Raw genomic sequence first — 144,179 nt, 5'->3', positions numbered from 1 at the left:
TGTAATTTCCCCTTAGAAAGTGCAATATTGTATGTACCTCTAGATACAGATCTATAGAGATGTAAGTTGGTTATGTGCACTAATTCCATGGGGAACCAGGCACGTAAATCTGTGAATCACAGGGGGGATTGTGTAATTAGATTCTGTTACCCTAAAAACCATGATTCCCAGAACCCAACTCTCCTTCTCAAATTATATGCTGATGGAGGGAGGTTATAAATTTTGTGTAGCCCTGCCTCTTGCTCCTTCTTGATCTGATCAATTTGATGGAGGTGGTGTGAGGTAAAAGCCAGGAGACTGTTGATCAAGTGGTCTTGATTTTGTTACATAATTTGATATTTTTTTACTTATATTTCTGTTTTATTCCTTCTTCAAGTGATTATTAATAAACTATATAAAGTATAATTCTTGGAGTGTTGGATATTAATTTAAATACTATACCTACTGAACATTATGCATATTTTCAGAAGACCCCAGAACAAAGTAGCACAGGGCTGGCAGGCATTGCTGAGTTATGATATAGTTGGAGACACATTCCACATCAATGAGATAAATGATCTCCTGGAAATAGGGAAGCTTGACTCTTTACATCCTATCAAAGGCATTACTAAAAATGTTTAATAACTATTTGGTCCATGACTTATAGTTTAACTTAGTATACCCTCTCATGGATAGGGTACTGGGCCTAGAGTGAGGAAGACCTAAGGTCAAATCTGGCCTCAGACATTATTAGCTGTGAGAGCATGGACAAGCTACTTAACCTTGTTGGCCTCAGTTTCCTCAACTGTTAAATGTGATAGTAAAAGAAATCGCAAAGCATCCTGGTATCTTTGCCAAGAAAACCCCAAATGGTGTCACTAAGAGTCAAATACAACTGAATGATTGAACACCACCACCTTCTGGCAGCACTAGTAGCTACTAAGGGAACTAGCTCCATTTTCACAATTTTCTATTTGAAATGTCATAAAACCATTTATGAACAAAAGAAAGGAGAGGAGAGACCTAGTACCATAGGATCATAGATTTAGACTGGCAAGTGATCTTAGAAATCATATAATTAGCCCAATACCTTCCATCTTAAAAATGAAGAAGCTGAGATTCAACTCAAAGAGATTAAGTGATTTATTCAAAGACACAGAGCTAATAAGTGACCAGTCCCAAGATTGAAACTAGCTCTTCTGACTCCCAAGGGGGTAAAGTGAAAATTAAAAGTGGAGTGTTATAGTGGGCAATAGAGGAGAATCTTGGAGTGGTAATAAACCTTGAAGATAATCTAGCATACCACTTACATTTTACAGATGAGGGAAACATTCTCAGGGATTTGAAATAATTTTCCTAAAGTGGTACAATAATAAGTGCTTGAATTGAGATTCAAGCATGGACACTGATTCTGATCACAGCACTCTTTAGAACTAGTCATGATTCTAATACTTGCTTACTGTAAAAGGGAATTCCTTGTTCTCTCTGAGTTTCCACTTGTGAAATGGTTTATTCCCTTTGTCTATTTTGAGTTAACACTTTGGTTAACAATAACTTAAGTATCCCTACTTGGGACCTCACCAGATTATGAAGATAGGATTAATTCTCGTTTGTCTACTTTTGAGTTGAATCAACAAAAGCTTGAACATCCTACTTAGCACTAGGTGGAGGAACTCTCCACTTTTTCAACTCCATCAGTCAGGAAATGAGAATTCACACCTCAATCAGCCAGAAATCTGTGAATTGTTTTGATGAGTATTCACCTCTCAAGAATGAGATAGGTGAAAAGTGGTTTCCACAAACTGAGTGCTGGGCAATTTCGAAGCAGTGATTGGTTCTTGTGAAAAGGGGAAGGGACAAGAAACCAATATAAAAAGCCCTGAATTTCTAGGGTCAGTGGAAGTCAACTCCAAGAAGGAAGTCAGCTTCAAGAAGGAGTTGGACTTGAAGAAGGAAGTCAGCTTTAAGAAGAAGGTCAGCTCAAGGAAGAAAGTCAGCCTCAGGAATCACCTTTATAAAGCTCAAGTCATCATCTTGACCTGCATCTTAGAGGGAACTTAGGTAAGTGGATAGCTGGCTTTCCCTTCCTGTCATCTGGAGAGAGTTTAATTCCAGTTGAAGGTCAACAAGTCCTGGTTGAGTCAAGCACTGGAAAAATATTTAGTTAGATAATCTGATGTCTTCTCTACCCTTTTGTATTTTTCTATTTTAACTCTTTCTACCTCTTTTGTAAATAAAAGCTATTAAAGTAATTTTGACTTTGAGCAATAATACTTTAAGTTGACAGCTACTATATTGTTCCATGTGATATATAATTTTCATACATTTTAGTCAACCATTAAATTTTAATACCTACATTATCATGTGACCATGAATAAGTCACCCAACCTCTCCAGAGTTTACTTTCCTCATTTGTAAAATTTGAGTCCTAGCCTTCTCACTATCTCTCTCACAGGACTATTGTGAGATAAATGCCTAAATTAATCCCCATCATGTAAACATGAGTTACTTACTAAGTTATTGTCACCCAAATTCATGAGGACGCATTGAAAGCTCCACAGAATTTGGCAGACTACATTTTCTTAATTTCTTGTGAAAACTGAAAGGCACAAATATTCATGGAAGCACAGACTGAGAGGACTTCAACATAAGACATTCCTTTGTCACCAAAGTAGAAAAAGGAGTCTGTTGAATGTGTCAGCTCACATAACTTTATCTAGATAGGAAGAAATATAATAGCATCTTGTTTAGCAAAAAGAAAAGAAGCATAGCCTGATAGCCAGAAAAGCTTGATGCTAATCCTACTTTTAATATTGACTCACTATAGCTTTTCAAGCATGTCATTTTTCCTTTATCAGCCTCAGTTTCCTCATTTGTAAAATGAAAGGAAAGAAATTGCATTAGATTATTTCTAAATTCCTTCTCAAATTCTAGATTCCATTCTCTAGTTAATTTGAAGAAGGATGCTTTAGAGAAAAGAACACTGGTTTGGAAACTTGGAGGACCTGGGTTTGAATCCTTGCATTGGTTCCATTGCCTTTACTGTTTCTATCTCTAGCACCACTATCATCTCCATCTCCCATGTTTGTACCCTTAGCTATCATTAACTCTTCTCTATCTCCTTCACCTTTTATGCCCATTGTTTCTATGAATTCCACCTCCATCACCTCTCATCACTGCCTTTCCTCTAATTGCATATAATTATAGTATGTCATTACCAGATAGAGTGGAAAGAGGGCTGGATAAATTTAGAGATGCTACATTCAGATCTTGGTTTGGCAAGTGGCTTAATCTTTCTAGATTGCTTCCTCTAGTCTAAAATTAGAGTTGAACTAGAAAACCACAATAGTCCCTTCCAGTCCTAAATCTTTATTGATACTATATAGATATTATAGATAAAAGATAATCCATAATCCTATTACTTGCCTGAACTATTATAAAAAGCATAACTACCATGAATGACAGGTTTTTATAAGAAATTCATTTAATACATTTAGCGATCCCACTGAGGGTATCAGCAACACATCTTCTCTGGGTGTTACTGCAATGTGATGAGAGAGCTCTCTTATTCATCCTTTCCCTCTCTGTTGGGCAGTGAGATCAGGGGCTCCTCCAGCTCCAAGCCAGTGATGAAAGCTTCAGTGGCTGGAACAGGGCATCTATTATAGTAGCCTCCTAAAAATATCTACCTTCTTTCCCACCACAATGCAATCTTAGTCAATTCCAGACTTATCTCTTTTGGATCATAGTACTTCCCTGTTCTAGAACATCTTCAGTGGCTTCCTATAATCAACCAAGGAACATTAAAATTCACCTGCCTCACATTCAAATCCCTCCATACTATGTCACCACTGTATCTTTTCAAACTTCATTCATTCAATAGACATTTATTGAGCTCCATCTGTATGTTCTAAGCACTGTCCAAGAAGCTGGAGGATTCACTAACAAGAAGAAAATAGTCTCAGTCCTTAAGGAGTTTATATTCAATTCCAATATAATTTGATCATTATCTCAAATTACATTTTTTGTACACTCTCAGCCAAAGTCATAGTGAACATGATATGGGCTCATTTCAACCTTTGGGAGTTTTGTTTGTTTTTGTTTACCCAGTTTCCTAAGTTTGGAATGTCTTCCCTCACCCAATTTTTCCCTTCTTTTGCATTCATATAAATGTTTTAAAGTCCAACTAAAATACCACCTTTTCCAAGAAGGCTTCCTTGATTGCTTTGGACTAAATAGATGTCCTCTAATATACTCTTAGGTCTGTACCTCTCAACATACACTTATTATATATCATATTTAGCAATGTTTACTGATATGTGATCCCTCTATTATTATTACTTTTATGAGATCAGTGACTTTTGTCTGTTTAAGAACAGAAGATCACAAATTTAGAACTAGGAGAGACAACTGGGCCACATGTAAGTGTACACACCATACATACACACACACACACACACACACAAATTTTAGAACTGCAAGGGACCTTGCTAATCTTTAGATTATCTTTTTTTAGATAATCTTTAGATTAGCTAATCGAAATCTTGGTTTGGAAATTTAAGCAAAGAATGGTCACTTGACCAAGGAATGGAATGGGAAACATATTCTTTAATTCCAAATTCAATAATCTTTCCATTGCAACATCCCTAATTTCTCTTCTGTAAACCTTCTATCACTCCAGGAATCTAACAATGTTTTGTAATCAATGAATCAATAATTATTCATTATTAAGGAATTACAATAAGCCAGTTATAGTGCCAAACACTGGGAATACAAAGCAAATAGAAAAACCAACTGTCTACAGACAATAGATGATGAATAAAACTTATTGGTTTGATTTGTGAATTAGTCCTTCACTTATTTACTCATTTATTTGATCAAAGACTTCAGTGAAGAAACATAATATTGCATGACTGTCCTACTTAGCCATTTTACTTATGAACAGATAATCTGTCAAGGTTTGCTCCATTCTGGCATGTTGCCTTGAACAGACCCTCTCATTTTCCCAGGGCTCATCATCAGAAATGACATACCACCTGTCACCTACCCCATACTCTGTTAGGAAGTCCTGTTAGAGTGAATATACCATGGCAGTTACATCAACAATGGAAAGAGAGGGTACATAAATGACAAGAAGAGAATATATCTATCTTGAGATAAAGACATATTTTTATCATTTTGAAATTCCTTCCTGAATTTATATTTCCAAAACATTATTATGAAGAGAATATGGTATTTGGTTTTAGAATACCTGGTTTATAAATAAATATATGTGTGTGTAGGTACATATATATATATGTGTGTGTGTGTGTGTACTTTGCTATTTACTCCTATAGCTCTGAGTAAGTCATATCCCTTCCCTTCTCTAAACTTGAGTTTCCTCATTTTTTAAAAAAGAGTGAATTAGAAACTCTCTTCTAACCCTAAATCAATGGATGTTTCTATGAAAAGAACTGGCGATCAGCTCTATTCCTTCACCTGTCTAATTCTCTAATAATTAGGGCAATGATTATAGGAATACAATAATAAAGGAAATAACTGGAGATCCCAATGGAATGGAGACATATCCTTGGGAACAAATTCCAGAAGGACACTACTGTTGATTACTTTGCCTTCAAGCTCATCCTTCCGTTCATGAGAGTCCTCATCCTCCTTTCCCAATCCCTAGTTCTACCCTGCCAATTCCCACAGCAGTCCTGTTAAAGGCTATACTCTGGTGACAGAAGCTGCCTCTCCTGGTTTAGAACTAGGGGAGTCTAGTTCTCTGGGGGAGTCTCATTTCCTGGAAATGGGGAGAAAATTAATAAGGAAGCTCTCCCATCCCTGATGTATTACCAACACCCTAGGTGGGATCTCTAAAAGTCTATCCTATAATGGGATGTATCCAATGTGGTTTTGCTTTTTATTATTAATTATAGTTTATGAAGTTTATAAAGACCCTTCCTCACAAGATCTCTATATGTTGGGCATGTTCTATGAACCCCATTTTAAGAATGAGGGAGGTGAACAACATAAAGGTTAAACCACATAGCTGTGGAACATCTAAGCCAATGTTCAAATGCATTTTTATTGAATCACTGCAAGATTCTGTGGGGAACAGAGTAGGAAAGTGAAATGAGAAAAGCAGCTAAAGAAGAAGGAAAAAGAATTTTGAAGGTGACTTGGAGGACTTCATAATTATTAAGAAAGGAAGAAATTGAATTCATGGAAGGGATAGTCAGCAGGTATTGAAGGAAAAGAACTCAAGCTGAAGAATTATATAAGTTAAAACTTAATGAAACAGAAACTAATAAAACCAAGGAAGTAACCAAGAAGTAGAAGAAGCAAGGAAGAAGATACAGAGGAGTAAAATCAGAAACCCACTTCAGATATTTACTAGCTGTGTGAATTTGAGCAAGTATCAAAACTTGCTCAAAAGTTTTCTGTGCTCCAGTTTGGAGGGAGCCTTGAATTCAAGAGTCAGAGATCATGTGTCCAATGGACAAGGCTGAGTGATGTGAAGGCCAGGTTCTGCTTTAGAAAATACAATCACGAACAAGATCCTGACGTGGCTTGCCAAAAGACATTAACTTTGAGGGCGATGGTACAAAACTGAGGTGAAATATAAGATCTCTAAACAATAGCCTGAAATTTTCTATATGTTCTGATACATCTTAAGTATCAAATTCCAAGTGAATGCAACAGTAATAACCATCTTAGATAAAATCACAAAATCCTGTTTTAAATTATTCTATTGATACACATAGTACTTGACTTTGCTAATTTGTAATGCCCTTGCTACTTAGAAACCAATGATCTATTGTAATGAGAACACTATCCACTGTACCATCTAGCTGCCAAAATGAGTGAGCGGTGTGATGGGCCAACCAGAAATGCTAACGCCCAATAGGGCTACCCTGAGAGGCATCATTTCCAAGAAGATGGAGATGACAATCCCTCTGTACAAGACCCTGTGTGGACCGGATCACATCAAGGGGATTGTCTTAAGTTTGAGGGGGAAGGCATTTTAAAGATAGTGAAAAAGAGAAAGAATCCAGAGAAAGTCAACTTGAATATTAATAGGTCTTAAATTAGTGTCATGTGGGAATTAATTGAAGGAATGAGTAAAGTTGAACCTGAGGAAGAGAAAGCTATCAGGAGGATGTGGATAACAGCTGCCTTCAAGAATTTTAAAGACTCTCTTATGGAAGAAAGGTTATCTACTCAGCTCAGTAGAGACCAGAATAGTTAAAAAGGTTTCCAGTTTAGGTGTGACATCAAAAAAACTCCCCTAAAATTAGAGCCAACCAAAATCAAAATGGGCTACCAGGTTTTCTGGAAGAAGCTGGTTGTCCACTTCTGGATATATTATAAAAGGGGTGGGTTTTGGCTAGATTACTAACATTCCTTCTAAATCTAAAATCTTGTGATTTTATAATGTTCTGGGGTCTTTGTCCTCTTCACTTCAACCCTTCACCATAAGGTGAAGTCCTACCATCATCCCCTACTCCATAGGAGGACAACAATGCTGATTGCCACAGAGTATCATTATTGTTGCTTTGCCTCAGCTAAAAAATTCCTGGGAAAGCCAATGTTTAAAATTGAAGAAGAACCAATTAGAAATTCTGCTAAAAAGTTTGGAAACCAGTAACTATAAGATTTTCAAAAGTATTTCTACCCAGTTATCTCTCTAAATAGGATTATACTCTGAGAATATCATTAAAAGGAAGAAAAATGCCTACTTCTATAAAAAAAAAATCCTCAGCAACATTATTTGTAATTTTTAATGTTTCTAGTAGCAAAAAAAACTGCCAACAAGCTATATAGTATATAACTGGGACTGGTTAGACAAATTATGAAATATAAATTTAATGGAATATAACAATGTCATAAGAAGCAGCACATATGAAGAATACAAAGAAATATGGGAAGTCCACATACCGTGATTCAGAGTGAAGAAAGCAGAATCATAAAATTATATACACTGACTATAACTATGTGAAAATGTACCATAATCGAAATAATAATAATGGCAATAAAATGGGGGTAGAAAATATCCATAAGAAAAATGGAAGGCAATATGCAAGTTAATATGACTTCTAAGTCATTATTTGCTGAAGTTTAATATGTATTTGTTTTTTTTAGAGTCAGAGATAGCTGAGAACTTAGAAGTATTGTATAGTCAGTAGAAAAAACCCAGGACCTGGAAATCATAGATAGCTGGGATTAAATCTGTACTCTCATGCTTGCTGGTTGAACGACCCTGAGCAAGTCCCATAACCTTTCACAATTTCCCCATCTGTAAAATGGGAATAATCCTCTTTGTACTGCTGCCTCATAGGACTGTAGTGAAAAAAAATGTGCAAATGTAGTGAGAAAACTCTGTGCAAATGGTGAAGTGCTATAGAAATAAAAGGAATTCTTGTGGTTGTGTATGTAATTTCTTTTAATTTTGCAAATAAATTTGTCATCTATTATTGATGGTTACTGTTTGAAATAAAATGTTTAACGACAATAAAGCAGTAAACATGCATAGAAAGTCACTACTATGTGTAATAACAGAGAAAAGTAGGTCTTTATAACAAGCACCTATCATGTGAGACACCTATCTGGTAGGCAGCCATCCTTGGAGATGCCATACCTGATACCCAAAAGACAAAGAATGACATTCTTGCTATTTAGAATGGGAAGGAAAGAGGTTATAGTAACTTATCCTACTCTAACTCAAGTCAGAACACAAGGTCTCAGGAATTGGGAAGGGGGGGTCCCCCAAAATCATGTGACCATACTACAATTTTCTGTTTTTAATAGATCAGCCCCCCTTTAATTAAAAACTGACTCTTCACTTCAAAAACAGGGATAGGGATACTTTTATTAACCCAAAGAGATGGTGTGTAAATTGGAATAGAATTTTTCAGAGAGAATCAGCTTGAATTACCCTCTTTGCTTTTCTGAATTTCCATATACTTCCATGAACCCTGGAACTCCCTTCAATGCTAAAGACTTTCTTACGTCCTTCCCTATGGTCTCCTTACCTTGGAGCATCCCTCCAACATGCCATCCCTTTTCTCCCATAGTGAGTTCCTCCGAGACTCCATTTTTGGGAGGAACCTACTTTCCAGACTTCAATATCCCCTGCTTTGTAACTCCTTTTTTGTGGGTTATTTTTCTCCATTAGAATATAAGCTCCTCGAGAGTGGAGACTGTCTTTCTTTTTAACTTGTATTTGGACCTCCAGTTCTTAGCCTCATGGTTGGCAAACAGTAAGCAATTAATAAATGTTTATCACCTGCCTGTTGACTGAGTGAAACTGGGCAAGTCATTTAACTGTTCATTCTCCCAAGCAACTCTTCAATATTAGAAGTGGAAGAGCAGATGTCAACTTTTATATTGGTGGAAAGAAAAAGTTATTAACTATTCCTAAAACTAGCTATCTTACCACTATTCCAAAAGTAATAGATGATAATCACATAAAGCTTTGAAGTTGTCAAAGCATTAATAAGTATTAATATAACTGAGTCAGGCAGATCAGAGTTCAAATCCAGATTCATATACTTCCTAGCTATGTGACCCTGGGCAAATTACTTAACCTCTTACTGCCTCAGTTGTTCAACTATAAAATGGGGATGACCATGATAGAACCTACCTTGAAGGATTGGGAAGATCTTCCAGTTTGGTATAAATTCTAAGAGAGAAGAAGGGAAAGGACTAGACAACTGAGGTTAAATGACTCACCCAGGGTCATGCAGGTAGAAACTATCTGAGGCTGGATTAGAACTCAGATATTCCTGACTCGAAGTCTTAATGCCTTATCCATGGCACCACAAAGCTGCTTCTAGACATTCCCTCATGTAATACAACAATCCCCACAAGTAGAGGTATTATTATCCCTATTTTACAGATGAAAAATTGAAGTTGAGAAGCCAAATCATATGCTTATGGGCATCCTGCTGGTAATCAGAGGTTAGACCTGGACACAGGTCCCCATGACTCCACATCTAGTTCATCATTGCTTACCACCATCCCATCTCTGCTGCCCTCAAGGACCTTCTATCTTAGCACTGATTATTTTTCTGAGCTTCCATGTCACAGGGGCTCAGTTATACCCAAACAATCCCCTACAATGGCATTTAACCTGATTTTCTCTGGTTTTTGTTTTTAGCCTGGGGCACAGGGCCAAACCCACATTTCTATCTTCCCTCCCTTGGTTCAGATGACTATCACCCAGAGTGCATTAGATATCCCAGCCCAGGAAATGGGAAAGAAGGAAGAGAAGGCAAAACCAGAAAATTCACTGGCTCTCTGATTCCTTTGTGACCCTTCAGCAGCAACTCTCCTATAAATTGAGTGATCCCATGGAAATAATGACAAGAAGAAATCCCAGGAAAAAGAATGGGCAACCATCTTTCCATAATACCCTTAGGGCAAGGGTAGGTAAGGGCTAATAAGGATCCTTTTGTACTGGGCCATCAATCATCACTCAATGTTCCCATGCTCATAGGATTTGGGCCATTTAGGGAAGGAAGGGATCATGGAGACCTTGTGCAAGTTACTTCAAATTCCTGCATCCCAAGACTCAGAGGTAACTAGGTGGCCATTGAAGAGTCCATCAGGAAAACCTGACCTCAAGCCCTGCCTCAGGCTTACTAGCTATATGGGTACATTGATTATTCTGTCTGTGCCTCCGTTTCTGCATCTGTAGTAAGGATGATGATAGTGTCTGCCTCCCATGGTCATTGTTAGGATCAATGAACTAGAGTGTGTAAAGCATTGCTAACATCTTTATCATCATCACTGCTGACTATCTCTCTTTAAAAAAATGACATAAGCTCTTTTAGGGAAAATTCTCTTTGGGTTTTGATTTTCTTGATCCAGGGACTAGTGTCCAGAATCATTTAAATCATTGTAGGTTGAATGAATCAATGAGTCATTAATGAACAAGGATTTAAGTATTTACTATGTTCCAAGTACTATGCTGAGTACTAGGGATACAAAGATAAAAATGAAATAATCCTTGCCCTTGAGAGGCTTGCATTCTCTGGGCATGAGGATTGGCCAAAAGGGCAGTTTGGTTAGACACCAAAGTATATAAAGGGGAATGATGTACAATAAGAACTGAAGGGTCTGTTAGTGTCAGACCATAGAGGGTTTTAAATTCTAAAGAGAATGAACAAATAAATGAGTGAGTGAATTAGGGAAAAGAAGAAATGAAAGAATGACTCAATCAATCAATGCATCTATGATGGAATTAATAAGTGAGTGAATAAGTGAATTAATGAATGAATGGATGAATTAATAAGAGAGTCAATGAATGAGTGAGTGAACAAGTGGACAAGGCTTAGACAAGGAAAATAGCTTGCCAAAGGTCATTGACGTAGGAAGCAAAATAATCATGATTCTAATTCAGATCCTCTAACCTCAAATTCAACACTTCTTTTATTATAGCAGGAGAATCCAATTGGGCCTGTTGAACACTATGGGAGATAGGATTTTAAAGTGCATTAATGAAGTTTTCACGATATTTACAAAGTTCTTTCTTCACAATACAAATATTATGATGCCCATTTTGTAGATTAAAAAAGAGGCCTAATGGGGACTGGGTAGCTCAGAGGATTGAGATCCAGGCCTAGAGATGGGAGGTCCTGGGTTGTCTCATTCTTTTAGCTAAAATGGAACCTTTATTTAACTCAGGGTCCATATGCTGCCCTTCTGGATTGAGAAAGGAAGTCGGCCATAATGAAAGCTATCATAAACTGAAGTTGAATCACATCAGGCTGTGTCTCCAGACTGGAACTTTGAGCTTTTCCAAGGCAATTACTCCTCTAAAGGACATGAAAAGACCCCATCCGGAGTTTGCAGAGCTTAAACATTCCATGACTGTCCCCCTTTTCCCTGTGCCTCCTTTGGGAATGGTTCTACCACTCAGCAGAGATTAGAAACAACCCCAGATGAGGGTTTTCTGGTTTACCATCGTAGGACTTTGGCACATTCACTGGATTCCTTATTCCATGGGCTACTAAAGTCAAGGTCATGAGTGCAGCCTGCAAATAGGGCAGTTATTCCTCACAGTAAATGGGAGATCTTCTTGTCCTTGGTGCCAAGAGTAGACCCCAGGGGGAGATTACAGAGAGCTCTTAGGAAATCCAGACCCTTTGTGGGAAAAGTAGCTGTCAAGCTTCGCCCAGTCAACAGTGAGACATTTTTTATGATCTTCATTTGTCAACCAGTCAACAAGCATTTATTAAATGTCTATGTGCCCAGAACCGTGTTGGGGTTTGGAAATACAAAGAATGAAATAATTCCTAATTTGAAGAAACTTAATTCATCTATTAGGCTATAAATTCTCCTGGGTAGGGCTTGAGCCATTTTTTCATGCAAAGGCTCCCATAATGTATACCTCTCAAAGAGTATTGGAATTGGAGTCAAATGGCCTCATTTCAAAACCTGACCCTGCAGTTTACTAGCATTTGCTGGCTGTGTGGCAATGAGCAAATCCCACTTCTGAGCCCAGATTTCTGTATCTTTAAAATGGGGACACTATTTGTGGCAAAGGGTTGCTCTGAGGAGAATGCTCAGGAAATACTCAAGTACAGTGGCAATAAGGTCGTGATATGATCTCCAATTCTCACTTGTGTTTAGTATCTATGGTTTTGCCAAGGTGGGCTCTTCCTCCACCAAAGCAAACTATGATCCCTCTCAGACCTAATAGAAACATTCAAGGAGCTTGCTTGAGGCACATAGACATGTCCAAGGTCAGACACCATTAATAGGAGTAGTAGTTGGCATTTATAGATCACTTTAGGGTTTCCAAGGAGGTTTCTGCATTCATATAAAGAGGCACTATGGTAGAAAAGAAATAAATACACATGTATATGGCGCCTAGTATGGGCTGAGCACTTTATATGGATTTTCCCATTTCATCTTCATAACAACCCTAGGAAGTCAATACTATGGTTTTCCACATTTTACACTAGAACAAACTAAGAAAAACAGAGGTTACATGACTTTCGCAGGGTCACTTAGCTAGTCAGGATTTGAAGCAGGATTAGGACTCAGGTCTTCCTGACTCCAGACCCATCACTCCATCTACTCTATCACCTTACCTAGCTTTGAAGCTAAACTAGATAATAATATATATATAGTGTACATATATAATAATAACAGTAGAATAAGTTAAAAAAATAGTTGTACTGTTTAATTATATAAATAATATGTATCATATATAATATAAAAATAATAATAGCTAGTTACATAGTGTTTAACGTTTGCAAAGTGATATATATATATATATAGATAGATATATGTTAACTCATTTGATGCTTACATAAATTCTAGGAGCCCACTTTCCACTAAACCAAGCTTCCATAACAAGTCCTTAATACGTTTTCTGAATGGATTTTGTTTAATGCAGACAATAGGCAACTATGAGACTATGCATGAAATGTAATATGGCTGAAAATCAGCCCAGTATTGCTTCATCTGTCACACAAGTCTCTATTTCCCAGAGTGCTCTACAAGAACTACACAGTGTGCCTGGTCCTGAAGCTAGAAACTACTAGCAGAAAGTACTCTCAACACCCTGGGGCAAATGTTCCTTTTAATGGTAAAAAGCTTTCCTCATTTTGAATTTTCATTTCTCATTTTCCACCTTGTGAAACATGTCTCAGTCCTACTACAGACACCTTTAGAGAAATCCCTTGACACCCATTCATTTTTCTGAATAAAAAAAATAGCAACTTGCCTACTTCCTTATCCAAATTTGAGGGTATCTCAAGTTAGAACTAGTATCCGAATTCCTGAACACTTGTTTACGGCTTTCTCCCCACTCATTCAGAATCACAAAAAGGATAAATATCCAGTAAACTTTAGTTCACCCCCAGTAAACTCAATACACCATTTCCCCAATTTTTCCCCAGTCAATGTTTCCACAAGGCTGCCTGCATGTGCAACCACATGAAGCATACAACACAAACATGCATTGCTTCCATTCATTCATGCAAAAGTTAAGGGGAAACTGAGTCAGGGTTGTGATGTAGGCAAAGTTTGCCTAAAGCTTCAAGTTGAAAAGGATTCACTATTTCACAGAAACTTCAGGGAAAACCAGAAAGCGTTATGGCAGAAAGTAGGTATAGAAGAATATCTCACACTCTATACCAATGTAAAGTGAAAATGTGGACAGGGTAATAGCATCCTCACATTAGAAGGGCATGAAACAGTTTACCTGTTAGATCCATGGATAAGAGACGACGTTATGGCCAAACAAACAAAAAAAAAAGAGGGCATTATGAGATATAAAGTGGATAATTTTTATTATATTGGGTTTTTAAAAGGTTTGCACAAACAAAACCAATGCAACCATGATAAGAAGGAAAACAAAAGGTTAGATGGAAAAATTTTGCAGCAAGTATCTCAGATAGAGAGAGAAATGACTCAGGTTGATGAGAATATAAGTCATTCCCAAATTGATGAAGGATCACAGAATATAAACAGGCAGTTTTCAAATGAAGAAATGAAAGTTATCTAGTTGTATGAAAAAATGATCCAAATAATTATTAAATTAGAGAAATGCAAATTAAAAGAAGTTCGAGATACCACCACACATATGTCATATTGGTTAATATGGCAAAAAAAAAGAAAATAATAAATATTGGAGGGAATATGGGAAAATTGGGACATTAATACACTATTGGTGGGATTTTTGAACTGTTCTAAATGTTCTGGAGAGAAATATGAAACTATGCCCAAAGGGTTATAAAATTGTGTGTCCCCTTTGGTCCAACAGCACTACTCGTATGTATGTATCCCAAAGAGATAAGAGAGGGAATATATGTGTACAAAAATATTTATAACAGCAATCCTTGTGGTGTCAAAGAATTGGAAATTGAGGTGATGTCCATCAGTTGAGGAATGGCTGAACAAGTTTTGGTATATTATAATGATTATAATGGAATACTGCTCAGGGATGAGTAATATCCTTGGTATGAAGGGCTTGTCATGCCCTCCTAGGGCAGCTCTCTAGCCTCTGACCCCCACCTGACACCCAGCTCTCACTTGTGGCTCCTAGTAACTGCTAGCATGTGGCAGCGGCCACACCCTGGGCAACAACTTCGACAGGCCGGCCAAACCTTGTGAGGGTAGCCATCGGGTCGTCGTGGACCCCTGGTGAACCAGGGCTTTGCTCACCCAGCATGTGAAGACTGCTTCGGCAGAACAGGCGGAAGAAACCAATAAGAAGGTTCAACGGCTGAGAGGGCGATGCAGCAAAGCACTGTGGAGTGCTTAGGGCATGTTGGAGCACAAAAGACAACACGGCCATCCAATGCAGCTGAGGAAGTCTCCAGGTGTAACGACTTTTTGTGCCAATGGACCCAGGCTTCCAATGCTGAGAGAGTGGGACTGTCTCTGTGCATTGACTTTTCCACTTAAATCTTCATGCACAAGTGTCTTTGTGCACAAAAACGCACAAAGACAATTGTCATCCTCGGTTACCGAGAGACTACTACCATACCATACTATTGTACCATAAGAAATGATAAACAGTATGCTCTCAGAAGAAACCTACATGAACTGATAATAAAGTGAAGTAAGCAGTACCAAGAGAACGCTCTACATAGTAATAGCAGTATTGGAAGATGATCCACTCTGAATAATTTAGCTGTTCTCAGCAATACAATAATCCAAGACAATTGAAAAGGTTACCAGAGAAAAAATGCTGTCCACCTTCAGAGAAAGAACTGCTGGGGTCTGAATACAGTTTGAAGCATATTACTTTTCTTTTTTATATTTTTTATTATTAATAATATTTATCCACACGTGTCTCAATCTATCCCCTTCATCCTTGCATCACAGAAAGTATCATCCAGGAGACAAATTTGTTAACACAAATTGTATTTCAATATTTCTCTTTTCAATTCACTCTCTGGCATTAACATTCACAATTTATTCTTCAAGAACTAAATCTGTAGCTGTTTATTATGTTCTCGTGGTTCTACTCATTTCACTGTTCATTATCCTGTGTAGGTCTTTCCAAGTTTTATTAAAATTAGCCTCCTCATTGTTTCTAATAGCACAATAATATTCCATCACAATCATTTACCACAATTCATTTAGCCATTTCCCAACTGATTGGCATTCCTTCAATTTCCAGTTCTTTGACACCACAAAGAGGACCGGTACAAATATTTTGGAACATATAGGTTCTTTTCCTTTGTCCTTGATCTCCTTGGGAGACATGCTCAGCTTGCTGGGGCTCAAGATATGCAATTTTATAACTCTCAGATTACAATTCCAAATTGCTCTCCAAAATGGTTGGATCAGTACACAGCTCCACCAAGAGTACATTAGTGTTTCCATTTTTCCACAACCCCTTCAACATTTGTCATTTAGCTGTTTTTTCATTTTAGAAAATCTGATGAGTGATAGAGGATATCTCAGAATTGATTTGGTTTATTTTTCTCTAATGAGTAGTAATTTCAAGAATTTTTATATACCTAGTATGGCTTTGATTTCTTTATTGGAAAACTATCTCTTCATATCTTTTGCCCATTTATCACTTGGGGGTGGATATTATTCTTATAAATTTGACAAATTTCTCTATTTTAGATCTTAGACCTCTCTCAAAGAGGCTGTCTTAAAAAAAGTTTCCCCAATTTTTTTCTTTCCTTTTGATCTTGGCAACATTTGTTTTATTTATATAAAAACTTTTCAATTTAATGCCCTCAAAATTATCTATTTTACATTTCACAATTCTCTCTATCTCTTGTTGACTTTTAAATTCCTCTTCTGTCCACAAATCTGAGAGATAACATGTTGCCTCTTCTAATTTATTTATATCTACTTTTATGTCTTGATCATGTTCCCATTTTGATCTTATCCTAATGACAGATGTAAGATATTTGTCTATATTTAGTTTCTGCCAAACTACTTTCCCAGGATCCCAACAAATTTTACCAAATACTGATTTCTTATCCCAAAAACCTGGACCTATGCTTTTGGCACATACAAGATTACAATAATATTTTATTATTGTTTGCTGTATGTCTGTCCTGTTCTACCAATTTGCCTTTTTAATTTTTTAGCCAGTATCAGATTGTTTTGATAATTATTGCTTTATAATGTAATTTAAAATCTGGTACTACTAGACCTTCTGCCTTTACATTTTTTCATTAATTTTTTACTCTTCTTGATCTTTTGTTCTTCCAAATGAATTTGTTATTATTTTTTCTTTCTCAGTAAAATAATTTTTGGTAGTTTCATTGGAATGTCATTGAATAAGTAGATTAGTTTAGGTAGGATTGCCATTTTAATTATATTGGCTCTGCCCATCCATGAAAAATTACTATTTCTCCAAATATTTAGATCTGACTTTATAATTATGTTCATTTAGTTCCTGAGTTTCTTTTGGCAGGTATACTGCCAGGAATTTTATTCCAACTATGGTTATTTTAAATGGAGTGACTCCATCCATTTCTATTTCTTCTTGCAGTACTATGTTAGTAATATATAAAATGCTGATGACTTATGTAAGTTTTTAATATCTTGCTACTTCACTAAAATTGATATTTCAATTACCTTTTAGTTGAGTCTCTAGGATTTTCCACATATACCATCATGTTGTCTGCAAAAAGAACTACTTTTGCTACCTCTTTACCCATTCTGATTCCTTCAATTTCTTTTCCTTCTCTTATTACTATGGCTAGTCTTTCTAATACTGTATTAAATAATATTGGTAATAATGGAGAAGCATACTATTTTTCATTTAATTGTATTCATTTAAAATATTTGAATCTTATTCCACAACCTGAAAAATGCAGAAATGTTTTATATGATTGCATTAAATATAATATTACTTACCATCTTAGGGAAGGGGAAGAAAATTTGGAAAGCAAGAGGAAGGGAGAAAAGGAATTCAAATTTTTAGAAAATGAATTTATAAAATTGTTTTACATGTAAATATTACTTAAAATTTTGAAAAAAGTCTCAAATCTCTCCTTGCTGCACTCTTGTAAAACAAATATAGAAAATGCTAAGACTAGTTAGGAATGAATAATTACTCTGGACATATAAATACCAAAACAAAAAATATCTACCCTGAAAGAGGTTGCATGGTAATAGGGAATGACAAATAAGAGGAGTATCAAGGAGGGGCAAGAAAATAAGTGGTCATAAAAGAACATACTAATACATTCCATCCAAGAACATTGGCAAAGAACATTTGATCATAATTCTAGAACTAGAATGATAGGGTATGAGTGACGGGCAACGTGAGGGTCAAGAAGATGATCAGAGGATAGAGAGTGAAGTGAAACATGGCTGGGGATTATTTGAAAAGTAGATTGAAGCAGTCACCAGTCAAGGCAGTAAAGTCCCAAAGCAAAAGATATTGAGGTTACTGGGTTAAAATATTTAGGATATCGTTTCTGATCTGGGCAATAAGGGTGTTGGATGGTCTTCCCAGAAATGTCCAGTAAGGAGGGAGAAACACGGTACTAGAAATTAATTGCTTCCTATGAACCTCTACCTACCAAACAATATAACATATTATTTGTGGTTAACTGCAACAATTATGAGATAGCTTTATTTTGGAGTAAGGGATATTTGATTAAAACAGTAAACTGTTAGACTGAGTTAGAATCTTGCCTTTTTTCTGACCACACTTAAATTTGTTTTGTTAATTTTGTGTATATTTTTCAACTAAATTTCTTCCCAATTTATTCAATCCATTTATTAAGAATATTCTTTAGGAAGGAACTATTTGGAATCTGATTGCAGATCAACGCATGCCATCTTTCATTTTATTTTCATCATGAGTTTTTTTTTAATTTATGTGTGATATCTGTCTTTTGTCATGGCATGGGGAATATGAAAATATGTGTTGCAGGAAGGACTGGTATAACCTGTAATCTCAGAGCCTTAACCACCTCAGAGAAGGGAAAGAGAGAAATTGAATTGCAAAATGTCATAAAACAGGTTTTTTTTATTGTTTCTACATGTAATTGAAAAAATCAAATAAAATTCTAAAAAGAATATTCTTTATGTAGTACACTATGCAAGACATCAAGAAAATCCCAGTGCTTAAGTGAAGCATCATTCAGAAAAGACAATAAATGAGAGAAATAATGCTGGAAAGAATCCTAGTCCTGGAGTTGAAAAAGCTGAGTTAGTATCCCACTTCTGATAGTAGTTGCATGGCTAGTAGGTTAGTTTCTTAATCTCTCTGGACCTCAGTGTTTTTCTCTGTAAAATTGAACCTTAAATACTTTAGAGCTGTCTCCCAACTGCCTCATAGTCACAGGAAGGAAAAATATCCAGCATAACCAAGATTGCTTTGAGAGTCAAATTAGATAATTCAGTTCAGTTCAGCAAGCACCTAATCTCTGTGCAAAACAAGATGCATCCTTCAGTTGTGGAAAGAGAGCCAGTCATTGTGTCACTAAGATTGGAGTTCAAGTCTACCTCTGACACAGATGTGCTGTTAGGATCCTGGGCAAGTCACTTAATTTCCCAGTGCTCTCAAACAACTATGATTTTAAGTTGTAGAACAAGTACCAATCTGCATTGAGAGAAGGAAGATTCCTACTAGGAACTCCTTGCAACAATGAGATCACAGATCCATTTTTTTTTTCAAAGTGAAAGGCACTGTGTTGGGTTCTTTTATAGAAAAATAAAAATGAAACTATCTTTGCTTTTCAGGAAGCTTATAGTCTAGGGAGGGATTTACATACAAGCAAATACAAAAATCTGTACAAAATAAATAAAAATAATTTTGGTAGAGAGAAGCATAATATGTATAGCCCATAATATATCATAAAGAAGTATGTAAATGTTGACTTATTTTTTATTTTTATTTTATATAGCCCTATATTATATTATCTAACACCTAGTGGAAGGATAAAACACAAACAACTATTCTGCATGATATAATGTGGCCAAGTACTCTAATTTAAAATCCAAATGTTATATAAGATGCAAGGAGAACAGAAATGACCTTAATTTGTTCCAGGCTGAACATAGGTTCTGCCAAGTCCTACCCAGTGACAAAGCTTCCTGAATGTTCCAAGGAAAGGACTGTGAATCTGTTGTCCAAGGACCAGCCTAGGTGAGATTGAAGAAGCTCGCTATAATGTTGGCCAACAAATGATGGATTTTTGTGGTGACAGCATTCATGGAATCTACCTGACACTAAAGGTTGCTTTAAAGAAAGCATTTTGTTACCTAAGGCACTGTGCAATCACAGTATGTCAGAGTTGGAAAGGACCAAAGGGCCAACAAGATGAAACCATAACCCATACCTTGACAAATGGTCATTCAGATTCTACTTGAAGACCAATAATGAGATGGAACCCGTTTTATTCTGAGGCAGCAGCACATTCCACTTGAGGACAACTCTGTAAGGATATTTTTTGTAGTTTTCCTTCAGTATCAAATCTAAAGTTTCCTCTTTTCAAATTCTTCCTATTATTCTTGGTTTTGCCATCAATGGCCAAACACAAATATAATCCACCTTCCACATGGTAACCCTTAATATAACTGAACACAACTTTAATGTTACTTCTGTCTTTGCTAGGCTAAACATGCCATTTTTTCAACCATTTTCATATGATACAAATTCAAAATTCTTTGCCATTATGGTTTCCCCACTCCAAATATTTTTAGCTTATCAAAGTTCCCAATAAAAGTGTTTTTGAATTATCTAACATATTCTCAAGTTAGAAGTATATAGAACACCTAACTCATTTAATTACAGTTCTCTGTAAACTTAAAGGGGCTACCTCAATGTTGATACTGTTATTAAATGATCAAATGAATGCATAACATCCTTTAGTTGTAAGTTGTAAGTTCAGAAGCCATCAAGAAAATCTACATCAACATGCCTTTGTTAGCATCAAATATCAAGAGGAAATGGCCAAGGAAGAGATATTGATAAATTAGAGGGTGTCCAAAGAAGGGCAATTAAGGTGGTGAGAGACTCAAACCTATTCAATAGAATTATTTGAAGCAACTGGGAAATGTTTAACCTGGAAAAAATGAACCCCATGTGGATGACATGATAGCTGTCTTCAAGTATTTGGAGGTCTGTTGCAGGAGAAGACCTGGCTCATTCTTCTTGGCCCCAGATATCACAAAAGGGAAAATAAGTGGGCTTTTTAGAAAGGTTAATTTAGTCCAGTTTAAGGAAAATAGGCATTGGGAGATAGTGGGTTCCCCTTTGCTGGAAGTTTTCAAGCAAAAGCCAGAAGATCACTTTCTAGAGAATAGGTTCCCTTGTGGTTTGGATCGGAAAGCCACTAAGGTCCTTTCTGACCCCAAAATTCAGTGAATCCACTAAAGGAAATAAACAATAATGGATTTCTCTAAATGTGTTGTCATGCAATTAGGACAGTAATGCATGAAGAACAAAGATTGTATTCTGAGACCATTAGTTTGCCAATTGATTCTGGTTTTAATATAGATTTGCCTCATCATATTGGAGCAAACTAACAAACCAACCATGATACTTTAATTCACAACTTTGAAAGTAAGAGCAAATATTTTCAAAAGCAAAGGGAAAATCCCAAGCCATTCGAAGGGTGGCTGAACAAAGACAGTCATTATCTAAAGAGGAAATGAATAAGGAGGAGGAAAGGCAGAGGCCCCCTGAATCATCTGCACCCTTGAAATAATAGAATCTGGACTTCCTGAAAATAAAGAATGACCATAATACAGTCTTGACTAAACAAGGGCATAGCCACCAGCAATTCAAAATTATTCTTTTTGAGAAATGGTCCTAGTCCTGCAATATTTCCTTAGTGATAAAATGACATCTCAGTAATAGATTGGAGATTCATATCCATTAATATAACCATTCTACTAATCCATTTTTTAAATTAACATTATATAAAATTAAATGTCACACAAACAAGATATACTTGTTCATTAAATATAGTTGAAGAGAGGAAGAGAGTAGTGATCACTGTGGTTGATCTGCTCCCTTAATCAAGTTAAGACATATTAAGGGATATCTCTGCTCTGGCTAGTATGGATGAGGAAACAAGTGTGCCACGTTCCAGATAAATGTGATGGGAAAAAGCAGGGGTGGACTGTGACATAATGAATGCTGTTCATTCCTGCCATGAAAGTAGGAAGAGTCGGGAAATACTGCCTGAAGTTATTTGGCTGGTGACCTCTCCATGTCATCAGCTGAAGTGTCATGGATGTCAGAAAGCCTGAGGTAAACAAATAAGAAGATGGAGAGTGCATTAAGGAGATCGAGCTGCTCCCCTTTGGGTGGGACCAATGGATCAGGGCCATCAGGAAGAAGGCAAGTGGCTAAATGGATGGAGAATTTGATGGATGTGAAACTCGCTATGGCGAAAGAGCAAAAAGTTTGGTAGGACAATCAGTGGTCACTTTGTGCTGTTCATTATTTAACAAGGAAAGAGTAAGTCATTGCCAGGAGGGCATGGAGTGCATTCATAATTATTTGGCTGAGGACACAATGTGTAGCAGCTTGAAGTACATAATGATAAGAACTACAGAGTCAGATTCAGTGAGGTATGACTTATTTGAATCCTAGTTGCCAGCTGAATTTTTCCTCACATTATCAAATAATGATCAGTCTTTTAAGTGCTTGTCATCTGCAGACTCTGTACTAAATGCTCAGGTTATAAAGAGAAAGTAAAGATAGTCTTTGACCTCAAGGAGCTTACATTCTAAAGGAGTAGACAACATTCATATAAAGAGGTACACATTAGAATAGGAGGAAGTATTATATACCTATAGAGTAATATATCATATGTGTGAAAATAGAATATATAAATAATACTTATATGTGAATGAATATGGAACATATGTATTGTAAATAAACATAATAAATGTTTTAATTTAATAATTAAATTAATATTTTAGTCATAATTAATTTAATTTGTTTTAAATTATTATTAAATATTGGTAAAACAAAATAACAATAAATAAAATAAATTAATATAGCATATTTATACATATATTCCATACACACACACAATAGATAGGAAGAAAACCTATTAGAAGAAGGTATTAGCACTTAAGAAGAATGGGGAAAAGTTTCTTTAGTTAAGCTTAGTCTTGAAGGAAGCCAGAGATTTTTTTTAAACCCTCACCTTCCATCTTGGAATCAATACTGTGTATTGGTTCCAAGGCAGAAGAGTGGTAAGGGCTAGGCAATGGGGGTCAAGTGACTTGCCCAGGGTCACACAGACAGGAAGTGTCTGAAGTCAGATATGGACCCAGGACCCCCCGTCTCTTGGCCTGGCTCTCAATCCACTGAGCTAACCAGCTGCCCCCCAGAGATTTTTTAAAAGTTGCATTGAAGAGGGTAAGTCTTCTAGGCATGGGAAGCAATGAATGCAAAGCTATGGAGGCAAGAGGAGAGGTGTCCTATGTATGGCTCATCAAGTAGATCAATATGGGTCAGCTGCAGGGTGTGAGGAGAGGAGGCATGTGTAAGGAGACCAGAAAGGTAGAAAGAGGCCAGGTTGTAAAGACCTCTAAATGATAAAGGAGTTTGTATTTTCTCCTCAAGGTTATAGGAAGTCAGTGGAGTTTGTAGAGGGTGTTGGAGGTGGGGTATTGATAGAATCAAATCTACATTTTAGGAATATCATCTGGCAACTGTGTGGAGGACTTCTTGTAGAAAAGGGAAACTGTAGACAGAGTCCAATTAGAATCCTACTGTGATAGTCTAGGAAAGGGGTGATGGGGAACTGAATAAAGTAGAAACTACATTTTTAATGAATTGGAAAATATTTCTTAAGCATTTATTTTGTGCCATGTACAGTGCCAATCCTAAGACAGAAGCGAGACAGGCTCTGTCCTTAAAAAACTTTACATTTTGTGGGGGAAACAACACATATGGGGACTGGAGGCCAGGAAAAGGTGTTTAGGCTTGGGAAGTCACAAGAAAAAGGAGTAGGACAGTACAGTAGCTAACTGACATGCCTTTACCAAAAGCAATGGTAACGCTGATTTGATTTCTGGTCTCAGAGTAAGAGATCAAAAGCTGGCTGGGGATACAGAGAGGAGCATAAATATAAGGCAGATAAAAAAGATGATGACTGGAGTTCATGATACAAGGGAGGGATTAGGATGCCTTGATATAGTGGGCTCTCACCAGTCAAAACAACATGATTCTAGAGTGAGAATTCAAAGTTGAGTGATTTACATCCTTTAGGTGAGTTTCCATAGTCCTTTGAAGACATGGTGTCAGGAAGTTTTGTTGAGAGTACAGTAGAGGAAGGACAACTGGCAAAATGATGATCAGAGAGAAGGAGAAGGGGACAATGTGACAGTACCTTATATTCATTCTGTATGTATTACACATTTATATTTATTATCATTTTGTTTTCTTCATTTAAACTATAAACTCTATGAGGGTAGATATTGATTTTTTTCTTTGCATTCCCATTGCTTGGTAAATAGCAAGTCAGTCATTTTTAAGGAATGTCTGACTCTTCATGATCCCATCTGAGATTTTCTTGACAAAGATGCTGGAGTGGTTTACCATTGCCATCTCCAGCTCATTTTACAAAAAGGAACTAAGGCCCAGGGTCACACAGATATTGAGGATCAGAGCCAGATTTGAACTCGGGAAGATGAGTCATCTTGACTGTAGGGCTAGCATTTGATCCCCTGCAAACCCAGCTGTGATAAGATTTGACAACTGATTATAGATGATAGTTGAAGGAAAGAGAAGAGTCAAGGATGACTTCAAAGTTAAGAAACTGATAAACAGAAGAGTGTTAGTGGTATCAATTGAAATCAATGAGATTAGTGGAAGGATGGATCTTGATGAAAATCTGAGTTTTCTCTTGGATATATTGAATTTTAAAGTTCTACGAAAAATCATGATGATGCCAAGCAGACAGTTCATAATAATGGGACTTGAATTCAGAAAAGTGATTGAGGCTGGATATATGGATTGGATTAATCCTGAGAGAGCTGATTATTAAACCTGTAGGGACTCATAAGAGTCTCTTCCACCAAGGGTAAAAAAGTAAGGATACTTTTTTCAGGTTGGTGTAAAGGGCTACTGATATCCCCTCCAAATCTAAACTCCTATCATTTTTGTAGGTGATTATATAGATTATCTGTTGTTACCTTCAAAATGGAAAAATATTCCATGGAAAAATATCAAGGTCATATTTTTATTCATCATTTGAAACCTAGACCCACTGCAAGCATCCATTTAACTTCATACAAAATGGTAGCCCAGCCTGCCTCAGCAAGGCCTTGAACTGGCAGCCAACTTCCAACACTAGAATGATGCTTACTAAAGCAGAATGCCTCTGAATGAGGCTAAGGAGGAGGATTGGCAGCAGGATGTCTAAGATGCCCTTATGTAGAGGATGGAGATAGGATATCCACCAATAAAAAAAATACTTTAGAAATACCAGAAGTATAACTAGAAAATGATACAGCTAAACAGTCCTCTGCTGAGACACAGAAACTACAGTAAGAGGTACAAGCTAATGCAAAGCAATTAAAAATAAGGAGGTGAGCACCAAAGGCATTAGGAAGTTTATGAAGGGAGAACAAAAATCACAAAAGGAATAACATCCATTCTCCACCACAATCAGATCACTCATCTCATTTTCTATATCTGTAAGATTAAAGAATTGGACTACATCAAGATTCTTAACCTCTTATTTTGTGGACCCTTTGGTTGTCTGGTAAAGCCTCATGAACTCATCAGGATATTTGTTGCCTACATTAATAAGTGAAGAAAATGCTAACTTTTAAACATTAGTGAAAGTTTAGGATATACTTTACCCATCCAAGTTAACAGATTCCCTGAAATCTGTCTTATGGGTCCATAATTCTGAGATTAGGAAACCTAGGCCCATGTTGGTGAACCTATGGCACACATGCCAGAGAGGTTGTTCCCCACCCTCTCTCTACACATGCCTGAGGACATTTCTCACTTCACCTGCTCCTCTGCCCAGCAGCCTAATGAAAGTGCTTCTTCCCTCCCCTGTCACAGGTAAGGCAGTGGGGCTCACATGCAATTTGCAATTTGGGCACTTGGACTCTAAGAGGTTCAACATCACTGCCTAGACCTAAAGTTTCTAGAGTTTCTCCCAGTTCAAATTCTATCCAATTTAATAGCCAATGTCCTATGCCAAAAATATTATATTTATGGGTCCATAGTATGGAAAGTGATGGAAAGAACATAAAAGTCAAAGACACTTGAATTTCAATGTCATTTTTACTACTGACAACCATCTTCCTTCTCTGGGCCTCAGTTTCTTCATTCATAGAATAAAGGATATCAGATGAAATGATCTTTAAGGTCCTTTGATACTATAAAAAGCTTTGAGATTAGCAACTCAGTAATAACTTTAAATCAAAAATGGATGTATAGATGAATGGATAGATATGAAAGAGAAATTTACATCCAAAAGGAGATAGTTGAATGGAAAGGACTTAAAGGGATTTGAAATGGGGAAAAGACCCCAACTAGGAATATCCCAGGGCCAGTGAAGCACAACCCTTGCAATTATTAAAAAAAAAAGTTTCTGGAGGGTAGGAAATGGTAGATAAGGTCCTAAATATACACAGCTATAGCTCCCACCAATCTACACGCCCCTTCACAGAGTTCGCTCTTCTGGTCTTTTCAAGTCCTTCTTATTCATTCCCTGATCTTAGCTAGACCCAAAAAAGCTATCTGACTTTCTATATATTACAGATTATCTTTAAAAGGCTGAGGATGCAGGACTCCCAGATGTACTGAGTCCTGACCCAAAGCCTGGGGTTGGCTTCCTAAGCAAACCCAAAGTCCCAGGTGACAAATCTTTGGGTTTACTGTAACCAAGTTGTTTCTGATAGTTTGATCTCTGACAGTTTGATCTCTGTACTTCAAGGAAAGGCAGGTTTCCTCCGAGGCAGTTCTCCAACCTAGGAATTTCCTAATCTTTCCACAAGAGATGGATGGAGGGATGGAATTTGTCAAGTGTTTACTATGTGCTATGCCCAAAGTATGGAAGTACAAGTACAAAAAGAAGTAGTTCTTGCTCTCAGGGAGCTAACATTCTAATGGGAAAAGACAACAAAGATACAGGAGCATTGGCTGAGTAAGAAAGCTGGAATTGGGAAAGAATAGGGATGGTAGTATTGTTTTTCTTTGTTTTTTGTCCTTCATTTTCAAAGAGGAACAGTGACATCACTGGTGATATCTTGACTTGCCCATGAATTGGATTTAAAATGAATCAAAGTTGCACAAAGCCATCACTCTCACTCTCTTCCACAGTCATCAAAGTCCAGTGGCAATACAAATGTCAGGACAGCTGGTAACGACCCAGAATTCAGGGGGGAGACCTTGGTATCTTTGATATTTGACCAAACTCTAAGTGATCCACAGTACTTTACACCAGTCACTTTCATGTCCATTGGAACAAATTGTTTGCAGCCATGCAATCCACCAGGTGATATCTTCATGTGCTTGGGATAAGCACTTCCCTAGCTCACCAATAAGTTTGAGACCTGTCAGTTACCCCAAACCTTGTTAAGCCCAACTTCTAAGATGGTTTTAAAGCTACAGCTTCTTAAAGCCATAGGCAAGAGGTAGGTGAAAGGTAGACACCAAAAGTGGGTCAACAATTCTGAAAAAAATGCTCACACCAAAGTCATTGCCCTCCTTGAACGTCCCATACCTTAGGGATGATAAACAGAGCCAAAGGAGAATTGATGGACACAGCCTTTATAAGATTACTTAATTCCTGATTCTAAAACAAGACATAGAAAGTATGTTTTAGGATGTGGGGCAGAGCAGAAGCAGGGCAAATGGCAAGAGGATGTCTAGAGTGTATGGCTAGGTGAGATGCAAAGCATGGTTGAGGCCAGCAATATATAATGTGCCCTTTGAGTTTGTGTTCACATTCTCCCCATTCAGGATGGTGTGGGTCCCAGGAAGGAAATTCTGAAACTGAGAGGATTAACGCCTACAGAACATAGTCTTAGAAGGCCCAGTGAGAGGGAAAAGTAAGAGTGTTTAACCAAAGAAGTAAAGACTCAGCGGGTAAACGATGGCTGTCTTCAAGAATGTGACAGTAGTCATGGGGAAGATATATAAAACTTGTTGGGTTTTTTAAACCCTTACCTTCTGCCTTAATATAAATTCTAAGACAGAAAAGTGGCAAAAGCAAATGGAGTTAAGTGACTTTTCCAGAGTCACACAGCTAGGAAGTATCTGAGGCCAAATTTGAACCCAGGACCACTGGACTCCAGACCTGGTACTCTATCAACTGTGCTATCTAGCTTCTCCAAGGATTGTTCCAACTAGGAATAATGGGCAGAAGCTACTGAAGGGCTGGTTTAAGTTTGATGTTATGAAAATTTGCCAAAGAGCCCTATCTAGGTTTTCAAGCAAAATCTGGATGCTCTTTTGTTGAGTATCCCATTAAAGGGATGCTTGTTCATATGTGGGCTGGATTAGATGAGTTCTGAAATCCCATCTAAATCTGCAATATCTTGATTCTTAATAGTGTAAGAATTTAGCAATATCTGAAACACTGCTAACAAAATATTGAGCACAAAGCCTGGCACGTCATAAGCATAGAATAAATATTTTTCCTACTCATCTAGTATTCATGTTTTTTAAAGAGAAATAATTATAAAGAACACTAAATCTTCATCTAAACTATTCCTAATTATTACTTTAGTATAATTTAGAATAATAATCAGAACAACCAGTCAAGCATGAGTTTTAAATTGTGAAACATTTCTCTGCAAAATTCTTTCAAAATTGTGGTTGTGTCAACTGATGGCCTCAGTGATAACTTGCTATAATAGCATCATTCTCAAAAAAAAAATCATTGAAAGGGAAGTATTCCAGTGCATCTTTGATGCTGAGGAAAACTGTGTGACCCTAGGAAAGCCAATGAATATCTCTGAATTGTTCAAATGTAAAATAAGGAGATGGTGTGGAACCAAGATGGTGTAGAAGGTGCATGGATCCACCTCATCTCTACTGGATTACCCTCCAAATCACTATAACTCCTCAAAGTAAATTCTGGAGCAGAACAATCCACAAAAAAACAGAGTGAAATGCTTTTGCAACCCAAATCAAGGCCATCATGAAAGATCTAGTGCACCAGGGTGGAAGTGGGATGCAAACCAAGGTCCCAAGTTGGGATCCACTGTGGCAATGGGCATTGGGAGCCATAGAATCATCAGGAAAGGCTTCTTGAGCTCCCAGCCATGAACAGTAACAGAGTTGGGAAGAAGTTAGATCACTGCTCAGAAGGAGATCATAAGGACCCTTTACTGGCTCTGGGGGTAAAGCTCTTGTTTTATTGCCCATAGGTAGAACAAAGTCACCAATTGGGGAATGGCTGAGTAAGATATATATGATTGTATGATAGATGATATATATGTTATATATATTATTGTAATGAAATACTATTGTGCTGTCAGAAATGACAATCGGGAAAAATTCAGAAAAATCTAGGAAGATTTACATGAACTGAAACAGAGTGAAATGAGTAGGACCAGGAGAATATTGACTACAGTGACAGGAATACTATACAATGAACAACTCTGAATAACAGCTATTCTCAGCAATACCATGATCCAAAACCCTCCCAAAGGACTCATGATAAAAAAAAAACATGCCCTCTGCATCCAAAGAAGGAACTGATGGAGTCTGAATCTAGACCAAAGCCAGCTTTTTTCACAGTCTATCTATGTTTGAGTTTCCTTCCACAAAAAGATTAATATGGAACAATGTTTTATGTGATTGCACATGTAAAATCTTTATGAAATTGCTTACTGTCTTGGAGTCTTAGAGGGAGAGATTTGAGACTCAAAATTCTTTTTAAGATGTTGGAAAAAAATTTTTACAAATAATTGGGGGGGAGAAAATAAAAATATTTAATGTAAAATGTAGATGATTTCTGAGGTCCCTTGTTCTAAACTTTTGGTCTTTCTTGGAGCTTCTAATACTAATAGATTAAATTTGGTGTTTAAACATTAAAAACATAATTATATATCATATCTTATTTTATCTTCACAACTTGAGATATTGATATCCCTGTTTTAGAGATTTAAAAATTGAAGCTCAGAGAATTTTAGTGATTTCCCCACAGTTACATAGTTAGTGGGTAGAAGAATTAAATCCAAATCGTCCTGAATTCAAGTCCAGATCTCTTTCCACTAAACTGAACTGCCTTATTCTCCATGCAGCACTCAAGAGCCACTGAACTTCTAAAAACTTTAGTATTTTCATCTGTAAAATGGGGTTATGGGACAGATAACATGTCATTAGTTCTGACATTCTACTTTTGACATTGTTCTTTTATGTTCTCTGTCCCACGTCCCTGCTGCCTTTGCTATTCTGTACTTCAGTGATAGAAGTTATAAATTCAACATCTTTATTCTTGCAGAACAAAGAATATTTGCATTTTTAAAACTTTCTCCATCAAAATATTATATTATTGTCCCCTATGAGGAGATTGGAGACAGTAAATAAGTGCCAACTAAAAAGTGAAAGATGTATTCCCCCAACAGCAAATTATTTTTGTCTACATAATGCAAAGGGATCTATTTGCTTGTTTTGGACCCTTAAATGTTATCTAATAATTGATCGAGTGTTGAAATATAACTTGGACATAACTAGAGCTTCCAGCCAATGTTATCTAGAGCTAATTTTTTAATACGATGAGGGTTTCAATAGTGATTAAGCTGAAAGGGTGAACGTGAGAATTCTCAGATCCAAGATTGTAGTAATAAATTACTATTAGTTTTGTGACCTTGAACAAATTGCCTGTTATCTCTTCCATAAAATGGGGTTAACAATTCATCCACTTGAAGTTATTTTTACAAACCAGATAATTGCTTAAGATGCCTAAGATCATAGGATGTAATGTTAGAAAACCCACCCTGTTTTACATATATTAAATATAAATATAGAGAGAGAGGTTGAATAAGCCCCAATGAGAGATGACCTAATTAGCATGAAGATCTGGGTTCAAATCCTGCCTCTGGCACATATTCTCTAACTACCTGGAAAATTACTTAGTCTCGTAGTATTATAGGCAACTTTTTAAGAATATGTTTCCGAGAAAGTGCCAAAGTATATTTGTAAAAGGAGTTTACTGCATTGATGAAATCACAGTCCCCCATCTTTCTGTAGAAAGGCAATATAACAGAGTGAAAGGACATCAGAGTTCATCTCATCCAGTCATCTCATTTTGCAGATTTAGAACCTGTGATTGAGAAAAGTCAAAGCACTAACCAAAGATCATGAAAGCAGTGGACAAAAGAGGTGGGATTTGAACCCAGAGCTTTTGAGTTCAGATGTTTGCCTCTAGCATACCAAGCTGTCTCTTTAAAAAAAAATAGAGTGATAGACCTGCCCAGGGTCACCCAGCTAGGATGTGTCTGAGGTCAGATTTGAACCCAAGTCCTACCAACTTCAGACCTGGAGTCACCCACTTGCCTCCATGATATTTTTTTTAAGTTACCATTGCATGGTGAGTAGTGTCTGGACTTGAAGTCAAGAAGGTCCGAGTTTCTTGCTTGTCTCATACTCCCTCTACTTGTGTGACTCAACAAATAAAGTCTACATTTCCTCATCTGTAAAATGGGGGTAATAATATCAATGACCTGACAGGATTGTGACTATCAGATGAGCTGATGAATGAATGGTGCTTTGTTAACTCTAAAGTACTATGTAAATATCAGTAATTATAATTAATGCATATAGCCAACCTGATCAAAAGGGGACAGAAGGAATAGTGAAGTCATTAGTTTATAAGCTCATATTTTTATCATATTGCTTCTAAATTTGTTTTCATATGAGTGATTTTGTTGTCCTCCATTATGTCTGTAAAGGAATACATTAATAAAATTCTGACTTGAAACCATATGGCCCTGTTTATACAAAATCAAAATGGCAGCTTAGAAAGTCAATTAGTAAGGCAGAATGATGCAATTGAAAGACATAGTTGAGATAAAAAAAAAACTGAGTTCAAATCTCAGAACATCCATTTATTTTCTGTGTGACCATCTTCCTTCTCTGGAATTCAGGCTCCTCATCTCTAAAGGAGAGGATTAGCTATACGTCACAATGGCACAATGGATTACGTAGAAAATCCTAGATAATTGACAAAGAAAATGAGACAATTATAGCTTCAGTAGAATATGAAGGTAGAAAATAAATGCAGAAAATTAAGCAACATTAACAAAAAAAACCCTCATATATATCCAAATGTATTCATTTATAGATCCTTTTTGTGTAGTAGAGAACTAGAAATAAAGTCAATGTCCAGATTAGAGAATGACTAACAAATTGTAATACAAGAATGTAAAGGAATATGACTGTGTTATAAGAAACAATGAATGTAATGACTACAAGGTGATTGGATAAACAGAAAGGAATATGGAAATAATTTAGGTGAATGAAAGAATGGAAAATTAGCCCAAAAGTCTACATAATGGCTACAGCAAGAGTCTCTCAACAATCAACCTGGCATGGAGGGTAGAGTCTAGACTTGAGGTCCATCTATTGCCTTTCTTTAGTACCTGACTGTTATATCACCTTTTCCAGTTGCCTATATCCTTAATCTTTCAGCTCAGTCTCTGCCTCATACATGAGGCTTTCCTTCACCCTGCACCAACTCCACCTCCTAGTACTTCCCATTATCTTGTATCCATGGTTATATATTTTATATGTTTTTTATATTTTTATATTATAATTTAATATTATTTTCTATTATTTTATAAAGGTACATGTTTATTTTCTCCAACAAAATAGAAACTTCTCCAAGGCAGGGATTGTTTTCCAACATCAGCTTTTGACTAACTTTGAAATTTCAGCAAATCAATTCAGCTATCTATATTTTAATTTCCTCATCTATAATGAAAGAGAATTGGACCCAATAGCATCCAGGGTCTACATCCATGTCCCAATGATTCCCCAGCACCAAGCCCAGTGCCTGATAGATAGTATGTTTAATTATATATAAGAAAGGGAGAGAGAAAGAAAGAAAGAAAGAGAGAGAGAGAGAGACAGACAGTGAGAAAGAAAGAAAGAAAGAAAGAAAGAAAGAAAGAAAGAAAGAAAGAAAGAAAGAAAGAAAGAAAGAAAGAAAGAAAGAAAGAAAGAAAGAAAGAAAGAAAAGAAAGAAAGAAAGAAAGAAAAGAAAGAAGAAAGAAAGAAAGAAAAGAAAGAAAGAAAGAAAGAAAAGAAAGAAAGAAAGAAAGAAAGAAGAAAGGAAAAAAAGAAAGAAAGATATTATATGTATATATAGAGAGAGTATGTTTAATTATAATAGATAGTTTAATTAGCACTTGTGGATTGATTATTTTTACTCCCGTGCTAAATGTGAATGACTCTTCAAAATAAACTACAGACTGCTCATACCATTGGCCCTTCTTCTGGTTTTTGTTGTTATTTTTAAATGGTTCTCTTTGCACTGCCGCTTGTGCACAGAGAAAGGAAGCTTTCACAAAGCCATCCTTTTGGCTCTGGTGCTCATCAGTCCACCTTCCAGGTCCCTCCTGCCAGAAGGGTCATATCTGGGATAGCAGCTAACATCAATCTTCCCCTTATGCCAGCTTCACTTCCCCCAAAGGAAGAGATGGCATTGACAGGCAGTTTCTGTCCCTCTTCTAATGACACATAGGAAAGAAAAAGCTAGAGTCCGTATGTAGGGACCACAAGTAAATGCTCACTAAGTCCCAGCAGCAAGAGCAGACCTCCCCTTAGTGCAGATGTGGGGCAGCTAAGCACCAGGTGGGCGACAGAGCCCTAGGGAATATAATGAACAGCTGCAGACTGATTACAGATTTCAGCTTTTCCTGCCTGTGTACAATGAGCATGCCCTTTCTCTCCTAATGCATTTGCTGAGTTTTCTGAAGAGATCAAAATTCTGGGGGCGTTTGCTGAAAAGTTCTGTACTCAAAACCAAGCATAAAGAATAGGAGGGAGTGGGGAAGAACCACCTCATTTCTAAAGAGAATGGACCAGAGTGAAGAAGATGGAGAAAAGGAGAGCATGAGGACACCAAGGAAAGAAGGGTATGAGAAGCCTAACTAAAGGAGATCAAAGGCGGAAAGCAAAGGAGATGAAAGAAGAATGGAAAGAAGGAAGGAGAAGGAGAGGGAGAGAGAGAGAGAGAGAGAGAGAGAGAGAGAGAGAGAGAGAGAGAGAGAGAGAGAGAGGAGAGAGAGAGAGAAGAAAGAGAGAAAGAGAGAGAGAAAGAGAGAAAGGAAGGAAGGAAGGAAGGAAGGAAGGAAGGAAGGAAGGAAGGAAGGAAGGAAGGAAGGAAGGAAGGAAGGAAGGAAGGAAGGAAGGAAGGAAGGAAGGAAGGAAGGGAAGAAGAAAGAAAGAAAGAAAGAAAGAAGAAAGAAAGAAAGAAAGAAAGAAAGAAAGAAAGAAAGAAAGAAAGAAAGAAAGAAAGAAAGAAAGAAAGAAAGAAAGAAAGAAAGAAAGAAAGAAAGAAAGAAAGAAGAAAGAAAGAAAGAAAGAAAGAAAGAAAGAAAGAAAGAAAGAAGAAGAAGAAAGAAGAGAAAGAAAGAAGAGGGAGAGAGAGGGGGAAAGAGTTAAAGAGATAAAGAAAGAAGAGGGAGAGAGGGGGAAAGAGTTAAAGAGATAAAGAAAAAAGGGAGGGAGGGAAGGAGGGAGGGAGGGAGGGAGGAAGGAAGGGAGGGAGGTAGGGAGGGAGGGAGGGAGAGAGAGAAAGGAAAAAATTAGGGTAAAATGTACACACACATACAACAATGGCCATCTGCATTATGAAGCACACCAATGGTTTGTTTTAGCTTAACCCTTAAATTGTGGGTCAGAATCAATACTAAGTATCAGCTCTAAGACAGAAGGTTAATAAAAGTTAGGTTCTTGGAGTTTAAATGATCTGCCCAGGGTCTCCCAGCAAGGAAGTATATGAGGTCATATTTGAACCCAGGACCTCTCATCTCCTGGCTTGGCTCTCAATACACTGAGTCACCTATCCCACCCACCCCCATTGCTATGTTTTCATCCAGAAGGAAAGATTTCTCTGTGGCACATTTCAATTTCTGTCCTAGAAATAAATGACCACTGAAACAATTAGTTGGCTGGTACCCCAGTGAATGCATGGGAAATCATTTACTGCTTAATCCTTTTCCTTTAAGTCCCAGCTGGACAAAACCCAAAAGGCCCAATGTTAAGCATTAAGAGAGATGGTGGAAATCTAGGAACCAATTTTCAGGGTTTCACTTCACTAGTTTTCTTTATTTGGGTCCTATTAGGTCTAATAATGTGTACTAGCAATTAATTACCCAGGAAGAGAAAAGGTAGAATCCATACATTAGTGCCTAGATGGGTCTGCCCTTCAGCAAGTCCTGGGATGAGAGAAAATGAACAATCTCAAAGTTTTCTCCAGAACTTCTGATTGATTATGAGTTCCTGACTTTCATTTGACACTCAAAGTCCCCAAACTCTTTTACATAGTGCTACAAAAGGTTGCTCACTAAGCATCATCTGGATTATTTCCAGGAATTTGTCATCACAGAGCCAGGGCTAAAATCCATTTAGTTTTGCCAAGCTATGATGACTAGGAGAATCTCTCTTATGTTACCTACAATTGCAGACTCACTGGGACAAGGTGTGAAAACCTGAGCCTTCTATATTGTTCTCTCCCTGCAGAATGTAAACTTTTCAGAACAGGGACTACTTTCTTTGCTGTATTCCTAACTATACAATGTCCCCTCAAAATTAAGAAGTTTCCTGTCTCTGAATTCTTTCAGAGAAAATTAGCATGCTATAATGGAAGTCTCACTAGACTTACATTCACTAAACCTAAATTTGAATTACATCTTAGATTCTTATTAGGTGTATGTTGATAAGCAAGTTACTCAGTGTCTCAGAACATCAATGTCCTCATCTGTCAAATGCAGTAAATGACACAGACAGGATATGAATTCTGGGGCTAGAGTCATTTTCCAGGATAAAGAGATTTCTGGGAACATGCTAGAAGAGTTTGGAGTATAACTGGTGAGAAACTGAACAAAACAGTTTAGATTCCAACATTCCAGTGATGGGTTAGGACAGAGCATACCCAACCAAAACCATTAGAGGGACTTACTTGGGGAAGGGAGAAAAAATAAAAGTCTCAGATTCTTCATACTCTAGCCAAGGGAAGAGTTTTTGAATGCAAGAGGGGAAGAAGATTTTGATTTCTCATTGGCATCCAAGCAGATTTTCACTGAACTTTTGTACCTCCTTTTCCATTTGGCCAATTCTGCTTTTTTATGGAGTTTGTTTCTTCACTGAATTTTCTAATGGTGTTTGGCAATAATGTTTGCATTGAGAATTAAAGATAAACTAGATATACTGAGGAAATATATGTTCAGAACTCTACACGGAGCTACAGAATACAAGTACTTCTACCTCTAGGGAGAACTTTCTGAGAGCCCCACAAAGAAAAGAATTTTTTTAAGGAAGGACTTACAAGATTAGAGTTTATTGCTTTCCTGACTCACACAATCTAACCTTGAACCAACTTCCTTTGGACTCAATATATACTTGTGGGAGAGTATACCCTGGTATAGGGAAGATTTTTGTACCAACTGTTATTAGTAAATACTCATTTTTAAAAGTCTGTCTGATTAGAAACACAGAAGAAAAACAACTGCTTGATCACTTAGATCTATGGGGATATGATTGGGGATGTAGATTCTAAGTGATCACCCTGATGCAATTATCAATAATATGGAAATGGGTCTTGATCAATGACACATGTAAAACCCAGTGGATTGTGTGTCAGCTATAGGAATAGAGGTTGGAGGAGGGGAGAGAAAGAACATGAATCTTGTAACCATGGGAAAATATTCTAAATTAATTAATTAAATAAAATTTTCCAAAACTTAAAAAAAAAGTCTGTCTGACATAAATTGAGAATCAAAAAGGGGAGCACATTGATGGGGACTCATTAGTCATCATACTAAAACCATCTACCAATACCTCAGTTCCACTCCCAGAATCCTAAGAGAAACAACAGTGTTCTAGAAACCTAATCTACCAGTATGAATGAGGATTTGGAGTAGTAACCAAGAATGTGTGCCATATGCCATATTCTTTTTAGAATCATCTTAAATTCCAGCTGTCCCTAGGAAACTTTCATTTACTCCCTTCCTTCAGCTTCCTTCAGTCTTTTCTACCTTGTCAAAATTTCCCTAGAATCCTTCATCTAGATCTCTGTTATCTGCTTGCTTGTAATATACTTTTCTGTATCTGTACCAATGCCCCCTTGATAGATTTGAAGCTCCACAAGGACAAGGATTATGCCATTTTTTAATCATTAATTCACCAGATTCTAGCCCAGTGCATTGCACCTGATAGGAACTTATCTTTGTTGAATTACTCTCTTGTATACTTATCAATAACAATAATACAAAATAGAATCTGGGGACCTTATAGTCATAGATCTTACACTCGTTGGGTGTAAGGAATGTAGGTATTTCTTCCTAACACAGAGTTTCTCACACTATAGTTGCTTAATAAATGTTTCTTGAAAGAATGAGTGAAATAGTATCTGACCCAGAACTTCCAGAGGACATATGGCAGTTCCTGGGCTTCCAGCAGAAGGAACAAGCATTTATTAAGTGCCTACTATTTGCCAGACACCATGCTAAGTGCTTCTAACTCAAACAATAGCAGGAGCCATTCAACCAGTATCGGCTATGGCTTAAACAGCTGCCCAAGCAGATTGAATATCCATTTGGATCTTCTGAGACTATCTGCCCAGGCTCTCTCTCTATGGTCACTGAACAGCATATGCTACTCTACTGTGCAAGGATATCAGTGTTCACATAAGTACACACAGCATCCCCTTTAATTAAAGTCCAATACGGTTCACACATTAGGCAAATATCATTGTTTCCCCTATGGAATGCCCAGGCATCTGCTAGTCTTCTGCCTCCTAACAAAATCCTCTTTCTCTATTCAGTATTAAAAAGGCAAAAAGCATGGCTGCTACAAGGGACCCCCAGATCAATCCATATCCTGTCCCCCAACACCACCTTCTATTTCTTTGTTCAGTATCTGAGGGAAAACCCATCCAAAATCTATTCCAATACAAAACCTAGGGGAAAAGGAAAAGGAAAAAGAAAGCTGAAAGGAAACTATTCATTAAGCACCTACTGTGTGTCAAGAACAAGGCTAATCACTGGAGATAGACATGAAAAATGGAGAAAGTGCCTGCTCTCAGGGAGCTTCCATTCTAATTGGAAAACATAAAGAAGGGTTGATTGCAGAGCTGATAGAAATCCGAGGTGGTAACCAGGAGGCAAGGCAGCAGGACAAACGGTAAGGACATATCAACCTGAAGGGGTGACAGTAGTAATCCCAAACTTATATGACTATGATTTTTGTAAAAGAATAATATTAAGAATGGAAAGGAAACAATAATGGGAACATGAGAGCAGACTTCAAGCCTCTGAGGGATTGTCACATACCAAAGGGAGAAGGCTTGTTTTGCTGGGTCCAGTAGGACAAAATGAGGAGCCATAAATGGACAGGCAGGTAGAAATGAGTAGCCTGGTGAGCACATCTTGATTAAATAGGAGGAAAAACTCCCTCACAATGGGAACTTCTAAGATCTATGTGGAATGAGCTTCCTGATCAGGTAGTAGGTTTCCCTACTCTCTGGAGGACTTTAAGAAGAGTTAGGTGATGCAATGAATGGAGTACTAAACCTAAAGTCAGGAAAACTAATAGACCTGTTCAAATACAGCTTCGGATTCTCATCAGATGTGTGACCCTGGTCGAGTCACTTAACCCTGTTTGCCTCAGTTCCTCATCTGCAAAATGAGCTGGAAAAGGAAATGGCAAACCATTACAGCACCTTTGTTAAGAAAACCTGAAATTGGGTCATGAAGAGTTGGATCCTACTGAGAACAACTCAACAAAGAGGACTTTAAGCAAGGGGACCTCTGGGGAGAGGATGAATGGAGTAGAATTGTGTTTAGGCATGGATTTGTTTAGGAGGCTTCTCAGGTTTCCTTTCTTTAAATTTTATAAATTCTCTTTTCTCAAGAGAAAAGAGCAAAGATACATCTTCATATCACTTGCCTTTTCTCTGTTGACTATCCCAAATTAATCCTGTATAGAGCTTGTATGCATGTTTATTCACATGCTGAGCCCACCTTAGATGAGAATCTTGAGAGTGAGGATTGGGATTCACTTTTTGATTTGGCTTTTCTTTATGTCTCTTGTGCTTGGAACAGTGTCTGGCATCTGGAAGGCATTTAATACTTTTTTTTTTTTTTTTGCTGACTGATCCCAGCTGACCACACTTTCCCTAAAATAAAGGATTATGATCTTTATCACCAAAATTACCTCTAGATCCTAGACAATAAGTCAATCAAATGACATCATCATCATTATCATACTTAATATCTATTTAATTCTTTGAGATTTTCAAAGCACTTTACCTATATAATCTTATTTGAACCTAACAAAAACCCTTCGTGGCATGTGCTATTATTGTTTCTAAATGAGGAAACTGAGGGTGAGAGAGATGAAGTGACTTTCCCAAGATCACACAACTGGTTAAGTGTCTGAGGTAGGATTCTAAATAAGGTCTTCCTAACTAACATCTAGTTCAGGACTCTATGAAGGCGGGTAGATTGCACAATGGGTAGGGTATCAGGTCTAAAGACGAGAAGACTTGAGTCCAAATTTGGCATCATTTACTAGCTATGTGAGCCTGGACAAGCCATGTAATCTCTTTGTATAAATGGAGATTTTGAACCCTAGACTTCATTCCCCAGAAGTCCTTGGTATTTCCCACAATCCCCTATAATCTCTCCTGTGTCTCCACATGGGCGAGATCACGTTTTTTGGTATTTAACTAGCAGTAATCCCTCCCACATCCTCTCTTCTTGCATGATGTAGCATGAGCAGTGATGGTGGTAAGGTGGGGAAAATTTGAAAATAGCTAACCAGCCATGGGTATGTGGTTTTTATTTTGTATCCTCTTTATTACTTGATTTCTAATGATCCTTAATAAACCTCATAAAATATAATAATTTTATTTTTAGAGATATGATTTAATTTTTATACTTTGTGCCTTATTTTGCCCAATTTTAAAAGAGGATAATGATGGCATTGGCTGTCCTTCCTTCACAAGATTGTTATAAAGATCAAATAAGATATTTATAAAGTGCTTCAGTGTTTGGCATATAGTAGCTGCTTAATAAATGCTTGGGTTTTTTCTCCCTGCCTCCATACAAAACTAGTAGATTAAATGTATTTTCCAGTTCTTAGCCTGTAAGTATCATGTAGAAACATATACAAAGGATTACCGCCATACCCTGGTTGTTGAAAGAGTCAAACACCTGTTAGAAAAGGTGAAATCTTCAGGGTCAGTGACATTAAGAAAAGAACACATGGACAAAAAAAATCTGCCACTCAAAGCTGGGGCTAGACAATGCTAGAAATAAATAAGGGAAGATTTCATGGCTTCAGACCAAACTTCACAGGGGTTTGAGTTTTTTAGTAGAATATTAACCCTCCTTGGGAATCATTCCCATCATTGTCATTCATTTCCAGTGTGAGTTTAAGCAAGTCATTTTCCTTCTCAAGGACTCAGTTTCTTCCTTTGTAAAATAAAGAGGTTGGAATAAATAAATGGTCTTTAAGACCTCTTCCCCTTCTGACTCTAGTGCTCTAATTAAAGGTCCCTTCTATATATAATTATCTCTGTTTTTTTAAGATCTCTCCCTTGTGAACTCTGAAATTGTGTCCTATATTCATTTTTTAACCCATACCTTCTGCCCTAGAATTGATACTAAGCATTAGTTTCAAGGCAGAAATCTTGGGATTAAATGATTTGCCCTTGATCACACAGTCAGGAAGTGTCTAAGGTCAAATTTGAACCCAGGTCTGCCTGACTCCAGGCCTGGTTCTCTATCCCCTGAACGATCTAGTTGCCCATTTTCTGTATTCTTAAAAACCCTCCAACTCTGATATTCTTTTTTTTTTTTAACCCTTACCTTCCATTTTAGAATCAACACTGCATATTGGCTCTAAGGCAGAAGAGTGGTAAGGGCTAGGCAATGGGGGTTAAGTGACTTGCCCAGGGTCACATAGCTGGGAAGTGTATGAGTTCAGATTTGAACCCAGGATCTCCCATCTCTAGTCCTGGCTCTCAATCCACTGAGCTACCCAACTACCCCCCAACTCTGACATTCTTTAACTCTACTCTTAGTCCCATTGTAATGGGACTCTCTGTCCTTATGTATAATTTGACTCCTTCAACCACTTCATACCAGCTGCCCATTTAAGTGCTCTTATAATCTCCTCTACATTGATACTGAAACTGTTAAATAGAACTATTCTGACTTCTGTTAGTACAGAAAGACTTTGTCCAGCTCCTCAAGACAAAAGGCATAGCCACTGTACATCACTCTTTATTTAATAGCTTGCTTTGTAGCCAATTTTTTTGCGACAATCTAATTCCTTTCTTTGCCAAGATAATTTCACCCAAATTTGCAAGTAAAATTTCATGAATGACTATCCAATCTTTTAGTAAAATCCAAAATTACAGCTCCTCCATTTTAGAATTGCCATTAATTTCACGCCTTTCTTCTTTTACTAGAGAATCTATTTTTCAACTCTTTTGTGCCAATATATATGTAAAATATTTTCCCTCTCTTTAGACCCTTCACCTATAACTCCTGATTGTGTCCAAATCATGCTACTTGCTGTACCCACAGAGTTCCATTTTTCACTTTGTTCTTATTCTAGAAGACAAACTAATAGGTAAGGAGACTGAAAATCACCTAATACACAGAGCAAGAAGAGAAGAGATGCCTTGCTTTTTGCATCATAAAATCACGGCTGTCCATTACACTGGTCAGAGTTCGTCAACCTTTCAAAGTAGCTTATTTTTATGATATTCCTGTCATTGGATAAATTGTTTTCCTAGTTCTGCTCATTGCATTTTATATCAGTAAATGCAGATCCTCCCAGGTTTCTCTGAATCCATTCCTTTTGTCACTCCTTATGGCTATAGAATAATTATGATCCATTATATTCATATATTATGATTTGTACAACCAATGCCCTGCTAATGGCATCTCTCTAGTTCCAAGTTCTTTATCACCACAAAAAGAGAAGAGAGATAAATGTAACTATATATGTATCTATGCTTATATACATATATAATTTTTAGTAACTTAGGATATTCTCTCTCTCTTTCTTACTCTCCATTTCCCTCCCTCCCTCCCCCCCCTCTATTTCTTTGGAATACCAGTCAAGTAGAGACATTGCTGAGTCAAAAGGAATGTACAATTTAGTGACTTGCAAATGTTTATAAATGTTTATAAGATTATAAATTGTAGAGCAATGAATATCCATTGACTAACACCCAATACAGATATGCAACTGCTTATATAAGTGGTAGTAGGTAGAAATGATGGGTCTGGAATCAGGAATACCTAAATTCAAATTCAGTCTAAGATACTTACTAGCTGTGTGACCCTGGGCAAGTCACATAACCGTGTTTGCCTCAGTTTCCTCATCTGCAAGATGAGCTGAAATAGGAAATGGCAAACCACTCCACTCTCTGCCAAGAAAATTCCAAATAGAGGTCACAAAAAGTTGGACATGATTGAAGACAACTGAACAACAAAAATAGAGTCTTAGAGAGATTTCTGGAGCACTGAGGCATTAAATGTCTTGACCAGGATTATATATAATCAGTAGTGTCAAGACAGGAGTTGGACCCAGATTTACTTTGAGACTTTCTCTCTTACTACCAAGCCATGATCCATGAATCCATGATCAAGTATTTCTCTCTCTCTCTCTCTCTCTCTCTCTCTCTCTCTCTCTCTCTCTCTCTCTCTCTCTCTCTCTCTCCCTCCCTGTCACTCACACACATACACACACACACACACACACACACACACACACACATTTTAGCATATAATTTTAAAAGGTGTACAGGTGGCAATCAATACTTTACATCTAATACAGGAAGACTTCCCAGAAGAGGCATTTTAAGTCATATCCTAAAAGACTGGAAGGGCTCACTAAGGGCAAAAATCTTGGCAAGAACTCACCTAAGCCACAATTGCATATGTTTTGCCCTCTGTGGAGATTATTTTTTCTAAAGGATTATTTAGCACATTTTAAAGCTGTTTTTTTTAATCTCCTTTCATGTTCTGGGTTTTAATAGGTTTTCTGCATACTCCACATTGTTATAAATTTACATTCTTCAAGTCAATTACCCTTACACTGCTACACTCATTGAACCCAAGAACCTATTTTCTCCTAAGTGGAAATTGAGGAAACAGAGTTACTGATGCCTCTTCCTTTTATACGATGTGTTCTTTTTTGCCTAAAACACAGTGAATGCTGTGCTTTGTGATTATAAAGTGATTTTATTTTCTATTAAGAGATAAACTTTGCATATAAGGGGAGGTTGGCTTTGGGGGCAATGATGGGAATTAGATAGAGGGAATTTGGTGTCAAATTTAAATAGATTGTCTTGGTTGTCAAGCTATTCTTTAAAGTCTGTGAAGGAGGGGGCAGCTGGGTGGCTAAGTGGATTGCTAACCAGGTCCAGAGATGGGAAGTCCTGGGTTCAAATCTGGCCTCAGACACTTCCTAGCTGGGTTACCCTGGGCAAGTCACTTGATCCCCACTGCCCAGCCCTTACATTCTTCTGCCTTGGAAGGTAAGGGTTTAAAAAAAAGTGGTCTTAGAAATGACTCTTATAGGAACATAGAGATTCTTCAAGGTAGAGATGAGATTCCAGAAATTAATTTTTGTTAAGTCTGTTAAGTTAGTATGGCATATAGGATGTATCTATTCATGACAAATTGTTGGGAAAGGACTTGAGTGACTTACCTGAAGAAATCTGTTGTGTGTCAAAATAAGGTTAAGTTAATATGCCTATGATGTTATTATAGGTTGTTAACGTGTTTTGTTTTATGTTGAGCTAATATTTATGTTCTATTAATATCTAGTAGTACATCAAGCTAATGTGTGCCCATGATGAAAGAAAAGATTTTTCTCTGAAAAAACATCAGAATTAATCAAAAGACTAAATGGTGAGCCAGCCCAATCAAATTGTAAAATCATAGGTACGAATGCTGGGTTTCCAGTGAGTTCAAATCTTCCCTCCCCTGCTTACAATTCATGGGACCTTAGGCAAGGAACAGCCTCCCATAGCCTGTTTCCTCATCTTCAGAAATGAGGCGTTGATCATCCTTGTTCATCCTTTGTTTCAAAGAGAACCAATGATATCATGAGGTCATGTCTTAACTTGCAAGTGAGTTGGATCTAAATGAGGCAGAGTTGCATGAACTTGTTGGTCTCACTCTTTCTTCTAGGCATCAAAGTCCATTGGAAAGACAAAAGCTAAAATGACTGGTGATGGCCTAGGAGGCAGGAGATGACCTCTGTCTTCAGTGTCTGATTAAGCTCTAAGAGCATTTCAGCTGTCTTCATTACTGTTGATTTTTCTCATCCACCCATTCCACCAGGAGAAGTCTTCACATGCAAAGGGTAGTCAATGGGTTGAAGAATGGTTACAGGAATAGGACCATTGTGCCTGCTACAGTTTCTTTTAGCCACAGATGAGAGCTGGTTAAAGGTGGACACCAAAGGTGGATGAGCAACTCTGAAAGGGCTTGGCAAGTCCTCATTCCAAATATGCTCATCATACCAGAAGACCCCCAAACATCCCCTTTTCCATTTGTACTTCTTGCCACTCTGAGGAGAAAGTGATTCATGCTGTTTAATGCAGTCTTATAGACTCAACACCTTCCCAATACTCTCATCCTCTTCTCTTCTCTCCTCTAGCTGGAGGGCTAGAGAGTCAAGTATTCAATTCCTCCCAAAGATTTTTTTTTCTAGAGAACAAGATACTAACTTTTCTACTCACTCCCTTGTTTCTGTCTGCAGCCCTGCTCATTTTGAATTCCATGGAACAAGATGGTCCCATGACCAGAGCGCCTTCTGTTGTTTCCACACACATATTCCGGCTTCCTTTTAAGTGTTGTCTTATGCAATTAGATTATAAGCTCCTTGAGAGCAGGAACTGTCTTTCTTTTTCTTATTTGCATCCCCAAAACTTAAACACAGTGTCTGTCACATAGTATGTGCTTAATAAAAAATTATTAAATTAGTGTGGATAGAATTCTTTATCTATTTTTGTGTCATGGACTCCTTAGGCAACCTAGACCTATGGACTCTCTCAAAGAAAGTTTTTAAATGCATAACATATATATATATATACACATATGTGTGTGTATGTATGCATGTATGTATAATTATAAAAGAAGCTAAATGTATTGAAATACAGTTTTCAAAATATTTTAAAAATCAATTTATAGTTTCTGGGTTAAGAATCCCTCTTCTAGCTTTAAATTTATGATCCTTTGTATCGTACTAGAAATTTATCCCTAAGAAATTTCATCTCATTCAATTTAGCTAATAATTCTAGAAATCTCTTAAAACCTTTTAGCATTCTAGTTCTTTTATCCAGTGTGCTAATTCTAATCTTCAACATTGTATTATCCCCAACTTTAACAAGAATTCTATTTATTCCTTTATACAAAGCACAGTTGAAAACGTTGAACACAACAAAGCTCAGGAACGATCCCTGGAGGCATCCCATTCTCAAATCTGGTTTGATGTCAGCAGGAAAAATAAATCTTCAGCAGGTTCATCTACAGAAACCTTAGAACAACTTTTACTTATTGTAACCAGTCAACTCTACCATCCATCAAATCACAGACCATCAGGGCTTTGGGCTGACCCAAATGACTCCCCTCCCTCACCAAAACTACATAATTGCAACAGAAGGAACGAACAAGAAGTAGGGGCTTAATGTAAATCATGAACCCCACTTACTAGGAACTGCTTATTCATAGAAAATCTTTGCCATCACCTATTCATATAATGAATGGGCTTCAGTTGGCTATGGATGCCAGCTAGCATAAGGTTGATGCTTTCTGAAACAACACATGTATAGTTCTAGACATCAATGGCCAGACTTTATATTTCTTGAAGCTCAGCATGAGTCAACACTAGAAAATAACTTCCCAGAAAGCTGATACAATCTTAAAATGTATGTAGAGAGGAATTGTATCCAGGAATCAGGCAGTAATAGCATTATACTCTACTCTGATTAGAAACCATATGAACTATTAAAGCTATCCAAGACTGGAATGGGCTGCACTGGAAGACAGTGAATCCCCCTGCCTGAAGACCTTTAAGCAAAGCCTGGAAGACCAACTATAAGATAGAACAGAGATAGGATTCTTGTTTCTGTTTAAGTGGACTTGATGGCCTCTAGGATCCCTTTCAAATCTGAGACTGGGATTCTTTCATTTGCTCCTCCTTGGGTGACAATTGTATCACTTGTGTACCATCTAATGAGCTGGATTGCCTACTGCTTGGAGGGGTCTGTAATGAACTTGTATGCCAGTCTTGTTCATTATCAGAATTAACCCAACGTATCACACAACCAAGAAAAGTCATGCATCGCTATCCACCAAATAAAGAAAAAGCTTTCCATTGAGTTGAGACACCATTATATTTGCCATATTTCCTGGGTAAGACTCCAGGTTCTTTTCTAGAGTAGGGATGGTGTCATGAAAATGGTACTAAACTTAGAATCTGGGCATTTGGAATAAATCCCAGTTCTGACATTTACTAGCTAAATGAACATGGGCAAGTTGTTGATAACCTGGAGTCCATTTACTCATCTACAAACTGTAGATAATCACATCTGTAATATCAGTCTCACGGAGTTGTAGGAAAGGTGCTTTGTAAGCCTCAAAGGTCTAGGAAATCTAAGCTAACATTAGTATTAGTCTTGGCATAACTACAGACTACACATTTGATCTTGGGCAAAGCACAACTCATTCAAGTTTCAATTATCTCACCAGCAAGTAAGGAGGAGATAGAATGAGCTCACATTCTAAAAACGACCTGTGTTCTTTCTAGGTCTTAGATTCTGTGACTTAATGACTCAAAAAGTTCATAGAAAATGGGTCTTAAATATCAGTGAATACTGCATATTAGAAGTAAAAGAATCAATATTTAACAATTCAGAAAGATATATATATTTATATATATATACACACACATAGATATGTGTGTGTGTAGGTGGGTGGCTAGGTGGCTCAACAGATAGAGAACCAGACCAGGAGATAGGAGGTCCTGGGTTCAGATCTGGCCTCAGATACTTCCTAACCAGATGACCCTGGGCAGGTCATTTAAACCCTATTGCCTAAACCTCACTGCCATTTTGCCTAGGAATTTGTACTTAGTATTGATTCTAAGGCAGAAAGTAAAGTGTTTTTAAATTTATATATGTTATATATTATATTATATATTAATTGTATTAATATATTATTTTTATACTATATTAAATATATAATATTGTATTAATTACATATGTGTGTATGTATATATATTTACCTTCAGTGCCTGTTCCATATAGAGAGTGCTGTAGGTACCAAAGGAGACCTATACTTTGAGAAGACACTTTCCTGCTTCAAGGACCTAATAGCCTAGTATTATTCAATGAATCCCAAGACTGGATCACTAGTGCACTCAGAATTTTGAAATCAAAATCCCATGGCAGTGGAACATAAGCATCACACTAAATCCAGCTTACTTATAGTCTAAATCCCTCTACCTGCCTCCAGTTTCCATCAAATATCAAAGATTTTGGTGAAAAGGTAACAAGATCATAAAGGACAGCTGAAGAGCACAAGAGATCTAGGACTCAAGACCAGAGCCAGGTTCCTTGACTGACGCATGGCGACATGGTAGCTGACTTAAACATGTATTTGAAGGCTGCATGCAAAAGGGGGAGGATAGATTTTTCTGCTTGGATCCATACTACAGAACTAGGAATGATGATGGATAAACAATGGAAAGCACCAAAGTTAAGTTTATTGATAGGAAAGAAAAAGGCATACAATTGGAACTATAGAAAAATGAAATGAATAAAGTGCCTCTGGAGGTAGTTAGTTCACCCTTAGTCAACCAGCAAAGGTTAGATGACCCATTGTTGGTACATAAAGGAGACATTGATTTCAGTAAGAGTTTTTTTTTATCCTTAAAGTCTGTCTTAATATTAATTCTAAGACAGAAGAGCAGCAAGGCTAGGCAGTAGAGGTTAAGTGACTTACTCAGAATCACACAACTAATAAGTGCCTGAATCAGGATTTGAACTCAGGTCCTCCTAATTACAAATCCAGAACTCTGTCCACTATGTTCCCTAGCTAGTGGTGAATAGAACACCAGCATCATATTAGCATCATTTCAAATGAGAGTAGATGGAGTTTTTAATTAATTGATTAATTAATTAAGCATTTATTAAATGCTAACTATATCCAAAGCACTGTCCTAAACATTGGGGATATAGACAGTAGATAGTCCCTGCTCTAAAGTTCATATTCTAATGAAGGACACAGCATATGTAGAAGGTCCTATAGTCCTTGGAGTATAGTAGCAAAACAAATGGTAATACTCCATTAGTTCCATCTTCATTGATAAAATTCTAGTTTCTGATGCTGAACCATTTGACAGTGTTGAGAATTTTTCTCCTACAAAAAGTCCAAAGGATAAAATGGAAGATTTGGCAGTACCTTTGCATCCATATAACACTTACAATCTACTCTGGAGATATTGTCTTGCAACAGTAGTTACTAAAAGTCTATTAAGTCTCGAAAAAGCAGTATCAAAAACCAAGAGGAATTCTGAAAGATGCCCAAATTGAAAGGGAAGTCAGAAAGCAAAACGTAGATGCCTGCAGTCAAAATTCTTGATTCTTTTCATCATTTCTGAAAACTCTAGTGTTGCTATTCAGATCATGTGCTATTTAAAGACTATTGAAGGTGTATAGGACATGGCCTGTTTCCAAAGGCAGACAAAGGCTAAGATAGAAATGCAGCACCATTCTACTGAATGGCTTAGCTTAATTTCCAAGGCTGCAGGGTATGGTGGGGAAAGAACTGGATTTGGAATAAGAAGAATTAGGCTGGAGACTGGAATCCCACAATTTCAAGCTTTATGAACTTGGGTTAGTCGTTTAACATCTCTAGCCCTCAGATCTTTTTCTTCAGAAGAGAAAAGAAAGAACAAAAGGGGAATATGGAGAGAAGAGAAAAGGAAGAAACTCAGAGAAATGAACAGATTTGCTAGAGGGAGGGAGGGAAAAAGGAAGGAAGGAAGGAAGGAAGGAAGGAAGGAAGGAAGGAAGGAAGGAAGGAAGGAAGGAAGGAAGGAAGGAAGGAAGGAAGGAAGGAAGGAAGGAAGGAAGGAAGGAAGGAAGGAAGGAAGGAAGGAAGGAAGGAAGGAAGGAAGGAAGGAAGGAAGGAAGGAAGGAAGGAAGATAATTTTGCCACAGTCACTGTTCCACAGTTTATACACAGTATGCTCAGTTATAACATGGATCTTTTGAATCTTATTATAGGGCTTTTTTCATTGCTGTTTTTTCCCATCCACAGGATGAGAAAAATCCTAACTCATTATTATTGATCATTGGAATGCATCCTCTGACTTCAGAGACAAAAGATTCAGTCACTGAATTAAGTCTTATCTGGATCATTATTAAAATGAGCATATATGTCCAACAGATGAACCAGTTGGGGAGTATAGAATAGCAGTATACTAATGGGGAGGATTTAATCCTATCCTAGAATAAAAGAACCTCCTAAGAAGTCTTCAACCCAAATTTACAGGAGGCTAAAAGAGCTGAATCCTGTTCAGTCATGAAAAATGCCATTTGGAATCAGTGTCAAGACCAAGGACATCAGTGCACGGTAAGCACAAAGTGAGCAAGGTGAACACCAAGAGAAGTCTGGGTATATGGAATAGAACATACATTTATTGAGTACTTACTATGCGCCAGCTCCTGTGATAAGTGCTTTATGAATTTCAGCTCATTTGGTCCTCACAACAGCTCTAGGAGGTAGGCACCATTTTATTATTGATGAAACTTGAGCAGATGGTGGTTAAGTGACTTGTCCAGAGTAACACAGCTAGTAAATGTCTAAAGTCACATTTGAACTCAGCACATCTAGACTCAGGACTTAGTACTCTCTCCTCTGTACCACCTGGCTAACTCTATAGGGAATGAAGCTCAATTTAGAGCAAACTAGATCTAGGCAATCATGTAGAAAACTCAAGTTCAAACAGAAGGGTGACCAGAAACCAATGAGAAAACCCAAAGTTGAGATGTCCTGTATTAGAGCCAGACAATGAGTCAAAACTTAGCATTCAGTAGAAACCTAAGAGTGCCAAAAGGTCAAGGAAATGTTTTGAACTAAACTATATGGGGAGAATTTGAGAAATCAGCAATACTTTCTCGATAATGAGGTGAACGTCTACACTTACCAGAGTTCTTCTATTCAAGAGATGGGATCAAGATGGAGAGAGGCAGGGAGATTCAGCTCTTCACAGCATAAGACAATGTTCTCCACAGTTTGCATGGCCATAACATGCTACTGAGCAGGAAGTGATTGCTTATGATCTTATTTCTTCAGGTCATATTTTAAACATGCCAGAATACAGGTCACATATTTGGGGATAAATGAAATTTTAGTAATAAAAATAAGCAATTTGCTGCTAGATGGGTAAATGGATGGAGATCAGCCTTGGTGTCAAGAGAGTGAAACATAAATATTGATAAGGAGAGAAAAGGGGATTGACATTGTTGTGGAGTGAATAGTGTTATGATGTTGGCGCAGAGAGAAAAGCTTTATTAATTAAGTGGGAGTGAATACAGAAATATATAGTAGATGAGGCAGGGTGATACTCATTTCCAACACTATGCTTCTCTAATGCCACCTAAAACCAAACTTGTGCAGTTACATAGCTCAGTGGAGTGAGTCAGGTTTGTAGTCAGGAGGATCTGGGTTCAAATTTGGCTTCAGAAACTTCCTAGTTCTGTGACCCTGGGCAAGTCACTTAACCCCTATTTAGTCTTTATCATTCTTTTGCCTTAGAACAAATTCACAGTATTGATTCTAAGATGGATTCTAAGATGGTGGGGGGTTTTAAGACTAAAAATTTGCCCCTTTTGAACTGCCATGTCTCATATTGGTCCTGAAGGCTGGTAAAGAACCCAGAATGTTTTCACATGATTTGCAGCTTCTGTGAAAATCATAGGATCTTAGTTGGAGAACTAGAAGGAATCTTGAAGCCCTTCTGATCCAATTCTTCCTTTTTTATAAAGGAGAAAATTGAGACTCATTGAAATGAATAGAAAAGCTAGTAATTGTCAGAAAATTGAGTGATAGTCTTCCTGACTCCAAATCATGCTCTCTCTCCAACAAATCCACCTGTGGTTGAAAATTGAATAAAGAGAAGGAGCCAGAGAGACTAAGACAAGCAACACTAGGACATTGACCTTGCATCCTCCTCCCTGTCATTGTGACATGTAGGGAATGCACACGGGCATCTGTCTTCATCACAGTTTGCAAATTGGCTGCTAGAGTTTAGTGTCAACCAAAACAGGAACAAGGGATGATAACTGTGAGGGCAGATAAATCCATTCTATCACATATTGTCAGCTGGGTTTATTTCCAGTTCCTGATCCTGAAGAAGAATGCCTTGCAAAGCAAGATCATCACACAATGCTACACTCTCACAACTTCCTTCTGGGGCAGAAACTAATTCTGAAAATAGGGGAAAAGAAGAGCTGATAGAGGGGAAGGTGGGTTTGGGAAGGTAGTATTGAGAAGCAAACCATTTATTAGGAGAAATAGAGTAAAGGGAGAGACAAAGATAATAAAGAGGGTGAATGTGAGACGGAGATTGATACACAGTTAATTATCATGATAATAAATGTGAATAAGATAAACATCCACAAAACGGAAGCCTATAACAGAATGGATCAAAAGCCAGAATCCAACAATATGCTTGTCTACAAGAAACTTGGAAAGATTTTCATGAACGGATACAAAGTGAAGTAAGCAGAAGAACATTGTATACAATATTGACAGCAATATTTCTTGATGAACAATTGTGAATAACTTAGCTATTCTCAGTAATACAGTGATCTAAGACAATCCCAGAGGCTCATGATACAGAATGACATCTCTGCAAGAAAAAACTGGAGTTTGAATGCAGATTGAAACATACTCGATTTTATTTTCTTTCTTTTTTTTTCTATTTGAGAACTCTTCCACAAAATGACTAATATGGAAAAATGTTTTACAATTACATAAGTAAAATTAATGTTTTGCTTATAATGTAGATATATTTTACAAATAATGTATATATATATATATATATATATATATATGCTTCCCATCTCATGGAGTGAGGAGGGAAGGAAGGGGATTCAGAACTTGAATTCTTTTTAAATAAATGTTAAAATATATTTTCACATGTAATGGGGGGAAATAAAGTATTATTTTAAAAAGCATCGTCAGCCTAGAATCTACAGTGGCAATTATTTAAGCAATTGCACCTAGAAGAAATGGGAGCTCCTAGAAAAGGCTGAAGGCAGATCCTGACAACAAATATCATCCTATATAAATCTTAACTTCTTTGTCAAGATGGACAGCAAAGAAGCACTGAGGATACCTATTTTTTGATGATGAGTAACCCTTGTAAAAAGGAATTCTTTATTCCTTTTTTTAATTTAATGGAGGACCTGGAGGTCCTCTCACCATAGAAATATATAGGGATTAACCATCCCACAGTGACAGGAAGTTGAGTTTTATAGATGCCATCTGCATCACCCTGAACATATTACTTAACTATTATTTGCCTTAGTTTCCCCATTTGGAAAAAGGGAGTAATATAGCATCTACTTCTCTGGGTTCTCATGAAGGTAAAATGGAAGAATATTTGTACACATTTTGCAAGCCTAAACATTTTGGTTATCATTTTTATTACTTCAATTTTCCCCTAAAATGAACGAGTTGGAGCAGATACTCTCCAAGGTCACTTACAACTCGGAGTTTCTATGTCTATGTCAGAATGACATTAAGAATCCAATCTTTTCTTTTTTAACAATATACAGATGGGGCCTAGGAAACAATGGTAAGATAGTAGGAATAGGGCATCCATCAGACCTGAGGACATTGTATTCTCAAGGAGGTAGGAGTAATAAGTTGCATGACTTCAACAACTCACTTAACTATAAGGCTCTAATTAGACTGCATTTCTGCTGGCCAGGTAACAATGGATTCTGTTGTGTTCCTTTAATAGAAAATGTATTTAATTGTATTAGATACAATTATACTGTAGTTCTGCCTGAGTGATGCAGACAATGGAATTCATTATTACGTTTAACAGGAAATGTATTTAATTTTCTACTGAAGTGATCTCATTGAAATTGAAATGGACAACGTAAAATATTTTGCAAAAAATAAATTATCTGGAGCACTTACTTTTTTAAAATGAAATAGCATGGTCTACATTCAATTCAATTCATTTCTTTCTAAGTCAAATTAATTTGTGCTGGAACAGTGGCTAGGAATTCCCCAAAAACTGGTTATGGGGGTGGATTTGTGGAAGGAGGGGAGAGAGGAATTATATATTCTAGAATTTACATAGTATTGTGAATAATTTAGTTCCTGGCCTCAAGAGGCCTTTGCAGAAGAATAGTTTTATTTCTGATGGAATATTTATACATAATTTTATAGTTACAAACAAAGAACATCCCTTAAATGGTAGCTGAAAACGGTTGAAACGGTTTTATTGGAAGGAAGATTGGGATGAATGATTCAATGTATGGCTGAAAGGAACCTTGGAGTTCAGCTAGTCTGACATCATTTCACAGAATAGAAAACTGAAGTTTATGAAGGTAGCCTGCTTGTCCAAAGTTAGTTATGTGCTAAATATCAGAGCCAGAACTGAGAATCGGATCATGATTCCCAATGCAAAATCTTTCCATTACGCCTTCTTTACAATAATGTTTCCTTTCTAAGATCCGTTCCAACTCTGATTCTTATATTTCAGCCACTCAGTCAAAAATGATTTGTTAAACAAATAGCAGGTGCCAGACACTGAATTAAATGCTGAAAAACAAAGACAATTATAAACAATTTTTGTCCTCAAAGAGTTCACAGTCTATTGGGGAAAACCAGAAAAAAACTAAGTCTATATAAGTATATTCAAAATAGAAAGTAAGCTTTAATTGCCAATAGAAGACTTTATATTTTATTCTGGGGGTAAAAGGGAGACACCAGAGTTTGTTAAAGAGGGAATCACTTTGGTAAATGAGAAGTCAATGGATTGGTTATTTGGGAGAGAGAATTGGAGCAAAGAGACCAATCGGAGACAATGACATAGTCTAAATGAAAAATACTGAAGACCTGAACTAGAGTTGTGGCTATATAAGACATATACAAGGGACATTGTATAAATAGAGATGACAAGGTTATCAATGGACTGAATATATGAGATGAATGAGAGAAGTACAAGATGAAACCAAGGTTACAAGCTCATATGAGTGGGAAGATAGTGGCACCTTCAACAGCAATAAGGAAGTTTGGAAAAGGTGATTTGAGCTACCAATAGAGAATTGAAATCACTGTGGGAAAGCCAGATAAGCATTATCTTGGCATTATCAATGGAAGGATTGGGTTCAACGTCATCAGAGGGAACTCACGAATCTATGAGATCACAGATCCATTTGACTATTGAGTACTTGAACCTATTTTCTGGACTATACCCATAATTTCACTGACATTAGGAATTCCCAGCAAGGAAACTCCCCCTACAAGTGAAGACCATCACCTGCTCTTCAACTTATAGCATCAAAGCATTGTGTGGAGTATTGAGGGTTTAAGTGACATACATACATATATATAAAATTTTAATACTATAACATATTACCTGCAGTATATTATATATGATATATAATAGTATATATTATTAGAATAGTAATATAATAATATATAGTATTAGTATCATAGTATAATAATACATAACAGTTTATAATTAGCATAGTATAATAATAATATATTATTATATGTTGTTAGTATGGTAGTGTAATAATAAATAATGTATATAATTATTATAGTAATATATTATATATAATATAGCAATATAGTGATAAAAACATAATAATATTATAGTAGTATTATAGTAGCATAATAATCTATAAGAGTATAGAGAATTAGTATAGTAGCATAATAATATATGGCATTGGTATAATAGTATAATAATATATAACAGCATAGTATAATAGTATAATAATATATAATAGTATAGATGTATAGTATTACTGTAGTAAATATAGAAGAGTATATAGTACTAGTATAGTAGTATGAATTTTAAAACTACTCCACCCTACTCAGACTGTACTTTAGAAGATTTGATTTAGCTTTTTCCTGATTTGTAACAATGGAGATACTTGGTCTAACAGAATCAGGTCTTGGGAACTCTACATTGCTCCACCCTACTTAGTTTAACAAGGTCAAGAATGTCTAAGCTATCACCCATACTCAAGGATTAAGTATCTAAGAAGATGGCCTTCAAGAGACATGTGCAGAAATAGTGGACAGAACCCTGGGCTGTCCTAAGTCAAGCTAAGCTATCATTGGTACAGATGAGACACAGGAAAGTGACATAAAACCATCTATTTAGGGCACATCGCTTCCTCTCTTCACCCTCTTTTCCCAGAAAGGTGACTCTGGCTGGCAGCGTGCTAAGCGTTCCGACATCTTGGCATGGTGGCAGCTATTTGTATGGGTTTTGGCGGTGAGTTTGCCCTTGAGCTGATTCAGGTTCAGGCATTTTGGCTGAGCCCTCTTGGAGTTCAAGCTGATTCCTTCCTACTTTATTCTCTAAAACCTTACCTTCTAGAGCCTCTGATCTTCCTTTTGGCACAAGCCAGGTGGGAGAAATCCTACACCCTTTCCTTCTTCCTTATTCTTAATTTCTTTCCACTATATTAATTAAATCACCATAAATTTCCAGCTGACTTGGGTATTTTTTTATTTGGGATATCCATGGCAACAAAGAATTAATATAATTAGGTCACAATACTAAAATTATCCTTCACAGTAGTATAAATATATATAGTATTAGTATAGCAGCATATGTAATAGCATATATTATTAATATAGCATTATAATAATACATCATATATGTGTTTTATATACATATATATTATTATATGTAATAGTGTTATGTAAATATGACAAATATTCTGCCTATGTTATAACTGCAACTTCTCACATTTCTAATAAATTGACATGTTTCAGGCAATTAAATCTAATCTAACTCTCTTGTGATGGGGTAACAGTTCAAGCCAAGCTATGACTGTCAACTAATATTCATAGGGAAATTTAGGCTCTATGCCTTTCCTAGGCCATTCATTCTTTCCCAATGGATAATTCTTAATATGCACATACTCATCATTCTGCAGTTGAAATAGCGGTAGGGAGATGGGGAAAACAGGGGGAATCCTCCTTTCATTGATCAATTACTTTAAATCAACATGTGTTCATCCCAGTGGAGAGAGCAACTCCATCACCTCTTAAAATTAGAAGTCCCGCTAAGGTTGGGCTTTTATGATGATCACTATTCTCATCCCTTCTCCCTCATCCTCAGCAAAAACTCAGTCTAACACATTCTTCCTCAAAAGCTAGATTTAGGGGGGAAAAAAGGAACCTTCACTACCCTTTAGTTCGATGCCCTCATTTGAGATATGAGGAAACTGAGGCCCCAGAAGATTGCCACTTGCCCATCTTTTCCTTGTTTTTAAAACAACACTTCAGCTAAAAGGGTTCAAGATTTAAAGAAACAACCCAGTTACTGATTTAATTCTTATGTGGATCTCTGTTCAACAGTTTATAGCTTCTGATGACCTCTGATTTCCATGTGTGTCATAGTCATGAGTTCAAAACATACTAAAATTAGATTATTGATATAAAAAGTCCAATTGGAATTCTTCCCCCTGCACTAGCCAAGAAACAGACTAATACATTTCCTGACATAAAGTAGATTAGAGCTGAAAAGACCCTCAGAGGCCATTTACTCTAATTTCTTCATTTTATAGATGAGGAAACTGAGGCCCAGACAGGTTAAAATTCTTGTTTTATCTACTCTCAGAATCAAGATTCGAACCCAGGTCTTGTGCCTTAAAGTCCAATATGCTTTCTACTAACCCACATTTCTAATTCTATTATACCAGAAAGTGTACTACGGTCACAAGGCTCATTTGATTAATGGCATCAGTGTTGCAGAATCAAGAATAAAGACTGGGTAACACAGATCCTTTGGTAACATCAGTAGTCACTCCCCTCATTTGACTTTGGTGGAAGAGAAGGAAGGGAAGATTTTGACATTCCATTCTCTTAAGGTATTAGCATACCGCTCTGAAGATGGATGTGACTTTTCCCCAAAAACCAGTCTAGAGTTCAGCCTGAAAAAATCATCAGCACATTCCACAAGGTGGGGGACCACAAATATGAAATATTTCATATACTATCAGACATATTTGATATCATAATATTACTAAATTCCTTCTTTCTCTTCTTTTTTCTCCTTTGTTATTTGTTAGAAGAGATGGTTTTCTAAGGCCAGTTAAATGCCTCATTGGATGAGAGCCAGATCCTGAATTCAAATTTCATCTCAGACATAGCTGTTGGACCCTGGACAAGTCACTTAACCCCCTTAGTCTACCTCTTCTGCCCTGGAATCAATTCTAAGACAGAAGGCATGGGTTTAAAAAAAAAAAGAGGTAGTTCTCTGGATGAAGGAGGAGGAAGGATGTATTAGGAAATACAAAAGATGTAAAAATAAAAGGAACGTATAAAATATTTTTCTAAATTAAATAAACAGCAGTGCTTTTATGTGTAGACATAATGTTTTGTTTTTCTATTAAAAAAGCTCTTACATTAGATGGGTGACCTATATTCTAGCTGCTACAGTATTTTCCCATTAGGTTAGAACAAGAAGAAAGAAAGAAGAATTTGGGTGTCTGCTATGAAGGAAAATAAATGGAATGGTAGGATAATGTATTGCTTATTTTTAGTGTGTGGAAGAAATACAGATAAGTTCCTGGTACCTACTTTACCCATAAAGCAGGCAGAAACCATAAATAAAACAGAATAGCAAGGTAATTAACAGGGGGAAATCTTGCAGCTGACTCATTTTCAGCCCTCATACACCACTGACTGCAGACTCCCACAGACCCTCCCACAGTGGGAAAAGGGATTGTTTCATCCTTTCATCATACCCAACTCTTCGTGACCCCATTTGGAGCCAAGATATTGGAGTGGTTTTCCATTTTCTACTCCAGAATGTCTCCATTTTACAAACGAGGAACTGAGGCAAATAGGGGTTAGGTGACTTTCTCAGGGTCTCAAGCTGCATAAAACCCCAGGGTGAGGGAAGATTCGGGTTTATACAGGGTCATGATCCATTGTTCAGGTAATTTTCAATTGTATCTGACTCTTCATCACCCCATTTGGGGTTTTCCTGGCAATGATACTGAAAAGATTTGCCGTTTCCTTCTCTGGCTTATTTTACAGATGAGGAAACTGAGGCAAACAGGATTAAGTGGCATGCCCAGATCCCACAGTCTCAAGTATGTGAGGCTGAATTTGAACTCGGGAAGATGAGTGTTTGTGACTCCAGGTCTGGTGTTCTAGCTGACCCATACAGGGTACTACTTGGAGTGAATCCAGTTCAATGCCTTTGTTTTACAAATGATAATACTGAGATTTGAAGGGTCCCATGAGAAGGAAGAGATGCAGCTGGAACTGAACTCAGGTCTTCTCCTTCCAACTCCAGAACATCTTCCTTCAATGGCACTGACCCTTGGGTGGCATCAAGGAAAGATGCCCCCTTGCCTAAATTCTCCTGGCGCCATCATCGAAGAGGAGCAGACTGTGTTTTGCTGGTAACTGTCCATTCTGCCTCCAGCAGCTAAAAAGCTGGTACAAGGGCAATCCCAGAGCTCTCCCCCTAGCACTACTGTGTAACCCCAAAGCCATCATTTGTGGCTTCCCACTCCAGAACCAGTGCTGCTTCTCTTGCTATTGCCGGGGGTACTTTGGAGAAGTATCAAAGGGAGACCATCCAGGCTACCTGGTTACCCAACTCTACCCCGGCACCCCTGGCAGCCAGCATTCACCCACCCATGCAAGTTGTTATTAAGCTTCAGGGGCAACTGGGTGGCTCAGTGGAAGGAGAGCCAGGCCCAGAGATGGAAGGTCCTGGGTTCAAATCTGACCTCAGACACTTCCTAGCTGTGTGACCCTGGGCAAGTCACTTGACCCCCATTGCCTAGTCCTTACCACTCTTCTGCCTTAGAGCCAATACCCAGTATTTATTCCAAAATGGAAGGTAAGGATTATTTTTTAATTGTTATTAAGCTTCAATGAGCCTCTGCATTTCTCCGGGGGAGGGGAGAGGGACCAAACCCAATGGCTTCTGCTGATATTTTTTGCTGATACACCTTTGCAGAACATTTCCCCTTATTTTTCCCTAATCTCTTTGGTCCATCTGATCCAAATGAGCAATGTCCCCTCCATGTGCCCAGAAAGCTATATTGGAAATGTTATTATTATATTACTGAATTATATTGTATTATATTTATTTTATAATACATTCATTATAACATAATATAGTACTTACTATGTGCCAGGCACTGTGCTAAGCACTTCACAAATCTCACCTGACTTAATCCTCACAGCATCCTTAGGATAGAAGAGCTCTCATTATCTCCATTTAAAAATGAGGAAGCTGAGGCAAACAGAGCTTGAGTGATTTGTACAGCATCACACGAATAGTGTCTGAGAGTCGATTTCAACTCAGGTCTTCCTGGGCAGTTAGGTGGTACAGCAGATAGAGTTAAGAAGATTCATCTTCCCAAGTTCAGTCTTAGCCTCAGATACTGACTAGCTGTGAAACCCTGGGCGAATCACTGAGGCCCATTTGACTCAGTTTCCTCATCTGTAAAATGAGCTGGAGAAGGAAATAGCAAACTGATCCACTATATTTAGCAAGAAAACCCCAGATGGGATCACAAAGAGTCAGACATGGCTGAGCTACAATAGCCACTTCCTAACTCTAGACCCAGCCCTCTATCCACTGCCCCATCCACCTGCCCTCTCCTAGAACCTCAGGGTTGAAAGGGATAGTAGAGGACAACTTCGAGAGGAAATCCCCAAAGTGACATAATCCCAAACCTGTTCCTGATCATCTAGACTGTGAAACCATTTCTCTATTCTGTCTCATTCTGGAATTTCCCTCACTGCCTGGGGCTTCTCTCCAGAACAGCCTTCTACCCCTTTTCCCCCTCACCCTAGAATATCCCTCTCTAGGATCCATCCCTTGTTGATACGTTCCTCATGGACTCTCTTGTCTTGATGTGTTCCTCATGGACTCTCCCTTCTATGGAGGGGCCCTGGGTGGACCTGACTTCATTCCCCTCTAGGACCTGTTCCTGACTTTATGTGATTAGACTCTCTGACCCTGCGACAGATACCTCCAAACCCCACCTCACTTTCATGTGGCTTTTTACCTCCCTTTGTTGTGTTGTCATCCCTATTTGATGTTTTAAGTTCCTTGAGGGCAGGAAGTTTTATTTGTAATGCCAGCATTTATCACATAGAAATTTTAGTACATAGAAATCATCTTCCTTCATTCCTTCTATGATAGCTATAAGAAATGGCTGCCTACTAGATTGGTAAAAATGATAAAAAGGAAATGGCAAATGCTGGAGGGGATGTAAAAAAAATTAGGATACTAATACACTGTTGGTGGAACTGGGAATGGAACCAACCATTTTAGAGAGCAATCTGGAATTATGTTCAAAGAGTTATAAAACTGTCTCTACCTTTGGACCCAGAAATACCACTATGATGTTTATTTCCTAAGGAGATCAGGGAAAAAGGAAAATAACTTTTATGTTCTAAAATATTGATAGTAGCTCTTTTTGTGGTGGCAAAGTATTGGAAATTGAAGGGGTGACCATCAATTGGTGAATGACTACACAAGTGTGGCATATGACCGTAATGGAATACAACCATAAGAAATAATGATCAGGCTAATTTAGGAAAAATGTAGAAATATCTGCATGAAATTATGAAGAGCAAAATGAGCAGAACATTATCATATATAGCAACAGAAATTTTGTTTGGAGAGCGACTTTTATGTTAGCCTTCAGAGAAAGACCTGATAAACAGAAATAAAACATAGTTTTCTAGATACATATATCTTTGTGTCAAATAATACCTTCTTTAACGAAGAAGGGGAAGAATAGAAAAAGTTAACTGAGTATTTTAATGTAACAAATTTAATTTTTTTAAAAAAGCAATCATTTTGTCATCTGTAATAATATGCAAATAACGGAGTTCACTACTTCACAGGGAAGATCATCCCTTTTTTGAATTGATCTAATTGACAAAAAAATCCCCCTTAAATTGAGACATTGAATTCATACTTTACTAAGTAGGTAATGAGGAGCCACAGAAAATTTCTAAATAAGGAAGAGGATGGCATGATTGGAACAGTGATTCTTGTTATAAGTAAAAAAGTAGATGAAGTGGGTCTTCAGGGAAATGCAGAAGCAGAGGAAAAGATTCTGAAATTCTGCAGGGGAGATTTAAGCTGTTACTAGGAGAGTCTCTCTCTCTCTCTCTCTCTCTCTCTCTCTCTCTCTCTGTCTCTGTCTCTCTCCTCCTCCCTCTCTCCCTCCCTCTCTGCCTCTGTCTGTCTGTCTGTCTGTCTGTCTGTCTCTCTCTCTCTCTCTCTCTCTCTCTCTCTCTCTCTCTCTCTCTCTCTCTCTCATTTTGACCTGGAGGGACTATCTGCTTTCTTCTCTTGGTGGCTGTTTCTACCTTATCTTTTCCATCTTACCTGCATCCCTGCTGGTGATATCTACAGAGCTTTCTAGTGTGATCCTGAACCATCTGTCTGTAAGATTATGTCTGAGATCCATCTAGATCCAAGACCTCTCCTGGGTCCTGTCCTGCCTAACTGCCAAAACCCATTACCTCTATTACCACCAAAATGGAGGTTTGGGGGTTTGTGTAGGTTTATTTATCTCAGGGTCTGGGATCTTAGATGGATAGGTAAGAATCAGTGTAGTTCAAAATCTGTGAAGAAATCTCTGTGTAGAGATATTTAGATCTGTGGGGTTTAGGCAGTTGACACTACTTTAAGATTATCCCAAATCCCTTTTTCACCTTCCCTTATCCAATAAATGCAACAATCTGTCCCTGTTATATAGTGGTCTGTGTTTATTGGCCTTCCCATAACAGTTATCCTTCTGATACTGGCCTATAATTAAACATCTAATCCCATCCCACCCTACATTACACTCTGGAAGGTTACACCGACAGCTAAGTCTAGGATGGATCAGAAGGTAAGAAGGGGGATAGATTATTAGGAAATGAGTTCTAAGAGCTGAGACCCCCAAACTGGGGACCCAGGAATGGGAATGGGAAGGAAGAAACACTAATAATAAATAGAAAGAGGTAGAATGAACGGGAACACAATGCCTGGTTTGATGTGGACAATAAAAGAGAGGGAGGATTCAAAGAGAATTCCCAGGTCTCGATCCTCAGTGACTGCAATTTTATAACATTTTTAAGATGCCAGGATTGGCAGGACCATTCCAAGGGTGTGCCTGCTCAAAAGGGAACCGTGACAATACAGTGACATCACTGGAAAATTCATAGCAGGGACCCACCTTGAATATTGCTAATGAGCTTCACTGTAACATTAGCTTGGTCTTTCCTTTGGTTCCAGGTTACACCTTTCATTGGCTTCACTGGGCTCAGTCATTTCTCAGCATCATTAGATGGTTAAACTTGGCTCCAACTCTCAGATCCAGATGTGCTCCCATATTTTCTTTCTTTTTTTTTAAACCCTCACCTTCCATCTTGGAATTAATACTGTGTATCGGTTCCAAGGCAGAAGAGTGGTCAGAGCTAGGCAATGGGAGTCAAGTGACTTGCCGAGGGTCACACAGCTAGGAAGTGTCTGAGGTCAGATTTGAACCCAGGACTCTAGGCATGGCTCTCAATCCACTGAGCCACCCAGCTGCCCTCTGTGCTTCCATATTTTTATTGAAACCCATTACCTCTATTTCCAGTCTCCTCCCTGATAAGGACAAATAGTTGGATCCTACCTGGCTTCAGCAATAATATTAGCTGCCTATAGGTCTTACATTATCACAGAGTAATAGAAGGAATGCTGAATCTGGACACAACACCCCTAGGTTTGAATCCTGGCTCTCTCCATATAACCTTGAACAAGTCATAACTTTTCTGAGACTTGTTTTCTTCATACATAAAAGGAAGAGGTTGAATGCAAGATTTCTGAGGTGACTTGCAGCTACAGCTTCCCAGAATTCCTGTGCTCTCCAGGTCACCTTAGTGTCTCTAAGTTAATTCCACTCCATCTAGTTTCAGCTGTCATGTACTAGTCTCTGTAATAGTTCTCTAGATTAATTCCTTTAATTCCTCCATCTTTCACATAGGCTCTGTCACCATCAGCAATGTCAGGTATCATCATCATCATCATCATCAAATGTTGATCTAGCACTTTACAGTTTGCAAAGGATTTTATCTATTCAAAGGATATGGATTTGAATTCTGATTCTTCCACTTATTGACCAGCTCTATAAGCAAAGGCCAGTCACAATCTTTCTGAACCTTATTTTCTTTATCTGCAAAATGAAAGGACTGGTTTACTTGACTTCTAAGGTGTCATAGTGCTCCAAGCCTATGGCTGTATGGCTTTGCAATCATCTATCATTGTTTTACATCTTCACAATGACCCTGTGAAGTATGAAGCAATCTATCAAGCAGGGGGCATGAGATATCAATGATCCCATACATGGGATGTCAGAAATTCTCTGGGTGAGCTGTGTGCCATCCTTATACCCTCATCCCCATGTTATAGAAATTATTATTGTCCCCATTCTACAGGTGAAAACAGTAAGGCTCAGAGACTTTAAGCATCTTGCCCAAAGTTATACAGGGAGGCAAGCAGCAAATTCAGGATCTGAACTCAAGTCCTCTGCCCCCCCCCAAGTCTTGAGTTTTTGCAACCACCCCGGTGCTGCCTTTCACTATGATTATTTTATAAGGCAGAAAAGAAAGACATTTCTCAAAATGGATTTCGAGAAGTGCTACTTCAGCTCCTACTCAGTCTGCTCCAGTTTTCTAAATCAGCTAATAATAATTACCCACTGTAAATCAGTCCTCCATGAAGTTTTCTTCTTCTTTACAGTTGCAAGAAGCTTACTGTTTTTCCTCATTACATTTTTATGACTTTGTTTTCTTTGCCTGGTCCCCTTTTATTCCTGCCATTGTAATTCTCCATGTGTCAGGAGATGCCAAATTTATGATTGGGAAAATGTTTGTTTCAAGCAGCCCTTAATAAAAAAATGTATTCTAATTACAAAAAAAAAGAGGAGGAAAAAAATGCATGACGTGAATCTCTCTGCCAGACCTGATCTACTTGCAAATTCCAGCAAACAACCCATGAAGCAGCAAATTATTCTTTTTTGCATCCCATTTCCTGAGCATTCAGAGCCAAGAAAAAGGAAAATATGAAGAAAACCACATTTACTGTATGAATGAAATGGTCTAGTGGAGCCAAGGGCATGGGATGACTGGGACTCCATGTACAGGATGGTAACAGTTCCCTGGACCACTGGGACATCCCTACACACAAATACACTGGGAAGCATGACTAACACCATCAATGAAAGCTGTACCTCTAATTCAGAGACAAACAAACCTAGAAAAATACACGAGCACAGAAATATGACAATTGAGACGTGCAGGGAACAAAGGGAGGAATTGTATCGCCTCAGTGAGTTGTGTTCCTCTCCCTGCCTAAGCAAAAGCAATTTCCCCAATCATATTACCAATACCAGAATGTATCTGCTGCTGATCTTTATAGGTTACTGATATTTGTCATCTGACCTGGACTTTTACTACTGCTCAGTCAAAGCAAGTCATGGTTGAGGAATAATGGAATCCAAGACAAATGCTCATGGAACCACCACAAAAGCTAGAGACTCCCCCCCCCCCAAAGTCAGCCTGCTCGAAGAAGTCAGAAGGCATCCTTTGGAAACTACTTATTCTGGATCCCAGGAGCACTTCACAATGTGTTTTCTCATCAAGCATGAGGACAGAAATATGGATCTCTTTCTTTCTCTTGATCTCTCTAGTTTCCTTCAATTTCCACCTACAATCTCACTATCTCCTAGAAATCTTTCCTGATGTCTCTTAATATTAGGGATCTAGATGGTTCAGTGGATAGAGTTCCAGGTCTGGAGCTGGGAGGACCTGGGTTCAAATCTGGATCCAGACACTTCCTAACTGTGTGACCCTGGGCAAGTCACTTAACTTCAATTGGCTAGCCTTTAATGTCATTTTGCCTTGGAACCAATACTTGTATCAAGTATAAGGCAGAAGGTAAAGGATATATACATGTATACATCTATATGCCTTTCCTCTGTTGATTCTCTCCAGTAGATCCTGTATATATCTTGTTCAACTCAAAAGCACTCAAAAGATTATGAGTTCTTTGAGAACAAGGACTGGGTTTCATTTTAGCTTGGTTTTTTGCCTTTCTCTGAATCTTCAACACTTGGCACATCACCTGGCCTATAATAGGCACTTAGTAACACTTGCAAACTAACATTTACTGATACTGAACCAAACTTCTCAGAAAGACATAGATACTTCAAGTAACTAGGCATTTCCATCAATACTCATATGCTACAAATTCACAGTTTAAGCCTTTATTCTCAAAGTAGAAAAGACAGTGAAAGGATACAGTAGGAGGGAACCAAAGCTATGACTTAGGAAGGGATGGTTGAGAAGCATAAATGAAGTAGGGAGCAACTCCAATATTAGGTCCTAGACTCTTAGAGCAACCTAGAAAACAGGATCTCAGTACAGTTCTGGAAAGTTGATTAAAAAGGCCAAGTGAATGTGGAAGAGAAAGACGAGAAAATAAAGAGGTTCCTTTCTTCAATTCCAAGAGGTTTCTGGTGCTGTGATTCCAGAGATGAAATGATGGTTGTCCACTTGAAAAGGATGTTAACTGGTGAATCCCCAAGTCATTGAAAACTTGATCAGCATCCATGAGGAATAACAGCTGGCCAGTCATTATCTGTCGCTACTTTTTAAGGCAAATATGAGCTATAGAGCAGAAAGGATGTCCCTCATTGAAAGATAGTATTAGTGGAGGCAGTTGGGTAGCTCAGTGGATTGAGAGTCAGGCCTAGAGATGGGAGGTCCCGGGTTCAAATCTGGCCTCAGACACTTCCCAGCTGTGTGACCCTGGGCAAGTCATTTAACTCCAAATGGCTAGCCCTTACCACTCTTCTACCTTGGAACCAATATGGAAGGTAAGGGTTTTTAAAAAAATAAAACACAGGATGGGTGAAGTGGGGTAACACTGAGATAGCTATGAAAAAAATCTGAAGGCATAAGTGAACCTCAAGTTCCAGATAAAAGAACACTGTGGCATAGCAGACAAAAAAAAAAAAAGCTAAGCCTGTTCTAGGTTTATTAGGACAGTTCTAGTAAACTCTGTTCTTTTCAGATTACACCTGGAATATCACATGGAGAAATAAATTTTAGGAGCCACAGTCAAGTTAGAATTCATGTAGAAGAGCCTAAAATGAATGACGAGAAGACCAGGAAACACACCATAAGATCAGGGAGGGTGTTAGACCCAAAAAAGAAGACCCTCAATAGGGGCATAAATAGCTTTTTTCAAGTATGGGATGGACTGTCATGAGGAAAATGGATTAGACTCATTCTCCATGGCCTCAGAAGCATAACAAGTAGGCCTGAAGATCCCAGGAGGAAGCCTTTACCTCAATCTAAGAAGAAACTAAAACCAATTTGTGGCTTCAAATCAAGACCACAAGCATCTATGAAGAGCCAACTCTGTGCCAAGTGCTATGCCTCAAGGGATATTTCTCATTAAAAAGGTACTTCAAAAAACACTTACCCTTACTTAGGAATCACAATTTAGAGCTAGAAAGAATCTCAGAGACCATCTAGTCTAACCCTCTCATTTTACAGATAAAGAAACTAAAGAGAAGTGACTTCCTTAGAGTGACAGGAAATAGTCATCAGAGGCAGGATTTGAACCTAAGACTTTGGTCTCCCAAGTGGGCAATCATCATTATACCATACCTACCATTTACCATTTACCATTTACCATACCATACTGGATATATAGTAAGTATTCACATATTGCACAACAAAAGTAAGATCATGCAATGCCCATAATGTGGATCTGCATCCTAATTGCCTAAGTAGGAAGGCAGAACATTATGCTAAAGGGTCCCATGCAATTCATGCAAAGTGACAAAGGAATAATAAACTGCCCAAGTGGACAATGAACTCGTATTTTTGGCAGGTATGCATCATTGCATTGAATATATGTCATGTGGAAAACCAAGAGTGCATCCAAAAAAAAAATGTCAGCAGTCTTGTTGGAAGATGGTTAGCACCTCAGAAGACCAAAAGTAAATATTAGAGGACTGGCCTGAAAGGTGGGTGAGAAATTGCATCAATGTAATTTGTCAGCAGACCAAGCAGTCAATATCCATGTCACTAGGCATTTGGCATCAGAAAGTTCTTTCAATAAGTAGCAGGGAGCCAACCACATCAGCTTAGGTGAAGAGCGAGGTTCTCTTTCTTGGGAGCACTGGAGGGAACCAAGCAGAATCCAAAATCCAGAGTAAGAGAAGGAATAAAAAGGGCCGCCAGGACTGGAATTCTGAATTTCCAATTTAACTGACTTGTCATTCACTTCTTTTTTATGCTTGAAACTGCACTGGGTCTGTGATCTCATCAAGGCGGGCACTGCCCCCAAGAACAACAGACCACAGCTTATGTTTATGAATCCTGGGATTTGAACCCAAATCCTCTGGCTCCCAACCTGGCTCTTTCCTCAGTCTTACTGATTCAAAAAATCAACTGAAAACACAGAGTGGATGAGGTGTGATTACATGGAAAGAGCTTGACCATTTCATCCCATAAATTCATTTGACAGGAGCCACTCAGAAAGTCGGGAGACTTTCTCTAGTTCTTTTAAAATGTATTAATGTCTCACATCAATAAGGCTTCTATTTAAACATTAATGTGCTACATTAAAAACCCATAACGTGTATTGTGTCTTCCTTTTCTCTGAAGTTACTTAAGTTTGCTGATTTCGCATAGAGTACATAAATATACATTCTTTAATTCTTCATCATGAAGCCATACTTTTATTACACTGGATTTTTAAAACTGTTTAATTCTGAAATTAAGAAATATCCAAATGAACATGAATTTCTATAAACTAAATAGAAACAGAAAAGACTGAGAAAATGTGAATTTCTATTCCAGACTGCTTGCATGAATATGTGTGTGTGTAACTCAACTCTCTACTTTCAAATTTGTCTTATCCGTTTCTTTTTTAATTTTCTTCTGTTCTCCCCAGTATACTTTTAAAAATATTTCAGTGTTCTTCTTTTTCTCTTTTCTTTTTTTTTTAATGTCATTAACTCTCTCTGCCCTTCCTTTAGTACTCCTAACCTTGCTAAGGGGACTATGAGGATGTATGAGTGCTGAGATTCAAGAGCAATACATAGTATGTTTCCTCATCAGGCATGAGAATAGAGATTTATGTGTCTCTGGTTCTTTATCTGAGGATACCAAAAGAGGGCTGAAGAACAAGGGTTTTCCAGATGGAGATTGCCTTTAATGAGAGTCTTCCCTGGAGCAGGCTGACTCAGGATCCAAGATCTAAACAAGGAGTTCTTAACTTGGGGTCTGGATAATTGTTTAGTTCTCGTATTTTGGTAGCCCTATCAAATAGGATTACTTTACAATCCGATGACGTTCCTTTTAGGCACTTAAAAACATGATCCTGAGGAGTCCATTGGCTTCACCTGAGTTTAGTACATTTTACACCTTTGAGTCTCAGTTTCTCATCTATAAAATGGACCTGCTGGACTAAATACCTTAGTTTTTTTCCAGCCCTTGTTCTTAGAGCCTATGACTCTTCCAAAACACCAAGAAGAAAATCCAAAGCTACCTGTATCCCTAGGTATTTGGAGACTCTTCCACTATGGACTTTGGCAAAAAGAGAGAAAATGTCAAACTGGATTCACTACTCCATTTTAGATCCCAGCTGCTTATCATTTAAATCTTCTTCCTAGCACAGAATTCAGCTTCGCTGATTTAACCACTGATCCATGGTCAATGCCTCCTACAAAATCTCATCGTCAGTAATGGAGACAAGACTGGTTGTCAAGAGAGAAAGCAAGGATGGGTTGGGGACTATTTTGAAATAAGCAATCTATATTCCAAACAGTGCCACCTCCTTCACTGCCTTTTACTCAGATACAGCAGTCAAGGTTCCCACCTTGGCTCCCTGGATGTCAGTCCACACCACGCTGGAGCTCCCCCCAGCCAATGGATGCTATCATGGGAGTTTCCTAATTGATTCATAGGCACTTAAGAGTGATGGCTCAAGACCTTCTACCACAGTTCAAATGAGAGAGCCACGGGAGATATAAACCCAAACCAGTCAGAGGACAATAATAGAGAGCATCATACTGAAAACATATAGAGTGTGAGTGGTTTGCTCATTCATCTTTGGTTGATGGGAGAAGGTCTGCAGTTAAGTGAAGAATGGGCTGGTTGTAATGAAGCTGTCTGAAGCAATAAGAGCTGCTCACGCATGGCACACAGCTCTGAATTGCTGTTGACGGCTTGGGCATCAGCAACCATCAATCGTCTCAACTTCACCTGCAGGTCTGGGCTACGTGGACTCTGGGGGTAAAAATATCATCATTCTCCCAGCTGAGAACCCTCTGTTACCTCTTCATCATCATCTCACATCCCCTCCACCTGAGCTATCATTGATCAAGCTTCGTTGTTCCTCTAGGTACAGAGCCATGGAACACAGAGTAACACCATTACTCTTCCCCATGGCTCACTTTCACCTATGAGTTATTTCTCACTCTTTCTCATGAATTATGGTCCAACATTCAAGACCTTTTCCTTTCTTTGTGACATGAATACAGAGTGAGAATTACCAGGGATGTGACCTGCCTAGAGATACATCTCTGAGCATTAGCACTCTCCCCACCCTTTCAAGAAGGATGAGCTCTCTTTCCTTTGTTTCCTTTACATCAACAGGTCCTACCATTCCCCTCCTGGTCTTTTAATCCAGAAGTACTTGAAAATTATCACAGATATCTGAGGTTTAGGGAATCTAAGGCATTAGAGATGACCTTGAGGCAGTCATAGAGTCAGAAAGGGTTCCACAATACAAGTAGGAAGAGGACTGAACATGGAGTCACAGGATCTGGGCTGCAATCCCAGTTCTGCCATTTACTCTTTGAGGGACCTCAGGAATGTCAGGTAATCTTTCTAAGATTAGAGATGATGGATGGGTGGATGGGTGGATGGATGGATGATAGATGATAGACGGATGGATGGATGATAGATAGACAGATAGATTGATAGATAGATAGATAGATAGATAGATGGATGGACAAAGAGGCAGACAGATAGACAGATGGATGGATAGACAGACAGATAGACATAGAGATAGAGAGAGAGAGAGAGAGAGAGAGAGAGAGAGAGATAGATAGATAGATAGATAGATAGATAGATAAACGGATGGATGGATGGATGGATGGATGGATGGATGGATGGATGGATGGATGGACAAATGGACAGAGAGACAGACAGATAGACAGATGGATGGATAGACAGACAGATAGACATAGAGATAGATGATAGATAGATAGATAGATAGATAGATATCAGCTTCCTGATCTATATAATTTTAGAGCTTTGAACTAAATGAGTTCTGAGGTTCTTCCCAGCTCTAGGACTTGGGTTCAATGGCACAATGTGGATAATAATGAGTCTACTTAAGAGGTAAGTGGTTGGTGCATTGGATAGAGCCCTGAGCCTGGAGTCAGACAAACTGTAAATCAAATTCACCCTCAGATACTTTCTAGATATGTGACTGTGAACAAGTCATTTAACTTTAGTTTTCTCAACACCTTCCTCTCAGGATTGCCATAAACATCATATGAGTTATTTGTAAAGTACTTAGTTCATTATGTGCCAGGCACTTAGCACAGTGCCTAGAATAAGTGTTATTTAAGTGCACCTTAATAATAATAATAATAATAATATCATAATTTATAGTTTACATAACACAATAAGGCTTATGAGATGTTTTCTTAGATTATGTTGAAGTCACAGTACAGACTCTTGCCCAGAAAAGAAATCCCTTCTACATACATCCATATAAACAAGCACACACACGCACACACATACACACATACACACACACAGACAGGGCTGTATGCAGATATTACTATAGACAATATGTATATGTGTACATGGCTACCAGATTTGTACATATAAAAGGTCTTAAAGAAATAGCCAGTCACTTATTACTTCTCTCAAAATGAAAACTGGATCAAATGATCTCTGTAATAAGTCCCTTCTGAGGGGGTAGCTGGGTAGTTCAGTGGATTGAGAGCCAGGCCCAGAGACAGGAGGTCCTGGGTTCAAATGTGGCCTCAGACACTTCCAAGCTGTGTGACCCTGGACAAGTCACTTAATCCCCATTGCCTGGCCCTTACTGCTCTTCTGCCTTCGAACCAATATACAATGTCTATTCTAAGACAGAAAGTAAAGGTTTAAAAAAAATCAGTTCCTTCTGAGTCAAATGATATATATCTATGGTTCTATCAGTCCCAGCTGAGATGCAGGCTAGGTGCATTATAATAGGAAGAGGCCACCAGAAAATGCAGGAATTGAGATTCAGATGCCACTTCTATTGACATAGCTAATCCTTTTCTTAAGCTAAAGGTCCTCTTTTGATTAAGGTGATGTCCTTAAGTAAATGAAAATATGTTTGAATTCTTAGTGGCTCCCACTCAATAACAGGGATGGGGTCTCCATCAATTCTTGGATGCAGTGATGCCTATTATCAAACGATTCAAATGAGATCCTAATTGCACTTAGGGATTGTTATTACAAGATGAGAAGTGTGGCCCAAGCCTGAATTTATCAATGTGTTGGCAATCCTTTCCTGCCTGCTTGAGCCTTAGAAAGATGCAAAATTGAACCATATGAATGAGACCAGAAGGGGCTTAATTCCATGAAACAACTCAACAAACATTACTGTGCTGAATGCTGGGTGTACAAATACAAAAACAAGACTCTCTGTCCTTGAGAAGCTTACATTCTACAGAAGGAATAGAAGTTCACAAAACCAAAGTCATTATTCAAAAAAGTCTTTTGAAGGCAGTTTGATCTTTTAATGCTGAAGAAAAGTCAAATGCTTTGGGGTGGGAGGATGGATGTAATTCCCAGCCATGTCATTATCTTGTCCTTTAAAGGAAGTAGCCAGGACAGAGCTTGAGTTATTATAATAGGCAACAGGAAGGAGATAAATTGATAGATTTCTTTGTCTTCTAGGAGAATAATAATAATAATTATGATCATGTCCTAGATTCCATCTTACAGAATGGCAAATCTATTCCCAGGGACTGCTCAAAAGAATTAGAGGTTGGAGCAGGCAAATTAAATATGGCACCAGCTGAATGATAACAAGAGAGAGATTGCCCAAGACAAAAGCTTTAGTACAGAGATCAATTTCAGGGGCTGGTATGCCCCTCCTTCTAGGTTTCTAAGCTGCTCTCTGGTCTCATGGAAACTCTATGATTTATGACCTTTCAAGGTCCCAGTCCTCATACTATTTCACTAGCCATTTTCCAGGTACTCCCAATCTTCTGAGAAAGAAAATCAAAAGAGATCTAGATCTGCACCTGGTGGGCATCTCCTCTTAGAAGCATGGGACCCCAACTTGTAAGGTTCTTCTCATATGGGTTCTAATTTTACTTAGCTAGAGGGCAGCTGGGTGGGTGGCTCAGTGAATTGAGAGCCAGGCCCAGAGATAGGGAGATTCTAGGTTCAAATCTAGCCTCAGATACTTCCTAGCTTCATGACCCTGGGCAAGTCACTTAACCCCCATTGCCTAACCCTTCCAAGATGGAAGGTAAGGGTTTTTAAATAATAATAATAACAATAATTTTACTTAGCTAGCTTCCTAATTCAGTTCAGGCATTTTTCAGTTGGATCTGACTCTTCATTACCACATTTGGGGCTTTCTTGGCAAAGATTCTGAAATGGTTTGCCATTTCCTTCTCCAATTCATTTTACAGATATGGAAACTGAGGCAAATTAACTAAATAACTTGCCCAGAGTCACACAATTATTCAGTGTCTGAGGCCAGATCAGAACTCAGGAACATGAGTCTTCCTGACTTCAGGCACACTATAACACTGATTTTAGCTTAAGTTTTCTTAATGACTAACTCTTCTCCATCAGTTTTGCTGCCACTGCCAAACAGTTACTAGCCCCTGAACCAGTAGCAACAGCACAAATTCACCTTTTCCAGGAGAATGCTTCAGCTATCTTGCTTCTTGATGAGAATAGAAGGTTACTAGGCTAAAACAATAACAGCTAACATATGTATATGTTTGTTCATTATCTCATTAGATCCAACAACCCTCTAAGATAAATTATTATTATCCCCATTTTACAAGTAAAAACTAAGGCTCAGAGAGCTAGTAATACATGAGTCACAATTTAGGCTCGGGGGTTTCTGGCTCCTTGTCCAGTACTATATTCACTATACTTTCTACCCTTCCCACCCCCTCAAAAAATATCTAGTTTTCATTTATACTCCCAATACTTCTTCCTAGACTTTTTCTCACCTTGATGTTGTAAAATGAATATTAGACTGACTGTCAATCAATATCAATGCCTGCTCTATCAAAAATTAGTTCTGTCTTCCTTTCATTTTTTAGACCTCAATTTCCTCATCTGTAAAATGAAAGCACTTGGCTATATCATCATGAGGGTCCTCCCCAGTTATAACATTTTTTACTCTGTTCTCCTTTTTTTCACCCTTCTCAATTTTCTCTCTATCCCTCCTGATTTGGGGTCATAAGATTGAAAACTGAAAGAAATCTTACATACCTTTTGTTCAATTTCCTCGTTTTATGTTTGAAGAAAATCTTTGAGAGAAGTCTCATTTTTGTCTTCCTGTCTTCCATATCTAGCACATAGTAGGAATTTAATAAATATTTGCTGAATCTAATTGCCTAGTCATGAATGTAATACATGGCCCTACAAGGATTCAGAGAATCATATCAATAGAGCTGTGAGGAACCTCAGAAACCATCCAGGACAGCCTCCTTATTTTATAGATGAGGAAACAAGCCTGGAGAAATTAAGTAACATTCCCAAGATCATACACGGAAATGGGTTTGAAATTAGATCCTCTGCGTGCTGAGTCAGAGACTCTTTCCCTTGTATCACATTGCTTCACTGTGGCCATTCATGTCTTTTGTTCCTTTAGTACTATCTCGTTTTCTTTTACAGACCTAGGAAGAAGCTCTGAACTGAGTCAAATTTTCCTGGTCCTGAAGTTAATGACACTTTGAAACTGAAAGGCTCAGTGACAGATCACCAGCTTCAGTCCTGTAGACTAAAGATCATTGCATTCATCTACTTGGGGGCAGACAAGACTCTCTTTAAAGTTCAATTACCAAAGAATTGGACAACTTCCTCTCGCTCTTGAATGTCTCCATTAATATGGTAGTTGTTCTGTCATCCATCCTTCAAACCCAATTAATTTCCTCCTTCTCCATGCCACCCCAATGACCTCCCACTGCTATTTCAAGTCCATAGATTTCCTAGTCAAGAGCCAGAGAACCAGAGGGGAGGAGGTATTGTTGGTTCCATGTCACCAATGGGTCAAGACGTTGATACTATGGAGAATCATTCACAGATTTTTTCTGGGAAAAACAAACTAAGTAATCACTTGGCCCTTGATTCAAGGAAGACAGGTCAACTGAGAGTCATCAGGGGCTAGAAGTAGTCAAGGAACTTCAGGAAGCATCAAAAGAAAGAGTGTATCCAGACCAGGTTGAATCATGGGATGTCAGCTTTAGAAATTAGTGGGAACTTAAAGTCATCTAGTTGAGTCCTTTCATTATATATTCATTATGTATATTATATATTTTTTCATTATATATATCACATATATATGAGCAAAGACTCAAAGTTTAAGCTGTTTGCTAGAACTTTTTGAAATCAGACGATATTATTTTGTTTTTGTCTTTATATCTACATCATGTCATTGAGTAAAGAGGATTGGCCTTGGGTTCAAGTATTGCCATGGACATATACTAGATGTAAGACTGTGGGCAAGTCATTTAACCTCTCCATGTTCCAGGTAATTCCCTATAAATTACAGACAAGCTGTTCATCTGCAGTATTGGAAATAATTCCCATGCTGAAAAATCTAGCACTAAAAAAAAATAATCATCCTTGAATTTTGTAAAGGGTTTTGCACAAACTAGGATATACTATAAAATGATCATTAAATTTGGAGTCAGGGGACCTAAATTCAAATTCTGCCTTTGATATCTATTAGTTGAGTTACCTTGGGCAAGTCATTTGAGTTCTTTTACCCTCATTTTCTTTAAGTGTAAAATGAGAAGTTGGACCTCATAACCTGTGAGGTCCCTAAAAGTTGTAAACCTATGATGTTATAACTAATCCAGTACTCTTCTCCCTATAAGAAATATCTGGCATCCATTCCCTCAACAAACTCATATCTATATTTATTTCTACTTTTCTAGGTCTGATGCAATTTTGTTCCATTAGATTCCATTCCATTCTGATCTGTTCTTTTCTGTTCTCTGCCTCTCAGTGAGCATTCCCAGTCTCCTTACGATTCCCCCCATCATCATTGAAGGAGGATATATCCTCTGGAGAAGATTGCTGAATCATTCTGCTGGAGGACAAGACAATGAGTGTGCTTTGGTGAATAGAACTCATCTTTAATAAAGCCAGGAAGACCAGGCTTCCAATCCTGCTTCCAAAGTAAACTATGTAGAACACTATCCACATCCAGAGAAAGAACTGTGGGAGCAGAAACACGGAAGCAAAACGACTGCTTGAATGCATGGATCGAAGGGATATGGTTGGGGATGTAGACTAAATGATCACCCCAGTGCAAACATCAACAACATGGAAAAAGGTTCTGATCAAGGACAGATGTGATACCCAATGAAATTGTGCATTGGCTGTGGGAAGGGTGAGGGGAGGAGAGGGAGGGAAATAATGTGATTCTTGTAACCAAGGAATAATGTTTTGAATTGACTAAATAAAATCTTCAAAAAATGCTACCTTTTCTTTTTAATTCAATTCATTTTATTTCAATTCAATTCAATTTATTAATACTAAATGTGTACCAGGCATTATAGGGATACATTTCATTAAAAATAAAATAAATAATGTTTCTAAAACCAATAAATAAATAAGTAAAATAAAGTAAACTATGTGACCCTGGTAAAATCATTTAACAGTGCTCTGGGCAACTCGTCACATTTTTAAGCTGAAGACTCTTCTAGATAGTGGTTAAGCAACTATGGCACAGTGGAGTCAGTACTGCATTTGGGGATATAAGACTTTGATCTCAGCTCTTGTATTTATATGCTCATTGCATAGCATGTAATAAGCACTTAATAAATGGTTTTTTTTTTACAGGCAGCTAGATGGCTCTGTGGATACAGAACCAGGTCTGGAGATAGGAGATCCTGGGTTCAAATTTGGCCTCAGATACTTCCTACTTGTGTGACCCTGAGCAAGTCACCTAGCTCCCATTGCCTAGACCTTACCACTCTTCTGCCTTGAAATATTTAGTATTGTAATATTTCATATCAATATTTGATTCTAAGACAGAAGTAAGGGTTTTAAAAAATTTAATGAATGCTTGTTGAATTAGTAAATATCACTTCCCCTCCCTGGGCCTCAGTTTCCTCACTGTTAAAATTAACACATTGAACTAGCCTTTGTGGCCCCTTCTAAATCTAAATTCTATGTTCCAGTGATCCAGGATACCCTGATTTGAGAAGTTGCCAAACGCTTAATATAACCTCTTCTAGAATAGCATGCTTAATTAGTATTAGGAGGCCAAGACTCTAGACTACCTTCTGGAAGAGCAGTTTGTCCTCAGGATGCTGTGGAGAATGACTTAATGTTCTCCGTAGATACATCAGCATCCAATAGAATGTAAGCTCCTTGAAAGCAAGGATTAATTTTTGTCTTATATAATAATAATATCCAAATAAATGGCATCTATTATATGCCAGGCACTCTACAATTATCATCTCTTATGATCTTCACAATAAGGCTTGAAGGTAAGTGTTAATATTATCCCCATTTTATGGATGAGGAAACTGAGGCAAACACAGGTTAAGTGACTTGCAAGAGTCACATAACTAGTAAGTTTCTGAAGCTGGATTTGAACTCCTGACTCTGGGAAGAGCACTCTGGTGCTCTATCCACTATGCCACTACATTTTAATTAATCAACATTTATTAAGTACCTTTATGTTCAAGAGAATGTTGGGGAACCAGAGATGGCATTTCGCCCTGACCCATAAACCACTTGAAAACAGTCACTCCATTTCCCTTAGTTCTTCCAGAATCTGAATTCACACTAGTGTGATTAATAACAATAAGAGGAAGAAGGATGGAAATGATAATGACGATGCCTTCTGGTGTTTATAACACTTAAAGGTTTGCAAAGCCTTTTGTCTCCATCACCAAGTTGTTATCTCATTTGGATACTTCCTCCAACATGGCTGCCAGCCCCTCTATGACTTGGGAGGTGACGAATAGAATTTACTAAGTGCCATCAGGGAACCAGAAAGAGAAGTCAAAAAGAGCCAAAAAGTCCTCCCTCTGGTGACTACTGACAGTGAGACTCTGGGCAAGTAGCCTAATAACCAAGATTTTAGGCAGAGAAGCTGCTGACCAACATGGGTAGAGGAAGATGTTCATGCAAACCCTCTTACACCAATGAGATCATTCATCCAGTCCCTATCCCTACCCTGACCCAATGTGCCAGGCATGATGGTCCCTACCCTGTCATAATGTGCCAGGCATTATAGGCCCTACCCTGACCCAATGTGCAAGGCATTGTGGCTCCTACCCTGTCATAATGTTGCAGGCATTATAGTCTCTACCCTTACCCAATGTGCAAGGCATTGTGGTCCCTACCTTGACACAAATTACCAGAAATTGCGGTCCCTACTCTGACCCATTGTGCAAGGCATTGTGGCGCCTACCCTGTCATAATGTTCCAGGTATTATAGTCCCTACCTTGATACAAGGTACCAGGAATTGTGGTCACTACCCTGGCCCAATGTGCGAGGCATTATGGTCCCTACCCTGTCATAATGTTCCAGGCATTATAGTCTCTACCCTGATACAAGGTACCAGGAATTGTGGTCCCTACCTTGATACAAGGTACCAGGAATTGTGGTCACTACCCTGGCCCAATGTGCAAGGCATTGTGGTCCCTACCTTGACACAAATTACCAGAAATTTCAGTCCCTACTCTGACCCAGTGTGCAAGGCATTGTGGCACCTACCCTGTCATAATGTTCCAGGTATTATAGTCCCTACCTTGATACAAGGTACCAGGAATTGTGGTCACTACCCTGGCCCAATGTGCAAGGCATTGTGGTCCCTACCTTGACACAAATTACCAGAAATTTCAGTCCCTACTCTGACCCAGTGTGCAAGGCATTGTGGCACCTACCCTGTCATAATGTTCCAGGTATTATAGTCCCTACCTTGATACAAGGTACCAGGAATTGTGGTCACTACCCTGGCCCAATGTGTGAGGCATTATGGTCCCTACCCTGTCATAATGTTCCAGGCATTATAGTCCCTACCTTGATACAAGGTACCAGGAATTGTGGTCACTACCCTGGCCCAATGTGCAAGGCATTGTGGTCCCTACCTTGACACAAATTACCAGAAATTGCAGTCCCTACTCTGACCCATTGTGCAAGGCATTGTGGCGCCTACCCTGTCATAATGTTCCAGGTATTATAGTCCCTACCTTGATACAAGGTACCAGGAATTGTGGTCACTACCCTGGCCCAATGTGCGAGGCATTGTGGTCCCTACCCTGTCATAATGTTCCAGGCATTATAGTCTCTACCCTAATACAAGGTACCAGGAATTGTGGTCCCTACCTTGATACAAGGTACCAGGAATTGTGGTCACTACCCTGGCCCAATGTGCAAGGCATTATGGTCCCTACCCTGTCATAATGTTCCAAGCATTATAGTCTCTACCCTGATACAAGGTACCAGGAATTGTGGTCCCTACCTGACCCACTCTGCCAGGTACTGTGACTAACTCTGGGTATGCAAACACAAGGCAGATAATGTTCAAAAGTTGCTTGAAAACAAAAAATGCATCATCCTGTGCCCAGCCTGCTGATGAGTGTCTTCAAACTTAGCCTGGCTGATCCTCAGATAACAGATCACGGTCCATCACCTATCCCCAAGCTCAAAGTCTTTCCAGCTTGGTAGGACCCACTTAAGCATGTAGTCCTCTGGCATAGACTTGCAGACTCACTGGCATCTCCATGCCATCAATCAAGATGCATTTACTGAATGCCTGCTCTGAGCTAGGAACTGTGCTAAGTGTTGGGATTACCGTATGGGGCCGGGAGAGGGTGAAGTGAGTAGACTGTCAGGCCTGGAGTCAAGAGGACCTGAGTCCAACCATGGCTTCAGAAGCTCATTGGCTATAGTGCCCCACCTTGACAAGTTATTTGATCTCCATTTGCCTTGGTTTCCTCATCTGTAAAATGGAGATGATAATAACACCTACTTCCCAGGCTTATTGCAAAGATCAGTTGAGATAACAACTGTGAAGTGCTTAGCACATATAAAAATATTAGCTGTTATTATTATATTCAAAGACAAAAATTAAACACGTCCAGCCCTTGAGGAATTTCTATTCTATGGGATACTGTGGCAGCTAATGAGAACTTTTCATTTGCTCCCCACAGCATCCCCAAGACAAACTGCTCTTCCAAATTGCTGTTCAGGTGCCCCTTTGGAGGAAAAAAAACAATAGGTTCTTTAGGAATGCCCCCCTTTACCTCCACCCCAGGGACTGGGGCTCCAGCAGTAGGTACATCCCAGCAGCAGGTTGTGTCCCAAGCTCAGAGCTCAAAGCCTGCCATTAAGGTAAGTGAGCCCTGGCAACAAGTCAGTCAACCCTAGGCTCTAACGCTCCTTTGATTGGGGGAAGTGGAACAGAGCCAGGCTGCCTTGCTTTGAGAAGTTGGCAGAGGTTTAATCCAATCCTTTCCAGAACAGCACACTTTGGTAGTGTTGGGATAACAGCTCTAGGCTACCTCATGGCTCCTGAGGGGGAAAACCAAGGTCCTGACCCCTTAGTGGTCACTAATGAGCTCCTGGCACTTTCTGAACCAGTCAAGGAATGAATTTAATGACTATTTCAGTGGAGTAACTGCCGTCTGCTTTCCTTAGCAGCAGTTCCTTTCATTCCAATGGGAGAAATGATTCTTTGCCTTTGAATTTGGACCATAATACTAACGACCATTTAGAGAGCATTTTGAAGTTGGCTATGCACTTTAGGACCACAGATTGAGACCTAGAAGGGACTGCTTATGATTATTTTATAAACAAAGAAATTGAGGTCCCATTAAGTTAAATGACTTACCCAAGATCACACAAGTTGTTATTGCTGTTGAGTTGTTTAAGTTGTGTATGACTCTTTGTGACCCTATTTGGGGTTTTCTTGGCAAATATACTAGATTTGCCATTTTCTTCTCCAGCTCATTTTACAGATGAGGAAACAGAGGTAAACAAGGTTAAGCGACTTGCCCAGGGTCATACAAGTAGTACTTGGATCTGAAGCCAAGTTCACATATGTTGTATCTTAAGGATACAGTTCAGACTATTTAAGGAGCTTATGAGTAATGGGTTTGGGGAGGGAAGGTTGGGGGCTTTTTTGGTCCAGTCCTGTGATTGCATTAGTATTTCAAACCCAGAGCATGAAGAACACCTTTAATGGTATAAATGAGCAGTTGGCTCTTTGTGGTGGCAAAATTGGAAAATGAGGGGATGCCCTTCAATTGGGGAATGGCTGAACAAATTGTGGTATATGTTGGCGATGGAATACTATTGTGCTCAAAGGAATAATAAAGTGGAGAAGTTCCATGGAGACTGGAACAACCTCCAGGAAGTGATGCAGAGTGAAAGGAGCAGAACCAGGAGAACATTGTACACAGAGACTGATACACTGTGGTACAATCAAATGTAATAGACTTCTCTACTAGCAGCAATGCAATGATCCAGGACAATTCTGAGGGACTTATGAGAAAGAACATCATCCACATCCAGAGAAAGAACTGTGGGAGAGGAAATGCAGAAGAAAAACAACGGCTTGAACACATGAGTTGATGGGGATATGATTGGGGATGCAGACTCTAAATGATCATCTTGGTGCAAATATTAATAATATGGAAATAGGTCTTTATCAATGACACATGTAAAACTCAGTGGAAATGCACATTGGCCATGGGAGGGTGATGTGAGGAGGGGAGGCAAAGAACATGAATCATGTATCGATGAAAAAATTTTCTTAATCAATTAAATAAAATTTAAAAATAAATAAATAAATAAGCAGCTGGTTTCTAACTTAGTGCCTTTTGTCTATTGATGTAGTAAGTAAATATCAAAGGCTATATTTCAACCTAGGTCTTCATCATTCCAATTTCAGCAGTATTCTCTCCCCTGACTCAGGGGTGTTAACAGATTTTTTTTTTGCATCATGGAACCTTTTAACAGTTACTTGAAGTTCATAGATCCCTTCTTAGAATGGTAGTGGAATACATTCAAATTGAAGTAAATGTGAAGTTCCAGGTTTGTTGTTTCAGACATTTTTCAGTCATCTCTAACTTTCAATGACTCTCAATGACCTCATTGGAGTTTTCTTGACAACGATACTGGATTGGTTTGTTATTTCCTTCTCCAGATAATTTAACAGATGAGGAAACTGAGGCCAACAGAGTTAAGTGGCTTGCTCAGGTTCACACATATAGTAGGTGTCTCCAGACAGATATGAACTCAGGAAGCTGAGTCTTCCTCACTCCAGGTCTGAAACTCCAACCTCTATGCCACTTATCTGTGTGGCATAGACTAACCTCTACCAAATCTCAGATGGAGCCTAGTAAAAATAAAAGCATGATGGGTTTCTTTTTCTCATCCAAGTTTATAGGTCTGAAATCTATTCACATATGTCATGAATTAATCCATGCCACAGAACAGAAAGAATTCAAACCCCACTTAAGTCAAATTAGTGTAACTAAAGGAATCAGGGGAATTAAAGCTATCTACCTTGGACAGGGGTGTATGGGGTGTTCAGGGAGGGGTAGTATCTCTGGTATGGAGGGCTTGTTGTGCCCTTCTAGGGCAGCTCTCCAGCCTCTGACCCTCACCTGACACCCAGCTCTCACTTGTAGCTCCCAGTAGCTGCTAGTATGTGGCAGCGGCCACACCCCGGGCAACGGCTTCAACAGGCTGGCTAAACCTTGTGAGGGTAGCCATCGGGTCATCGACCCCTGGTGAACCAGGGTTTTGCTCACCCAGCATGTGAAGACTGCTTCGGCGGAACAGGCGGAAGAAACCAATAAGAAGGTTCAACGGCTGAGATGGCGACGCAGCAAAGCACTGTGGAGTGCTTAGGGTGTGTTGGAGCACAAAGGACAACACGGCCATCCAATGCAGCTGAGGAAGTCTCCAGGTGTAACGACTTTCCATGCCACTGGACCCAGGCTTCCAACGCCAAGAGAGTGGGACTGTCTCTGTGCATCGACTTTTCCACTTAAATCTCTTTCACACACAAGTATCTTTGTGCACATTTGTGCCTCAGCCTTTGGACTTCAAAGCCATATGAGGGTACACAGTAGATGAAAACACACAAAGACAATTGTTATTCTCAGACACCAAGAGACTACTACTATATACCTTGGACAGCACAAAGGTCTTCCTGGGTACATAAAATATGCTTGGAAGTGTGGGTACCAGGAGTAAAAGAAAACATCAGTTTGTTCTTTAAAACAGAGCAGACTCTTGCTCCCTGACAAGTTGAATAAAAATTCAAAGTTCTAGATTTTATAATTCTCGAATGCACTCGCCATGTAATATTATGCATTATGGCTATCTCTATTGGTGTTGTGCCCCTACTAGACTATAACCAAGAGGACAGGGAGCACAGCTTCTCTAAATCTTATCTCTATGCCACAACTCAACAGGCAGGAGGTACTAAATGTTTGTTGTTTGTCATAAAATGTTTTGTTAAATATATACACATATATGTGTGTACTTATATATGTAACATAAATATATATATATGTATATATATATATATGTTTATGTGTGTGAGTGCCCACTGGGATGATAGAGGAGAAATGGAGGTCACTGCAGAGTTCATAATTATACAGCAAGTAGAGCCTTCTGAGAATGAGCAATGGAAGTAGCAGGGGGTTGTTTTTGTTTTTATTTTCAGTTGTTGGGACTATATCATAAATCCGGCTTGGAGCAAGGTCCCACTTGGCTGTGGAAAAGCTGGTGAATGGGGACCAAGCCTGTAAGCTAACTAAGTGGAACAAAGCCAAGCAAAAGGGAACAGCAGCAGGACAGAAGGTAATTAGCTAGACGCAGGCGCCATGCTTCCTTGAGCTGACCCATCCAGGATGGGGCCAGTCCAGAAGTAGTAAACTCAGACTACAACGTTGTTGCCCATGTTTTCCCTGCTGAAGCCATCAATTTTGGAGCAGTTTGCATTCTAAACCACTCTGGATAGAGTAAGAGAAAATAGGGAAGGCAACTATACTCAATCAGGAATTTGGGCAAGATTATCTTACATTGACATATTTATTTCTCTGCCTGTTCAATATTTTCCTGTTTCAATCCAATTTTTTACCTAAATCTGTTAGCCCGGTGACAAATGAATACTCAGACTTTATTTCAGAAGCTCCTAGCAAGACATTGGTCTTAAAGTACATACCCAATTTTAAAGAGAATCCCACAGGCAATTATCAAAGGTAGATTAGAATTCATTGAATGACTGATCCCAAATGGCAATCATTAATGATTCAATGTCAAGTCAGTAATGGAGTTTCCAATGGATCTGTCCTGAGTTCTATGCTATATAACATTTGTAGCAAATTGTTTTAATATAGATATAGGTGATAATCCTGGAGTCAAGACTTATTTTCATGAGTTCAAACCTGGTCTCAGACACTTGTTATCTGTATGACCCTGGGCAAGTCACTTAAACCAATTTACCTCAGTTTCCTCATCTATAAAATTATGTGGAGCAAACCATTCCAGTATCTTTGCCAGAAAAACCCAAATGGAGTCACAGAGTTAGACACAACTCAAACAACTGAATAGCAATGATGACCACATCAAAGGTAGCATGCTTACCCAGGAGTAGCTATAACAGAGCTAGGATTCAAAAAACTCTTGACAGGGTAGAACAATGAACTGAACTAAATAAAAATAAAATTCATGATGATAAATGACAAGTCGAAAATAGGTTGAGATGATTGGCTGCTAATAGTAGATTCAGTGTGAATCAACAACATGATGTGATGACCAAGGACCTCCAAAGACTCCTTCTTTCCCATTAGACAAGAAACAAATGCTCTGTTTGCTATTTTTAAGAATCTTTTCAAAATATGGTTCCAGCTTACTTCTTTAGGATTACTGCCCAATTTTCTCCTTCATATCCTCTCTATTTCAGCTGAACTGTCCTGCTTGAAACAATCAGCCATGCCACACCAAGTCCGATTTTCTAGCCTTTGAATGAAAGGCAATCCCTGTTTCTACCTCATTGAATCCCTAACTTCCCACTACACTTAAGTGATTCTTTTCATATATCTTTTATGATCTACCCCATCCCCAATTTCTCTCCCTCCCCCATGAAGAATCTACTTTGTATGTATATTTATTTATTTATTTTTAAATGTACATAGGATTCATCTTCCTATAGTATAGTAAGGAATTAAATTAAGGGTTTGACTAAATATGTGAGAATTCTAAAATAATATGGTGGTCACCAATTTAATATCTTTTAGCTCAAGTCAAAATGACTTTTAATAGCTTTTATTTATAAAGATGTGGAAAGAGTGAAAGTAGAAAAATGCAAAAACAGGGTAGAGAAGATGTCTAGCCTAGTACAATAAATATTACCGGTGTTCCACCCACGTGGCCTTTCCAAGAGGGGGAAGGCCTCTCCAGAATTAATCTCTCCAAAAGCCAGGAAAGGAAGGCCAGCTACTCACTCATCCAAGAGCCAGTCCAAGAGCCAAGGTCCCAAATTGAAGCTGAGGTCCAAGTCCAAAGTTACCTCCAAGAGGCAGGTCACCAGCTAAAGTTCCAAGCCCAAGATTCAAGCTGAAGACTCAAGCCAGAGACTCCAGCCAAAGAAGTTCAGGACTTTTTATAGTACTTTCCTGTCCCTTTCCCTCTTCATGGGGGCCAGTCACAGCTTCCAAATTGCCTAGCACTGCCCTGGGGGAAGTATCTGTGGGATTCACCTCTCATCTTCTGAAGATGTCAACCCTTATCAAAGGATTCACAAATTTCTGATGGATTGGGTTAAAAAAACGGAGCTCTCCAAGTAAGTGACTCCTGAATTACTTTACTTGATAACAAAGTGTTAAGTAGGGGATAAGTAGAGATTTCTTAGATTGATTAACTCAAAATAGACAAAGAGAATAACAATTCCCTTTCACTGTATGTAATCTATTTGAGGGCTGGGATTATTTTGTTTTTGTAGCTTCAGTAACAAGCACAATGGCTGACAGGTAGGGCATGCTTAATGCTTGCTTTACAAATGAATGAATGAATGAATGAATGAATGAATGAATAAAATTAATGTCATCTTATGTTTCATTAAAAGAGAAGCATAGTGTCTAGGACCAGGAAGGTAATAATCCCTCTATAGTCTGTCCTGATAAGTCTACATAGCAAATCACTGTATCTCAAAATGTTGTCTAGAAAGTCTTCAAAAAGGACTGTGGACCAAAATTATATTCATAATAACTCTAGGATATTTGTATATGTAATACACCAAATATTAATAAATATAACCAATGTAAACCAAACTGCCTTGAGGAATCCTTGATAGTTGTTAATAATATGAAGAGAACCTGAGATTTAAAAATTTGAGAGCAACTATACAAAAGTACTTTCTTCAGGGGAGGAGACAAGCTGGCTGCTTAGAAGCATCAAAAGTCCAGACCTCTGTGAAAACCCTTCCACACCAATCAAAAACAAAGTGTTTCAAGGGGACCAAAAACCAAATCTAACAACAGGATAGAGTCTGGGAACCCTCCTGCTTGATTCAACTTAAAAGACACTGCAGAGAAGACTGAGTTCTATAAGGATTTGGGAAAAGGGAATATAGGTTGTATTTATACATAATAATATAATATAATAAAAATAATAATAAAATAATAATAATAATAAAGGAATATAAAAGGAAAGGGTTGTAACAGGGAATAGAGGGAATAAGGAGGACTGGTGAGGTAAAGGGAGAGATTCACTGGGCTGAGAGATGATCTGTGAAATTCTCTCCTTCCCTCACCCTTCAAACCCAAGAGAGAGGTACCCCTGAGCTGATGTTAAGGCAAGGAGGTACAGGAGCTGCGTCTCGATGAGTAGGCTTCTGGGGAATAATGGAGTTTACTTCTCTCAAGGCTTGGTTGATATTTCTAACCCCAGAAGTCCCACTTGTCCAACAGGCTGACAGTCCCTGTTGGCTTGGTTGTCAGCCAAGGCTAAATGGCTACCTAGCCCACCACCATCTCTTTCTTTAAACTAATCTGTTCAAGTAATAAGAGGAGGGGCTAGGATTGTGGGAATAGGATACCCTACAGGTTGTCTTTGTCCTACTTCAGTTGAGCCAAGTGGCTCAGCCTCAGCTTCTCTTTCTCCTTCCTCTCTAATCACGGTCACTATCCTAAACTAAACAGATATCAAGTGTCTTTTGGGGGAAGGTCAAGAGATGGGAAGGGTCTTTGGGATGATACCGTGAAGTTCAAGGTATCAGGCCCTTTCCGCAGCATTTGTTGTTCTTTTGCTTTCTTGTATTGATCATCTAAAGATGTCAGGTTTCTTCTATCTTCAGGGCTAGGGAAATGGAGGCAAGGTTCTATCACCACAGGCTGGGATCTCAAGCTCTTGTCCTAGCACCTGTCTCTCCAGAGTTCACAGGGCAAAGACCTTTCTTTTCAGCTGTTTCTCCCACAAGCCTCTTCTCCTGCTCCAACTGCTGCTCCCCCTCCCAGCACATTCTAAATGATGGTTTCTCAGCCTCAGTTTTCCTTTCCACAATTCTCAGGTTTAAGGAAAAAGAAGAAGAAAAATCCCAGGATCCTTCCCCCACCTACTGTGCTGAATCCCCTGCAGTTTCTGGAATCTCAGGGTGAGAACTTCATCCTGGAGGGAATGCCTTGCTGCTACAGCTGTGCCAGGCTCAGGGCTCTAACCATAACCAGCAAGGAGGCAGCTGGAGGAGAGGCTTGTAGGGGAGGGCAGCTTAGTTGCATCCACCACTCTCCATCTTGGGCCTCTGCTTCTTGGGGTTTTGGCCTCAGGGCACATCCACCCAGATTAATCTAGTCTATCAACAGGGCAGATAAGAAGCCTTTAGGGGGCAGGAAAACTCAATCTCCAACACCATTCCCCCACTGATTATGCGGAGAGCCCCAGTAAGAATCCTGCTGACTAGGATCCGGGGTAAAAGATTCGACCATGACAGAATACCTTGATAACAGGGCAGGAAGCATAGCTCCATTTAGCCTGCACACCTTCATCTATACCTTGAACGTCTGCTGCCAGCTGGGGAAGATCTGACCTCAAGGTTCATTAATATTCCATCAGCCTAATCTAGTCAATCAGAAGAACAGAAAAAAACCCCTTCAGGATAAAATAGTTCAAACCCACAGATCCAACAAGTAGTCAGAGGAGCAAGATTACAGGGAGCAAAGAAGAAAAAAATGAGTAAACAACAGTAAAAGAAAAAAGAAATTACAATCAACAGCTTCTATCCAGATAATTAACAAAGAGCAAATGGAACAGAAGAAGACCAAGGAACACCAATCAAAAATGCAGAAACTCCAGCAATTTGCAGAAACTCCAGCAATTGGACTCCAGCTTTGGAAGAACTCAAAACACAATTCAAAAAACAAATAAGAGAGGCTAAAGGTAATTTGGGAAAAATCTTAAAAAGCAAAATAAGTCATCTGGAAACAGTGACACATGAACTAAAACAAGAAAACAGTGTCTTCAAAGCCAGAATGACCAGCTTGGAAACAAGACAAAGAAAGTGAAAGATGGCCTACAAAAAACAAACAAACAAACCTGAAAGAGAAGAATGACCAAAAAGCCAGGGATGAAATTCCATCTTTAAAAATTAAAATCCAACAACTAGAAGCAAATGACTTCACAAGGCAGCAAGAGCCTATAAAAAAAATCCGATTAATTAAAAAAATTGAGGAAAATATGAAACACCTCATTGATAAAACCACACAACTAGAAAATAGATCCAGGGGAGACAATTTAAGAATTATTGGACTAACAGAAAAACATGACAAAATAAAAAGTCTGGACATCATTCTATAGGAAATTATTCAAGAAAACAGCCCACCATTCTTTTTTTTTATTAAAACCCTTACCTTCTGTCATGGAATCAGTACTGTGTATTGGTTCCAAGGCAGAAGAGTGGTAAGGGTTAGGCAATGTTAAGTGATTTGCCCAGAGTCTTACAGCTGGGAAGTGTCTGAGGCCAAATTTGAACCCAGGACCTCCTGTCTCTAAGCCTGACTCTCATTCCACTAATCTACCCAGCTGCCCCCCAACATTCTTGAACAAGAGGGGAAAATGGAAATTGAAAGAATACACAGATCACCTTCTGTACTGAATCCCCAATTGACCATGCCCAGGAATGTTATAGCCAAATTCAAGAACTACCAGACCAAGGGAAAGATACTATAAACTACTAAGAAAAAACTATTCAGATAGCATGGAACCACAGTTAGGATAACCCAGGACCTGGCTGCATCCACAGTGAAGGACCAGAAGGCATGGAGCATGATATTCTAGAAAGCAAGGAAACTAGGTTTACAACCAAAAATCCACTACCCAGCAAAATTAACTATATTCTTGCAGGAGAAAGTATGGTCATTTAATAAAATAGAAGACTTCCCAAGCATTCATAAAGAAAAGACCTGACTTAAATAGAAAATGTGATGCCCAAACACAGAACTCAAGAGAATCACCAAAAAGTAATTAAGAAAGGGGAAAATTTTTAAGGGACCCAATAAGCTCAAATGATTTGCATTCCTATAAGAAAAGATGATATTGGTAACTCTTAAAAATTATTATCATCAGGCTAGCTAGAGGAAGTATACTTAGAGGGTACAGTGACAAACTATATAGGATATGTCAAAATATATACATATAAATAAGGGTAAAAAAAGAGAATAATACTAAGAAAAATGGGAAAATAGATAAAATCAGGTAAATATATTGCATAAAGAAGCACATGGTGTGGGGGGTGAGGGGGGAAGACCACTACAATGGAAGGGTGAAAGATGTTGGAGACTGTCTCCAAAAAAAATTTAATCATTACAGTGAGAAGGGTCAGAAAGGTTCAAATGGAAGGAAAGCCTCCAACTTCAGATTCAATCATCATTATCAACATCAACAACATCATGATCGTCAACAACATCATTATCAGCATCTTCTACATCAATATAATTTTCATCAACAACATCATAATCATCAATGTCATCAACTTAAATGTCATCAACATCATCATCAACATCAACAGCATCATCAACAGCATCTTCATCAACATCAAAAGTGCATTCTTAAATTCTACCTGCCATATTAAGGAAGGACATCACAAAAGTTAAGAATAAAAAGAAGAGGAGATAGTAAAGCATTTCTGAGATCGTGCCTTGAGGAGAGCTGTTGAATGAAATAGTCATGTATAGGCAGAGAAGAAACAGATAGTTGAACCAGTGGATAAAAATGTTGTAAAGTCTTTTCCAACTCCAAAATCCTATGACTATTTGGTACAATTAACCTTGAGCTATCACCCGTATGCCCCTTGGAGTGAGATACTGCCTTTTAAAACTTAGTTGATTAATATGATAACGTTGGAAATAATTTCAGTGGTGTCATGGAAAAAAGATTCAACTCCTCAAATCTTTCACATGATACTCAGGTTCAGACACATTAAAAAAAAACTCTGTGTATGTATTGGATCACCATAGAAAAGATGGAAAATATAGATAATGCTAAAGTGGGCAGCAGGTAAAAAAGTACCAACTAAATCCAGGGCCAAAGCATTAGAGGGATAAATCACCCCTTTCCATTCATCCCTTGGATGATGGCAGGAAAGAAGAACTGGAAATCACTTTAGCAGACAATGTCCCCAACTCCATCAAAATTAAATAAATTCAGCTTACTGAAGGCCTTTTAAAAGCAAAGGAAACAAGTGGCAGCTGAGTGGCTCAATGGATTGAGAGCAAGACCTGGAGATGGGAGGTCCTAGGTTCAAATCTGACCTCAGACACTTCCCAGTTGTGTGACCCTGGGCAAGTCACTTGGCCCCCATTGCCTAGCCCTTTACCACTCTTCTGCCTTGGAACCAATACATAGTATTAATTCCAAGATGGAAGGTAAGGGTTTAAAAAATAAGAAAGAAAGAATAGTATCCATCATAAGAGTTCTCATGAGGAATGAGATGACACACAAAAGGCAGTTTACAAATCTTGACATGCCATGTAGTAACTAGTTTGTTTAATTATTTCAGTTGCATTACCCTTTTTGTGACCCTATTTGGGGTTTTCTTGGCAAAGATACTGGAGTGGTTTTTCTCAGTTCCTCATCTATAAAACAGAACTGGAAATCCAGCTCTATTTTATAGATGAGGAACTGAGGAAAACAAGATTAAGTGACTTCCCCAGGGTTACCTAGCTAATACATGTCCAAGGCCAGATTTGAACTCAAGTCTTCAAGTTGACTTCAAGTCTTCCTGACTCCAGCCCTGGCTACCTAGCTGTCCCAAGATACTAGCTATTATTACCATTAAAAATTAAATTTTAATAGTAATAGTAGATATTAATGTTACTATTAAAAATCCCAATGCCTCCACTTACCTACTAGTCTATAAGTTCCTTGTAACCAGAGACAGTTTCTAAGCTAAACAGCATCAACTTAGTACCTAGCTGAATATGTTTGAGGGAGTATAAAGTAGTTACAGATAGAGGGTCAACCTTAAAATTAGGAAGATCTAGATTAGAGCTCTGCCTTCTAGCAGGAGTTGAGAGTTGTGTAACCCCAGTCAAATCATTTAACCTCGATGCCCCCAAGCTTTTAAAAGACCATGTTACACAATATGGAAATGGATTTGTCAAGGACACATGTAATACCCTGTGGAATTGTACATCAGCTACAGGAGGGGAAGGGGAATAGAAAACGATTTTTGTAACCAGGGAATAATGTTCGAAATCGACCAAATGTTTAAAATAAATAAATAAAATAAAATAGAAAAAAAATAAATAAAAAATAAAAGACCATGTTACACAATATGGAAATGGATTCTGGTCAAGGACACATGTGGAATTGTGCGTCAGCTACAGGAATGGAGGGGGAATAGAAAATGATTTTTGTAACCAGGGAATAATGTTCGAAATCAACCAAATTTTAAAAATAAATAAATAAAATAAAATATAAAAAAAGAAATAAAAATAAAGGACCATGTTACAGAAAAGAAGATGATCTCCTTTGGTGAGAGGATGTCACCATGCTAGGAGTTCTCCCACACGAATGAAGCCACACATATCCAGACCAAAAACATGGCGCATCACAGGATCTTAGATCTATAAGGAAGCTCAATGTCCATCTATTCCTACCGCCTCATTTTTTCAGATATAAAGGCAACTGAGACCCAAGGTTCCATTGGTAATAAATGTCAGAAGCAAGGCATTGTATTTCCTGTTATACCACACTTATTTCTCTTAAATAGAGCGGTCCAGTCCATTCTTATTTCTTTTACAAGAGTCCTGCTCATTAGTTATCCCCTTCCCAAAGCAGAGGACATTTTTAGCCGTCCTATCAAAAAATTAATTCACTTTGTTCAAAGGGCTAAATGGCTAGTCATGTTCAGAAAGAGCTCGGGGATAGGGGAGAAGGTCCAACTTATAAGTTTTGTATCTAGGCCAAAAGTTTTCAGAAACGTATTAATCTTCACCACCCAGGTGTCCCGCACAGACCCACCAGGCAGGCATTTGGGCATTCTCAATTAAACATTTTCATGCAGGTTGGGTGTGGTTTCTTTTCCTCTCTCCCTTTTTCAATATCTTCCCTTTCTCATGAATCCCTTTCAAAGCGCTGCCACCTTTGATAGTTCCTGGAGAGCTGTGTGGCAATAAAAGCATTTTCCAATGGACAGTGAAAATAAAGCAGAGAATTAATTGGAACCTACCCGGAGCCCAGCTTAAGAAAAAAATAAGATCCCTACAGGTTCTACTTTTATGTTCCCCCATTCTCAAATAAGCTTTCTTGTATTCTTAGGAAAATGGAAGGCATTAAAGAATGACAAGAGTCCGGTTTTACTTCATGGCCCACTTTTCCTCACCCCTTGCCAAAGCCTCAATTCATTGCAATTCAAATCAACAAGCATCTATTTGAGGACTTGCTTTGGACCAGACACTGAGTTGAGTCCATGAAATAAGAAGATGGAAATAAAAGTTTTGAAGACAGAGACTCTGGGTTTGAAATCCAGATCCATCCCTTATTACCTATATGACTTTGAACAAGTCATTGAATCTCTGTGGACTTCCCTTTCCCTATCAGAAGACAGGACTGGACTAGACGACCTCAAATGTCTTGGCTAGTTTCTGATCAATGATACTATTGTGAAATGGCCCCAGCTCTAGAGAGGTTCCATTTTACTCAATTACAAGTCTTGCTGAAACATAAATAATTTGGGTGGCACAGTGGATTCTAGACTTGGAACCAGGAAAACCTGAGTTCAAATCCAGGCTCGGACACTTACTAGCTGTGTGACCCTGAACAAGTCACTTAGACCATTTTGCCTCAGTTTCTTCATCTGTAAAATGAGATGGAGAAGAAAATGGCAAACCACTCCAGTATATTTGCCAAGAAAATTCCAAATGGAGTCTTGAAGAGTCAGAAACAACTGAATAGCTATGTAAGCAGGACTTTAAAGGATTAACCAATAGCCCTAATTGGAAATAGCATTGGAAATCCACAAAAGAAAACTTCTATGGGATACCTCTCCTTTCCCTTCCCTGCTTATTAGGTTCCACTGGAATTTGGGGGGAGCAAAGAGCTAGGTTCTGTCCCTCACAAATAGAATGTCTGATCTTAAGGCCAATCAGTTTCATTTTTTGCTGCTGTTCAATCATTTTTCAGACATGTCCAACTTTTTATGATCCCATCTGGGGTTTTCTTGGCAAAGACACTCAAGTGGTTTGTCATTCCTTCTTCAGTTCATTTTATAGATGAGGAAACTGAGGCAAACTGGATTAAGTAGCTTTCCCAGGATCACATAGTTAAAAAGTGACTGAGGCCAGATTTGAACTCAGGAAGATGTCTTTCCAACCACAGGTCTGGCACTCCATCCACTGTGCTGCCTAGCTGCCTGGAGCCTCAGTTTACTGAGCTGTAAAATGAGATATCAGGAAAGGAGCACCTCTAAGGTCCCTTTCAGCTCTAACATTGTATAATTCTATGAAATTCATTTGCTACGACTGTCCCCTTGACCAAGTGACAGAGAAAGCTGGAGAAAAATGAAAGAGTAATAGAGAGAGGGGGGAGAATCCTGGAAGGAAGATCACTGCTAAAAAGGCAGCTTGACATTGGGTAGGGTAAGACCTATCTGGGCATCAATATCAACGGAAGCAGCACTATGAAATTGAAAAGTAAATAGATTTCAGAATTCGGAGTCCTGATCTCTAGGGTTGCTAACTGTATTGACCTCTATTTTGTCAAATAAGTGTTCGCTGGTATAGATCTCTACCCATACTGAAGCAAAGCATCATGGAGGGGAGTTAGTGCCTGAGATAAAATCCCAGCTCTGCCACTTACGACCTCTATACGACTGGGATGTCGTCTGAGAAATGGATGACCAGAAAAGAAGGGAAGTCAGGGGACACAGAAGATAAAGTGATTTTTCCCAAGGTCCACCTTAGTGGTAAATCTTGGTCTAAATCTCTTGTCCTTTAACTTTACTCCCAGGGATCTTTTCACTCTAATAATTTGCCATCTCTCAGATGAGACATAGCATATCTTCCTTGTGTCTTCTCGTCTCCACACCAAGAGTACTTGGAAATCAGCTCAGAGGTCTTATAAGCCACTGGTATCCAACTCAAATACAAAGGGGGTCATTAACATGTACATCAGGATCCCTACGGGACTCCCTACTGATTTAGAAAACCATTATCAGCTTGCTAAATATTCCCCAATTAATCTCTTTCAGGCATCTTAGGGAGGGGCCATTTAAACCAAATCTCTTGTTCTCCAGATGAGAGAGAAAAAAAAAAAAGCAAAGTGACTTGCCCAAAATCACACAGCCAGTAAGTGGCAAGGCTAGAATTTGAACCCAGCTTCTTTTACTACAAACACATCATTTTTTTCCACTGTACCACAGAATCATAGGAATATAAGTTTAGGGTTAGGGTTAGGGGTAGCCTAGCAACCCATTCCATTTTGGGATAGCTCTAATTGTTTAAAAAAACGTATCTAAAGCAAACTGAAATCTGCTTTTCTGAGACTTGCATCTGATGCTTTTATCTCTGTCCTCTAAGGTCAAGCAGAAGGAACTGTCACATTAATTAAGCCCTAAAATTATAGGATTACAGATTTAAAACTGAAAAAGACCTTCATTAACTCATTCAATTTCTTCTTTTTTACAGAAAGTAAAACTGAGGACCACCAAAATAAAGTAGCTTACCCAAGGCTACATGGTAAATGGAAAGGACAGGAATCCAGATCCAGATCAATTCTATTATCCCATGTTACCATCATTTAGGAGAAAATTATAGCACTCTTAAAATATGAAAAACAAGTAACACGGGTCATAAATATGAATGGGAGTTAGCTTGAATTTTTATACTCAGCATAAAAGTATAAAGGTCCAAAGGAGAAAATGACAGCTTAGTGGAATAGAACACCTTGGGCAGAAAAATACCTTAGCTTCTAACAAATCCCTTCTTAAGTATCAGTCAGCAGGAGATCCAGTCACTTTGGTGACTCACACTAGGGCAAGCCCTAAGCTTCTCTTCAGGGTGAATCCTTTCTCTGCCCCTTCCCCTTTTTCTACCCCTCTTTCAAGCCCAGTGCCCTCTTCCTGCCTTCCCAGTTGTCAAAACCTGCTTTCAAACAGTATCCAGATCAGTCACTTACACCTGGGAACAGAATAAAATCTGTGCTTTCTGTCCCCAGGTAGTATATGCATTATTAGCCTGAATTCTCCCTTGGGAGAGAAAGTTTTTATCCCTTATTAAAGAAATTTCTATTAGCAGTGGATAGATAGAAAAGGGCTTTCATGGGATTTTTTTTTTTTTTTTTGCAAATGAGGTGAGAGTATAAGGGAAGAGTAATGGATGAAACTTCCAAGAGTCCCTGAAATCATACTATGCCATTTTTATATTCATCTTACATAAGTCTGCTCTGATTTCAGGTTCTGTTCCTCCAGAATTACAGAATCTTAAAGTATAAGGAGATATAGAGATTACATAATCCATTGTAGAAATCATATGCATACATGAACATCATAACCCCTGTATATCATACCTATCAAGTGGGCATCCAGCCTTTGCTTGAAGATCTCTAGTCATTGAGAATCCATCTCCTCCCAAAGCAACCCTTTCCATTTGGGGATAGCTCTAATTGTTAAAAAGAAAACCTTATCTATAGCGAACTAAAATCTACTTTTCTGGAACTTGCATCTGATGCTTTTATCACTGTCCTCTAAGGCCAAGCAGAAAAAAATATTAGTATGATAGATTCATAGATCTAGGACCAGAATGACTCTCAGAAGTCATTTCACCCAAACCCCTAATTTTACTGATGAGGAAACTGAGGAGCAAGGAGACCAAGTGACCCTGATGAAGGTCACACAAATAGTGTCAGAAATTTATAAATCAAACGATGGCAGGCAGGATAATATCCCCTCTGGGACTTCTCTTAACCAGATTAAATGTTCTCAGTTCCTTCAAGCCATCTGTACATGCCATGATCTTTAGGTCTTTTAACACCTTTATTCTTCTTCTCTAGAAGCTCTCCATGTGATCAATGTCCCTTGTAAAATAGGACAACCAGATGGTTCAGATGTGTTCTGACCCAGATGGGTACAATGGGACTATCAAGCAGCAAGACACCCTGATGGAGAGATTGGGGGCTTCATGTGGCAAGCAAGTAAAGCCACCACTATCATCTCTTGACTACCATTTCCTCAATAACCCTGATGATACCCCAGGGTCCTGAACATAAGAGCCTGGGGAATAGCAGTGTCTCCCAAACCACTAAACTTGTTTCCAACCTAGCTCCTGCAGTCATTATTAAAGGAGAAAATCATTGCCAAGAAAGGGGCCACCATCCTCATTACCATCAGCAGCAACTTCTAATCATCTGCCACCGATGATCAAATAACCATAAAATCCCTAGGAATGACAGGCTCTCCCTCAGACCAAATAATCCCACTTCCAGTCCAGCCCTCATAGCCATCATTCTGGGAACCCTTCTGGAGAAAGGACCAATGACCCCTATCAATTGTCAATTAATTGCTACTTTGAAGGGCAAGAATGCCTTTTAGCCTAGCTAAAGCATGAAGATACTCTGAAGGAGAGAGAAGAGGCAGCAAGTGCCGGAAAAGTCAAGCCATCATAGACACCTTTACTATCATCTACCCTCAGACTCTGATGGTAACAGCCCAGGACCCCAAATCCAAGAGTCTTAGGAATAGCAATGCTTCCAGCCCAGTACCCTCAGCCATTATTCTGGGGAGCAACCTTTTTGAAAATGTCGCCTGGCAACTCCTCCTGCCAGTGTTCCATCCATAGCCACTGAAGACCCAAAAAAAGAAAGTTCATATCCCCACAGTCGTTGGTACTGTCAAATAGGTCAACATCTGAAATGGATGTGATTTTATTAGTCAAAGTGAGACTAAGTCACTAAGCAAAATGCCATTAGCTTTGCTACTCTACTCTAAGGTCCATAAGGCATTTCCATCTGACTTGCAGATGTGTGACTCAGTGGAGAGAGTACCAGGTCTGGAGTCAGGAAGTTTCACCTTCCTCAATTCAAATCTGGCTTCAAACACTGTGTGATCCTAGTCAAGTCTGCTCTTTTCACCATTTCCACCCCTCTTTCAAGCCCAATACCCTCTTCCGGCCTCCCCACTGTCAAAACCTGCTTTCAGGCAGTCTCTAGATCAGTCACTTACAGTTGGGTAAAGAATAAAATCTGTGCTTTCCGTCCCCAGGCACTATATGAATTGTTAGTTTGAATTCTCCCATGGGAAAGAAAGTTTTTATCCCATATTAAAGAAACTTCTATTAGTAGTGGAAAGAAAGAAAATGTCTTTGGTAGGATTTTTTTTCTTGACTCAATTTCCTCATCAATGAAATGAGCACGAAGGAAAAAATGGCAAATCACTACTTTTATCTTTGCCAAGAAAATATCAAAAGGGGTTCCAAAGAGTTAGACACAATTGAAAAACAGCTGAACAAGAACTGCTACTGAAACCTTCTCTATGTGTCATCTCCAATGTAAACTCCTTGAGAGCAGGGACTGTCCAGCTTTTTTATTTGTAACCTGAGAACTTAGCACACTTTGCCTACGACAATTTCTGAATAAACCTCAATTCATTCATTCATCTCTAGTCCAGATTGCTTTGTCTCTTGTAATGCAGCCAAGGGTCACATTTGGCTTTTTTAGCTCTCATATCACACTGTTACTCATATTAAGCGGGTAGCCCATTAAAAATCTCACATCTTTTCCAGACAAACTGCTCTTTAGCTACATTCGCTCATCCTGTAAAGTTGAGTTTTGGAACCCAAGCATAAGACTCTATATTGATTCTATTAAATTTCATCTTCTTCAATTTGGTCCAATGTACTAGCCCAATGGCACATTTTTAACTGCTTATTCTGTCTCCCATTACAATAGCTATCCCTCTCTGATTACTCTTAAAAATGAGCATGTACATGTAGACTAGACACAAGAAAACATGGTAGAAACAATGACTGAAACATGCATACTGCAATGAAATTAGGAAAATGTGATGGCACACACAACACTGAAAGTTAACATCCTTAAAATAAATCACAAATGATCTAAAACTTCAACACAGATCCTTGTAAAGATTTCATGCCTACATAAAAGAATTATCCCCTTTAAAAATAATCAAAAACATAAATTCTATATTTTGACACATCTATGACCTTTTCAATGGGTGTAGTCCTTCCAATGATGCAGATTATACTCATCCATGCCTACATATCTAATGTGTCTCTTGTCATTATCATCTTGTAAATCTTCCACAGGAAGTAAACCCAATCTTCTAGTGGCCTTCATAAATACCTGTTGGAATTATATGAGTACTAACTGATTATATAAGTTGTCCATTTGTTTTCCCTTTCTCTAGCCACATGGCTGATCTATCTCCTTTCCTAAGAATACATCATTCTGATGATGTCTTTAGTACAAATTCTTATTTGTAATTATTTACTAAAAATATGGTCCTAGACTATTTATCACTCAATATGGCTTTCTCTTTCTTTTTTTTAGATAACCCCCAACTAAAATTTATTATAGGAGTTGTATTCTATGATTCAAAGCCATATAACACCACTAAAGGAATACTGGTGTTTAAAAACTAGTTCTTTGGTTATTAAAAACAATGCATTATTTTTCAAATTCAGTCCATTTCACTCTCTTCCTGTAGTTTTTCAGGAACATGCCTTGTATATATGTAAAATGAGGTTCCTTGTTAGTTGAAATAATGAGTAAGGGCATATTACTATAATATTAGACTGATGAAACTGAGAAATTCTGTAGAATTTTGAGATGTTTTGTGCCAAATCAACTATCTGATTTATGAATTCTGTAATAGTCCTCAAAGGCTTCCAAAGAGCTTCTATCAAAGTGATCCTTATGCATATATTGTTATCAGCATTTTACAGATGAGAAAAATGAGGCAAAGACAGAAAGGGTAAAGCACTGGCCCAGAATCAGAGCCAAAACTCAACTCAAATCATCTGACTCAAAGGCCAATGCATTATTCACAATATCATATTGTTCCATATGAATTTCAATCCCATAATATCTGAACCACAGCAGGTGGAAAGTCACTGGTTGAGAGTTATAGAAGAGTTTCTCATGATGTCCTTTATTGAAAGTAACCATGAGAAAAATGTCTAGGAGTTAGGCAATTTGAAAAAATCATTTTAAAGTAAATCAGTTCTGGTGAAGTTTCAAAAGACTCCATTTACTAAGTTGGATCAGCTCCAGAAACCATATGTTAAAAGATAAAAATCTCCAGAACTCATCATGTAGCCAAGGCACCCCAATGGAGAAAGCCATATTGGGGGATAAAGTAGCCTCTCTTGGTTTCTAAGGGTCTGAATCATCTGCTGTTTGTTCTCGCATCTCAGCAAGATATGTGTGGACAATGAATTGGGACTTAAAAGTATCTACAATAGAAAGATGTAATTTGCTGGAGTCCTGAAACCAGCTTTCCTAGACATCTGGAGTTGGCAATTAATCATCTCCCAAGTGGACAGTTGTTTACATCGATCTAATAATAAGCCCAAGATTCTCTTGCAGATTTACTGTGATATCTTTCCTTTAAGCATCATAAACATTCCAAGAATTGATCAATATACTATTCCAAACTTCCAATGGATGTCTGCTCCCACTAATATGGACATTCCCTTCAACAGTATAGATACTGATCCATCTATGTTCATCCATGCTGTGTAACCATCATCTTCATCCCATAAATCCCTGAGGGGCTCCTCTTCAAGTTTTCTCCTTTTATAGGGATACTAGTGGATAGCAGAGGATGTTCATCATTTGTCCCTCATTCTCATATGCAAATGTCTTATTTAGGTCCTATGTATTTCTTTTTCTAATAATATACTTCTTGAAATGTTTTCCTAGCATCATTTGATATTTCCAATATGTGGCAGCCTGTTTTGTGAACATCATGAGTCTCTTCATTTCCCTTTAGGGATAATCTTCAACCCTAATTCTTTCAAATTTATGGTATTGTCTAACTACTAATCAATGATATTACCAGGAAGATATTGGTCTTAAAAAAATAAATACCCACTGTCTCAAAAATAGCATGCAGTTGGAGAGTTTGCCTATAGAACTCCTAAATCAGTACATCATTCCCAGACAATGTCATTGTCTTCCTTATTGCTACCATCACACATTTCTATAACACTATCCTAAGATTGGAGCTATAATGGGACACATAGAACTATGTAAACACAAAGCAGCAAGGAAGGCACCCTGAGGGAGGGACAAGAGGTGAGACATGCCAGGCAAGTCAAACTACCTATAGCCTCACCCACTGCCTCCATCAAGACCCTAGTGGAAACAACTTAGGACTCTGACCCAAAGAAAAAGCACTCTAAATAAAAGTGGCCCTTCTCCATGACTGTAAGGATAATTTTAGGGTTGTGACCTAATCTAAATTAATTTTGGTCACCAGGGGATATCCTAAATAAAATACCCAAGTCAGCTGGAAATTTATGGTGATTTTAATTAATATAGAAGAAAGAACTTAAGGGAAAGAGAGAGGGAAAAGGATTTCTCCTGCCTGGCCTGTGTCAGGGGGAAGATTAGAGGCTTTCTCTAAGAGGATAGTGTTTGGAAGGTAAAGGAGAAATTATCAGCCTAAACTCCTAAAAGAGCTCAACTAAGATGCCTGAACCTGAACTAGATACTCAGCTTCTCCCAGTATAGTATCAAGGAAAACTCACCACTAAACTGGAAAATAGCTGCCACCATTCCTAGATGTTGAAACGCTCAGCACACTGACAGTCAGAGCCACCTCTCCAGGAAAAGAGCCCAGAGAGAGGAAGTGAAGTGAAATATATAGACAGTTTTACATCACTTTCCTGCATCTCACCTGTACCAATGGTAGCTTAAGCTTGACTTAGGATAGCCCAAGAGTCTGTCAGCTGTTTCTGATTTGTCATTTGCTAGCACGTGTCTATCATGGGCCATCTTCCTAGATACTTAATCCTTAAGTATGGGTGTAGACATTCCTGATTTTGTTAGACTAAGTAGGGTGGAGTAATCTAAAGTTCACACTATGGACACCACTGGGACTACTTACAGCCAGGTCCCCACAACTTACATAAAGGGAGGTAAAGAGGGAATCCACTGATACAATCATTCATTGACTGCCAATGAAAGGCAGGTATGCAGGTCAAGAGATCCAGGACAGCAGCATCCCCAGACAACTAGCCTTACTTGTAGACTAGCCCCCATGGTTGTCCTCCAAAAAACTCAGCCATTTATGTTCCAACTGAGAAGTTTTAGTTGTCGCTACATTGACACTTAGTAGCTTTATAATGCCCAGGCAAGGAAATTAATTTCTTTGCCCTTCAGGTAATTCTTGGGGACTTAAGTGCTAAATAATAGGTGTGTTGATGGAAGATGCTCCCATATTAGAAGTTTCTTTTAGACAAAATCACAAAGCCTTTGTATATTCACATATCATGCACCCTATATCGAAATCTTGACTATATTTTTCTTAGTCATACAGCATAGTTCAATTCCCGCCATAGAAGGAGCCCTGAACTCCCTGCCACCCCAATTCATGTCATAACAATTACTGCTGATCCAATTATCATTTCTAGCACTCCTACGGAACAAAGGAACATTGAAATGTTAGACAAAAGCCTCTGGTTTGAGTCAATAGATACGCCTCGCCCAAGATTAGAAGAAAAAATGCATTAGTATCAGAAATATTTGTAAAGCATTTTGTAAACCTTAAAGACCTATATAATTGCTTTCTATACTAGGTATTAGTAATAATAGGGGAGAACCCCAAAACCACCAAAGTCTTGCTCCAATGATTCATTTTGCCATAGAATTAACTCTAGGTTCTCAAAGGTTAAATCTAAAGAACAGAAGTCATTTCTTTCTCTTTCCTTCCTTTTTTTTCTTCCTTCCTTCCTTCCATAATGGAAACTTTTTAAGTCTGGAGTCTCATCTCTACCTTGAAGAATCTCTATGTTCCTATAAGACTCATTTCTAAGACCACTTTTTTTTAAACCCTTACCTTTCGTCTTGGAGTCAATACTGTGTATTGGTTCAAAGGCAGAAGAGCGATAAGGGATAGGCAATAGGGGTTAAGAGACTTGCCCAGGGTCACACAGCTAGGAAGTATCTGAGGCCAGATTTGAACCCAGGACCTCCCATCTCTGGGCCTGACTCTCAATCCACTGAGCTATCCAGCTGCCCCCTCTAAGACCACTTTCTACAGAAGGCAGTTCCCAGTCTTCTCAGCTGTTATTGCCTTCCTCTCTGAGATTGCCTTATATCTGTTTATTTACATGTAGTCTCTCCTATTAGTGGGTGCTCCTTGAAGATAAGGACTTGGTTTGCTCCTGCTTTTGCCCCTCAGTGGCTACCAAAATGGTTACTATATAATGAACACTGAATAAATGCTTGTTGATTAATTGGTCAAGTGGCATGCCTAAGGCCATGCAGAGGTGAGCTTGGCATCCATGAGCTCTGACTCCAGAGACAGGATTCCTTTCACTGTACCACTCTGCTTCCCATCTCCTTGGAGATAAATCTTTTATGCCACTTCCAGTGTACACTCTTCACTGGTAATATATAGCAGTTAAATCACACCTTCTTTGGATCATAGGTTTGGACCTGGAAGGGACCTCAAAGGGTCTATCATCCAAACTAATCATTTTAATAATGAGGAAATTGAAGAGATTCGCCCAAGGTTACAGAAATGGAAAAACATCAGACAGAATTTGAGCCTACATCCTTTAGCTTCATTGCACCTCTCTGAAAGACATGAGTCTCTCCATTGCCCTTAAGACAATCCAAAATGTTCATATGTAGGGTCATAGATTGAGAACTAGAAGGACCTCAGAGGTCATCAAATCCAACATTTTCTTTTTACAGATAAGGAAAATGAGGGGCAGAGAAGTGAAAAAGCTCCTCTCAGGACCCATAGAAAGTAAGTGGCAGGGCTAGATTCAGAAGCATATCAGGTACTTGGTCATCCCACTTTTTTCTCACCTTCAAACAAAAAGACTACTATGGAACAGTACCTGTAGTAGCAGCATGTTTGGTCACTCCATATGAATTATACATTTTTTAAAAACCCTTACCTTCCATCTTGGAGTCAGTACTGTGTATTGGCTCCAAGGCAGAAGAGTGGTAAGGGCTAGGCAATGGGGGTGAAGTGACTTGCCCAGGGTCACACAGCTGGGAAGTGTCTGAGGCCAGATTTGAACCCAGGATCTCCCATCTCTAGGGCTAGCTCTCAATCCACCAAGTTACCCAGCTGCACCCACGAATTATACATTTAAGGGTTAAAGACATTAAAAAAAAAAACAGTGAGACTCTTGGCATCCTCTTCCTCCTTTTAGCCCATCCTGCCATTGTAACTTCCCAAGTGGACAAAGACTCCCACAGTTACTGAAGATAAGCAGCAGGAAGAGAGAAGTCATCTTCCTTCTTAGCAACCCATCTAAAGAGCCCAACCATGCCTCTGAATCCAAGAAGCAACTGACAAGGCTACTCCATTTCTTTGCCCATCAAAAAATGGACTTTTTTTTAGCTCCTACTGTAGATGAAAATGTAATATTTCTGTTTGCAATTCCAATTTCACAGCTGACTAGCATCTGCAGAGACAGAGAATTCTAATAAAATTGCAGAAACATTTAATACAATGACTGGCAGATGGGCCAAGCATTTGTAGCAACTTCATTTTCCCGATTATGTTAACAGAACGCGGCATGTGCTTTTCTGAGACTCTAACACGGGTTCATTTACAATTGAAATCTGGTGACTAAAACACTGATTGGGACTTTGGAGGGGCATCTCTGCTTACCACCTGAATGGTCTAATAATATATAAAAACTCATTTTTCTCTCCCCATGAATTAACATTTAGGATTTCCTGCTTTAATAAAGTTATTCGAGGCAACATTTTTAATTAAGTGCAAAGGAAGCTTCTGTGAATTATGTTTGCACACTTGGTTTATAAATTAAGAATAACAAAGTGTTTTAATTCATAATAGAAAATGCTTTAAATAAAAAGGAAGTCCACTGAGGTGTAGAACTGAAAAGATCTAAGTGCTTGGGGTGGGCTCTACGATCACAACTCCAGATAGCGTAGATGCACAGAAAAGCTAAATAGAGTGAGATGTTCTCATTTTGACTATAATTGTGGTTCAGTCATTTCAGTCATGTCTGACTCTTTGTGACCCCATTTGGGGTTTTCTTGATGAAATTACTAGTGTTTAAACATTCCCTTCTCTAGCACATTTTACAGATGAGGGAACTGAGGCAAAGAGGGCTCCATGACTTGCCCAGAGACACGTAGCTAATAAATGTCAGAGGCCAGATTTGATTCAGAAAGATGAGTCTTCCTGATTCCAGCCCTGACACTACCCACTGCACCACATAGCTAAACTTGACTATAAGCATAGATATATAATTCCTATGGGGAAAAGTAAAGGAGAAGAAATAGATAAATGGTCTTGACAAGGGACAGGTGGCTTCCAGGGAGAGAATAAAAAAGTGTAATGACCATTCAGGCATTCCAATTAACTTGAGTGCAAATTATTGCTTATCAATAAATATTATATTGGAATGTCAGCTCCCTGAGGCCAAGACAGTGAGCATCTATTAAGGGCTTATAATATGGCGGCCACATTGCTAAGGGGGAGGAGATGGGGAAACAGGTGGAGCAAAGAAAGGCAAAAAATAGTCCCTCTTCTCAAGAAGCTTGATTCTAATAGAGGATACAATATGCCCACAGCTATGAATAAACATGGGAAAAACTAGAAATTCTTAGAAGGAAGGCATGAGTATTTAGAGGGATAAGCAAAGACTTCTTGCCAAAAGAGGGATTTTAGCTGGGACCTAAAGGAATCCAGGGGAGCTTCTAGAGATGAAGAGGGTAACCTTTCCAAGCATGAGGGATGGACAATGAAACTGGACAGCTGGGACATAGGTTGTCTTGTGTAAAGAATAGCAAGGAAGCCAGGGTCAACTGAATAGAAGAATGTGTGGAGGAAGTCAAGAGTAAGAACAGAAACAAGATTACAAAGGGCAGTAAAAGCCAAATAGAAAAATTTGTATTGGATCCTGGAGGTAATAGGGAGCCACTGGAGTTTATCAGAAAGGTCAGAGCTGGCCTTTAGGAAGATCAATTTGACAGGTGAATGGAGGATTGATTAGAACGGAAAGAGATTTGAAAGAAGGAGATCAACAAGAAAGCAAGTTTAATCATCTAAGCATTGGGTAATAACAGTCCATCAGGGTACTGATCGAGTCAGAGGTGAGAAGGGGACATATATGAGAGTTATAAGGTTGTGTCTACCTTTTAGGTTTATTTCCTTAGGTGATCCTTAGGGGAAAAGGAAAAGAACCTATGTGTTCTAAAATATTTATAGCAGCTCTCTTTTTAGTGGGAAAGAACTGGAAATTGAGGGGAAGCCCATCTATTGGGGAATGACTAGACAAGTTGCAGCAGCATATGATTATGATGGAATACTACTGTACTGTAAGAAATGACAAGCAGGTTAATTTGGGGAAAACGAGGAAAGGCTTACATGAAATTATGAAGAGTAAAACAAGCAAAACCAAGAAAACATCATATAGAGAAATAGAAAGATTGTTTGAAGAATCCCTTGTATATATCTATCTCCAGAGAAAAAACTGATAAATAGAAATAAGTAAGACATAGTTTTATATATACACATTTTTTGGTCAGATGATGCTATCTCTAGTGAGGGGAGAAGAGAAAGGGAAGGAAGTATCTGGGGATTTTAATGTAGCAAACAAATAAATTTTTAAGAAGAGAAAGATTTTAATTAGGAAAAATCCAACATTGGATATTGGATATAGGGGCTGATAAAGAGGGAGTCAAGGGTGACACCTATGTTGTGAACCTGGGTGATAGTGCCTAAGAAATAGGAGACATTTAATAAATGCTGATTGGTTAGTTGACTGGTTGGTTGGTTGACTGATTGAACAAACACTTATTAAGTACTAGTTTGTACAGGCAATGGAGATGCAAAGACAAAAATGAATCAGAATCTGACCTCAAGGAATTTATTTTCTACGGAAAATAGAGATTTGGGGTTGAGGGTTAATGTTAAGTTATTAGTAAAACATTTGATTTTGAAAGAAAAAGTATATAGTCAATTAACAAGTAGGTTGTCACTGTTAAGTAATAATCAGCTAATAATCTCCCCTAAACATTTGATAAGTATAAAGCACCATGGGGGATTGTGATGACAGGGACAACATAAATTTTTCCTTAAGGAACTTATAAGCTAGCTACATGTTCTTAGATATCTTTTCCTCTCTTTGGGTCTTAGTTTACTCATCTGCAAAATGAAACAACTGATCATTTCTTTTCTTTGTATCCTTCATGCTCAGTCCATTGCCTGGCATATAGAAGGCAGGAGTGTCAAATAATTGATCCTCCTACAGTCTATGTTTTTAAAGTATATTCCAAGGGAAAGCTGAGAAAGGAATTGAAAGGGATTAAATGTATGTACCTCCTACTTACCCTTTCAGGTCCCTTTCATGTATTGTCTCTCCCTCTTCCTCCATTAAAATATAGACTCATTGGGGGAAGCTAGGTGGTTCAGTGGATTGAGATTCAGTCCTGGGTTCAAAACTGGCTTCAGACACCTCATAGCTTTGTGACCCTGGACAAGTCACTTAACTCCCCTTACCTAGTCCTTTCTCTTCTTCTGCAGAAGATGGATGGTAAGATAAAATAATAATAATAATAATATAGGCACCTTGACAATGAGTTTTTGTCTTGATTGCTTATATTTGTATCCCAGTGCTTATCACCCTACCTAGCACATAAGTTTATAATAAATACTGACCACATTAGTACCTAGCAAAGAGTAGGTGCTTAATAAATTCTCATTGACTTTTCATAAATATCTGTCCATTCACTAATTTTTCCACTCCATAAGATCAAGGAGAAACATTATTTTGTATCTTCCATGTCTGCAATCTGTAAGAATGAAGATTTAGAGTTGGAAGGAAACAATTTACAGAATGGGAAAACTGAGACCCAGAAGGGGTAAGTCACCTGCCTACGATCACACAGCCAGAAATATCAAGAGCCAGCTTTCAATCCCAGATCCCCTGACACCAAATCCAGAGCACTTTTAAATCACTACTTGTGCTCCTCTTGAGCAAAGCTCCTGGGTGGATGGAGGGTGCCCTCCTCTCCACTTGGAAAGACTGAAATGATGTGTGGAGGCTGGTGCTCCTCCTGTCCAGCACCATGCCATTTCCCATGGCCTCATTCTTCAAACTTTCTTTAGCTCAGTCAATTGCCAATCTCAGCCAGTTGCCATGGATGCACCTCCTTATCGGAATAACATTTTGGTCACCATTTGCCCTCCAGCAACCTCTGGCAAAGAGCTGCAGCTCCTTCAAGAGCATTTAGAAATAACTCAGAAGGTGGATTTATTGTTATTGTTGTTATTCCAGGGTGTTATGCTCCAACTTCCCCAAAGCTTAAATTTCCTGTTTAAAGGCAACGATTCCTACAGTATATTAAAAGGTCAGTGCCTTAATTAGATTGGAGCCAGAAAACGCAGCGTTCTATAGCAATGGCATCCCTGACCTGTCATGTTAATATTATTATACTATGAATATGTTCTTTAAGCCCTTACCTTCCATCTTGGAAATCATACTATGTTCTTGGCTCCAAGGCAGAAGAGCCCTAAGTGCTAGGCAATGAAGGTTCAATGATCTACCCTTGGTCACACAGCTAGGAAGTGTCTGAGATCAGATTTGAACCCAGAACCTCCCATCTCTGGGAATCTGGGCTTGGCTCTCAATTCATTGAGCTACATAACTGGCCTCTATTATTACAATAACTAATAACTTGCATTTCTATAACATCTGCCTTCCTTGGACCTCACTGATAAAATGAGGAGGTGAAATTAAAAATAGTCCATTTATATTATGGACACTATGCTACATACTTTTCAAATATTAACTCATTTGATCCTCACCTGGGAGACATATGTGATTATTATTCCCGTTATACAGTTGGGTAAACTGAGATAAATAGAGGTTAAGTGATTAGCTGAAGGTCTTCCTCACCTGAAGTCCAGCTCTCTATCCACTGTATTACCCAACTCCCTTTGGTCTAGACCATCTTGTGCTTCTAGCACTTTCTCATATACCCTCTCAATGGATATTCACACCAGCTTTGAGCATGGATTATCCCCATTTTACAGATTAGAACGCTTACATTGGGGGGGGGGGTATTAGTGGCAGAGTCAAGACTTTAACCCTTTACTTCTGATGCCAAGTCCCTTATTCTCTCTCTGATTTCATGCTATATCCTCCATGAAACACAAAAGAATTCAGCCAACACTTTCTCCAAGTTGTGCCTTTGTGGAGGTGGAGAGTGTCTACCCAATGCAACGAGGACCTTCCTCTAGGTCAGGGTCTCTTCCCCTGGGGTCCACAGACCCCCAAGGAGCCTAGGGGAAGATTCCAGGTATTCCAATGGGACAAGCTACCTTGGAAGTGGAGATTTCACTCTTCCAAGAGGTATCTCATAGAATCAGGGTGCTAGGCAGAACGTTAAGGGAAAAGTGGCTCAAGGTTATAACTGATTGGATAGAGAGAGGAAATTGGTGTCAGAATCCTAAATCTGAAGATGGTGATGGGACTGAGGAAGAATCGCCCTTTGTTGAAAAAGAGCTCTGTGTATAGGTTTCTGTATCATAAAGTTCTCTTCCAAGGAAACAGAAAGCTGAAGCTGGCAGGTGGAGTCCTCGCAAAGGATGCTGCCTCGGTACCTCCTGAAATAATATGAGGAGAGGCTAAAAGTGGAGGCTAATACTTCCTGGAGCAAAAATGTGTCTAATCAGTGCAATCACCAAATACCATCTAACTTTCAGAAACATAAACTTGCGCTACAGGACAAAACCTTTCTCAAGGGACATCAATAGAGTCAAAAGAGTTCATTCACTTGGAGCATTTTTGTTGCAATCTGTCCCTACCCCCATCCATTCCTTAAGATGGATATTTCTGGGATAGGATTCATGGCAGGGTCAGGAAGTAGGAGAACAACTACTGGAGCTGCTAGTGTTCGAACAATTTGTCTCCAATCAGCCTGAAGAAATCATAATAGAAAAATGATGATTCTAATGGAAACAGAAAGCATAATAGAAAGGCAAACCCTTTAAGTTACTAGCTTTGTGACTTCAGAATTAACCTCAATTGGCCTCAGTTTCCCCATCTGGAAAATGAGGGGAAGAGCCTCTAAGATTCCTTCCAGTTTTAGCTCTATTATTCTATCAACAAAAGCCTAACTTTTTCTCAGGGATATGTGCATCCTAAAAGTGTTTATTGTACTCACTTCCTAAGGAAATAAACAGCTTTGCTTCCCACTGCAACCCTCCCTCCTTTCCCCCCCTCCCAAGCCTCCTTCAGAAGCCCAATCACCAAAGAGAAGTCTACACCAAGTCCTGCATTTGGTTTCCAACCTCCCACTTTCTCCCAGCCCTCAGAAATACTTGAGAAAGAAAGATGAAAGGAGAGAGCCTGCTGCATGATGGAAAGCTCACAGATTTCCCTCCCACACAGAAATTCATCAAGGCTTGAGCAGCTGTGCTCCCTCTCTGTGTAGCTGCCTGGCCTCACCTGAGAGAGCATCTGCTCGGCTCACTCCTTGTGCTTTTTCCAAAGGAAGATGAAAAGCATTTAAGCTGCTTTAGGGAAAGAATTTTAAATAGGTTGGAAAGCACCACCCTGCATTTGAGGATTGAAGCCACACACAGGGTGAAAGCCATTTCCCCATTAGTCTGAACAATGAGTGAACCAGAGGAAGAAAAAGCCTTCAGAAGTCAGTGACTTCTTTCTCCAGCACAAGAGAAATATTTACAAGTCTTTGCCAAGGTCACAGAATCCTAAATCTAGAACTAGAAGAAATATACAAAGGCATTTTTCCTATTCTGAAGATGAGGAAATTGAGGCCCCCTATAGCAGAAAGGATTTGCCTAAGGACATTAGAGGGAAGATTTGAACCCAAGTCATATCATTCAAATATGGGAGCCACTGGGGGGTACAGCAAATAGAGTGCCAGGTCTGGAATCAAGAATATTCATCTTTATTAGTTCAAATATGGTTTCAAACACTAGCCATGTGGCCCTGGGCAAGTCACTTAATTTTGTTTGCCTCCAGTTCCTCTTCTATAAATGAGCTAGAGAAGGAAATGGCAAGTTGATCCATTATCTTTGTCAAGAAAACCCAAACTGGGATCAGGAAAAGTTGGCAATGATTGAAAAAAAATGCCTGAACAACATTTGATCCAAAAACCAGTGATCTTTCCATTTGATCATAGCAGAAGGAAGGGTTATTCCATCCATCCCTTGCTCGAATCCATAGATCCTCCCAATGAATAAACTAAAAAGCCTTTGTTGTTACGAAGTGCCAAACACTGTGCTAAGCAGAGAGTATTCAAGAGGCAGCCACTGCTCTCAAGGAGCTCATCGTCTAACTAGAGCGTAAAGTAACACATAAGCCAAAACTCAACTACAGGACAACTGGAAAGACCTAAGAATTTGACACTGGGGCAAATGGAAAGCCATAAAGGTCCTTAGGTTGGTCAGATGTCCAGGCTGAAGCACTGCAGAGCAGATGGCAAAGTTAGAGGACGGGAAGACTTGTCTGGTGGTCTTCCACTTAGTCGGAAGGAAAGGAAGTACTGACCTCCATGTCATCCAAGGCAACCTTAGTGAAGAGAAAGCAAGTGAGGAGGATGCCCTGTGATAGTCAGTCCTAGATAGTGCTGGGATGCTTTGGGAGCAGGGCTTAGTGGGGAAAGCTAGGGGTGAAAGGTACTGTCCATGGTAGCAGGTCTTCCATAAACAGATATCCAGCATATGCATAAGGAGGAGTAGCAGGAAGAAGATGACAATAATGATCATCTCAGTCATCCAGGAACTTCTCTCCTAACAGAGGAGATAGCCTACATATACCTAAAAGGATATGTGTTTTAGCAGATACTAAAATGAAAATCACCAAATCTGAAAAGTGCACCTTGCAGGTCCCCAGGCTTTCCAAATGAGCTTGATAGAATGGAAGAGCACTGGTTTGGGCATCAGGTGACCTGGTCTTGAATGATGAACTGTGAGAAAACCAGATGACACAATGACCAGAGTGTGCTGGACCTGGAGTAAGGAAGACGTAAGTTCAAATCCCAATATTTGCTAGCTATGTGATTCTGGAAAAGTCACTTAAGCTCTTTGTGCCTCAGTTTCCCAAAGTTATTGTAAGACTGAAATTAGATAATATTTGTGGAGAGCTTAAAATAGTGCATGGAGAATCATAGGCACTTAATAAATATGTGTTTCCTTCCTGCTTTATGAGCTTGGACAAGTCCTTCAACTCTATGGGCCTCAGTTTTCTCATCAGTAAAATGAGGGGTGGGTCTAGATGGCATCCTAAATTCTTTCCAACCCTCCATCTGTGATCCTATGATGACTACAGTAAAGTTGCTAATATCACCTTAGCCCCTGCCTAGAGCTTCATTCCCTTGGAAGAAAGAAAATGGCCATCGCTATCAATTTATTTATTTATATATATATATATATATATAATTTATATATTATTATATCACATATAATAATATCATAATTAATATATATTCAGATCCTTTAAGAAAAGGATGGAAGCCTATCTAGTACTCCTCAACCAGAAGTGGTAGAGTGAAAGGATACAATGAGCCTGCCCACTTCTGTTTCATTAATAATTCTGAGCTCCCATCTTAATCTGCTTTCCTTAGCTTTTCCCATCTCTGGCTGGTCCTAACTTTACATCCTCATCCCAGCTCCTGCTCTGGTCCACTCACTCTTGGGTCTGTCTGAGCCCCTGATAGCCACTTCTGCTGACCCTGTTGGCATGACAACTCCCATTCTCTGACTCCCTGGATCTGAACCTTGTTTTTATGCTTCCCCCACTGTCTTGTTTATCTCTGCTCCTTGTTCTAATGCCCAACTCTGACCCCATGTAACAAAACAGCTGCCCTGGACTGCCACCAAAGCCTGCACGTTAACTCTTGCCTGTGCATTGACAACTTGAAGTGGTTTGTAAACAAAGAAAAACAAATGCTGGAAAAGAAAGCACTGGATCAATGAACAACAGAAATGGATATTCAGGACCCTATTCCAGTGAATATGTTTAAAAATGCCCACAGGAAGAAAAACTCTTTATCATAGCATCGTACCTGAAGTAGGTAGGCAAAGGAAAGCCTATACTAAGGAAACTTAAACATACTAACAAAATAGTTGCTTCTGTGGCTAGTGTTTGGGGAAAGGAGCTAGAAGAGAGCTATCCATGTTCAGTCCATGCAAGGATATGTTTTAGAAACAGAGCAATAAGGCTGAGTTAAACCTCAATTTGAATCCCACCTTCCATACTTACTAACAACATGATAAAGTGCCAGTTGCTGGATGTTTCTGTGCCTCAGTTTCTTCACCTATAAAATGAGGATAATATTGATATTTGTACTAGCTACCTATTATGGTTGGGATGGGAGTGGGTCTAGACATAAGAAAAGATCACACAGCCAGTATATGTCAGAGCTAGACTCCAAATCTACTGTGCCAGGAAAGAAATAATGATTATAAAGTGTTTTGAACATGTGAAAGTGCTGTGTAAATGTGTTTGTGAGAGATAAAGACAGAGAGATACACAGAAGAGTTGGGCTGGGGAGAAGATAACAGTGATGATAACACAATGTCAACAACAATAATAATATCGATGATGATGATGACAGTGATTAGAACAGCGATGATATTGAGGAAGAGGCTAACAATGATAACAACAATGACAATGTCAACAGCAATGATGACAGAGGGCAAAATAGGTAGCTAACAGTGGAGCTAGAGATAGATGAGTAGATGATAGAGATCTTAAGGTGCTAAGAGGATTTGATGGAATTTGAAATTACTATTTATGAAACTGAAGAATCTGAAAAATACTAAAAGAGAAAAAGAGATAGAGAAACCAAGAAAGAGGAGAGAAAAACTGGAAAGATTGATTGCAAGGATTATAACTCTTTGTGTAAGTTACAAATATTTGCAATTTATTTCCATTCTTCAAGGTTCTGTGATTTCACTGGTATGGAGAAGCCATCCATCAATGTCTCCTCATGGTACAGATGAAGAAACTGAGCCCCAGGGACTTACCAAGGTCATTCTTTCCATCGTATTGCCCTTCCCAACACCCTCTTCCAAAGTTAATCTGGCTGCAAGAAGTTATCACCATGGGTCAATCCAGTGATGAGCTTTTTCCAGATGTGACTAAACCAATCTTTGAATGAGAGTCAGAGCTTTCTTGACTTGGTCAAAACTACCTGAGCTTCTGCTCTACTAATATGTGCAGTTCTTACCTCCACCTTCATAAGGAGGTATCAGAGGAGGATTTTGGAAGTTTAAAACCACTCATTATAAAAGCACAGAATCAAGAAGGTTCTACTCCTCCAAGTCATTTACCAGGCCTGAGCAGACAACATTATAGTTTTCTGAGTTTTCACGAATACCACCCTTTACCTATATGCAAGCAGCCTAGATGGCCATTTAACAGTTTCAGCATCAAAAATAAACCAGGGCTTTGCCCACACTGCCCCAATTGGGACTACTGTCCTAATAAGGGATAGATAGAGCCCAGTGAGAAGTCTTTCTTGAGGCTACTTATCTATTCATACATTCAGAAAGAATTTAAGTACCTATTATGTCCCAGGAAGACCTGGTTTCCATTTGTGCCTCTGACACAAATAGCTGTGTAAGCCTGGGCAAGTCACTTAACCTTTCAGCACTCTAGGGAACTCTCTGAGGAACCAGGAGCACCTTATATGTGTGAAATCACAGCTCTAGTCCCTTTCTCTCTGTGCCAGGCACTGTGCTAGGCACTGTAAATACCAAAATAAATCAAAATAACCTCTGCCCTCAAATACCAAGGGAGACTAAGTCCTACTGTAAGGTTCTGAAATAATATTGTCCCTGCACTTCATGAGTAACAAACACCTAGCACCTAAGATCATAAAGATAGTAAGCCTCGGGGACAAGATTTGAATTTGAACCCAAGTCCTCTGATTCCAAAACCACTGATCCTTCCATCAACATGGCTAGCCTGTTGCTGAGTGACAGATCAGGTGTCCAAACATGTTTCTGGAAAAAGGCAATACCTAGAGCATAAAGAAGATCATTAATAAATGGTTGAATGGATGGATGGATAGGGAAAGAGAAAGAGAAAGAGAGAAAGAGAGAGAGAGAGAGAGAGAGAGAGAGAGAGAGAGAAAGAGAGAGATAAAGATGAATGAATGTACAAATGAATGAGGAGAATGCCTTCAAAGGGTCTTAGGAATCTCTATTAATATAAAATCCTGAACATATCTCAAAGGTAAGATCTGGAGATAGATTCCAAAATGTAGCTCTTTTAGCCCTCTAAGCAGGGGCAACTCACAACTTCTACCAGCCATTCTTCATCCCACCAGCACAGGTCCTTCTGTCATCCCACTCCAACCTCCTCCACTCCTAACTTCAAGTCAAGAATATCAAGACACATTCAATGAACTCAGGAAATGAAGATGACTCCCCTCGTACTGAAAAACATATGGAGGGAATAGAGGGCACCAAAGTGAAATTTCAGACCCCAACTCTCTCCTAGAACTTTAGGTCTCAGGGACTCTCATTCCTCAGCCACCAAAGCAAGTGGGCACTTCTCTTGAAAGAACCTCCGAATCAGATGTTCTTAACCTGGGATCCATAAACTTTTTTCTTAATATTTTGATAACTGTGTTTTAATATAGCCAGTTTTCTCTGTAATACTATGGAATTGTTTTACATTACATTTAATAGCATGATTCTGAGCAGGGAGAGGATCTACAGGCTTCACCAGACTGCCCCAAAAATCCAAAAACACAAATACACAAAAGGGCAAGAATGCTTGATAATTCAATAGAAACAAACTCCAGGTACCATCCTATTCCTCCTCAGTCCTTAACCACTCACAGACCCATAGATGGTAGTAGTTGCAAAAAGCCTGGTCCCATCACGAAACATTTTATTTGTTTCTGAAAAATATTAAAATCTTTCCCACAAGAGTTAATTATCAACAAAAAGGAGAACTGGTTCCCCAATGGTGCCACACTTTCTGCCTTTACCTTTTTGGTAATAATTCATGCAAGTTGTTACTAACAGCTACATTTTTAGGTGGATCACATTCTCTCTCTCTCTCTCTCTCTCTCTCTCTCTCTCTCTCTCTCTCTCTCTCTCTCTCTCTCTCTGTCGATAGATAGATAGATAGATAGATAGATAGATAGATAGATAGATGGATGGATGAATGGATGGATATAGATAGATAGATCTCTCTGTCTCTCTCTCTCTCTCTCTCTCTCTCTCTCTCTATATATATATATATATATATATATATATATATATATATATCTTCTCTCTGTCTCTATCTTCCTCTCTCTGCCTCTGTCTCTCTGTCTGTCCCTCTCTCTCTCTCTCTCTCTCTCTCTATATATATATATATATATATATATATATATATATATATATATCTTCTCTGTCTCTATATATATCTTCTCTCTGTCTCTGTCTCTCTTCCTCTCTCTCTCTCTCTATATATATATATATCTTCTCTGTCTCTGTCTCTCTTCCTCTCGCTGTCTCTGTCTCTGTCTCTGTCTCTCTGTCTCTGTCTCTGTCTCTCTCTCTCTCTCTATATATATATATATATATATATATATATATATATCTTTTCTGTCTATATATATATATATCTTCTCTCTGTCTCTCTCTAAATATATATATATATATTCTCTCTGTCTCTCTTTCTCGCTCTCTCTGTCTCTCTGTCTCTCTCTCTCTCTATATATATATATATATATTTCTATATATATATATATCTTCTCTCGGTCTCTATTTGTGTCTCTATATATATTTTCTCTCTGTCTCAATAGATAGATAGATAGATAGATAGATAGATAGATAGATAGATAGATAGATAGATAGATCTTCTCTGTCTCTGTTCCTATATATATTTATATATCTTCTCTGTCTCTCTGTCTCTCTGTCTCTCTGTCTCTCTGTCTCTCCACAAATCCTCCTTGACCCTTTGTTAATACAAATGATCTGCCCTGGCTCAGGAAGAAAGGATGTCACATTCCTTCCCTATCTTGTTTGTGGAACTTTGGCTCCACTGTCTGGTAGTAATTTAAACACAAAATATATGTTATGCACACACAGTCTTCCCCACAGTCATCCATGTGGGTTTTAAGATTGTAGATTTCCAACTAGAAAGTATTTTCGATCATCAAAATAAAAATAGCTCACAATTACATCTGACTTTAAGTCCAATTCACAAAGCATTCACAAAGGGTCCTGTGATACAAACATATTATCTCATTTGATCTTAGAGATCTCTAAAATGAGAGGATTAGATAAATCAGTAAGCATTTATTCCAGTGAGCTCTTTTTATTTTTTAACCCTTACCTTATATCTTAAATATCAATTTTAAGAAAGAAGAGTGACAAGAGTCTAGGCAATTGGAGTTAAATGACTTGCCCAGAGTCACACAGCTAGGAAATATCTGAGGACAGATTTGAAACCAGGCTTGGCTCTCTATCCATTGTGCTGCCTAGCTGCCCCTAGAAAGCATTTATAAAGTGTTATTTCCCAGAACTTTGCTAAGCACTGGGGAAACAAAGAAAAAGAAGACATCCAAGGTCTCTTTAAGTTCTAAGTCAAAGATCCTATAATTATTGAGCCCAAACACCTTATTTCACAAATCAGTTTGCATTTATTAAGCACCTACTATATGCTAAGAGTAGCTAGGTGACACCGTAGATAGAGCACCAGGCCTGGAGTCAGGAAGAACTGAGTTCAGATCCAGCCTCAGACACTTAGTAGCAGTGTGGCATGTCATTTCAACCTGTTGCCTCCAGTTTCCTCATCTGTAAAATGAACTGGAGATGATAATAGCAAACTTCTCCAATACCTTTGCCAAGAAAACTCCAAATGGGGTCACAAAGAGTTGGACATAATGTTTTAAATGATTGAACAAAAGTCCTGAATTAGCCTAGAAAGGAAATAGGGCTTGTAAGAGGGGGAGGTGATAAGGGCATTTATCTATATGAAGACACAGAGATGGAAGATTGGAAGAGAAAAATCAAGGTCAATGAATTAGTAATCCAGGTTAGCTGGTAAAAAACACATCCAATTTTATCTTAATATTTTATATTTATAGATCCAGTCAAAATGAATTATTTTATGGATGCTAGAACTGAGTCCCAACACAGCTAAGCAATTTTTTAAGGATCACACACAGAGATGAGATTTGAACTCAGGATCTCATGATTCCAGACCTTTTCTCCTCTACCATATCTACCTTTCCAATAAGCATGCTCTATGTAGAGCATCTGTTTAATGCCATCTGCTCCATTCTGTGCCCTACAAATCTTTTAGCTAGTTCAAATTCTTCTCTGGCTTTTCATAGAAAACACAATTCAACCCTAACCCCCAGCAACTTTCTATCTAATTATTGCTATTAGTGAATTTATTAGTTAATGTCCCCTTGGATCCCCACATTCTTTTTCCCAAAGAAAGAGTCTCAATTTTCAAACCACCTATAAATTATATAGCTAAATTAACAGTCCCCCTTTTTTCCATTAGCCGGGACAAATTTAAAGCTTCTTTCAGACCTTCCCTTTTCTCACTCTTCTCCTTTCTTGTTGGTTTTTCCTCTAGCCCCAAGTCACTGTCCTTTCTTCGAAGAAGTTCACCTTGCAGCTGTCCTCCAGATCAAATCTGTTTCCTTTAGCTCCCCTTTTATGCCTGGAAGAACAAAATTCTTTTATCATTGGTCAAAGGGCCCCTAGCTCCTTTTCCGAATTTAACTGATCTTCTGGAGCCACATGAGCATCAACTCAGCCAGTTTCCCTTGGATTCCGTGCCCAGAAATTGGCCACTGGCTTTCCACTGTTCTTGGCAAATGGTACCCTGCTCAGGGCCACCAAGCAGAGTCTATAATCTGGATCAGACTATCCTATATTCCCCAATCTCTCTCTTTTCTCTCCTTTTTCAAACTCACAAATCTAATACAAATCTTCCTTTTCTTTACGACTCTGTCCTTAAGCTCCAGAATGATCTATTCACCTAAGTGGCACACAACTTCCACTGGTCAGTTAATTAGCTTGCCAAACCTTCATGTAATATATTCAATATCATCTCTATAATATTGTTGTACAGAAATTCCCACCCGTCCCACCCATCATCCAAGGCTCCCCACTAATCCAAATGTACCAAGAATATTAGACTCTAAGAACATTTTGTCTCCTAGATTTAGATTTGGAAGGAAGCATAAAGTTCTCCTAATCTGAGCTCCTCTCTTGTTACAGATGAGGAAACTGAGGCCCAGAAATTGGAAGGAAACTGCTAAAAATGATACAGGTAGTAAGTGGCAGAACTAGGATTTTAACTGAGATTATAGAATAGATAATAAGGTACTAGACACTACACAAAATATTGAAACTATGAATATGAGCAATCAAGATAACATCCTCACATCAAGGCATTTATATTGTAAACGATCATAGAGCTGGACAGCAGCCTGAAGGTTACTTGAATCCAACCCCTTATCATTTTATAGATGCAGATCCTGAGAAGTAGTGAGTTTGAGTGACTTGCCCCAGGTCACAGCTAGTAAACAGTAGACCTAGGATTTGAACCCTAGGATTTGAACAGTAGACCTGGGATTTGAAGATGTGTCCTCTGATTCCAAATTCAATTCAATCATCAAACAGTCCCCATTGAGTTAAAAATACCTTGGTTAATAAGAGCAGCAGAGAAAATGATGACACATAATTTATTTACAATGGTACTAAAACAAAAAAGCAGAGATATCATAGCCAGTGAAATGACATTCCAGTGCCTGGAAAGAACCACTGAGGCATGAAGCCCAGAGGTAACATAGCCTCAAGATGGAAGCTACAATAGATGGAAGTCAATGTTCTTCCCAAGGTTTCTGTAGAGGAAGAAAGAATACATAATATGCAGAATATGCAGAAGGAATGAATGCAGTCCTGGAGGGAGAGATAGCCACAGCTAATGGAAAGTAGAAGATTAGAGGAAAAAGAAGAACTAGAAATGGAGAAGAAAACAAAAAAAAGTAAATGTGGAAATTAGTGTTGAGAGAATTAAAGATTTTCTAAGATTTTCTAATCTTGTTCTAAAATTTTCTAATCTAAGATTTTCTAATCTCATTAGAGATGAATCACTTCTGCCTCTCTCCTTATATAAATAAAGAAGCAAAAACCCTGGAGTAAAGTGATTTTCCCAAGTTTAAAGGGAGTTTATGACAGGTTCTGGACTAGGACCTTGATCTCCTGATGTAGACAAGAGTTCCTTCCAATATACCACTCACTACAGCATCCCTAATACCAAAGCTAATATAGTTGGCATCAAGGAGTTACTTAAATACAAGCTCTCAAGACTCAACCCCAGGAAGGGTAGCTGAGTGGACAAAGTGCTAGGCATGTAGTTGGGAGGACCTGGGTTCAAATGTGACTTCAGACACTTCCTAACTCTGGGCAAATCACTTCACTTCATTTGCCTGGCACTTTCTCTTCTATCTTAGAGTTGTTACTAGGACTGAAAAATAAGCATTTAAAATACTTAGGCTTTGAAATGGAACACCTAGGTACCTCCTTTGCCAAAAAAAAAAAAAAGGAATGAAAAATAATCCTCTGATAGGTGTTCTCTTTTAACAATTAATCCTTGTATGGATATACTTCTTCCAAGTATGTTTAATTCCATTACTGCCAGATGGTGTGTTAAATTCATGAAATATTAAACTTGGTAACCTCTTAACAGTCATCAATCCAACTCCATCACTTGATAAAGGAAACAGGTTTACAGATGGGAAATTACTTACCAGGGTATTTATAAGGTATCCTCAGCCTCATCCTCATTGATGATGTCAGTTACTATCTGATAACAACTTGCTATGAACAATGGCATAGCAGAACCCCCCAGTCCCTTACCTAGTGTTGCAGAGTAGAAATATCTCTGGCTTGCTAGTTATAACACAGGTTCAAATCCCATCTCCCTCTCTTACTAACCTATATGACCTTGGATAAGTAGCTTAAATTTCTAAGCCTCAAGTTTCTTAATCTGTTAAGAGAAGGGGGTAGAACTAGATAACCACTCAGATCTTTTTCAGTTCTAGACCTCTGATACTCCAATCATTATACAAGAATGTTCTCTATACAGGTTATGGGATTGAGAACATGACTTTTCATTGTCAAGTGAGGTAAGACCCTCTTGATTCAAAGATTTTTTTTTCCCATGAGAATATTTGAACTAGATTCAAGAAGATAATTTTCAGTTCATTTCATAGAAGGTCAGAATCTCCTCATTCCAAAAAGATTTCTTTTTTTTTAACCCTTACTTCCCATCTTAGAATTAATACTGTGTATTGGTTCCAAGGCAGAAGACGTGTATGGACTAGAAAATGGTAAAATGACCTGGTAAAGGATCATCCAGCTAGGAAATATCTGGGGTCAGATTTGAGCCCAGGACTTCTCATCTCTCAGCCTGACTCTCAATCCACTAAGTCATTTAGCTGCCCCCAAAAGAAACTTGTTCACTGGCATAGTATCCTATGGTATGTCAAGTCACCCTGGGGGTTACAGCTGAGCTACATCCTTGGGTCTTAGAACAAGGACATATGACTGAAAACAAGTTATCTGGTTTGACTATAAGCAATATATTTTTAGCCTTGATTGCTCTCTTGTTTTCTAGTAAACTAGTAAGCCACAAGTCTAAAAGAACTCTCACTCCTATGTTGTCTCCTCTAAAAGATGGAACAGTAGAAAAGACTTGGAGATCCCCAGCTTCTCGGAGGGTGGACATGAACTTCTGAAGGCTGCTTTCCTGCCATGTGACAGAATAATCAAGAGTCTGTCTGTGTGTCTGTCTGTCTCTGTCTCTGTCTCTCCTATCTCTCACTGTCTCTGCCTCTCTTGTCTCTGTGTATCTCCATCTGTGACTCTCTGTCTCCCCCTAAAAAGGTCTTGTTAAAGATAGAACTAAAAATCCATTTCAATACACTTTATAAAAATAATTACATGCCCCTATTTTAGGAATTATTTTTAAAATATTAAGTGTACATTCCATATATAAAGAAATAATATAATTGTCTAATTTTTGATAGATTTGTATGATCATAGCGCATAAATAACTGACTTCAAAACTGAATTGAAGATGTACTTCTTAAACAAACTGGCTAGGTGAACAAAGGGAAGATATTTCACTTCTCAGTGCTCAAGACAACCCTAAATTGTAAATTCTGAAGAAGATGACAGTCTGCATTGATAGGGGCTCTCTATATCTATGTATGCACAGATCTAGTCCCTACTCTTTGTGTGTGTGTGTGAGAGAGAGAGAGACAGAGACAGAGAGAAAGAGAGACAGAGAGAGAGACAGAGAGAGAGAGGGACAGAGAGAGACAGAGAGAGAAAAAAGAGAGACAGACAGAGACAGACAGAGAGAGAAATAGAGAGAGAGAGAGAGGGAGAGAGAAATAGAGAGAGAGAGAGAGAGAGAGAGAGACAGAGACAGAGACAGAGACAGAGACAGAGACAGAGACAGAGACAGAGACAGAGACAGAGACAGAGACAGAGACAGAGACAGAGACAGAGAGAATCACTGTATATTGCTAAGGTAATGATCCCAGGTAATGGTCCAAGTGTTTTGGTAGCTCTGCTCATACTACTTTTCTACATTTATTAATATTTTTAATATTTTCATGGATCTGAAAGTACATTCACTAACAATGTAGGAGTTCTTCAATATGTACACACTTCACAATCACACTCTCTAAAACAAAACTGTGTGATTATTTTGTGAGGTTCAGACTGGTAGTCCAGGATTTCTGATCTCCAGAAAATTTGGAATGCATTGGCCTCAACAAATGGTTCCCCCTCTTCCAGTGAACTGTTTAACATAATAGATTTAGATTAGACTAGAACTCCAGTTCTTTGATTTCCAGGGCAATGCCTTCCATACTTTTTTAGTCCCAATAGTCTTTATTCTTTGACAAAATAATACTAGCCTAATCCAGAATGACTTTGGGTAGGATGTCAAGGTCAAAGTAGCAATATCAAAGTAGCAACAAAGCTATCAAACATACATCTGAGTTCATAAAATTTCCCTTGACAACCTCATATTTCTACTTCTACAAAACATATTTTTGCTTTTTAAGGAACTGCAGTTGAAAGCTAGTGAGTGCTGCTTGTCAGAGGGGAAATACATCTCTGTTCCAAATGATTCATAAAACATATTTTTAACATACACATAAGAGAGCCAATGAGGCTTCATGAGAGGAAAAGATAGTGGTCTAACATGAAACTCTTCAGAATATGAAGAATGTAAACTTGACAATAACATTCACATTTATAGACTCTTTTGAATTCTTTAGAGATAATGTTAAATATTTCCCATTATTCTCAATATAAATGCAAATTCTTATGCTCAATCAAGTAGAGAAAGAGTCCACGAGGGAGGACAATTAACTATTATTTCTTCAATAAACTAATAGCCCTTGCATTTTATAATCATTTCCTAAACTTATCATCTTCCCCCTTCCCCAACATGGTCCTCCCCATTTAATTTCTTTATTTCTATCTATTATTCTACCCCCCCTTCTAAACCCAGATTTATAACCTTGGAATCATCATTAACGATTCCCTCTCTCTAAATCCAATGAAATCGTCCATTCACATGTCCTTATGGTTTCAACCTCCACAATTATCTCTTGCACCTTGGCCCTGTATCTCTTCTTGCCGAGCTACCTAAAAGTAGGATAGGATAGTTTGTATTATAGTGAGTTCCCTTTCACTCAAAGTCTTTAAACAAAGTCACTTGGGACCATGTTGTAGAAGAGACTTTTATTAATGTATGGTTTAGACCAGCTTGCTTAGGAAAACCCTTCAGACTCTGAGATTCTTTACTTCTGTGGCTATTATAATGGTTTTAGAAGGCAGTCCTTCCAGACAATCTTCTCTCCAAACCATCCTCCCCAGTTTCCCAAGTCATCTTAATCAAGTACTGCCACTATGATCTCATTTCTTTAACTAAAACTTTTGAATGACTTCCTTCACATTAAAATTTAAATTCTAGATCCTGGCACTCAAGGCTCTCAATTATCTGACTCCAACCTACCTGCTCTATCTCCTCTCATCCTATTACCTTTCAAGTATTCTCTGTTCCAGCAAAAATGAATGACTGTCCATTCCCCAATCTCTCTACTCCTTTATCTATTCTGCATTCTTGTTCACACCATTTCCTACACTTGCAATAATCTTTATTCCTTTGCCATCTCCATCTGTTTAAGCCTTTCCCTTTCTTTAAGACCCAAGTCAGAAGTCATAGCCCCTATAAAGCCATCCCTTATTCCCCCTCTTCCATCATCCTTAGTTTTGTCTTGCCCCTGGACTTTGATGACTTTGGAAGAGAAAGTAAAACTGATGACTTTGTGCAGCTCTGCCTCACTTAAATCTAATTTGCACATAAAATATCATCACTGGTCCTCTTTGAAATGAAGGACAAACATCACAGCTCTCATTATGAAACTACAATGGAAAAAAAACCCATTGCCTACCCTCAAAAAGATTTCAGTCTAACCTGGGAGGGGAGAAAGAGAGATTATATAGATAAACAAAATAATCTGGAGGAATGGCAATAGTAGTTGGGGAGAGGGTCCAGAAAAGTTTCATGTAAAAAGAAAGGATTTCTTGATCTGCTTCTTAAGGAATAGAGAGATTTTATGAGGCAAACATGAGGAGGCATGAGAGACAGCCTGGGAAAACCCATGAAAGAAGGAGAAGGAATTGAATGTCTAAAGGAACATGGCAAAAAGACCAGATTGACTGAACTGCAATGTGTATGGATGGTAGTCATAAGACTTGAATGGTAGGCTGGGAACAGGCTGTAAATGGCTTTAGATGCCAAACAGAGGAGTTTATATTTAATCTTTGCAAATAGTAAACACTTAATAAATGTCTCATCCTCATAACTCTTGCCTTCTTCAAGGCAGCACAGTATGATTCACCATTCCTTTTATAAAGAAAAAGAGAGGAAATAGGGCTGTAATGCATTTATATAGGGAGCTCTCAGATGAGGAAACTCCTACCCTTACAAACCTATACCTTATAGTCTTTACAATGTGACTTAGAGTACTGGAAGCTTAGACTTACCAAGGATCACATCAAGGGTAGGATTTGATTCCAAGACCAATTCTCCATCTAGGCTGCCACCCTACCTTTTATAAAATGCAAAAGCAAAGTTAAATGGGGGACCTATTCATTATCTGATAATCACTGTCTCACTGTAAGGTGTATGTTTTTCCCATGTTTGTTACATGCACATCCACATGAGTTTGTCTAAATTTGGTGAAAGGGGAGGTGTGAATAGATATTTCTGGACCCTTATTCACCACTCTCCAAGGAAAGCTTTGATTCTTCCCTGGCAGGGAGTAAGGATAATGGCCATGAATCTGGCCATTCTGCCCTCTTCAAAGAGGGGATACCAGAATTAAATTTTATCTATCTGCCACACTTAGATGTTGTCAGTGTAGGGAAAATATTTTTTTAGGTTCTACATGCTTCCTTGGTCACTGTCCCCTAAAGAGAAAGAGATGCCACTTATATTTGAAGGCCTATTCCCTTTCTCCAAATGCTATTGTTATGTAAAAGAATATCACAAATATTAGATAAATCCATTTATTCTGATAGATAGCTAATCAGAGAATTTACACATATAGGAATCAGTTCCTCTCCTGCATGATTACCTCCTCCCACTTAACTGGTTAACTTTGTTTTTCAGTGTCTGAAGAAAGGCATGAATGGCAGTTTTTAGTTTTGCAGATGGACAAAAAGGTAGAACAATAGTTCATAGTCTTAATGGAAATTAGAATTCAAAAAGGTCTTGAAAAGGAAGGATAGCAAACCAAATTGAATGATATGAAATTTGCAAGGGATAAATGTAAATTCTTGTTCTAAGATTCAAAAAATCAAGTTTCCCAAGTATAGAACTGTGGAATCATGGCCAAATCGAATCTTTATGAAAAAGATTAGGGGGGTTGGGTGAACCACAAATCCCAAATGAGTTAGAAGTGTGGTGTGGCATCCAAAAAGCTATGGCAATCTTGGGCTGAATGAAGAGAGGCAGGCTCTAGAAATAAGATGATGATCCTATTATATTCAACCTTATTCAGGCCACATTTGAATTATTTTTTCCAGTCATCATTCTCACATTTTGAGGAGGATATTGATAAATTGAAGATACTAAATATGACAAATGGCCTCAAGATTATCCCTTATGAAAACTGGTCAAAGGAACAATGGAAGTTCAGCCTAGAGAAGATAATACTTAGAGGTGATGTCGGTAGATCAAGATAAAGGGCTTCAAGTATTTAAAGCTCTATCTGCTGAAAGAGGGATTCAGTTTATTCTGTTTGACCTTAGGGAATAGAACTAAGATCAATGGATGGAAATTGCACAGAAGTAAATTTCAGCCCAAGATAAGAATAATCTTCAGTTGTCCCAAAATGGAATGGACTTCCTTAAAAGTTAACGGCTCCTCTTCAGTGGAGGTCTTCAAGAAAAGACTAGATAGGAAAACACTCAGCAGACATTCAACAAGCACTCTAAGTTCCAGAATCGGTGCTAGGTACCAAGGATATGGAGTAAAAACTTAAAACAGTCCCTAGTCTTAAGGAGATTTTGTTCTAATGGAGCAGGCAAGCATCAGAACTGAGATTGGAACCAGATCTTCTGACCACAATTCTAGTGCTCTTCTCACTACAGAATTTTGCTTCTCACATATCAATATTGAACCATTTCCAACATCCCCTTTTGTCTCCCCCAATCAACTAGATTTGACACCCAAGAGAATAGCTTTAACATCACAGAAACAATTTAAAAAGAGCACTTATGAAGATACTAAAGAAGAAATTGGCAGGATAAATATTCCACTTAGAAACCTGGGAGATAACCTAGAAACTTCAGCCTCATTGACTTTGTCACTCTATGGGAGTTAAAAACGGGCATTGACAGGTACTCAGTGCTAGAGACCTACTTCTGTATCTTATTTAGAGATTCTTCTCTCCAAATGCTTCACCTTCCTAAGGCCTCAATTTCCTCCATTTGGATCAAATGATTTTTAGAGAGATTGTTCGTCATCATGCTGAAATTTTCCTCTGTAGTTTCTATCCATTGATATTAGTTCTATCTCCTATGACCAAACAGAGTAAGTCAAATCCCTCTTCCAACTAATGGACCTTCAAATACTTGAAGCCAGTTCTTTTCATCTCCCTTCCCCACCCATGTTTTCTCTTTTCTAGGCTTAACATCTACATCTATCTTTTTTCCATCCCTTCCTTCCAAGATGCCTTCATTTTAGGATTGGAGTCAGGACCCAGTATGAATAGTAGTACTAGGAGATAAGCACCATATTTGGTCAGCCTGTACTCCATCCATCCCAGCTGCCTAACTCTGATAGGGAGAACAAAGTTCTGTCAGTGTGGTAGCCCTCTTCCATTTCAACCTCAAAACTTTTGTGTTTTTAGGACAATTGGTCTATGAGCTGCTCCATTCACATTTATGAAAGACTTACCATGTAGCAGGCTCTGGGCGAGGCATTGGGATTCTAATAAGAAATATAATACAGGCATGTATCTAGAATTGTATTAGATAGATGATAGATTGATAGATCGATTGACAGACAGACCAACCGATCAACCAACTGATCAACAGACCAATAGACCAATAGATCAATTGATAGATAAACAGATGCATATTGAATATAAAGTAGTTATATGTAAGAAGGAATCAATGAAAAGTTAGATCATCATTTTAGGAAGGACTCCAGTCATGCTTCACTTCAGATTCCCTGCCTTATCTACTCACCCCCTATTCTCTAGCACCCTTGTACTGCCTTATTCTATGAGATTAAGCTCCTTGAGGTGAAGTATTCTATTTTTTTGCTTGTATTAGTATGGCACACAGCAAACATATTAAGTGTTCTTTCTGCCTAATTGTCTAACTATCTATCTTACTATGACCCACAAATGTTCCATTTCCATGCCAAACGGGCCTAAAAATTCCTTTATCTGATCATAATCTTTTAGTATTCCACCTTCCTCTTTGCCCCATGACTCTTAACTGTTTTTGATCCTCACAGTGACTCCCAGTCTCTCTGCCCAACACCATTTTCCCAGGCAATCACTCATAGACTGGCTTTACTCTCTTCCATTCCTGACTCTTTGTGAATCAGTTCAGCTCCATACTCTATTCTTCTATTAATTCCCATGCCTAACTGACCACACCTCACCAAACTACAACTTTGGATCACTCCCAAAATCCATCTCTTTTGCTCTATTGACATGCTGCTTAATGGGGCTGAAGAAAATAACCAAAAGACATTAATTAGGTCCATTACATATTTATATCATATCAACTCGTTCATCAGTGAGTGCAGCAAAGCAATCCTTTTACACCTCTCTAATCAAGTCTTTATATCAGTTATTCCAATCTTTTTATCTCTCATCAAATTCTCCATGGCAAATCCTCCTCCTATCCTGTCAGCTGAGGATCTTACATCATACTTCATCAAAAAAGAGGCCATTCCTTCAGACCTCCCTTTCCTCCCCTCCTCTTGATTTCATTCATAAAGGTTTTTCAAAGTAATGGGGGAAACATGACCATGAAACATGAAAAATGTAAATGTAAAATATATTTGGAAGCTTCTATCACTATCTCTTCCATTATTCCTAATGAAGAGATGCCCCCTGACTTTGGCAAACTCTCTACATGTACTCCTGATCCCAAACTTTCATTCTTTTCCAGCAGATTACAGCCACTACCATAACCACTCTCCCTAACCTTTTAATCTCTCCCTATTTACTCATTCCTTCCCTGATATCTGGTTTCCCCTATCCATTAAAACTTTATTTAATCCTACCATCCTATACCTCTCTCCCCCTTTATGGCTAGCTAAATACTTTGAAAACGATTTCAACACTTGAAGTTTCCATTTCTCTTTTCACTTTTTTATAATAAAATCTCTGCAATCCAGCTTATGATCTCATCATTGAACTAAACTACCCTTTCCAAAATCACTATGATCATTGAATTGGCAAATCTAATTGTTTTCTGAATGCTCATCTTTCATGACTTCCAAGAAGCCTTTGACTCTATTGATTCACCATATATCCTCATAGATACTCTCTTCACCCTAGGTTTTCATGACAACATTCTTATGGTTCTCTTATTAGTCTGTCCCTTCTAAATCTCCTTTGCAAAATCTTCATCCAAGTTGAACACACTAATGGTGGATGGCTCAGTCCTAGGCCCTCTTATCTTTTACCTCTATACTATCTTGCCGGGTCATCTCATCAGTTTCATGGGTTCAATTATTTTCTCTTTGCTGATGTTTCCTGGACCTATGTATCAAGAGTTAATCCCTCTCCTGAGCTCTAGGCTGGTACTGACAATTGCCTTTTGGTGATCTCAAATTGGATATCCTATAGGTATCTCAAACTCTATCTCTCCAAAACAGAGCTCATTATTTTTATTCCCAAAATCCTTCTCTCTTCTCAACTTCTATCCTCCCAGTCACCCAGGCTGAGAGCCTAGGTGTCATCCCCAACTCCTCATTGACACTCACTTCACATATGCAATGTTGTCGAATCATATCATATCTCCCTTCACAACATCTCTTGTTCTCTCTCAATTCTCATAACTAACACATAATTTCAGACCATAATCATCTCTCACTTGGACCAGTTTCAAAACTTTCTTATTGTTTCATCACTGCCTCAACTTTCCATTCTCATCCCTCCTTCATTAACCTGCCAGTCTTTTTTTCAAAAGTGCAAGTCAGATTGCTTTATCCTTGCTACTTAGTAAACTTTAGTGATTTCCTTTTGCCTCTAGGATCAAAAACAAAATCCTCTGGCATTCAAGCCCTTCATGATCTCTCCTATTTCCTACATTTCCAATCTTATAGCCCTTTACTCTCCTTCACACAGTCTATTATCTAGATATACTGACCTAACTGTTGTTCTTGAGACATAACACCATATCCTGACTCCATGCCTTTTTTCCCCTTTTTCAAAGGCTCTTTCTAATGTTTAGATTGTATCTTTTTTCTCACAACTACCTCCTGGATTTTCTGACTTACTTTAAGACTCAACTCAAATTTAACCCTTAGCAGGAGGTTTTTCCTGGCCCTTCTTCCAACTATGGCTTCCCTTTGAGTTTAAGATTGATGAATGGATGGATGGATGGATGGATGGATGGATGGATGGATGGATGAATATCTTATATATGCATAGTTATTTTAATATCAGTTCCCCATTTCAATGTGAGCTTCTTGGGGACAGGGATCGTGTCTTATTTTATTTCTATCCCCAATGTTTAACATAGTGCCTAACACATAGTAAGTGCTTAATAAGTATAAATTTTTTTCAAGTCCCTAGTGCCACTGTGTGAAGTAAAATATCTAGGGGACCTTCATCCCAGCTTTTGATCTAATGCACCCCAGTGGTGGTATATAGAAGTCACAGTCATGTGTCCCCCCCCCAGGTGGGCATCCCAACAGGTACCACCCAGCATCAGTGCCTCTGTCCAGGCACGAAAGAAGCCAAATAGCAAGCCATTAATCTATGGAAAGATTTGGGACTGAGAGGATGAAGCAAAAGTTTTGAAAAACCAGTGTGGGAAGCAGTCACTCTCTTTTGCTGCCATCTCTCTGGCTTAGCTGACTGTTTAACCATCCTGGGGGCTTTCTTATATGATCTCTTGATCTCTGACAAGCTACCGCTCAGAGTGCCAGCTGCAATGGAGGATCAGATTTTACCTAAGTTTAGAAAGACTAAAATCTTTTTTCTCTTTCTCTCTCTTTACTAATAAATCTTACAAATGTATAATATACTTCTAAATCTAATAATAATCTTCCAGAGTAATTTTTACTTATAATATCACCATGAAACTCTCTAAAACTATCAGTTACAGAGAAGGTATAGATCTTCATTGATAGAAGCTTACCTTACCAAAAACTCCCTATATTAAGGAAATCAAAGAGAACATATGAAACAAAATATAACATCTCCCATGCCAAGATACAAACTTCTTGAGAAACAATCAGATGGTTATGTATCTCCCACAATGGGAAATTTAAGCTTGCCATCATCAGCCCTGGTTCTCCCCACTATTGAAATGTAGCTGCTATATAACTGTGAATCATGATACACCACAATCCTGAATCCAAGTTGAATATAAACCCAAAGGAAATGGCAAGATGCCAGATGGATACAAGAAGGCTGAAGTATATTATCAATTGTAAATCATGTGGGAAAGTAGTATAAATGTTTTCATCAATTATGCATGAAGAAAGACAATGGTGAGTCATGAAGGTAGAGAAGATATAACAGCCCAAATATTTCACAGGACTTTATAAAATGTAAAAAGACCTAGAACAATGCCTCCATTATATTGGGTGAATCATAGCATATAATTACTTAATACTTCTTCAAATTATACAGATCAATAGACAGCAAAACTCTAATAATTAGGGTATTCAATAAACCCCTCTCTGACCTAAACAAATCCAACAAAGATAACCAGGAAATGTGAAGCACCTGAGAACTCTAGTTAGTGATGATGGATTTTTGGTGATTACTGAGTGGAAATAGAAATGGACACACATTTATCATTTGTGAGTGATATTTTAGCAAAAACTTGCCTCATGAAAGGGCAAAAAATTTTGTAAACAAATTCAGAAAAGCAAAAAATTAAGCATCACCTTCATTAAATGCAACAAAATAAAAAAGATTTAAACTTAAAGGTAAGCTAACTAGCTTAAACCTAAACAATAGCTTGGTCAAAAAAACATCATAGAAATGTTAAGAAATATCATTAAAGAAGAGAGCAATGAGACAGCATATCAAAAATCTGAGGTTGCAGCCAAAGTCTTCTTTGGAATTTCATAGGCAAAAAGAAAAAACATATCAATAAAATAGGTATGAAACTTTAAAAAAAACTAGAAAATCACCACATTTAAATGACTAACCACAAAATACAGAAAACCCCAAAATCAAAGATATTAATAAATTAAAAGAAAAAAACTGAATTAATAAATAAAACCACAAACTGACTTTTAAACTCATAAACTATTAACTAATTAGATTAAGAGAAACAGATTACTGATATCAAACAAAAAAGTTTTTGAAAACAAAGAAATAAAGGAAATTACTAAAAATTACTTTGTCAAACTAAATATACAAAAAATCAATAACAAATGAAATGTGATTATTATATACAAATATGATTATCCAGACAAAGAGAAAAATAAATGTAAAGTCAGGAAAATAAATCAAACAGGCCAGAAAGAAAAAGAAAAAAACAAGACTAGCTAGTTTTATAAGTGAATTCTATGAGATATTTAAAGAACAATTAATTTTAGCATTGTATACATTATTTTAATTGTAAAACATCAGATCCATATTTCTATGAGAAAAATACAATCTCAAAAACTAAAATAAGGAAAATCAAAGCAGGTAAAGAAAACTATAACCTACTATCCCAAAGATCAGTGCAAAAATATTAAATGAAATATTAGCTACAATGATATATTAAAAAGATTATCCACCATGAGGTCAGACTTATTTTGGGAATTTATTGCTAGTTCAATATTAGGAAAATTAAAGACATAATATACTAAAGAGTTATAAAAACAATAAAAATCATATAATTGTAACAACAAATGAAGAAAATGTTTTATGAAATATGACACCCATTCTTTTTTAAATTACATTAAAAAGTCTAGGAATAAATTCAACTTTCCTAATATGATACTATCTAAGTCTCAGAGATAGAATTATATGAAATAGAGAAACATTATAGTCTTTTCTGTTAATAAAAGGAGAAAAGTAAGAATGTTCATTATTACTACTATTATTTGATTAAGTTCTAGAAATGCTAACTATGAAAATAAGACAAGAAAATAAATCTGAAAATAAGCAAAGGCAAAGAAGAAACAAAATTATCACTTTTGCAAATAATATGCTAAAAGAATCCTAGTGATTCAACTAAATAATTCATTGAAACACTAACCAGAAAAATAGTATGATATAAAATAAAACCACACAAATAATTAGCCTTTCTACTTACTACCAATAAAGTCCAGCAGGGATATAAAGAAAATCTATTCAAAATAACTACATAACATATAAAATATTTGACCATTTACCAGCCAAGATACATATAAGAATCAAATGAATACTGTTACAAAATAATTTTTTGCAAGAAATAAAAGACCAACCTAAATAATTAAAGCCATATTAACTGTTGGAAGTTGAGCTGTGAAAATTCAAGAATAACATTTATTTATTTAATACTCTACCAATCAAATTAAGAATATGGTTGTTTTATAGAGCTAGAAATTCTAAAATGTAAAGCTCAAGAACTTCAGGGAAATTAATTTTGAAAAAGGGGGGGGGGGAGAAGAGGTCTTGCACAGCCAAATCACAAACTATATTACTAAACAATCATTATCAAAAACTATTTGGTACTGGCTAAAAAAAATGGAACAGTTAATAAGTGAGACAGATTTGGAATAATTATCCAAAAGCAAGTAAACATAGTGACGTAATAGTCAATAAGCCAAAAGACTCTTAGACCAAGAGGAGAAGAACCCATTATCAAATAAAAACTGCTAAAAAAACAGAAAAGCAATCTGACAGAAATTAGGTTTAGATCAACATCTTGTACCAAATACCACATGCAGCTTATAGCAAGATGCTTTGTCTAAACCCTATTCTCTAAAAAGGACTAACTTCATCAACTACTGCTGAATGATGGGATGTAAATGAAGTAAGTTTGAGATATAAATGAATGATTGTGTCACCCAGGCTTTCACACTACCATCCCACCTCACAACCACACTGATGAATAAAGACCCCAAAGTTTGGTTATTGTGTTTCTCCTCCTAAATCCTAGAGAATGACCAAGAATACTTGGGTGGATGCTTTCTAATGCTCATGGGCCCTCAGTGGTGTGCTTTCATCCACTAATTTTTGGTGATATCAGTAATGGCGATGTTGACAATCAGCTTTTAGAAAGAGCTATTTACTAATGTAATAAATGTATCATGGCCAAGAGGGGTGGAGTGGTTTTGACCTCAATCTTACCACTAAATGTAATGGACTCTATTTTAGTGATAATCATTACCTACAATGCTTTGCTTTTCATTTCCTTCTTTCTGCAGTTTTCTTTAAGGTTTGGCTCAATCACCAGCTTTTCCAAGAAAACTTTCTTGATCCTTCTAAATACTACTAAGACTTTTTCTCCTAAATTAAACATATGCATAAAATAGATACAAGAAAGTTTAATTTCTCCTAAATTAAACTTTCTTGTATCTATTTTATGCATATATGTGTAAATACAACATGTATATAATACATATACACACATTCTTATGTAAATATACATATACATATATAAACATATAAAATGTGCATAGGACAGCCAGGTGACACAGTGGATAGAGCACTGAACTTGGAATCAGGAAGACCTGAGGTCAAAGCTGGCCCAAGATGTTTACTGGTTATGTGTCCCTGGGCAAGTTGCTTCACCCTGTTGGCTTCAGCTTCCTGATCTGTAAAATGAGCTAGGGAAGAAAATGGCAAATCACTTCAGTGTCTTTGCCAAGAAAACCTCAAAAATGATCACAAAGAGTTAGATACAACTGAAACAACTGTGTAAAAACAATAATCATAGGTATATATGAGTTTAAATGTGTTGACTTCCCTAGCTAGATTTTTAAACTCCTTGATGGCAAGGACTATATCTTTTCTTCCCTTCATACCCCCAGAGACTAATTTAGTACCTTGCACATAATGGACCCATAATAAATGACTTGATTAATTGTTTGATATTTCATATCAGAAAATTTTTCATCCATCCTTACCTAATTCCCTCCAGCTTCAACTGATGCCAATTTCCTTTTGTTCTATTCTCCGAGCCAATGGAGAGAAACTGGAAAAGGGCACATTTTATGGATCAGTTTAGCATGTGTTATTCCCTAAGATCCACATGGCTCAAACTAAGTTTGGAGCCAGTCTGGCCTGGAATCTTAATCAGCATCATTAATCCATGGTCTGTTCTGTGTGAAATTCCATTGTGGACATTTAATTGTTGGGATGTGGAATACATGAGGCTTCTGGGATTTGGGTGAACCATCAGACTATAAAGTTTTGTGTCTTGGATACAATCTTTCCTGCTACAGGCAATATTCAGGCAAAAGGATGGGGTTACTGGTTGATCGTAAATAATAGCATTGGAGGACTTGAGGTCTCTTCTCAAACTACAGATCATCAGAGGCATTCTTTCAAGCAAATTAGCTCAAACTTTTTGGAATTGGTTTTTCTCACCTATGTGCACTTGGCAATTAGTGAATACTCATATCAATTGGGCCAAATAGTAATAAGAATAGCAATAGCTGACATTTATCTAAGGTTTTAGCATTTTCAAAATGAATTTATCATATTATTTGGAGCTTGGAATAACCTTGTAAGGTACCTTCTATTATTATCTTCATTTTACAGATGAGGAAACTAAGTCAGAATCTCTTTTGATGTGATGTGTAACACTCTTATCAAAGCTTTACTAGCATAATTGTTAAGAACAGTGGCATTATTGCCATATAAATAACCCTTTGGAATTTTATTCCTTTTTTTAAAATATTTATCTTTAATTATTCTGAATTTAACAAATACCCCAGATATGAATGGTTATACATACAAAGGACAGAAAAGGAAGACTGATATAAAACACCATATCTCATTATGTTCATTATTGCCTCAAAGATAAAATGAAAAATCCTTATCCTAGGTATATCCTCCATTACCTAGATGCCATATACCTTTCTAGTCTTCACACACTGTCTGATCCAATCAAATTGACATAATGGATACCCCAAGTTTACCACAATTACCTCCAATCTCCAAGCATGGCCAGAGCAGAGATCTTAACAACTGAAAAAATCAGCATAAAAAAATCCAACATGTAGCCACCCAAATCCCTTGAGAAAGAACCAGACATCAACATAGTCTCTGGGCATCATGAATTCCCTAAGATAACAAGAAAATTACCCTTTTGGAGACCATGAGTAGAATAACATCAAGGAATTTTTGCTTGATCCTAGTGAGAGTGACTGATAGTAAAACTAAGCCTTAGAACAATTCCTAGATTAGGGACCTGCATGTGGATCATTTAAGGGCTCCCCAGGTCCAGGGGGTATATTGTATGCATAAAAGGAACTTATTTATTTCTATTTTATTTCTATTTATTCTATGTGTATTGAAACTCTGAGCTCACTCTTCTAGAGTAAATCTTCTAGAGTAAAAGTTTCTAATGAGAATTCTTAACCTGAAAGTCATGAATCTATTTTTTTCTAACATTATGAATGGATTTTGATATAATTGGCTTCCTTTATAATAATATGTATTTCTTTTGTGCATTTAAAAAGATTATTTTGAAAAGGGGTCTGTAGGCTTCACCAGTCTATCCAATGGGTCCAAGACATAAAAAGAGTTAAAGCTGTTCCTGTTCTAAGGAATCCCTTAAAGGGTTGGTTAATTTTTCTGTAATGATACCAGGTTATCTCCACTGTTAGCCACCAATGAGTAACATCCTCATTCTATTTAACCAATTAACATTAATTGGTTTTTGGTTTTTATAATCCTTAACTTCCATTTTAGCATCAATATTTTATATTGGTTCCAAGGCAGAAGTGCAGTAAGGGCTAGGCAATGGGAATTAAGTGACTTGCCCAGAGTCACACAACTAGGAAATGTCTAAGGTCACATTTGAACCCAGGACTTCCTGCCTCTCTCACCACTGAGCCATATTTATGTATCTTTTTAAGGTTTACAAGCTGCTTTATATAAATTGCCTCATTTACTTGTTTCAACTTAAATGTGTGTGTGTGTTGTCTTTCACATCAAAATAATAAGTCTTTATTAACACCTGCTACATGCCAGGCAATGTGCTAAGCACAAAGAAAGGCAAAACACAATTCTGGTTCTCAAGGAGCTCACAGTCTAATGGAGGAGACAATATGTAAGCAACTGTATGTAAACAAGCCTAATACAGGATAAATTGGGGGTGATCTCAAAGGGAAGGCACTAACAGAAAGAGAGTTTCAGGAAGGAATCTTGTAAGAGATGAGATTTTGGCTGAGACTTGAAAGAAGTCAAGAAAGCAACAAGGCAGAGATAAGAGAAGACAGAATTCCAGGCACGGCTTGTGTGAGGACCAGAGATAAGGTCAGAGTTGCTGGATTGTAGAATACATGGAGAAGGGTGAGGTATAAGAAGCCTGGAAAGGTGAGAAGGAAACAGATTATGAAGGACTTTAAGGACAAAACAGAGGATTTCCTATTTGAACCTGGTGGCAATAAGGAATGTTTTTTGTGGTGGCAAAAAATTGGAAAACGAGAGGAAGTCCCTCGATTGAGGAATGGCTGAATAAATCGTGGAATATGATGCTGATGGAATATTATTGTGCTATAAGGAATGATGAACAGGATAATTTCAGAAAGAGCTAGAAAGACCTCCCTCCATGAACTGATGAGGAGTGAAAGGAACAGAACCAGGAGAACATGGTACCCAGTAATTGAAACGTTGTGGCACCATCAAATGTGATAGACTTTGCTACTATAGCAATGCATTGATTCAGGATAATTCTGAGAGACTTATGAGAAAGAATGCTATCCACATCCAGAGAAAGAATTCTGGGAGTTGAAATCCAGAAGAAAATATGTGATTTATCACTTTTTTGCATGAGCATATGATTTGGGGGTTTGGCTTTAAGAGATTACTCTTTTATAAAAGTAAATAATATGGAAATATATTTTGAGTGATAATGTGTATAACCCAGTGGAATTGCTTGTCAACTCCAGGAGGGAGTAGGGAACACAGGAGGAAGACAACATGAATCATGTAACCCTGGAAAAATATTTTTAAATAAAATTATATTTAAAAAAATAAGGAGCCAATGAAGGTGATTGAGTGAAAGTTTGAGGCAAGAAGGGCAATATGATCGGATCTATATTTAAAGACAGTCACTTTGATAGCTGAAATGGGAAGGGACTTGAGGCAGTGAGCAGAGATTGCTCCATTTTTGTGTTTGTATCCCCAGCCCTTAGCCATGTGACAGAGTAATCAAGAGTCTGTCTGTGTGTCTGTCTGTCTGTACCACCTAGGCTGCTAGGTGGTACAAAGGAAAGAGTGGCAGACTTGAATGAAGTCAGCAAAACTCAGCTCCCTAAGTCTAATTTTGAACTCAGACATTTCCAATCTGTAGAACCCTGAGCAAGTCACTTAACCCTGTTTGTCTAAGTTTCCTCATCTGTAAAATGAGCTGGAGAAGGAAATGGCAAAGGATTCCAGTATCTCTTCCAAAGAAACCCCATTTAGACACAACTGAAAACAACAGAACAACAATCAAGGTAGTGTAGAATGTGTGTGGAATGATTACATCACAGGCTCTAAATGACATAATACAGCATCCAGGCCAACCTCTCCTTTCAGAGTAAGGATTTAGACCTGAGTCTTCATAGTGCAAGTCTGGATGCTCTAGTAGTAAATAGAATAAAATTAAATAAATAAATAAAATAAATATATATATATATTTATAATATTTTAATTTGTTTATATATGTAATACATATAACATAATAATTTATATTTTATAATGTAAATATATTTCTAAATAAAATAAATATTAAAAATAAATAAATTTTTAAAAATTGAATTAAATAGCTGGAAACAAGAAACCTAAACCTGGTGCTTGGGGAGGGAGCTTCAAGGAGGGAGATATCATTTCCAGCCAGAAGAAACCAAAGAAATCTTTACTGTGAAAGTGCCAATAGTGGTGGGCTGTGAAGGACGAGTCGGATTGCAAGACAAAGAAATGATGGGTCATTTTTTTATACTCATTTTAATATATAAGAAAGCTTCAGATTCACTGGGAATTCAAATTCCTATAGCTTATTTACACCTCTTGTTACTAAAAAAGGAAGAGATAAAATGAAGGGGAAAAAAACTTGTTTATGTCCTTTAGCTTTGAATTACTCATTCTATCTCCCTCCCAGGCATAACTGAGCCTTAATTAACATTTGGGATAAGAGGTGATACAGAAACACAAAGTGTCATAGAAACAAACTAGAAATATTTTCCTTAAGACACAGAGCAATTTTCATCTCTAAACTCCCAACCCTTACCATTAGAAATAATTTTTAAAATCATTATAATTTTCATCCTTCTCCACAAGTGGGTAGAGAGAGTGTTCTTTAAATATTTAATAATTGCTCTAGCCATCATTTTTTCTCTTTATCATCATTCTATGACCAGAATCCCCAAGCCCTTCCATCAGTCTCAGGGTCACAAAACAAACAGAGACAGTTAATTTCCAGGCAAACAGCTGTTCACGTGATCCTCATTCTTGAGTTCCTGAAGGTCAGAAGAAGCCCTCCTGGGAAGGGATGCTCCCATTCCCTGAGCTCTCTGCCTCCCCGCCCACCACCCACCAAATGTTCATCCCTACCTTCTCTCCATCTATCCCCTTCCCCCAACCTTCCGAATCAAACCAAGTCCACTTTCTCTTAATCATCGTTGGGGAGACAAAAAAGTTACAGCTTCCGAACAGCGGGCCACAATTTCACACTCCATTTGTCCCAGAACTCAGAAGGCCACTAATGTGCTGTTTGCTTTTTAGCAGGCATCTCGGCAGTCATCAGTGAAATGCAATCTGGCGCTGCTCCCGGGGCAGTGTGGCTATTTATGACAGCTTGTCTTGAGATGCCTACATGGAACATTGAAACATCCACTACAATCTGCAGGTTGAGCCGTCCTCCCGACATTTGGTGTTGGATGCAAAGTGGAGGAAGGTGAAGGTGGATGTTTTCTCGATCATTTTCTTACGCTCCTCCTCGTGCCATCCCCATGACCCAATAACCAAGCACGGAATTGTGATTAGCCATTTTTACACCCAGAATAAATGATACAAAATATGACCTCAAATTCATTTTTTAGGAAAAAATCACTTAATGGAGTTAGTGAAGACACACAACAGGATACGTTACCCAATGGGGAGTGAGAAGAACACAAGGATCCCTGGACGTAACCCTCGTGGGAAAAGACCTTGGGACACTACATTGGTGTGGAAGTTACATGCCCTTGTTAACTTCATTTTTAACAATTTTTTCTTGCCAATTAGGAACTAATATCAGGTGTGTCTATGCTACTGAAAGAATATAAGCAATCTCAGCATCCTCTAAATTTCAGGACTCTGAGGCAAAGACCTGTTTGCCTTGCCTAAGTTAAATCTTTGACTTAGCATCCCAAACCCATCTTCAAAGCTGTATGGGTCAAACTATAAAACCCTTTGGTACTGACATATGGTAATAGCTTGAAACACACTCGCACTGTATTTATGGCATTCTCAATTATGTAATATTCTAAGATAACAGAATGTCTCCTGTTTTTACTTTATCTGGTCAACACACTCATATCTCCAAACTTTCACAGTAAAATAAAAATAAACAAAATAGATCTGTGGATTCCTTAGCCTAGATTGAAAGCATACCACAATCAGTTTTCACTCTGCATTTCCAGTTTTATCTTGGGCTAATTCTCTTCACATAATCTGTTCTCCTGCCATATGAAGAATATTCAACATCAAATCTCCACCCACCACCACCAAATCCTCCCAACATTTTATTTATCTATTTCAGAAGGATTTTGTGCATTGCCATTGAAGCACAGAATTTTTGAGATTTTGTCCAGGCTTCAAGTCCCAATTCCATCCTCCACCTTACAGAATATTTTTTTCTTTCCAAGACTTAACCCAAGTACTACTTGTTTTATCATATATTCCAAGCTGAAAATATTTTTTCCTCTCCAAATTTTGCCAGAATACATTGTCCAAACTTTTATTTTCTCACCACAATTCTATTTATTTTAATATAGTTATTTCTATTTACTTATCTATTTTTATATTCTTTATATGTATTTACTTATATATAATACATATAGTTATTTATATTTACTTATATATTTTATATTTATATATATATTTACTTATTATATATAATACATATAGTTATCTATACTTATATATTTTATATTCTTTATATATATTTACTTATATATTATACATATAGCTATTTATATTTACGTATACCTTTTTATATTCTTTATATTTATATATATATTTACTTATATGTACTTAAGTATTATACATATAGTTATTTATATTTACTTATATATTTTATATTCTTTATATATATATATTTACTTATTATATATAATATATATAGTTATCTATACTTATATATTTTATATTCTTTATATATATTTACTTATATATTATACATATAGCTATTTATATTTACGTATACCTTTTTATATTCTTTATATTTATATATATATTTACTTATATGTACTTAAGTATTATACATATAGTTATTTATATTTACTTAAATATTTTTATGTTCTTTATATTTACTTATATATATTTATATATCATACATAGTTATTTATATTTACTTATATATTTTATATTCTTTATATATATTTACTTATATATAATTATATATTATACATATAGCTATTTATATTTACTTATACCTTTTTATATTCTTTATATTTATATATATATTTACTTATGTGTACTTAAGTATTATACATATAGTTATTTATATTTACTTATATATTTTTATGTTCTTTATATTTACTTATATATATTTATATATCATACATAGTTATTTATATTTACTTATATATTTTTATATTCTTTATATTTCTATATATATTTACTTATATACACTTACTTTGGTATTATACATATAATTATTTCTATTTACTTATAGATCTATATTTAGTACCATTGTTGATTGATTTACTTTATTTACTTATGTTAAATAAAGATTAAGAGACATATAGGCTCTTTGAGTCCTTAGCCCAACTCCCACTCTCACTGATAAGTCAGGTTCCCAGGATGACTACATCTAACCCTCAGAGTTCCAGAAACACTCCTGAAGGGCTAGAAGGTATCTTTGTTATCCCATAGTTTCAAGCCAATACTCAAGTGCATTCTCCCCAAAATCAATCACCAAGACTTTTCCTTCCAGTATCTTTTAACCAATCCAATATCTTTTAACCAATCAATCTCAATCAATTTTTGCAAAGACATATTTACTGAGAAGATACAACAAGAACAAAAGCTTAAACAATTCTCCCAAATGAGGTACACTTTGGTCTCTGAAGAATAGGTTCATATTTGTTGCAAAACATTTGCCCCTCAAAAAAAAAAATTCGCTTCTGAATGTGGTAGAGCAGATAGAGTTGTTCCCTGGCTTGTAGGACACAAAATCTTGGCTTCAAATCAATCCACTACTGGGCTGAGTTGAGCAGGTCACTTTAGACTTCATACTGTTTCTTACTATGCTCAATTTCTGTCTAACTATTCTGGACTCCCATCCATGGACATCCGGCAGCTCATCCTTCTGACTTCTCATACCCCACTACTTTGCTATCTAGTTCATTCCATCTTCTATTCTCCTTCACCTAAAGCAGAAAGAATCAGACACCATAAGTGCAGAAGCTTCTGTGCTTATGGTTTCATGTTGACATGGGTGGGGAGAGAGAGTAAGCTGCTAGCACTAGTTATTTTCACATGCAAAGGCTTATAGCACTTCTTGCTTCTGAAATTAAATACAGCCAGGTTAAGGAAGACAAGAAAAGAGGACAGGACAGGACAGGAGACTGACTCTCTTCAGTGATACAGTGTTTTTGAATGACCACCCATTTCTGACTCAGCATCCAAAGTCTGTTTCTTCAGCACATGGTTACTGGAGCAGAAACTTTCATAGAATAACTGTGCCTGATAAGAAGTAGAAAGAAGAGTCCCTGTTTTCCCACCATCAGGCACTTCCATAAGCAGGCTTGGCAAACACTCACACACCCATGACTAAGCCCTCATTGGCCAGTCCCTCCTCACACTACTATGTGTCTTGTATTGTGGTAGGTGTTAGAGATCCAACAACAACAAAAAAGCAGGTCTAGCACTCAAGGAACTTATAGTCTCCTGAAATTCTGGGCCAATCACTCCAAATTTTGTCTGATCACAACAGAATAGAGCACAACTATGAACTCTCAAGTCCTGGAAATGGTGACACAGAATAATGTATCATAGCAGCTTGTATATACTGATGTGAAAGGCATGGAATTCCTGAGACAAACCATAATATCTTAGCTCCAGAATAATATCTGACCTGATTAAAATAGCCAACATTCATATGGCTCTTTGAGGTTTTTATTGGGTGTTTTCCAAAGATTGTGCCATTTTATACTTACAACAAGCAAAGGAGGGAGGTGCTGTGAAGATGGGATTAACTCGCCCCTGACCATTTTTAGATTTAATCACCAAAAGTATGATTAAATCCACTTATCATTAAGTATGGGGAAGTCTGTGACCCTTATGTGCTATAGTGGGTGACAAATCAGAGACCCACTGATTGCCCCCCGCCCCCGGGCATCTAAGCAAAACTATAGCTTCAATTGGTCCATGTAAAGTGGAAGGAAGGCACAGGAAGTGATGAAAGGAAGGGTCTTTAAAAGTGGCAAGAACTTCCTGTGACTTCCAGCTCTTTTGCCTTCAAACTTGGCCCTGGAGGAGGTCCCACTGGGGACCTCAGACTGCTCATGGATTTTCCCTTAGAACCACCATGTGGATGAGTTAATAAAACTAACTCCATTTCCTGGCTTTTCTGGAGGTACTAACCTCTGGAGAAGCCCCTAGTCTTGCCAACGGCTTCATGTCTAGAACCCTTGTTTAATTTACCTCTGGGCCTCTTTGCTGGGGCCTCTGAAGCCCTGCCTTATTCAGAACAGAACAGAATTAATATCTACTTTCTCTCATCTCCTCAGTTTTACTCTTTTCCTCTATTTTATAAATAAATTGCTATAAAGTCATTCTGACTTGAGTAATAATTTCTGGCAACTACAATCTTATAAATTTAGTCCAACCCTTTAATTTTTAACCCTTACAGTGCTATTATTATTCCCACTTTATAAATGAGGAAACTGAAGCAAACAAAGGTTAGGGGACTCATCCAGAGTCACACAGCTAGTGGGTTTCTGAGGTTGGATTTGAATTCAGGTTTTTCTGACTCCAATTTCAGGACTATATTCATTTAATCTTCCAGATATTTGTTGGTTCTAGCTTTCTTTTCTTGCAAATTCATGAAAAAGGTATGAATCCCTCAGTGTTGACTGTGTTCAGTTGGCTGAAGGTTGTGGCATAGAATGGATCCCTATATATTCAATTTACTTTGAATCCAGCACCTGACACTAAAGTTGGAAAAGAGGCAAGTAAATTCTTAGAGTTTGCTCATCTAAAATCCATCCATTAATAAACATTAGTCAATGAGAACTTGGAGGACTATATTGTATGTATCCAATATATGTATTGGAGATACATTGGAGATAATGTATCCAAGTCCTTCATTTTGTCCATCTGTAGGATTATGATTTCTTTCTTACTTTGTTTATTTCTGTTTATTATTTCTGTTAGAAGATCCAGTTGCATGTACAAGTCTGTACCTGTCATTTAAAGACTGGAAGGTCATAGGGTGAGAGCATGGAGAAGATAGAGATATGTTACCAAGTTTTCAATATCCAAGAATTAAAGTAAAGCATCTAATAATCTGACAGCTCTAGGATACCTGTCCTTTGAGGCTGGCTGCCAGGTTACCTCCTTCAGGAAGTCTTCCTTAATTCTTGCCCCTACTCAAGTTGGAAATACTCTTCCCTTCCTGTGAATTCAT

Source organism: Monodelphis domestica, chromosome 6 (assembly GCF_027887165.1).
Source record: "Monodelphis domestica isolate mMonDom1 chromosome 6, mMonDom1.pri, whole genome shotgun sequence".
Classification (NCBI taxonomy): domain Eukaryota; kingdom Metazoa; phylum Chordata; class Mammalia; order Didelphimorphia; family Didelphidae; genus Monodelphis; species Monodelphis domestica.
The sequence above is the reverse complement of the archived record's forward strand: the minus strand, read 5'-3'. Positions refer to the sequence as shown.